This window comes from Amphiura filiformis, chromosome 8, assembly GCF_039555335.1.
Source record: "Amphiura filiformis chromosome 8, Afil_fr2py, whole genome shotgun sequence".
NCBI lineage: Eukaryota > Metazoa > Echinodermata > Ophiuroidea > Amphilepidida > Amphiuridae > Amphiura > Amphiura filiformis.
The window spans coordinates 12,711,601-12,855,779 of NC_092635.1; the positions used below are offsets into that span (position 1 = coordinate 12,711,601).

The 144,179-nt window shown below is 36.8% G+C and overlaps 5 protein-coding genes across 11 annotated transcripts; 2 read left to right on the forward strand and 3 right to left on the reverse strand.

The window, feature by feature from the left end:
• The first annotated feature begins 1,666 nt into the window (after positions 1-1,666).
• On the forward strand, positions 1,667-16,872 carry LOC140158630 (uncharacterized). Its single transcript, XM_072181793.1, has 3 exons — positions 1,667-1,879; positions 12,197-12,377; positions 14,060-16,872. Exons 1-3 carry the CDS (start codon positions 1,727-1,729, stop codon positions 14,800-14,802), a joined length of 1,077 nt encoding a protein of 358 aa, XP_072037894.1. The 5' UTR covers positions 1,667-1,726; the 3' UTR covers positions 14,803-16,872.
• Positions 16,873-26,541: 9,669 nt separating this feature from the next.
• Positions 26,542-58,589, reverse strand: LOC140158631 (IQ domain-containing protein H-like). The gene is made up of 21 exons (XM_072181794.1): positions 58,441-58,589; positions 52,185-52,310; positions 51,537-51,637; positions 50,842-50,913; positions 50,228-50,303; positions 49,623-49,745; positions 48,387-48,467; positions 47,650-47,827; positions 44,906-45,123; positions 44,251-44,459; positions 43,423-43,759; positions 42,882-43,032; positions 42,020-42,195; positions 40,758-40,899; positions 39,109-39,239; positions 38,439-38,748; positions 37,799-38,073; positions 36,761-36,946; positions 33,952-34,077; positions 33,287-33,457; positions 26,542-26,855 (listed from the first exon to the last, which is right to left on the reverse strand). Exons 1-21 carry the CDS (start codon positions 58,489-58,491, stop codon positions 26,739-26,741), a joined length of 3,357 nt encoding a protein of 1,118 aa, XP_072037895.1. The 5' UTR covers positions 58,492-58,589; the 3' UTR covers positions 26,542-26,738.
• A 5,896-nt stretch (positions 58,590-64,485) lies between these two features.
• LOC140158632 (uncharacterized) lies at positions 64,486-75,396 on the reverse strand. The gene is given in 10 exon segments (XM_072181795.1): positions 64,486-64,966; positions 65,948-66,057; positions 67,175-67,422; positions 68,688-68,796; positions 69,737-70,306; positions 72,478-72,622; positions 73,056-73,168; positions 73,638-74,017; positions 74,020-74,444; positions 75,227-75,396. Coding segments are annotated over 10 exon segments (2,301 nt in total). The 5' UTR covers positions 75,331-75,396; the 3' UTR covers positions 64,486-64,869.
• Positions 75,397-75,907: 511 nt separating this feature from the next.
• LOC140158633 (alpha- and gamma-adaptin-binding protein p34-like) lies at positions 75,908-88,338 on the forward strand. The gene is made up of 8 exons (XM_072181796.1): positions 75,908-75,977; positions 78,151-78,338; positions 80,257-80,356; positions 80,920-81,018; positions 81,589-81,660; positions 83,325-83,642; positions 86,364-86,468; positions 87,927-88,338. Exons 1-8 carry the CDS (start codon positions 75,911-75,913, stop codon positions 88,049-88,051), a joined length of 1,074 nt encoding a protein of 357 aa, XP_072037897.1. The 5' UTR covers positions 75,908-75,910; the 3' UTR covers positions 88,052-88,338.
• An 11,435-nt stretch (positions 88,339-99,773) lies between these two features.
• On the reverse strand, positions 99,774-117,875 carry LOC140158634 (uncharacterized). 7 transcript variants are annotated; one of them, XM_072181801.1, is made up of 4 exons: positions 117,276-117,861; positions 115,489-117,218; positions 105,911-106,324; positions 99,774-102,336 (listed from the first exon to the last, which is right to left on the reverse strand). In XM_072181801.1, exons 1-4 carry the CDS (start codon positions 117,652-117,654, stop codon positions 101,890-101,892), a joined length of 2,970 nt encoding a protein of 989 aa, XP_072037902.1. In that variant the 5' UTR covers positions 117,655-117,861; the 3' UTR covers positions 99,774-101,889. The 7 variants fall into 7 exon arrangements, with proteins under 7 accessions (XP_072037902.1, XP_072037901.1, XP_072037899.1 ...); XM_072181800.1 differs by having other exon boundaries at positions 115,489-117,125; positions 117,183-117,861; XM_072181798.1 differs by having other exon boundaries at positions 115,489-116,924; positions 116,955-117,861.
• Between the last annotated feature and the right edge of the window lie 26,304 nt (positions 117,876-144,179).

A 144,179-nucleotide genomic window follows, 5' to 3' on the forward strand; every position in this document is an offset into this window, starting at 1 on the left:
CCTAGAGCAATAAAATTTGACAATTTAACCCAAAATTTAATAAAGTTTGCAAATCTATAACGAAAAGAATCGACTTTACATATGTGCATTATAAGGGCGCACACCTCTAAATCACTCCGCGGACGATGTAATGTGGATGAGTTCCGGTAAAAACGAAATCTTTTGTGAGGTATTTTGGGCCTTTCTGTGGACTTGTAAGGAAAAAGAGAAGCATGTTATAGCTTAAATAAAAGATCGAGACCTATACACGAACTTGGATCCCCCAAAAGTTGCATAATCCTATTTTTGAAAAAAAGTAGGCCCTCGGATTGAGAAAATGACCAGGAACGGGTTTTCAGGGTAAAAACAGGTCGAAAATGGTCATGGTCTTGTTTAACGCCCATTTCTTGAAATCTAATCGGAAGACTACCCGTACATTGAAACATATATTAAATTTTCATCGATTTGCAATCGATTGGTGGTATATTTATGTTCAATTTGTTGCCGAAAAGGTCTAAAATCGGGCAAAGAAGAGACGTGTTTTCACGTGTATTTCAATGGGACGCGCTATTGGTGGTGTGCGCCCTTATAAGGCATAATAGGCTTAATTGGCCCGAAGTAGGCCTTTTACAGGAATCACGTCAAAAACAGGACGGATATGTGTAAGATTCCGATTTTCGATTTGAATTAAAACTTTATAAGCCACTTAATGATTTTAAAGTGTTTTATAGTGAAAATGTAATTTCAATTTCTTAATTAACATTGTTAAATTTCATTAAAGTGATGAAAAAGTAAGCAAATTCGGCGTTCTGAGAGTTTTCATTAATTTAATATCATGATTAAATTTCAGCATGTGTCCTTAAAACGACTCAAATGTTAGTTTTTTCGGGGGGCAAAATGATACTTAATATAAAAATATGAATGTGTAGAAAATGTTTAAACTTACTTTTATTACGTTTAAAGAAATAAAATGCAAATATACCATTCAAAAGACGCTGATGGGAGTAGCATTTTTGAAGGAAATGACCAAGACTCCTAGAATGGTCAAAATCACAAAAACTGTATATTTTCTGCTTTGGACACATGACTTCAAACGTAATTTTTCTAAATGTATTTATCCTAGAGCAATAAAATTTGACAATTTAACCCAAAATTTAATAAAGTTTGCAAATCTATAACGAAAAGAATCGACTTTACATATGTGCATTATAAGGGCGCACACCTCTAAATCACTCCGCGGACGATGTAATGTGGATGAGTTCCGGTAAAAACGAAATCTTTTTGAGGTATTTTGGGCCTTTCTGTGGACTTGTAAGGAAAAAGAGAAGCATGTTATAGCTTAAATAAAAGATCGAGCCCTATACACGACCTTGGATCCCCCAAAAGTCGAATAATCCTATTTTTGAAAAAAAGTAGGCCCTCGGATTGAGAAAATGACCAGGAACGGGTTTTCAGGGTAAAACGGTCGAAAATGGTCATGGTCTTGTTTAAACGCCCATTTCTTGAAATCTAATCGGAAGACTACCCGTACATTGAAACATATATTAAATTTTCATCGATTTGCAATCGATTGGTGGTATATTTATGTTCAATTTGTTGCCGAAAAGGTCTAAAATCGGGCAAAGAAGAGACGTGTTTTCACGTGTATTTCAATGGGACGCGCTATTGGTGGTGTGCGCCCGATGAAAACAAAATTGATGCTGAATATAAATTAATTACCGGTAGGCTTACATAATAATTATTAGTCATGCGGCTTGTGTTTCTTTCGAGGTCACTACAACATTTTTCCGTTTACCGTAATAAAATCACAGATTTCCGGCCAGTTCTACGTCATTTCAGCCGCTACCCACCACAACAAGAACTGACAACGGCAACGCACAATGTCAATGTCACTTCATCGGTAAGTTCATCATATGATCATTTCATGAGTTTAAAAAAACTGTTAATTAAGCTTACAAAGTACATTGAATACATGAGCTCGAGCACTCGTTATAAATTAATACGTCATGAATACATGAATAATAAAGCTGGATCGAGAAATATACCTATCAGGACAATTATTAGCACGAAACATCATGGTCCCCAGAATAATAAGATGTAAGTTCAGCTTCAGCTAGTCCGAATAATCGGACCCAGAACAAAATATTAATTTCTGACATGATCGTGTACTGGGTCTGAACTGTTTCCATATGAAATCTTGATGGCAAATTGGACAATAGAAGCACATGGTTCTACGTGACAGCTTTTTAATCCCTATAAGCCCTTTTGCAATTTCGAAAATTGCAACTCGCATCTCAGACATCGCACATAGTTCTTCAACGAGATAAACACGCATTTCAATGCGGTGAACTGTGCCGTTTGCATAAAAACATCTTGTACTGGAATTATGCCGATTATTTTTTTGTCTTTATTCATATTTGATTAAATATATTGATATCATGAAGAAATAAAGACAAAATAATTGGCAAAATTCCAGTACAAGATGTTTTTATGCAAATGGCAATGCCACAGTTCACCGCATTGGAAATGTACAGTAGCCTCATCGTGTTTATCTCCAATTTTATCGGCAAATATTACCCATGATGCACCATGATCTGAAATTGCGAAAGGGCTTATTCATGTTATAGGTATACTAGGTGAATTCAAATTTGACATCAAATTGCATCGTTTTATATATCAAATTAAAGCCCTTGAGTAAACTAAGCCAAAACTGAAAACCTTTTTTTCATATCACTTTCCGTAGCAAAGTTACATCTTGTCAAAGATTGACTTTCATCAAAAAGATTCAGCTAGCAAAATTCCCTAAAACGGCACTTCAGGGGTGTTTCTAGATCTTAGTCTCATGGCGATAGCAGCTTTTTTAATGGAACTGCTATCAAAATCCTCTAAAATTCCATGTGCGACTTGATTATCACCATAAAAATCATATATTTGGGTCAAGTGAAGTATAGAAAACATATTTATGTAGGTTTCCTTCACCCACCTATTCTCGAAAAAAATTCAAATTTCTATGTAAATATGCATTGTGTTGGGGCCCCGGTCTCGGCGAATTCGCTGACTAGTAAATGTGTTAACTAAGGTTTGCCTAGGTTACCTACATGTTACGTGAATCACGCTATTGTGGACCATCCTTCTGATACTTGAGTGTTTGGACAAGCGGAACGGTCTTTTGTCTACCTCTCTGTTTGTAAACAAACCAGGAGGTCGAAATCGTCCTCCTCGCCGAATACGAAAGTCAGCGTAATAGTACGGCACTAAGCTTCAGCAGTGTTCAGTTCAGTATTGGCGGTATTTTATACTTAAATCATGTAAATACGGATCTAGACACGGACCAACGCCAACGGATCCAATAAAATAATGTCAAATGTCTATTAAATGTACATGTATTGGCTGGACTCCAAGGATTATTAAAGCCAAGTGTGTGTGGGGGTTATTGCTGGCTGCTGCTTTTAATACCTATAGGTGACTTTTAAAGGCTTTTGTACAGATGCAGTGCCGTACCTACTAGCGCTGTTACTTTCCTATTCGGCAAGGATGACAATTTTGACATTCTTGTCTGTTTACAAACAGAGAGGTAGACAAAAGATCTGTTCCGGTTGTCCAAACACACGTATCAGGAGGATGGTTCACAGTAATTAGTGTGATTCACGCAACATGAATAACGTCAAATTGAATTGGTACTTTTGCATGATTGTATAATGCTAAATGGTGTACGCACTAAAATACCATGTAAATGATCAAGCCTGGAGTGCTTTTTTTTGGAAGGCCCATCTCTAGCATATTTTAAGAAGTATTATGAGTTTTAAGCCTAAATAGCAATATAAGTAAATTGTCATGCTCTTTTGTTCGCCGAGCCTATCCTTGCATAGTTTTAAAACAAGTTGGGATCCAGAATGCTCTCTGTGCTATGGTTCTTAGACTGTTTATTTGTGACATTTTTTCTGAAATGATCGTAAATAATGGTTGATTAAAAAAAATAATTACACATCACAAGGTTAAAAACTTGCATAGCAAAATATGCTAGATGCATCTGGAACTTACATAAACTGACTAGATTGCATAACATTGAACTGCTAATGCTATGTGATACTGACTATCGCAAACCGTGGTTGCAATGGCGAATAGGCTTAAATTGTAAAGTCATAAGTTTTCTGTGATACGGAAAACAGACAAATTTCGTGACGTCAGAGTTAGAAAACGGAAAACTGGATTTAAAATAACTAAAATTGAAATAAAAAGAAAAGTGAATAAAATACACCTGACAAAATTTTTTTTTTTAAATGTGTGTCTGTTGTTGTTTTCAATAAAATAAGTTTCAAAGTAATCGTGAAACGGTGAAAGCAGGGAAGACTTGTGGTTCGAGAAACCACCTTGTAATGTACTTGCTGAGCTATTCAGTTGTAAATTTGGCATTTTTTGTAGAACATTAGTTAAAGGCACTAATTTTACATGATGATGATGACAGTAACCAGGGTTGTCGCTACGATGGGCAGTGGTGGAGCCCTCCACTCACTTCTAGAACATTAAAGGTGTTGCTCTCAAATGGTTTGAGTCCCGGGTTTGAGTCCTACCTCACTGGATGGTCCATTCGCGTTGATGTAGCAGGAGAACTTTCCCAACCAGTAACTGCAACATTTGGACTACCACAAGGTTCAATTGTTGGGCCTATTGGCTACACAATATACACACTACCTGTTGGTGATATCGCCCGTAATAAACACAAAGTGTCCTACCATCTACGCTGATGACACGCAACTCAAGTCTCCTGTAATCCAAAGATACCTGGTGCATTAGATAATTAGCTATTGCAAAACTTCAAAACTGTGTATATGAAATCAAAACTTGGATGATCCAAAACAAATTACAACTCAACAATGATAAAACTGAATTTTTCATTGCATCATCTCCTCATTTATAACACACGCTTTATCAACAATGTTTCGCTCAAAATTGGAGATTCAACCCCGGGATTCAACCATCTTGCCATCAGAGTCAGTTTGTAATCTTGGTTCATTTTTGATACAAATATGTCTATGACAACGCACATCACTAATTTATGCAAAACAACTATACATTTCATCTTCGTAATTTAACTAGAATACGGAAATATATTGATAATGATACTTGTAATCATGCTGCTCGCGCACTTGTTTTGTCCCATTTACTGTAATGGTCAAGTTGTCTTCAATTCCACATAAACATGTCCTTCGTCTTCAACGTCATCAAAACTGGGCAGCTCGACTTGTTTTTAATGTACCTCGATTCGCAACCATTGTTGTCTGCTCTTCATTGGCTTCCTGTCCAACAGCGTACATGTATTATCTACAAACTGCTCCTCTACGTCTACAAGACTCTAAACCACTTACAAATGTAGCACCAGATTATCTGAATACTTGTCTCCATATTTATCATCCAACCCATAATCTCAGATCCGTCAATGATTTTCTTCGTTTGGATTACCCCAAGGCTCACCTTAGAGCAGGCGACAGGACATTTACTTTATGTGCTTCATGGGAATGGAATAAACTTCCCATCACAATAAGAGAATCCTCTTCCATCGCGAGTTTTAAAAGTCTTAAAAGCCCTATCTTTTTCCATGATGTGTTTTACTTTGTTGATCTTTATATTTTATGACTTGTATTATGTAAATTTAAGGTTTGTTCTCTATATTATAATATAATATTATTTGTTTAAGGCTTTTGCTTTGTGTACCTTAAGATGTTTTTATTTTGACTTTGTAAGCGCTACGCGCTTGTCATAAGGATCAGCTCTCCAAACGGTTTCTGTTATGTTATGTCATTCATTACCGTCAGTATCTAATATTTTGAACAAATCAAAATGGCATTTTATGTTTTATTTTATGCCATAAAGCGCTGTTAAATATAACCAGTTTTAATTATTGTTGTAACCTATCCTACAAAAAAACGACCAGGCGAATATAACATTCGCTCCGACAACAAGGCCTACCAATCACAGAAGCGCGACGGCATCGCATAGGCGTGTGCGTTGCCATAATGCTTAGCTTGTACACGCACATGCGTGCAGAAGTCAATTTCTTTTGATTGGATCGCACTTGCTGCGTATATTAATGAGGTTATGAATGGACGTTAGAGCCCTCCACTCACTTCTAGAACCAAGAGATGATGACAGTAACCAGGGTTGTCGCTACGGTGGGCAGTGGTGGATGGTAGAGCCCACCACTCACTTCTAGAACCTACCACCACTAAAGGCTAAAGCTGGTCAATTCTCTACCGAGTGCCTAGATGGCAGTTTTATTTCATCAGTTGATCAATTACTTTTATCTCTGGTTGTACGTTTATGTAAATGTGGTTATCTATTTTTTGATAGCGCTACAAGTTCAATATTTGTATAAAGTAAGATAGGAAAATAAGATAAACCACTTTTTTCTATTTTTCTCACAATATATATATAAAATGTATTTTTGTAATTGATAACATCAGCTTAAAGTGTTTTTTTAATGTACCTTATTCAAACTAATTAATGCCTTGGACTGGGTGCTTACACAAATGTACATATATAACTAATCTGAAGGGGCATTTAATACTCATATTTTGACTTGTCAAATGAACACTTTTTGTAATACATAAATAAATCAGATCACAGCATCGATGATGTTAAAGTCACGGTCATTGAATCCCTTGGTCGCTAATCCAAATTTAGACGCCAGCAGCGCGAGAAATTCTGGATCAACAAGCTTCATTCCCTTCAACCTGAAGGCCTTAATCTTATTGAATAGGTTTTTTGCCCCCCCCCCCACTTTTTTAAGATGCGCCTTCACGCTGCGACGTTTTTTAAGTCACGATTTTTTCATGCTTGTTTTTTGACGCGTTACACATTACTTTTCTTGTTTGTTTTTAGATTGTTTTCTTGTGTCATTTTATAATAAAGCCTGAAGAAGGTATGCTTGGTACCAAAAATTTGCTGCTAATGTACAACTGTTTCCCGTCTCCGTTCGTTTTATTGTATGTTATATATTTCACGGGAGTGCATCTTTAGAGATCCAGTTTAAGTATGTGTGTTTCATCAACTTTCTGTCTACAAATCAATAAATTTTACACATACATATGTATTGGTACTCATGAATTGGCTAAACCGAGGGTTGACAAACAGAAGGCCTTAACTCAAAAAGTGCCTTTTTGAGAAAAATGAGTAAAAATAATATTTTGCATTGAGATGTGACCAAGTATTATTGTGCTATACTATACTAGGGGGGTGATCTCTGAACCACTTTGTGAGGTATTTTTTTTAAACTTGTGGAAATAGTTGTAGTGGCATTGTGTTAGTGGGAAAATGCCTTTTGTTTCATCCGATTCGGTTATTTTACCCCCTGGACATGGGGTCTGAAGATATCTAGCTTTTTTGCATGTTTTAGCACAGGCCATATAGGGCCAATATACAATAATTATTTCCATGTTATTTTTGTAACATCACTTGTTATTAAATCTTTTACAAAATGGTATAAATGTATATCGGAAAGTATTTTCATTCTTTTGATATCAAAAAGCGGAAAGATCCAACACCCCCTTGACATCACAATGACGTCATAATATAAAATTTAGATGTCATATTTGTGGGTTGCACCAATTAAACGCAGGGAGGTGGTGCGCATTAATGGTTTTTTTTCCACCACACGGAATAAAGGGGGGTGCAATATTTATGTATACCCCAGGGTCAATTGTGTGTGTGTGTGGGGGGGGGGGTGGCAATGATTTTTTGGCAGGCCAAAAAAAAAAAAAGCATTTTGTGGCAGGTTGAATGGGGGACAAGCGATTTTTGGCAGGTTGAAGAAAGAGGGGGAGGGGCAAGCGATTTTGGCACAGATCTTTTTGGCACCGTTTCTATATTATGCTCTAAAAGGTGCAGGAAAATGTTCAAATATATGCAAAATCACTGTTCTGGCATTATATGATAAGACAATCTAAGGTTTTAAACTTGGGTTCCCCAAAATTATGTATGTGTAAGGGGGGGGGGCAAAGAATCTTTTGTTTTGGGCATGTCAAAGGGTGGTTTGGCAAAGGTTTTTTGGCACGTCGAAAGGGGGGTAAAGTTTTTTGGGCACAGCCAAAGGGGGTGGGGTGGGCAAACAATTTTTGGCAGACCATTTTGGGAATTGACCACCCCGGGTATATAAGGAATATACTCTTCATTTCGGCGTCTTGGATCAAGTTTCTACCATAAACAATATGCCCAAATTTGTGTAGGTGTAAAATGTATATAGATTAGAATTGGGTATTTTATGTTCCATATTTGAAACAAACAATCTCAATTGCAATATTTCGTGCCCAAGAACCAAAACTGGGTGCTGGGTACAAATATACAAGTTCCAAAGTTGGCAATAGGGGTCTACTTTAATTGCATATTCATGACTTGTGATGGCCTTCAAGAGATGTGGCTATTTTCAGAAAAAGAGTTGAAGAATTTAGGCAAATATGAATAAGTGGCGGATGTATGATTTGTTTATGGATGACATTTGCTGTAATCAAGGAAATTATGCAAATGACTCCATTTCAGTCTAGATTGACACCTGGCAAAATCAAATTCACTACATTTTGACGAAAATAGGAAAAAATTTAGACTTCACACATGTGGCCAAAATTTCTTCCAATCAACAAAATAGAAATGAAATGAATGACCCCAAGAGGTCAAAGTTCCATTGATTGTAGTAGTCAGTGTAGTATTATATTATGGGTGATAATTGGTTGCGAGCACATTTATAAGGGATCCAATGCTGAAGGTCGGTAGAACCTTCATATGGAACATGGGGAAAGTAAAAGATAATATTCAATAAAATGGCTGAAAATAACTGAAAAATTTCCATGTAAATCTTCAAGGTAAAATTGCCCGTCCCAGGTCACTGTTTAACAATTTTACAGATTTTCATGGCCTCTTGTCATAGATATTTCATTGGTTTCCGACCTCATATAGGGCCACCTCTCGACCGGAGTAGAGGTGGTTACCCAGGCTGATGTACAAGTTGCACCCACCCCCCTCCCGGTTGGACATTTTTTGTTTACATTTTTTGTTAATCATGACATATTTCGCCACTACCAATGATTACCTACACTGATTTAATTCAATTAGGAAATGTTTTATAATACTCTTGTGGAAAGGGTTGGATTAGGGAGTCAAAATGTTTTCCCGTCGCATTTCAACTAATCTTTATAATTAAGAGATTAAAATTCAGAATCCAACCAACCCCTACCATGAAAATATTTCTGAATATTCCATCAGAAACATCAGTGATTCTTATTATTCATTAGTCTGAGAGCACTGAAAACAATTATCATAAGTTACATCACATACTTTATAGGAGAGCTTCAAAACACATCTGCCGGTTGCTCGCCAGTTCCGCCCGGTTCTACCCGGTTAGATCCGGTTTGCATTGTTCTAAACAATATGGAATGCGGTTCAACCGCCACTATACTGCCGGTCAACCAGCGGCTGAGTTTTGAAGCCACCCATAAACTTTAATTAGCTAACATGCTGCCTATATACTGTACATTCCAATGCACTAAAATGGGCAAAAACGGGAAAACTTCAGAAGCCATGTCCAGGGGGTAAAATGTCCGAATTGAACGAAATAAAGGCCATTTTCCCACTCACACCAAGTCACTACAATGATTTTCACAAGTATTTTAAAACTTTGGTTCAAGATCACCCCCCCTAGCTATAGATGCAATAGGAAGTTGAATTGAGTTAAGGCTTATGTTTTAAGAATCTGTGGGTATTACAGATCATTTTGGTACCAAAATCTCAAAATGGCCAAAAGTGAGTTAAGGCCCTGTTTGTCAACCCTTGATTATAACCTTCTTAGATTGAGCTCTGCCACCCTAAGAATGTAGATAGGGATTAAAGGAGTATGTTGTGATTTTATCACCCTTTTTTATGAAATTTTTCAGTAGATATTCACAAAAACGCTTATTCCCAAGGTTTAGGTTTAAGGATAGGATTAAGATTAAGAGATCAGGATTAGGGTTATTATTATGGTTAGGGATGGTGACCATTATTCTAAAGGTGTAGTGTAGGGCAGCTACGTGCAGAGTTGACAAGGTTATGACAAAAATTAAAGTTCAAAAACCTCAAATTGAATGATAAACATCGTCTGAGATTTTGTAATCAAAATGTAACAACATTTGAGCTGTTTGTATTGTGTCTAACGACTACATTTGTAGATATGTATGACCTAATCTAGTCAAAATGATGTAACCATGATGTTATCAAACTTAACCTTTGAGCTGATTTGGGAGCTGTTATATAAAGGTACTTGACCAAAACAATTCAAAGTCAGGGTTACCAAACCACAGATTGGACGGATGACCCAATTGGGCAACTTTGCCATGCTTTAGATTTGACCTTGAGTCAGTTTATGCAAGTCTAAAGTGTCGAAAAATAAACCATGGTGTATCCTTCGTGTAAGAGAATACCAAACAAATCCTAACTCTAATCCTTTATCTTAACCCTAACCCTAACCTTAACCCGAAATCCTGACCCTAACCCTAACTCTAATCCTATAGGTATTTCATGCTCTCTTACACTAAGGATAAACCTAAAACATTCACACTTTTTTTTCCATCACTGTCATCTTGTGAAGTGCCAGATAGTACATGGTGTTGTTAGTTCAATATATATGTTAAAGGGGCATTTCGTGATCCACAGCCTCATCCCCCACTTTTCCCAAAAAAAGTTGAGATTTTTACACCACTGGATACCTCTGGCTACATAATGTTTATGTACCAAATATTTTTTGCAGATTAATTCGTTTAGCAAAAATATCGCTAAATTTTAATTTCGTTCTGGTGCACCAGAACGAAATTACAACACATTGTCTATGGAGCAGTGTAATACACATAATCATGCATAACTCGCAAACGCAAAATCGGAATCAACTGAAATTTTGGAAATAAGCTTTTTTCGTGGATATCTACTGAAAAATGTCATAAAAAGAGGATGCTAGGATCACGAAATACTCCTTTAAGAAAATATTTTACCTGATGACCCTTGTTGACATTGGCTAAATAAGCTGTATTTTTGCTCAAAAAGGTAATGTGATGCATGACATTTTTTTGTCTGCCATTTTGATTCCCTAACTTACCGAATAAATGTCGTTTCCACAGGCCTGGTTTTCTGAACTTTTGTGATCTTGATTTGAAATGGTTTATGGTTAGGAGACAAACTTGGGTGACTTCGGTTCTTTGACCCACGATTCAGGAAGAAAATGTTTGCTAACATTTTTTTAAGTTCAAAGTACTGTAAAGCTATTTAATTTCGCTAGTCCTTAATTTTGCTAATTGCAAATGACAACCATTTTCGTGGATTTGTTAATCCAGCAATTCATGTTTACAATTCAATGTAAAACTATCACAAACTGGGTATTTTATTTTGTGAATTAAGGCTTTTAGCAAAATTAGCAAAATTAAATTCCCATCGAAATGAAGTGGTTTTACAGTAGTTTTATGTTTATGTAAATCTTCAATTGTGTACCCAGATGATCTATATCAGATCAGAATCAGATGACTGTCTATAGTATCTATTTATTATAAATATATTGGTATCCTTGACTTTGAACTTGGTTTGAACTATAATATCATTTTGTAATTGTTCATCCAGTAAAAATATTGTAGATGAATTCCTTCAAGATCTGATTAGCACACCGCATATAATCAACATTATAAGCTTAGCACTGACCAGTACTATAGGGTTGAGTCACTGCTTGTGTCATTGCATGGAAATACATGTAGTAAATTTACTATTTCCATGGTCAGTGTTATCAGTTCTTGTGAGGATTGCATGGTGTTGTGTGTCTGTACTTGCCAAATGCCAAGGTAATTTGATCATTTAGTGTAGTTTACATTTACAGTGCCATACATTCTTGTAAACAGGTAATAATTGTGCTACATAAAATCAGAATTATGTTGAAAAGACTTGTCAGGTATTGATTGATATGAAAAATGCATGGAATGGAGTGTGATGATGTAACATGTATGCTCTGTAGCTGTACCTGTAATGAAAACTTTTACAGGTAAAGCTGTATATTTATGAACTTGGGACCGAAGCAACCTTAATGGCAAAATATTTTTCTAATTCCAACTAAGGAGTGCTTCTTGGGGAGCAATATTTGGATCATCCTTTCAATCAAAGGACATTGCTGTGTAGAAATGTTTCAATAATACATCATGATTTTGTTTACTTTTTGCAGGTGATTCAACCCAAATCTATCTTGCCATTCAGTAGAACCATTTTCTCTCACCGAATTGAGTTAGTCAGCAAGCGTCCTGTTTCAATGGCATCAAACTCACGGGATGATGAGCTGAGTATACCGGAAGCCAAGATCACCAAAATATCTGCAAATATTGAAAGACATGACTATTACCCACAAAGTAGGTAGTTACTTCTAATACCCATATCATACAAAGTAATCACAAGGAGAGTAGCTTTTTTTATAATGTGTTTGAATCATTTGATCAGAAAAGCGACTGCTGCTGTGTCCAAAGTCATTGAAAGTTTATTCTTAGTCATGGGAGTGGTCTAGTTCGTAGACACATAATCTGATTGGACAATCGAATGATTTCGGGTGCCGTCTATCAGGCCGTAGACGACCCCACGTCATTATGAGTGTTGATAACGCGTAACACGCTTGTAGAGGTGCGCGTATGTATCGCATTAAGTACATGTATGCGTAGACTAGTGAGAAATACGCGCTAGCAGTACACGGGACAGAATATGTGAAGTTGTAAACAAGTTTCGTTCATTTTATAATAAGGGGAGTTTTTGTGACGGTAACTTAGTTTTTGCTTTAAAAATAGTTTACAGTTATTAAAATAATATCTAACTGACTAAGAATGAGAATAAATGATAGGAATTTTTGTTTTTACTATCCTCTATCCACTACGATAAAAATATTGGACCTGCCTGTCGTCTATTACACGGTAGAGGATGGAAAAAACAAAACTTCCTATTGTTTGTTCTCTAAGTCCTCTGTTGGCTGCTTTATGCCAAACGTCTAGTTTTGAGCAAACGTGTGTTTAGGTAGGGGTGCATTGGTGTTTGCCAGCAAACGATACACACTTGCACGTCACATTTAAACTGTGGACCACTCTGCAATTGAGGGCCATCCTCAGTTCCAGGAGGTCTGCAAACGACTGCAATTGCTTGTCTAATGTATTTGTGAAATACTTCCTCTATCGTTCGTGAGATGTCAATGCATAATGCACTTAATATGAAAGTCCTTTTGTTTAATCAGTCGGTCCGGGTGGACACATGCACAGCATGCTTGGGACCAGGCTCAAGCAAAATGCTTAAGCTAAGGTTATTACATGTATAAGCATGCTGGCCTGTATGAAGAGAAAACTAGAAAGAAAAAATGAAGAAAAAGAACAAGGAAAAGAAAGGCCACTCCCAACAAATCAATTGTACAATTTTGATCCTTGCCCTTTGCTCGAGAAATAAGAAATTGGGAATTCTTATTCCGTGTCTGATACAAAGGCTGTGTTGGTGATCGATTTATTCCTTGTGAATATTTAATGCATTTATGAATACAGATCAAGGAATCTCATCTGTCTGCCTAACAGCATAATTGACCAAATTTACTATATCTGCAAACATTAACTGTAGAACTTCAAAGTGGTCATTTTTGTGTGTGTAATTTTTTGAGCTTTGCCGATTTTGAACTACTTGTTCTTAAATTTATGATTTTGAGTTTTTGAACATAGACTTACAATCATGTATGCATAAAGGAACATATTTGCAACTTTTTATTTTCACGGTACCAGTGTCGAGTGTGATAGGTGCGAAAATTAATGTTCCGCAAACAATTCCACTGTTAAAGTAAGGCAAAAAAAACCAAGGTTAGTCTCTGTTTCCCTGGGAAAAAATGCAATTATAAAGAAATCCCACATCCGCATAGCTTTTTTTGACTCAAAAAAAGCATTGCGCTAAGGGTGTTTGGTTTTTTTCTTGTTTTGCCTATACATTTCGAGACCGAATATTCTGTTCACTCAAATGTGGTCATTGTACATTTTACAACAATTCATATACCTAAATATTGTTCTCTATTTTACAGATGAAAAGCGCCCTACACTTTTGCTGTTATCCTGGTTGAGCGCAACACCACGTGCCTTGGACCGATTTCGTCACATCTATGCATCCCACGGTTTCAATGTTGTAACCGTCTTAAGTAAACCATTCCACTTCATTTGGCCCAAATCCTCTGAGCCACTTGCTCAGGAAATATGTGAATACCTTATCAGTCACACTCAGGGACCAATAGTCGTTCATGGCTTATCAATCGGTGGATTTATATACTCTTACTGTTTGCTTCATGCAATGGAAAACAAAGATGTATTTGATGCGTTAGAGAACCGCATCCAGGGTCATATCTTTGATAGTCTTGTCGTTGGTGAGCTGGAAAACATGGCAGAGGGTGTGTCCAAAGGGTCGGCATCCTACCCCACCACACGATACGTAGTCCAAAAAGTAATCTTATTATACTTCTGGTTAGCTCACAATCACACGATACCACACTATGACCGTGCTATTGAGGTATTTTACAACATGCCATTTCGCACACCGATGCTGGTGTACTACTCAAAGATTGATACCATGTGCTCCAATGAAGCTATGGAGAATTTGACCAAGACTTGGAGGGAGAAGTATTCGTTGGATGTGGTCCCGAAAGTGTTTGATGATACACAGCATGTGTTCCATTTGCGTGAACATCCAGAGGAATACAAGGAGGTGCTGAAGAACTTTTTGGATAAGCTTAATGTGCATTCTGATCATTTTCAGGTTCCATCACAACTTTGAGTGGTAACTACTCTAACAAGCTTTGCAGCAACTGAAAACTTAATATGTTGAATGCCTGACACCTGAGGAACAATTTTTCCACAATATGCATTTGTACAAGTAACAGGGGGAGCACAATCTGATTTTAAAATCTATTTCTACCCATTTTAAAGGGGCATTTTGTGATTCTAGCATTATTAGGGTATTGTTTAATGCCCTGCGGAAATATGCAATACCCCATACCGAAAGTGCATGTGGTATTAAAAATCCATAATTATTGTGAATATAGGTGATTGCATACTGATTGGATCTAATTTGAAACTTTGGATTGGATTTTGAAAAGCTAGAACGGGTCGGGATGAGGTTAACAGAAGTTCGGATTGGCCAGTCCGGTGTGCAAAAATATTAATGGGTCCGAATCAGGGGGGTTTGTTCCAAATTTTTTGGGATGGGTCGGATCAGGTTGGTTGTGAAATGGCACCAGGATCAGGATGATAAAATCTTGCCCCGCAGGGCATTAGTAGGATTCATTAGATATTAATGAAAAGAGATTATTTCCAAAATTTCAGGTGATTCAGTTGAGCAATGCATAACTGCATTAAGTACAATGTATTACAGTGCCCCATATTTTGTGATTTGGCAATCGACCAAAACTGCAAGAAACGTTATGCACACAAACATTGTGTAGTCCCAGGTTTCCGATGGTATAAAAAAATCATAACTTTTTTGAAGTGGGGGATGAGGCTATGGATCACAAAGTGCCCCTTTAAATACATAAAGGACATTTGGGTATTCCAGTGGAAATTCATACACCTGTATGGAAAACATGACCTTAATCTTCTACACAGGGAGTGTGAATGTCAAATGGGGTTACCTAAATGGGTGGCTGCATTAAATTTGAAATTCACACTCCCTGTGTGGAAGATTAAGGTCATGTCTTTCATGGGGGGTGTATGGATTTCAACTAGAATAGCACATTTTAGACAAAATGATGATGTTTCTCTTGGTGTTTCTTCTCTATTCTATAATACTTACCTCATAATATTCTATAATACCTCATGGCCTCAGTGGCTTACTTTGTATGGAACTTTGCAGGTAGCAATATCATGCAGCTTATGCTTTTAACAATATGTTTTTCAACACTTTCTATAATAGCACTTGTATTTTTAGAGAAATAATTTGTGTATTATTTTCAGATTGCAATAAGTATATTTCTACTGTAAATGAAAGAAATTAATCTTGAAAAGTATAGGGACCAATAATTATGAGTAGAATATATTTGTAGTGCCTGTATGTAGCTGCTTGTTAGATTATATAGCTGATACCTAATCTAGTTTGCTAGGAGGGAAGAACAGGAAGAGAAGATCAATTCATGACATTTGATTTGGGGGGGGGGGGCTGATGTGTAATATATAATTTATATTATGATACAAGGAAAATGGTTCATATTGTATTTACATACAGGTGTACACATGTGACACAAAATGGATAATTTTACATGATGCATACATGTAGTCAATTTGTCACTTAGATGAATCTCAAGAAAATAATGAAATTAAATGAATAATGAGATTTCATTAGCCTATATTTTAAAAGGGAAACAAAACAAAAGTTTGATGACGTACATTAAACGAAAGTCCTTTTTAGGAGGTACAGGGTCAAAAGTCGTTATGTTTGTAAAAAACTAGTTAATATATCAGTCAAAGTTGATCTTTCTGGTTGGAATTGTCAACATTTCACACTTACATTTCAGGGAGTGAGGTACGTCTAGAGGACATCATCAAACTTGTTTGTTTTGTTCCCTAAAAGTTATTTTGTTTTACGCAATAAAGCTATTTATTATTTATTATTACAAGTATCAATGCTGCATACAGCTATATGTACATTGATCTGTGTCTTAGCTAAATCACCGGCCCACCTGCCATTGGCTCCATCATTATGATAATTAATTATTTGTGTGTGTGTTTGTGCAATCAGTATTATTTTAAAGTTTCATTGAAGCTCAAAAGGATTGACTGAAACTATTTTGGATACATATTTATGTTTCTGAGGGAAAGGCAGCTGAATTCAAAAGAGAAAGGATATATATCAATATATTTCAGTGCTATTTGTGCTACCTTTTAATATTTGAAAGAGGGTGGTGGCAAAACCCCACATACCCCTATTATGCAATACCGAATAACACAATATAAATAATAATATATATTATTTTGTAAGTCGTAACATTGACATAATTGTTATCTTTTGTAATTTTAAATACTGAAACTAACCTTTTCAGTTTGCGGTGCTTTTGTTGGTTTGGGTGAGTATTTAATTCAGAATTCAAATGTGTGCAATTTTAAAAACATATAAAGGTAATACAGTAAAAAGTAAACAAAGTTATTCTTCCATAAAATTAATTTGTCAGTTTCTTGTACATTGTTGTTTTCAGATATTGTTCAAAAGTCAGCTGATTAAATAACAAAGCTGATTAAATAACAAAGACTTTTTTGAAATTCCCAACACAATACAAATTTTATGGCAAATTATTAAAAATTGGTATTTTTGCCACTTAAAAGTAAACTTTATAAATCTAATTGATATGTAATTAAAGTGTATGTAGCTGGGAGGAAAAGCCGTCCATCATTTGCAAATTTTGACCTTCTGTATTGAAGATATACATTTTTCTCCCAAAACACCTAAAAATTTAAGTCTTTTGGGGAAAAAATATTATTAAGTACATCAATAGGTTTGTAAAGTTTATTTTGAGGGCTGCTAAATATCAAAAACATAAAAAATATCATTTTTTAATAATTTGCCATAAAATTTGTATTGTATCATGAATGTCTAAAAATCAAAATTACTTGATAATCCTCATATTGAGAATGCAATTTGGTGTGTCTGATGTGCTCTCAGGTCCAACAAAAAAATACTGTGCAAACGTAATTGCTATCCGATTCCTTAAAGAAACAGTCTGAAATTGAGTATTTTGTGTTTTTGGATGAGATGCCCAATTAGATGTGCTACGAAAACAAATTTGGTGTTATTTTCACGCTTATTCTCAGCTTTCTCAAAATCTGTAAGTAATACAATTAAGACCTAAAACATCAGTAAATGTCAAGTGGACAATGGTGAACTGTTTGAATGTTGATAGTAAAAGAAAAGCACATTTAAAATATATGAACAACAATGAACAGAAGCATCTATAAATCTATAAAGTGGGGTGTGAACGTTTGGAAATGAAAATTATTTGATATCAGAAAGACATTCTTCGTATTCAGAATGCAATTCGACATGTCTGATGTGCTCTCATGTCCCACAAAAAATACTGTTGAAACGCTCAAAACGCTCATTCCAGATCCATTAAGACATTAAGTTTATTCCTAAATGACATAATAGTTTTAGTTGTACAATTCCGGATATGATATGGTAAATATGGTGTAATGTACGATTCATTTGGGGGCTTCCTGTATTGCTATATATTACTTATTTATTTCATTACACAGAAAACATGAGAATTAATTTTGCACTAAGTTGTCTCAGTCTTAACATTCCTATTCTTTATATGATTATTTATTATATATGAATTTGTTGTGATTTATAAATTATATATGTGGCACTTCATTAAAAGAGAAATAGATTTAAAGAGACTGGAGTCATTTATTTCATTTTATTTGGAATAGATATACATTGAATTATATTAATGTTTGCCCCAATATTGCAATACACTTTGCAGTTCAAAATTCACCTAATCAGCTGGTTTCATACTGCCTTGCCGCTGAGCGGTGTAGTGCTTGATGGTAATACAACAGCAACAGTACGACTCTAAAAGCCAATGTTGCTCTGTGCTCATTGGCCAAAAATTGTATTCTGTTCTCGTACATCAGTACAGCAACACTCACTCCCGAGTTGACTTGAATTCAACTCCTTGCAATTTGCAGCAGGCAGAATTCCTTCATGGATTTATTTTTGTTGTTGATGGTTGTAACATTTGGACAGAATGAAAGTTATTTTAAATATTTTGGGCGTTATTTCGCTTTCCACTGGGACAATTGTATCAATTACCGAGACGTTATGTGCCTGATTGCACCTTCACTTGTAGAATGGAATTGTGCAGTTATAACAAATTATTTTGAGGCCTGGTTGTGATGCACTTTGTGCTTTTAATTAGAAACACAGCTCTTGGTCATGGTCAGAACTTCAACAAGTTTCTCATTCTGCATGATATTTCAGTTAGCTAAAATTTCATCCCAAGATTTATTTATGTGTATGTAAGAGATAACTTACATTAAATGGCCTGCAAGTGTCCCTTTACATGCATTTAAGTGCTATCCGTATATTGAATGTCCCTAGTGTCCTTCAGCCTTTTAACGTAACTGACTATACTTGTATTCTAGCTTTTATAACACAGCTGAAAACTCTTGTAGAGATATTTGCTCACTTAGCTAATATTATTTTAGTACACAACTTTATCGTTGCACTGTGTGCAGCCCTCTCAATGTGGTAATGGGTCGCAAATTGTGTAACGTTTCAAAAACTATCTTCATGACTTGTCACTTACTTGAAAATATGAGAAAATGCATTAAAACAAGTACTACATTGTAATAAACCCAGTAATGGTTCAACAGTTCTCAAAATTAAATTGCATAACATCAGCACTTGTTGCTATGCACTGGCTGTGTTCAGTTAGGAATATGTTAACCTATGGATTTTTTTTCTCAGGGGAATGATATATTGCTACAGAAGATTCAAAGTTGACTCAAGCATGAGTGTAAATGTTTTTGTTAAATTTCAAGGGAGTTACTTTGTTTCGTATTGAAACCTGATGATAGGAAAAAGGCTTTGGTGTACAGCTGTACTGACTGTATCTTGCCCAGAGATTTGATATTACAATCATCATGATTATGGCAAATTTGGCTCAATTTTGGTTTGGAAAAATCTTTGGCCATACTAAGTTAATGAGAGAAGTAGATCACTGGTGAGCTACCATAAGCGTCATTAACATTCAGAGCTCAGCCACCTGTCTTGCGATGTGCACTCTTGCAAGGCAACAGGGATCAGTGTTGGAGGACTCGGACTTGGACTCGAGTCCTTTTTTCAAGGACTCGGACTTGGACTCGGAAGCTAAGGACTCGGACTCGGACCCCAAGGACTCGGGGACTCGGCTTCGAGTCCTCCTCGAGTCCAGCAAAATAGGGTCTTTTTAGGTTTTTTATTTTCGTTCATTGTAAACTTAAAATGCTTGATCAGTGATCACATTACATTATTAATTTAAAGTAATCATGGTAATTTTGGCATGCAAATAAATTCAGTTTGTAAATAAAAGTAGGTCTACAACCAAAAAACAAGATTGCTTTCAGTTATATCTTTAATTGATTAAATGGATTTTATTCATATTCGTTTTGGCATGACTGCTTAGACACATTTTAGTGGAGGTCTGTGAACTAGTAAAATTGGGCCAAATTATAGGCTTTGGAGCTAACAAATTCAAAATGTTTCCAAATTTGAGCTAAAGAGCGACAATTTTCAGAGTGTTAGTCTCAATGAACTGGAGCATGATGCAAATGTGGGTCTTGAGGAACTGCCGGAGAGCCTGAAAAAGGGACCCTTGACAGCCGCACATACCCATACCATAGCGAGATCCAACACCCCTTTTTTTGGCACCTGAAGTTTGGTAGTGACGTCATAATTATTTTGATTGTTATATCTTTTGCCTCTTTAAAACAAGCCTAATAAGTTACTTGAGTGTCTGTGATTTATACTCTGTTTCCATCCAAGGTATGCTACCTAAGGGGCTGAGCAAAATTTATGAGCATTGGGGGAAGGTAAAATTTTTTGGCCGATCGAAAGAGGAGGTGGAAGCAATTTTGGCAAGCCGAGAGGGGAGAACAAGCAATTTTTGGCACATAAGGGGCACCTTTCAAATAAAACGCTCTAAAAAGGCTTAAAAACATTACGGAAACGCTTACATAATGCAAAAACATTACGGAAACGCTTACATAATGCAAAAACATTACGGAAACGCTTACATAATGCAAATTTCCCTGGTCGCTGCGCTCGCAAAAATATATCTAAATATATGTAAATTGGGATCCCCCAAAAATGGCATACATGTGCAAAGGGGGGTGCAAAGATTTTGGCAGGCCGGGAGGTGGAAGGGGTGTGCAAGCGATTTTTGGCAGGCCGATATAGGGGATAACCATTTTGTGCAATTTCACCCTCCCCGGACTCCGCATAATTATTGCACAGCCCCAAAACAATACTAGGCATGCTAGGTGGGACTAGCAAACTATGAATTTACAATTTAAAATAACATAGAACTAAAATTCTGGTTAAGTATAGGCCTATGTTGATAAAGTATTAGTGAAAACCCCGGGGCTTGAATTTGATACATAGGGACTCGGACTCGGACTCGAACATTGAGGACTCGGACTCAGACATCAGAATTTGGCAGGGACTCGGACTCGGACTTGGACTTGGACTCGGACACCAAGGACTCGGACTCGGATGACTAGGACTCGACTACAACACTGACAGGGATGCCAATATAGTTCATGTACTTGGAAACTACCTCCATAGGTTCCTGGGCTTCCGAAAGATATGCATGATTTTTCATATCTGAAGATTTTAAACAATATTATATGCCTATATTTTTACTTTAATATTAAAGCCATAATGTACGTATTAAAGCCATGTATGATTTTAATTATTCTTGTCATTTTAAGCCGATATATAACATGGAGTGGACTTGTAATGTCAAAATGTTATTATTGAAATTATGCAACAGATTTTAAGATATAAGCTGGGACAGGAGTAAAACATGACAAATAGAATATGAAAATGATTATTTTTTTCGAACCTAAGATTGTACATTATGGTTTTTTTTTACTTATTAAATTTAATTAGCACCCCCCCACACACACACACACAAAGGCACCCCCATCTCATGAGGGCATGAATTATTTTTGATGTTTTGAAATATTCAACAAGCAACACTGGAATATATGCCTTTTGGGCAACATGAGGAAGCTAGACTCCCCGAACATAAATAGCCTTAATGCAGATTTTTATTATAACCCATCACCACTTTAGACACACACAATAGTCTGTTATGCATAATTTCTGTTTTATTGTTGGCATAATAGATTTGCTTAGTTACAATGATGTGGCATGGCTTTGGTATCATATTTTACTACACCTTAATGGTTTCAATACTCATCCAACATCACATTGCATATAATTATAGCATTCTAATTTACAATATGTACAATAAAAATATGATGAAAATTCATATTTCTTACAATTATATTCCTCTCATTTTAAATAAATCTATAACTGGATGGATTCTTAGCTGGACGGATTAGTACATTTCTTTATTTAATACCATATTGTAACGCTTACAAGCTGTAAAAATAATGGGAATTAACCATTATTTTCTTTTGGACTCATTTTTAATGTACTGTAATGGTAAGATTGCTTCTGCAATACAGAATCTTGTTTAGAAAAGTATCGCTTTCCTTTTTTTCAGCCATCCTTATTTTTGGTTACATTTATAAATAACTAACATCATTTGAATTAACATATTGAATCTCTCCATGGCACAAACAACAAGGGACACACAGAGCTTAACACATCTCAATCCAGTTACACTAGATTATCCCCATAATAACAATTATACACAATCTATAAATAATAACATAATGGATACTGCCTTTGACTTGGCTGGGAAGTATACGGTTTTCCAGCAGTCTGCACCCAAAGTAAAGTTAGTATCTACAAGTAAATAACACCATTTGTTTAGTTTTCAAACCGAGTCTGCTAAATGACCTCTGCGTTCATGTTTAAAACGACCTCTGTATTCATGTTTATTCCCTCAGTAGTCATGACATCATAACATTTATCATTTAGACCTTACTAAACAAAGCATGAAGGTTGGCAAAAGATAAACAGTATTTGTAAACAAAAATAACATAAGGGATGAAAGCAAAATCAACCAGCGGTTCAACCGCCGGTCGAGTTTTGATTTCATTGCTTAAAACTTACACAGAAAAATGTGTAGCAAATTTATAAACAATAAACATGGAAATATTACCAAATAACATGAAATAATTTAATCTGTGTTGACCAAATGCAAAAACCCTTGTATAAAAGGGAAGATACGGTATATATTTTTTTTTTATTCATTGTTTTTCACTTAAGACAATTTCCAATGGTAATTAATCAATATACCTCAATATATTTTTAGGCCAACTATGTATTTCAAACCGACTATACACCAATCCGAGAAGCGTTTACTGTATTTGGCCCTCTATTGACGGCAACACAGATGTACCAGAGCGGGAGATTTAATTCGTAATTCAATACTCATGATTGTGTATTGAATATCACTGTTGTGTACAATTCCGGGTACAATTCTGTATAGCACACAATAAATAATGGATAGAACCCCGACCTCGGGACACCGCAGTTTTACATCGGGGACACCGCAGTAATGGCGAAGTCGGATAGGTGTATAACATCATTGTCTATGCATGCATTTATGCATGGCCTGGCAAGCCTATCCACAAGTTATAATGATCAATTATACCCTATAGCAATATGAAAATTAAGTACTCTTCTAATTATTTATTTTACCACAAGATTCTCAAGCTGGTGTGAACTTTCATCTGTTATTCAGCCCAAACTATGAGCTAGATCATGGTAGATAGCCAGTAATTTATTTATTTATTTATTTATTATTCGGCAAAATTGACAATTATATTAGTTGCAAATCTATTCATGGCAAAGCAGTATGGAATTCTATCCATCACATTTTCAAAAAAATAAATCTGTGAAATGACAAATTCACTGAATATTTTGTTTAGTTGACCCAGTTTCCATGCATCAGCTTGATTATGCAGCTTCTTCATTATTTATGGAGATGCTTTGCCTCAGGGTCTGGATCTTAGTAACACTAACAACTTCCATTGCAATGTCACAGACATGAAGTAGGCCAGTACTCGGGATTGTCATCATGGGACAATCATGTCTTGTATACAAATTCATATTGTAAGTGTGCTGTAATTTTAAAGGTGTGTGGACCGGTTGACAGCCTCATCTCCCCCCCCCCCCTCCAGATTTAGTATCAGGTGAAAGATTATATTTGGTACTGAAATATGTTCATTTTGTTTAGGCAGTATTCGCCAGCGAAGTGTTACGTGTAATCTGATTATCACCATGTCAACTGGATCACGCTTTTGAGTTCTGCACCACGATCGAAATGATCGCAACACAGAGTCTATGGCATGTATTACCAATTCCAAAAGGTGTGTGATCCAGTTACCAGGGAGTTATGTAACCACTTTGCTGGCGAATAAACAAAAACCAAAAACATGGCACTTTGGTGGTTCGCACCAATGGCGGTTTTTACCACCCCTGAAGTCATGTACTGTTCTATGGGCACTCAGCTATACACATTTTTGTTTCTAGAATCAAAACCACTGAAGCAATTTAACTCAAAACTTGGAATAAGAATGTTTTAGCAATTGGCCCCATTGTTACATTGGTAGAAAATGTGCTTTACAATCAGACCATCCACCTTTAATCCTTACTTGACTCAGGCAAGAGGACAAATTGTTTCCTGTGGGTGATGTGACATATTGCTTCTTTGTTAATGTCAGGATTTATAGTATATTATATTTCAAATCACAATTTATTGTCAAGTCAGCTGCAAAGTAGGTTAGATACAACAATTAGAACTTCAAGGATTGATTTCTATAAGTGTTATTGATTTCATCTTGCTTGTGATAAAAATATCCTATGAAAAAATGTTTTGCAAATATTTTGTTTATTAAAGCATTTGTGCATGGAAATATGTGACCCATCATTATATGGCAGTTGTAGGAAACCTTAATTTAAAGGTATCATTATTAAAGAAATATGTACGAGAAAATAAAACAATTACCGGTAATAATAAATTTGTGAAATAAAATCAATATTTTACATCTGACATCAATGTCATTTTAAAGCAGAAAGGCAGTTTAACTTCAGTCCCAGAACAATGCTAATATACTTTGGCTGACCTTGGATTTTTCCTGTCCTGTTAGACTGATCACATTACAGGAGGATATTATTATGTAATACTCATGTTGCCGTGTTTTGATAGGATGAGTCACATATCACCTTTATTGTGGATTTCTCAAACAAAAAATTGAAAATTCTCCAGAAACTATTATGCACATGGAGTGGGACACAGCAGGGAGAACACTTTGGTGTAAAAAATATTATTTGCTTGCACAAATTTCCTAAAAACACAGCCTATCATCAATGTTTCCATATTCTATCAAACCTTTCTATTCTGCCCGGCCAGCTCTGCAGCCATTAGGTCTTCTTAAAACACACCACAGAAATGCCAATGAAAAGTAACCTAAGTTACACCATGGTTACACAAACTTTTAAATCTGTTTCTCTTTTTTTTCAGCTAGTTAAACTTAATATAAAAATAAATATTTTTCTTTTTAGTAAACTGTACAAAAAAATACAAAACTGCAGTAAAATGATACAAACATAAGGTGGCACATAGCCGTCTAATAAATAGGTTGCTGCCATCCAAATATCCTGCACTTTTTCCCGTTTCTAAGATTATTTGTTGTTTTTACAAAATTGAAAATTGTATTGCTCAAATTTCCAATGCGTTCTATTTGAAACACCTTTGGCAATAGGATCACATATCACAGGCTTAAAATTCAAACATTTGTAATACATCATGAATTGCCAAAAACCATCATTATGAATCTCTGAATCCTTCATTATAGTGTTTTTTACTGCATGAAGACATGGATTCAGGTTTGGGAATTTCAAATAAATTCTTTGTGAAAACAGCCCATGATCAGACAACACAAAACTTCCAATGCAACCAGTTATTAGATAGCTACCTACAGTAACTACACCGATAATCTCCAGTAAAGTACAGATCTTATTTTTTGGGATTAAAAAAGTATTATCCTGTTTTGCCAAACAAAAAACATACTTCAATCCTAATCCTTTAGTTGGAGCTAACTGGCAATAAAAGTTAAAGTTTCATATTTTGCCAATTTTTGGGAAGAAGGGCCAAACCCCATGCATTGTTAGGGTATTTTTTTGCATGCTGTGACAATCAAGTCTGAAGACTTATACCAAGTCCAAGTCTAATATCATGGTATGCACTTTCATTTTAACAGACAAGATTCCGTTCGATTTTTTGCACTTATTAATAATTAGCATACAATAGTTAAGAGTTATAAAGCATATTCCAAAGTTTTTAAATTTTGTAACTGCAACTGTAAGAAAATTGCATGTTTATGGCCCTTATTTACAAAAATTAATTAAATATTACAATTTGACTTTAATTGCCAGTTTTAACTAAAGTATTACAATTTAGCTTTGTTTCACTTGGTAAAACAGGATAATATTTTTTAATCCACAAAAATTGCTTTATTCTTCTGGAATCGGGAGTATTAGAGTTACGCTTCCTGAATCTCTCCCCTATGGCTATTGAAAGTTGATTTTGAGTTTCGCATCACATAGTTTTTGCAGATTCTTTCATTGTTCATTATTTTTCGCAAATACATTATTTAACAAATATCCGGCTTTTTAATGGCAACCAAGAAACGTCAAATGCAAGAAAATTGCAGGTCAATACTTTGACTTATCCGGTATATTGACCTGTACGCAGGAAGCATTTGTTTACAAGAGGCTATCAAAAGTAAAGAAAAGATATGCTAAGTTTCTCAAAAAAATGGCAAAACAAATGAATTATTTCTGTAAAATGACATTCTGACAAGGCATAAAAAAGGTGATGCAGGAAGGTCACAGGAAACTCATGATCAACTTTCATAGCCTTATTATAGGTAGAGATTACTTTGCATATTGAGCACACAGAATCACCTTGATATAAAAAGGTAATAAGATTGCCCATAAATATGTCACAGATACAATATCTGATTTAAATATTAGTAGGCTTATTCCACATCTTGTATCATACTATCATTCTCTTGCCCATCCTCCTCTTCCTCCTCTTTCCTGTCCATATTCTGTATAGTTGTTCCTAAGATGCCTTCAATATCTTCAATCACATGCTGGGGAGATACAAAAAGAATTCAACATCAATTAAAATATTGTACATCATGTTTGAGTGGCTTCAAACTTTTTCTGAGAATATCTAAAATATTTCAAAAACCATTGATTCTGGTAGAAAAAAAAAGAAAATATTATATAAAATACAATCTGTTCTATTTAAATCACATGTTAGTTTAGTTTAGTTTAGTTATTGAGACTCAAGTGTGATGTCACTTCTACCACTGTTACGTAACAGATCAATAACACAGAGCCAAATCAAAATCACTTGACCTGATGATGCGTCATGGATATGATGTGATACTGTAGCCAGCAAAACAGTATAATGTAAGTCGGAGTCCAGTTGAACAAATTTATAGTTTAGTACAACTATATTCAACTACCTGGATGACTGAAAATATTCATAAATACTGTGACAAAATTTGGGCCGAGTAATTAAGACAAATTAGGGTATTATTCGCACGGAATTTTGACGGTTAATTTAGATAACGAATTAAAGGAACTGCATGAGTGTGGCTGCAGTATGATTTTTAAAAAGGACTAAACTGTGTTTAGGGAGAAGTATAGAGCTCCGCCAATCATGAAACTTGGTCATTTTCTGTGTGGTCTGCCTGAAAAACCTTATGATCTCTTCCCGCAAAATATAGGGCTGCTAAAGGACATGTCTTGAACTTTCCAAATTTTCTTGTTTATTTTTCTTTTCGCATGGTGTCAAATCCATCATTTCTGCAATCATGTAAAACCCTGCATTGTTAACGATCAGCTGTTTCTTGATGTGTATTATTTTTATGTTATTATAGTGTTATGTGCCCTGAAAAGTTTTTGGTAGTATGCGCCCTTAGTGTAAATCCATAAGGTCATCAACTTTGGTCACTAATTAATATTATTTTGTTTGGCTGAAATCTGTTCTGTTTAGGTGTCACCAAAATGAGCCTTGTTTATGATTGTTTTTGGTTGAAGATCATTAAAAATATTGATCTAATTGTGTACACAACCAATTTATTTAATTAATAGCAATCAGCAGAATTTGATTATGCATTGTTTTGTTTTTGATATTTTGAAAGTTTATTAGTTTTGTTGTTTGGATATGTCATTTTGAAAGACATGATTATGGTAGGACTTAAAAATGTTCTACAAAGTGACATTTCTAAATTTAGAAACTTTTTATTAAGGTCATCACCTGAACTTAATTTATCTATTATTTTGTGTTATATCATATAAATTAAGGTATTCTTCCTCATAAATGTGCTGGAAGTGACAAATGTTTTCATTTTGGAAGTTTACTTGTATTGCAAATTATTTGTGTTTCTTTCCTCAAAAATGCATGAGTTGTTCCAAGTTCAGTCAGAGTCTGTTTACTTCTCAATTTTACCCCTGTCATGCTTTAGGACATGTGCCATCCCATAATAATTTTCTTGCCTGGAAACTGATTATGGGGGCGCAACACTAAATCACTACGCATTTTATGTAAGAACGAAATTCGCTAATATAGTCCATAGTGAGTATGAGATTGTAGCGACCATATCTACCGACATGTTCACTTTAAATCACTCAATATCAGCTCATATGAATTCGACAAGTGTCTTCAATGATAACATGCAGAAAAAACCGGACATTTTTATCTCAAAAGCGATTCTCTGTGGCGGATGAAGACAACTTCCGATTTTGAAATGTGAGTGGTGAATTTAGTATATTTTAGGCCATATTTTTTGCACCGCTGAAATAGCGAAAAAAAAAAAGTCAACGGTCATCGATATATGCCGACAAATGTTTTGGAATCTACAGAAACAGAGCTTTAATTTGATACCAAATTTATTTTTCCAAGTATTGCAGGGACCCCAGGAATGGCGCTCAAGTAGGCCAAAATCACACGTTATCCTATGGGACGCTTATTTAGTGTTGCGCCCCTTGTAACGGTCGTTTATGAACGCGTTCTTTTTACATTCTTCGCGTAAAATAAGAAATGCGCGTCATGAAATGTGTTCTATTTCAATCATGATGATAAACAAGGATTACGAAAAGTCACCCTGATGAATTATTATTGGGAAAAATGCTTTATTGGCCGAGCAGGCGCCTGCAAAGTCTACAAATTGTATCCAAAAATCTTCAAAAAGGCTCAAAAATGGGTTTTAAAGTTAATATGCATTGTTAATCTGCATGAAGCCGTTTTGCTGCATATTCAGTAGGCCAATGCAAAAAGACCATAATTGTTACTGCTGAAACAGGGGGGAGGTGTTTATACTTCACACTCATTAACAAGTGCTTTCCAAAACAAAATGGCAAGACAGATAATCTATAAATGAAATTAAACTTGGTTCAAAGACGTGCTTAAATTGTTGTCTGTCACTAGTTTAGTGAGTTTTGTGCAAACTCTAGCATATTGGAGGAAAAGTCGAAATATGATTTTCCGTGTTTCGCACTGATCTTTAAAACAACATTTCTCTTGAACGAAATGTCGCAGAGACATGAAATTTTCGGTGTTGAGCTACATATTTTCTCTAATTTAATTAATAAGTGACAAATGTGGATTTTGAAAACTTTTAAATCCTTATAACGGCCGTCGTTTATGAACGCGTTCTTTTTTACATTCTTGGCGTAAAATAAGAAATGCGCGTCATGAAATGTGTTCTATTTCAATCATGATGATAAACAAGGATTACGAAAAGTCACCCTGATGAATTATTATTGGGAAAAATGCTTTATTGGCCGAGCAGGCGCCTGCAAAGTCTACAAATTGTATCCAAAAATCTTCAAAAAGGCTCAAAAATGGGTTTTAAAGTTAATAGGCATTGTTAATCTGCATGAAGCCGTTTTGCTGCCTATTCAGTAGGCCTATGCACAAAGACCATAATTGTTACTGCTGAAACAGGGGAGGGTGTTTATACTTCACACTCATTAACAAGTGCTTTCCAAAACAAAATGGCAAGACAGATAATCTATAAATGAAATTAAACTTGGTTCAAAGACGTGCTTAAATTGTTGTCTGTCACTAGTTTAGTGAGTTTTGTGCAAACTCTCGCATATTGGAGGAAAAGTCGAAATATGCGATTTTCCGTGTTCGCACTGATCTTTAAAACAACATTTCTCTTGAACGAAATGTCGCAGAGAAATGAAAGTTTCGGTGTTGAGCTACATATTTTCTCTAATTTAATTAATAAGTGACAAATGTGGATTTTGAAAACTTTTAAATCCTTATAAGGGGCGCAACACTAAATCACTACGCATTTTATGTAAGAACGAAATTCGCTAATATAGTCCATAGTGAGTATGAGATTGTAGCGACCATATCTACCGACATGTTCACTTTAAATCACTCAATATCAGCTCATATGAATTAAACAAGTGTCTTCAATGATAACATGCAGAAAAACCGGACATTTTTATCTCAAAAGCGATTCTTCTCTGTGGCGGATGAAGACAACTTCCGATTTTGAAATGTGAGTGGTGAATTTAGTATATTTTTAGGCCATATTTTTTGCACTGCGTAATAGCGAAAAAAGTCAACGGTCATCGATATATGCCGACAAATGTTTTGGAATCTACAGAAACAGAGCTTTAATTTGATACCAAATTTATTTTTCCAAGTATTGCAGGGACCCCAGGAATGGCGCTTCAAGTAGGCCAAAATCACACGTTATCCTATGGGACGCTTATTTAGTGTTGCGCCCCTTGTAACGGCCGTCGTTTATGAACGCGTTCTTTTTACATTCTTCGGCGTAAAATAAGAAATGCAGCGTCATGAAATGTGTTCTATTTCAATCATGATGATAAACAAGGATTACGAAAAGTCACCCTGATGAATTATTATTGGGAAAAATGCTTTATTGGCCGAGCAGGCGCCTGCAAAGTCTACAAATTGTATCCAAAAATCTTCAAAAAGGCTCAAAAATGGGTTTTAAAGTTAATATGCATTGTTAATCTGCATGAAGCCGTTTTGCTGCATATTCAGTAGGCCTATGCAAAAAGACCATAATTGTTACTGCTGAAACAGGGGGGAGGTGTTTATACTTCACACTCATTAACAAGTGCTTTCCAAAACAAAATGGCAAGACAGATAATCTATAAATGAAATTAAACTTGGTTCAAAGACGTGCTTAAATTGTTGTCTGTCACTAGTTTAGTGAGTTTTGTGCAAACTCTCGCATATTGGAGGAAAAGTCGAAATATGCGATTTTCCGTGTTTCGCACTGATCTTTAAAACAACATTTCTCTTGAACGAAATGTCGCAGAGACATGAAATTTTCGGTGTTGAGCTACATATTTTCTCTAATTTAATTAATAAGTGACAAATGTGGATTTTGAAAACTTTTAAATCCTTATAAGGGGCGCAACACTAAATCACTACGCATTTTATGTAAGAACGAAATTCGCTAATATAGTCCATAGTGAGTATGAGATTGTAGCGACCATATCTACCGACATGTTCACTTTAAATCACTCAATATCAGCTCATATGAATTCGACAAGTGTCTTCAATGATAACATGCAGAAAAAACCGGACATTTTTATCTCAAAAGCGATTCTCTGTGGCGGATGAAGACAACTTCCGATTTTGAAATGTGAGTGGTGAATTTAGTATATTTTTAGGCCATATTTTTTGCACAGAAATAGCGAAAAAAGTCAACGGTCATCGATATATGCCGACAAATGTTTTGGAATCTACAGAAACAGAGCTTTAATTTGATACCAAATTTATTTTTCCAAGTATTGCAGGGACCCCAGGAATGGCGCTCGAAGTAGGCCAAAATCACACGTTATCCTATGGGACGCTTATTTAGTGTTGCCCCTTATGTAATGTGAGTTGACCTTTCCACTTTCCAGTCTCATGGTGCTCTTATTTGCATAGGTCCACCCATCTCTTTAACAAGGTCAATGCCACTCAGGGCCTATGGTTATTGTATGTTTTGGTGGTAATAAAATTTGTAGTAGAGATTATAATTAGCATAATGCTACCCTTTGTTTTTGACCTGGTATGTTTGTCAGTCTAGCTCTGGTCTCCACCATGCCAGTTCCTTGCTAGACCACCTCCACCATTTTGCATTTAAGGACTTTTCATATAAAATAAATATATTGTTGCAACAAATATCTCTGTGTCATCTGTTTTATCCTTCATTTTGAATCAAGTCATCGGTTTATATCATCATTGGTTTTTACAATGGAGACTTTATTCAAGAGACTACAGCAACTGGAAAGCAAAGTTAAAGAACTGGAAAATAAACTTGTGCATCATCAGCCTTGTAAATGCAGGAATGCAAAGATAGTGCATGTGACTCCTATTATTTCTATGCCATCTGATAATACACCAGTACCAACTGCAAGAAAGGTTGAAGGAACTGTGAAATGGTATAACGTCACCAAAGGCTATGGATTCATTACCAGGACAGATAATGGACAAGATGTGTTTGTACACAAATCGGGAATTTCTAAACCGAACCCAAAACACCAATGTGCTAGTGTCGGACCGGGAGAAATAGTCATGTTTGATATTGTCAATATTTTGGGACGGACTCCGGAAGCAGTGAATGTAACTGGTCTTGATGGCAAATATGTAAATGGTTGTAAACGACCCACTAAAACTGTTTCAACAAATGAATTATCAATGTGCACCAATACAAAACTTTCAATGTCTAATTCAACCGTTGAAATTCCTATCATATCATCCACCCCAGCTGTTGACAAGTGTACAGGTAGGCCCATGGACTCATCATCACAACCATTGAGTTTGGACATTTCAACTCCACCATCTGGGATGCCCATCTCCTCTGGTTCGTCGTGCAATATTTCCTCTAAAGCAAAAGAATATCACCATGAACCTGAACCTCAACGTGTATCATCAGAATCTAAAAACTCTATTCCTTTCTGGAGGACATTTGTTTCAAGATTTTTATCTTCGCCACCAATATATGCCAGAGACCATTTAATAACATGCTGAACTATAATATACAGAATTCATTTTTATACTGACTTTGACTGAAAACCGGACTATAAATTGCTTTTATTATTGATATGAACTTGTGATATACTATTGTTTTGTTTGTTAATCGTTAAAGTTTGTGTTCAAAATATGTTTGCAGTTTTGAAGTGATCAAAATTTACTCCAATTATACCATTGTTTGCATTTTGGGATTTATCTTTGTTTATTGGTTTATGTGCATGGAAATGTTTTGGTGTAAAACCACTCTAAAACTAGCCAATTTATGGAGTGTGAATATTTGCAATGTTTATTTTTTGCCTCAATCTAAATCTGGTTTTAAATAACCAGCCCACGCGCCGACCGCTCGGAACCCCCATTCTTTTACAATACATTAGTTATTGAGAGCTTTCCAACATTTCAGTGCAAAGATCTAATGTCACACAGTGATCTGAAGAGCATTGTGCTGAGAAGTGTCAAACTTCTGATGAAATCTGTATTAACTTGATTGCATATATTTACCTTAAAGTTTGTCATTCCTTGCATATTTGGTGCCGAGATTTCTTGATGGATGACCGAGAGATTTCTCGCAAATGATGCCAGCGCCCCCTGGAGGTCTTCCCCTACAGAGAGCATACCAATGCCTTCACGCTTGTAGTTGTCTATTAATGTGAACACTGTACCTTGTCGTTCCTGGGATGGTGACAAGAGAAGCAAATAATCATAGATTTGTAATTCAATTTGGAACTGACATACTGTCAGGTTTTCTTGAACTGTAAATATTTCATTATGACGGTTTTATTCTTTCACGGTTTCTCCTTTCTCCTTCCTTCTTTCCCATCCCTTTTCTTTCTTACATATTGTAACATCTACTTTGATTTCCTATTTTCTTTCTTACTTTGTTCCCACTCCTCCCTCCCTTTCCTCTTCACATGGCCTTGATCAACATCTCTCTCATGGCACACATACCATAAACATTCGCCTAATGGCGCACCTGGGCTCCTTTGCCTTGGGGTAAATTTCATGTGCAAATAGAGAGCTCCCTCCTCTGAAATCCTGTGCCCTTATTTGCTGGTGGGAATTTTGCGGTAGGGCACTTTTAGGTTGTACCTAAAATTACACTTATGTCAAGGGAGTCCATAGCACCATTAGGCGAACGTTTACGGTAATATTGTACAAGTACCTACCTTGATATCAAAGCCTATGCCATGTGCCCTACACATCTGGAAGAACACACTGTAATGTACCACAGCTAAGTTAGTATGCCATAGACGGGTACTCATTACTGCATAGCGAGTGGTGTTAGGTGGCTCCTATAAAAATAAGAAAGACAATTATATGTATGACATTCTGTAGCCAAATAAAGATTAACAAATTACTCTATTATTATAATATTTTCCATTTTCCTAATCCCAAGTCCTCAAAATAGACTTACATATCTATAATCAAGAAGCAACTTGTTTTGTTATGCCTCACTTTATCTTTATTATATACAACTTTTTCACCAAACAATCCATATTTTGGAACCGGCATGTGAATCATTTGTAAACTCAAAATACCATGCCATGCAAGCAGGGTCTTAGCTAGAAATTAAGGGTTGCCCGTCATTTGAATAAAATTGCCTGTCCTAATTTGACCTTTAAAACATTTACCAGACATCTATAGCCCATTGGGGTTCAAAGAGTTCAAATATGTGCTGATATGGCCTTGTCCTACAAATTGGGTCTACTAAAAAGGGCAATTAGCTTCTCAAAACATACAATTTATAATATAGCATCTATCAAAGGCATTAATTTTGCCCGTCCCAGGAGCAAACTGGCCGTCTAAAATGACGGCCAGACGGGTGGCTAGCTAAGACCCTGCATGCAAGCGACCCTGCACATAGTGGTCAGTGCATGACCCATGACGCATTTGCCATAATAATATGTTTTAAAAAATGTGAAAAACAACAAACAAAGATGGACTTTCACATTGTATCCCATTTTCATTTCTTTTTGGATCAAAACAATACAGTAAAAGTTCCAACCATAGTGTTGTGAAAGCTCATGTGAAAGTAGACAGCACTGACAAGAAAATGGATAGTGTATATTGTAGACCTAAAATTACAAGCATATTTGTATTGTTTCTTTGGTCCCAATATTGATTAATAAGACTAACATCAAACAAAAAAGGCTATCTTTGCTTCTAATACAATTCATGACTTGCATATCTACATAATATGATAATTGCATATCACAGAATTGGAGAAGGAGAACCGGGACTCCCTATACCGCTACGTACAATTGCGCCGTCAGCTATGGGGAGAAAATTGGGGGTATTCGGGTCCTTGCCGATGAAGCGCAGAGACGAACGAAAAACAATTCTGCGACTCATCATTAGCGTCTTGGTATCGCGTGCAGGTTGTATTTGTGTGCGTCTCTCAAATGCACCCATCATCCATGTCGCGCTTTCATTACCTCGAGCGCATTCCGAGGGAAACCGAATACCCCAATTTTTTTCTCCATGCCTGTATCAAGATGTCGGTCGAGTCCCGGTTCTCTGTCTCTAATTCTGTGTTGCATATAGTAAAACCTGTGGTGTGATATCTTCTTCATCTAGAGTTGAACCCCAGTCCCAGCTGCTATGCCACCCTACTTGTTCCCGTGTCACCAAACCCTTATCGATTAAGTTTTTGAGTTTCAAAATCTTTCCCTTTATAAACCCATAAAACACATAATAAGAAAAGGCAGTATGATTAAAAAGAACTCACAAATAGTACTTGTTACTTTGTTCCATGGTTTGAAACATGGGGCAAATATATATCCAACTTTAAACTATAATTCTTGTATTTACACATGCATAGCATGGACTGGTTTAATGAATCAACTTATTTGGTGAAATACAAAAGGTTCTAGTTAATGTATAAGTAACAACTTGGAATTGGTTCTTGGTCACCATTTAAGAAAAAAAAACAGTAAATAGGCTAAATTTTGGCATTTATGCATTATCTTCACATGTATCAAAGTGCTTTACATTTATTCCACATTTTATTTGTTTCTATGGTCAATATGAGTTTGTTTAAAATAAAACCATGTCATTCATGCTTGAGAATAATTTTTCTAACATATAAGGCATAATGTTGTGATTGCCGGAGTCTTCCTTTAACCATAGACCGTGAAGCGATGGACGGTCATCTGGAAATTTCACATTATGCTGAAACCATGTACGTCTCGCTCGCACCTGTTGGATTAGTGTGTTTGAAAGAAGCGGCATTCAATGGAAGTACATACTTTGTCTCTGACACAGTTACGACTGCAAAGTAAACTCTGTTGTCACAAAACAATTATAGTTACAAGAAATGCCACGGTAAAAACTGCTTATTTGATTCAGTTTGAATTTAATTAAATAAATACATATATTCACCGTTGCGATTTATCTACCAATACGGGTAACTCTGACATTGTGAATTAGTTTCACTTTGCATTATATAAGCCTTGGTCTCCACGTCATGCTTGCATGGAGGCTCATAGCACAACATTCCATTGGTTTGCGACTGATAATGCAATTGAGTGGACGAGACTTGAGTTATTGACCTTTTGTACGATAAATCGATTCGATGGCAGATTTGAAGACTATCTTCTCTTTGAGTTCAGGCGAGACGATCATAGCTTCAAAGGAGTGCTGCAGATGACCGTCCATGTCTTCACGGTCTACGCTTTAATGCTTTAGCTCAAGAGGGCAGCATATCAATTTTCAACAGTGATAATCATCAACCGTACTGCACTGCACCATTAGCTAACCCTGTATGCTTACTTATCATGCTGAACACCGCTGAAAAATTGACATGCGGCCATCTAGAGCTAAAGCACTTGAACTTTTGTTCTCCAATTCAAAACAATTCATGTGTAACATGAATTTATCAAAAAGACAAATCCGGATTTGGCAGTCTGATGAATTAATAATGATGTTATGATATCCTAGAAGCAATATAAAGAAATGCAATTTAATAAACATTACCTCTTCTTCCAATTCTTCATATCTCCTCCTAGCAACCTTTTTCTTTTCTTTAATAGGCGGTGGTACCTCAAACATACAATTCCTATTGTCTAATTTGCCTCCTGTTACAAACAGCAAAAGCTGGGTCAGCCCCACACTGTCATCGTACCACAGATTGAGATCCACAGCCCATAAATTCTGTTCCATCTGTGAAATGAAGGGGGAAAAGAATGTTGTCAACAAATTTGTAAAAAATACATATATAGCTGAAATACAATTTATATTCATTCAATTAAGTCTATGTTTATTAAAATGTAAATTTACATTTCAGAGCAGCAATTGCTTCAAGGAACAGGGTTGTAGCTAGCCAAATTTTAGTGCCGGCGAAACTTAAGAGAAAATTGAATCAGAATGCCAATTACTTGACAGTAATGGGATTGGACAGCTGTTTTGAGGACAATTTGTCATTTTAGTGCTGGTCGGCAAGACCCATAATTCCCTTGAGTGCCTGTTCGTCAGGCCGAGTACCAGTTACTGCCGACCAGCGCCGACTGGTGTGGCTACAACCTTGTTAAGGAAAAATAAAAGCTAAATGTGGGCAACGAAACAAATTAAAAGGCAACCCTTCCTTGATGATTGTTTACCAGTTAATTCTGTTGATGCAAGCCTATTTTTCTAGGACTTATTGACTACCTTTTGGAAATCCCATATCACCCAACCCCAAAAAAAATTCTGCCAACAAGATTTTGTATGTTCGTAGTGTTTTTGCTTTTCAAAATCATTCTCCCTTTCCCTACAAACTAAAATATGCGGGGCATAGTAATTCCAAGACAAGTTGTATGGGATTATGCACATTAAAAAATGACAAAGTTTACCCTATTTTGGCTCTATTCCTTATTCAAGTTTAGAAAGACATTCTGATGAATGTCTAGAATAGCCTAAATATGATAAAGTTTGCTTCATTTTGTCCCATTTTTCAAGCAACACTGAGAACAACTTCCTCTCCCAATCCAAGCCCCCCCCACACACACACCCACCTCCAGAGCAGTATATACTTACAGTGTTTGGATCAATAAATGTGACAAAGTCAATAGTAAAGTATCCCAGTACACCTCTCTGCTGACAGCTCAGTGCAATCTTCCTACACGCTGTATACAATTGGGTTGGATCTACAGATGATTGAGGCATGGACATACCCCAGCAACCAAACGGTGTCTCTGCATGAATCTGATCTCCACAGGATACCATGGTCATCTCATTATTGGGTTCTATTAGCATGTTAACTGATATTGCCGTCACACTGTCTGATGGAGGACATGCTTCTATAACACCACCTATAGATGCAAAACGAAAAACAATAATGTTAAATGTTGATCAAATGCACTTAACAAACTTGTAATAAACCTTAATTTTTAAGCTTCTATAATGCCACTTGCATATAAACAAAGCAAATAATAATAAACACAATGCTGAGCTTGGTTCAGTGCATTCAATGAACTTCTAACAAACAAAATTTTCGGTTGAAATATATGTATGAACATTAAGGCTACAATATATGACAATATCGTTGTTCTTGTCATTATGTGGCACTCACACAAAATGTCTTTGAATAAAAAACACTAATTCAGTGATCACAGAAATTTCAATATTTTTGACTGATTGATAGTTGATTTGCCTCCAAGTACATCACCATACTAACCTTGACTTAAAAATGCTTCTAGAAACACTTCCCATGATGGAAACACTTTCTTGTTAACTGGCTGAGCATGACTGGAAAGGACATCTGGAATCTCGGCATGTATTTTGATATACGCTGGCTCCTGGGCCCAGCTCTGGGTCCATTTCTCACCGTACCGCACTGATTCTTTCTTCGCCCATGTATGGCAGCGTAGGTTGGGTGTGATGTCACAGTATGCAATGCCACGCCCATCTACTTCATCATCAAGTTTGAAGAGGTAGCGTTTGACATCCAGATTGTCTGTTACAAGCTGAGCTATACTTTCATGGAGCTAAAATAAAATGTTGGAGAGAATAAGACCATTAAAAAGAATCAACAATTTCAACGGTGTGAACAATAACGTAGTAAATTGTGGTTACCAGAGAGGAAGTGTATGTACTATCCTATAGGGCATTGTTATACACGTTTCTGCTTCTCATATCAAAACCAATGAAGCAATGCAACTCAAAATTTGGAACCATATGGTTTAAAGGTAGGCATCGATCTAAGATAGAAAACAAAACATGCAAAACCTGATCATGCCCTTTTAATGAGCCTGGATAGCAACAGCTTTGTAGGAAGTACCCTAGTCTCAATTACTTAAGTTCTCTGACAAGCTTAGCAAACAATTCAATTACTATATGTTCCCTACCTGTTGTAAACTGTAGACATCATAATCTGATGGTGGTATGTCAACCTTTGCACTAGTAAAGATTCTCTTAGATCCTGACTTAGTTGAGTACAGATGAGCTACCTCAGGTTCACTACCCAGTATTGGTAACCCTGTAGAATAAATACAACAAACAATGAAATGAATGAATGAGTGTGTGTGTCTCATTTACTAACTTACCACTTACATTAATCTCTTATCCCTAACCCTAATTGAATACCTGAGTGGAAGAAGGGCCCAACTCCATCAAAACTGTTTTCGAGATATTACGAAAAATCTTAATATTTGGAAAAGTTTTATAGGCAGAATATTTTCATCTTCAGGGAACCTGTAATACATGAACATACAATATTACATACATTCGAAATTATATATGATGTTTCCATGGCAACGGTACAGGTCTTAATACGATCTGGAGTTGGGCCCTTCTTCCACTAATATACTGCAAGTGCTAGTTCCGTAAGCAGATGTGTTATAAATAGCTACAGAAATTTGGTAATTACCCATTAATTGCACAAATAGAAGCATGTAATATGTTAGCAAGAAAGTTTATTGTAGTCAAAAGCAGATTTCATGGATGAACAAAATTCCTCTTTAACCCAATATTTGTGGAAACGCTGCCTTCTTCCATGAAAACCATGATTACGTGTATGTGGAAGACTATTTAGAGAGTGGATTTTGGCTCATCTTTCACACACAAGGAAGATCAGTCTGCTGGCAATAAAATGCTGGGTCTAACTCATTTTTGTAAAAAATTGGAGTTGGGCCCTTCTTCCACTCAGGTATTCAATTATTACTAATCAATTGGAGGTGGCAGTCATTCTAAAGTAATGCCACAATATTCTCACAATTGAATGCATTTGCACAAAACTGAAACACAAATACGATTCTCCTGCAAAATCACCACAGTGGTTCATACAACTTTCATACACTCCTAAACAGTGAGAACCAATCAGAGTAAACGTTAGTAAATTACTAGCCGTGCATAAATGTTGTTGCACGGGCGCGCACTCCGCGTAGTACGCGTAGTACGCGCAGTGCTTACGGACGCGCTCATTTTTCTTGCGGGTGGATGCATTTATATTTGTTTGCATTTTCCAACATTTTTAGTGACAATTTTGTTTTAAAAATTGCAAAAATCACGGGATTATTAAGTCGTGTATGAAATAGGTTAATAAATCGTAACACTTGTTGCTCGAGAAATTGTACAAAATAATGCACTTGTACTGAGATGTTGATGCGTCTAATGCCCTCCCCCTATCGTGCATTAGATGCATCAACATCTCAGTACACGTGCATTATTTTCACTCCCAACAAGTGATACACATTTATTAACCTATAATTCTTGCACTAACACATCTAATTATTGTCAAGCAACTTGGATTAAACAATCAGTCATTCAACACACCTGGGAAGTAAACTTATGCACTTCTCATCACAATTCAAAATATTAAACATAATTCTATACTTGAATTGAGAGTGAATGGGTTTTACTATCGACAGATACAAATTTCATGCATAAGTTTACATTTCCATTTACACAAGATTAGTGCATGTGGTGAGAGTTTTGACATGGTTAAAATGTGGTTTATGTCATCATATTAATGCTGTTGTTAACTGATAATACTAACCCAGCATTTGTGCTACAGACACATCATCCTTGTGCATAACACCTGGTACAATGTATGCACTCTTCCCTGCTATAAGATTCTTGATTCTCTCTATAGCTCTTGGACTATATTTCAGTAATGTAGCTAAGCACATGCTATGAGTCTGAAATGGGAAAACAAATCATTGTTACTATTCCAAATGAAGACATACAATTTTAACTGATATTTATGGTAGGATCCAATGAATACAAGCTGTATCAAAATAATGTATTCATTGATAATGGAAGAGTCACGTCAAAATTCAACATAAGATCCAAATAATTTGCAGATTAATTGTAAAACAAGTCATAAACTATACATTCTGGACATTTCAAGAGTATCAAATGTTGCATTTGGAAGAGGCAGGCTTTTCAATAAACATCAAAATTGATGGGTACCAATCATTTTGATACAGCTTGTATAACAGTTCTGGTCTTGACATGTGATCTTTAGTAGATCAAATATTTATAAGAGATCAGCTGCTGCTGGTATTAAAGTAAGTAGCTTAACAACCTGATCCACAATATATAATACTCTGTATGCCTTCCTCGAGACAGTAAAATAAAACAAAATTTTGTGCTTCTCTCAAAAACAGCTCAGGATGCTATAGATGGATTCCTTGCATCATTTCCTTTCTGAAAATGTATAAATACTGTATAAGTGGACATTTTTGCGCATGTAATTTTTCGTGCTTTGCTGCTTTTGAACTACATTGCTTGTTTTTAATTTCGCGATTTTGAGTTTTCTTACATGTACCTTTACATTAAAAGAACTTCATACACTCCTATATCAAAGCAGCCAATCAGAAAAGCTGTTAGAAAAGTACGAAACATGCATTGATTGTGTATATTGTGCACTCCGCGTACTGCGCGCATTCGCGTCGCGTAGGATTGATTCATTTTTCGGGCGGGTTGATGCATTTAGATTTGGTTCTGTTTTCCAACATTTTTAGTGATAATTTGTTATATAAAAAAAAGTAAAAATCACATGTTTTTTTCTTCTCGTGTATGAAATAAATAAACTTGTATTACTTATTGGACTCCCCCCTTCGGGGCTCGTGCATTAGACGCATCAACATCAGCGCGCGTGCATTATTTTGTCTAATTTCTCTCCCAATAAGTAATACGCGTTCATTAACCTATAAATATTCGCTTGTTTTCATTTTTCCGGTAGCTGTGTTGTGCGCCAAAAGCGCAAAAATTAATGTACCCGAACATTTTTACTTTCATAGTATGCATACTTACAGGGAAGCTATTTATAGCTTCAGGTACAATGATCTTAAACCTTGTTGACATATCTTGTTGCTCCTCTACATTGCCACTAGTTACAGCTGATTGTAGCCCTAACAGTTTATTATAGTACTGTAATGTCTCGTCATTCATGGGTACTGGTGAGATGTAAATTATTTCAACATTGGGATCTGTGCAGAAGAGATAGAGAAATATTTAGATGTTTACGACACTATTCATCAAAGACTCATAAATTTCATATGTTGACTTTGACAATTCATGTGGTAGAGACTTGAGGGATCCATACAACTAATTCACATTGTGAAGCGGTTTCATGCTAAATCCACAAACGAACTGCGATTTTGATAGACGTAGATAATTCAGTCAAGTCAAAGCTCTGAACAAACAATTCTTAAACACTTGAGAATGTTCCTGCAATCTTATTGGTTCTTAACCGTGTGATATGACACAATATCACACGGGTCAGCGTGTGTGTACTCGCTTTTTGAACCAATGGGAGGCGCACTGCAACAACGGGGCTGGTCGATTTTAAGCCCTAGGTAATTCCTTGTAAAATGTAGAATTTAATTTGATTAAAATATCTTATACTTATGCTATTTTTATTATTTTGAATTGAAGTGTTTAAGAATGAGAATAAAGGTATTGTTTCTTGCTGCTGTCGTGCATCTATCGTCTCATATAACACGGGCGCCATCATTATTTTTAGCGTAAAACAATGATGTCGCCCGTGTTATATGAGATGATAGATGCACTCCAGCAGCTAAAAACAATACCTTTATTCTCTAAGTAGCAACTCACTTAATGAAAACAAATTAAACTTAATGCAACCAAACAATGATGGCAACAATTTATTTACCTATTAAATCACAAAGTCTTGACATCTGTTGATTCTGTTGTATGTTGAAATCATTGAAAGATGCTCTAATCTTATGTGAATAACCCAGTGATGGTAAATGGATAAGAACTCTTCTGGACTTTTTGATTCGATTCCAGGACTTTTGAAATTGCTGCAAGAAAGAATTGGTAAAATCATTTCCTAAATTAAATCTCATTCATAAAGAGAGTGGATCAACTCATATATTTAATAATGGTTACTTAATTTTGCATACAATTATCAGTTATTACGGGCAGGATCCTTTATCTCAGGGTTGTCTCATAGTAACTAAGAGATGTTAACTTATAATTGGTGTCTACATCCATGTTGTATCAGCAATTTACTAATTATATATATATATTTTGATCAGCAGCTCAAAAGCTAACATTTGAACTCTGGAGAAACACTGCTGATCAATGAGTATGCAACAGAAGATCACTTGTAACATTTGTACAAGTAAGTCCAGCATTCAGTCACTCAGTAACTGCTACAATGTTACAATCATTATAATCATGATCCATACCTGTGTTTTCTCTCTCATCCATTCAAGTTGCTGCTTCCTAGTAGTCTTCAACTGCTTCCTAATCTTTGCCATCTTGACATGCATAACCCATGAGATGGCTATCACTCCAGCAGCCCACTTCTTCTTCCTGTAGTCAAGATATGCTAACCTATCCATGTGCCTTCTCCAGGTGGATTGGATCTTTGTTGCAGCCACATCTTCTCCATCTGGACCGAGGTACCTTCTACCAGGTCTGCTTATGAGAGCTCTGATATCATCTATGTTTATGATGACTGTTAGCAGGTCTTTGTGGCTGGGTTGTTTGTCTAGTTCATATTCAATGGCAAGATCAGCTAATCTGTCAAATTAAGTATCAGTGGCAAAATTACATAATTGCATTATGTTGAAGTAAAATTATTTACAGATGAAATTTCAAGATATTGTTTGAACCATCCTATTTGGAGGCACAAGAATGAATATTCATTGAAAAAGCTGAAAGTGGTGGAGGAGAAAGTGCATGAACTTGGGCAAAAATACCACAAAACAGACTGGAAATTTATACATATAAATGGTAAATACAGTATTTTGAAAAGACCCTTTGGACAATGCCCAATTTGGCGCAAAAAGGTCTTTGCAAAATAATGCAGAAAAAACTGAACATCCTCATACCTCATGTAATGCATGATCTATAGCAAGTAATTTTCTACCTTTGAAATCGCTAACGCTTGTTCAAAACGCTGGTGCACACATGTATGTGCTTAAAGACACCGCATAGACACACACAAAAACACCTGCCTCAACGCATTAAGGTCACTGCCACATCACCATGGAAATGGTATAGCTACTTACTTGTCACCGTTGATAAATGCCACAGGAATTGCATAGCTGGCTAGGAATCTCTCCAAATACTTGAGCATAGTGACAATGTTACCCCAGGATAAACAGTAGTGTTGTTTGAAGGCTACAAAATCCTTATTAGTGTCTCTCACTTTGCCGTGTTGTATAGAGAATCTATGATGCAGGTGTCTGAACTCACTTGCTGGAGTGGTGGGTGGTGGCTACAGGATATACAAATATGCTTCATTTACATTTACGTTTATTACGATTCTCACTTGGAGATTGTTGCTGATCAATGATAGCATTGATAAATAAAGCTGCAACAGGATGCAGCTGATGAGGATTGGGAGGTTGCTTATTCAATCTAAGTGTTGGGACAAAACTGTCATTGAGATATGTAATATCAACAATTGAATTTGTCTACGCAGGTTTTTGAACTACAATTTTGCACTGCTAAAGATTAATGTTAAGACAAAGACTAAAACAATTGATGAATAAAGTTTGACAAAGTATAACTATTATCATTTAATCTGTAATCTCTCTCCCAACAAAATGGGAGAATAGAGATGAAGAAATCATGTAATGGTGAAGAATACCCTGTTAAAATCACTGCCATAAATGTCCAATTATGATCATCAATTATTTCTAGTATAAACCAAACACTCACCAGTGGTCCATCATGGGTCTTGACTGGCACAAGACTCATAGATTTCTGTGACTTTGCTGATGAAGGACCTCTAGACCTTATAGGCAGAGGTGAATCTGCCCATGTCTTTCCATCAGAGGATGCTGTAGCTGGTCGCATTTTGGCCACTTTAGTTGGAGCTGGTACAAGATCTTTTTGTTTGCTTTCCAAATCCATCTTGACTTGTGCAAGTATGCCATCTAGTTATGGAATGAAAGTGAAATATAAACAGATCTAACTTATGAACAAAGACAAAGTAAAATAGTATGGTACAAAATGGAAAGTATGGAAAGTCAACACTTGGTTTAGTGGTCATAAATCTTAATATGATTGATTAAAAACATTGTAATTGATAACATGTGTGCAGATTAACACTCCACTTGCATAAAACAAATTCCAAATCCTCCACTAAGAATTTTGCGATTTTGTGAAACTTGGTGCAATTTACAAGTTCCAACATCTATTACTGCGTAGAAAGATACAATCTGATGAAAGATACAATCTGATGATGTTGTTGTCATCGTAGTGCACGGACGTGTGGAAATTTGTCTCCATGCCTTTTAATGTTTTTAATTCTGTGGTAACCGTGAAGTGTCGTAATTTTTCTTCGCTGTAATTTGTGCTGGTGTTTATGGTGACTACTGTGAAGTGATTCTGTTGACTACCGTGAAGTACCTAGTTATATTCTTGTTGGATTGACAAGTTTGTACCGAGCTGTATTTTGTGTATTTTTACGATAAGCTTGGCTACTGAGTTCTCCCACCACGAACGACGACCCATCACCCAAGTGCATGCTGGGATCGAGCCCGCCACCATCTTTAAAAAATCTCTCCCAATTTCATGAATTTTGGAGGCCGGTATTTACAATCACATGATTAGGTCAGCTTGCTTATTTTTAACTTTTTAGTCATTTTAACTCCTTGCAATATTTTTAATAACATTTTGTTGTAACTGATTGATTGGTGTTTGATGTTTTTATCATATATCTAAACTTTGGCTACCGCATTGCCATACTTGCTGTGTGATCGTGACTCGCCTCGTACATGTCATGCATATTTTGTAGACTAGTTTGCACCCAAATACCTGCTAGCTCTCGTAACTCTTGCCTAGTAAAATTTGTGTTTATTGTAATGCATGACTCCGACAAAATCCATCTAGTTGTGAAACTGTGAACCGTTCCACTTGTAGTTTCATTTAGTGCTGTCATTTGCTTGCTAGCGAATAGAAATAGAATTGACTGGTTGTCGACCCCCCGACTCAAACCAATGGAAAAGGAGAGTCTCCAATGCTGTGAAAGCTTTCTGGAAAAGGGAACTGATGTTTGAAGCCCTGGACAAATCGTCTCTTCGATTTCTGAATATGTCCAATTTCAAAATTGGTACATCCCATCCAGTATGGAGTACCCTGACTGATGATCCACGTGATGTTGAGAGAGCAGCGGTCAAAGCTAGAATCCTCACTGGTACCTATCTATTACAAGGCAACAGGGCTAGATTTAATCAATTTGAGGTGGACCCCACGTGCCCCATTTGCAGATCCGAGCCTGAGGACAGGCTTCATTTTATCCTGCGTTGCTGCAAGTTGGCGGTGAATCGACATTATCATCTGTCAACCCTTATGAAACTGCTTGCGAGATACTACAGTGAACTTGTGGTTCAGAAGATCTTTGACTGCAAGGACACCCTTCTCCAGGTGATCTTAGATTGTACACACTCTTCACTTGTGGAGCTGGGTGTTAAACCCAACCTTAGGAGTATCTGCGAGGAGGTGGAACCAGTCACCAGGCTTATGTGTTACAGTCTGCAATGCATGTTATGAGAAGTTCGCTAGCAATAGCAACTGCAGCTGTGAACGACACATAATTTCTCTTCCTGCATTTTTCCTGATCATACACACCTCACTGTGTTTTTAAAGGCACATGTAGTCTTGGCACCTAAAAAGGTTCTTACATATATATTTTTCACCTTTATTGTGGCACTCACACCTATATTTTATATGCATGCAATGAACTCGAACTTTTTCTCATGTACATGTAGATTGTGTCTTTTGCTTAGTGAGAGAATTCGCAATTGTGATGAACTCATACTGCTGTCTTATTTTGCAAGCATTAACCCTTTGATGAGAATTTGCGATTGTGATGAACTCATACTGTTTGTTAATAGGCAAGCTTTTTGTCTCCAATGAACTATTATTATGTGGTGGTGGGTCAGGATTGACTGTTATATGTTTGATGTGAACTACTGATGAATCTCATCAGCTAAACTACACCAATTGGTGGTGCGTCTGAATGAAAAGGCGGAATAATCCTCAACTGAACTGAACTGAACAAGGCACAATTATTTCCAAATTGGAAAGATTATGGTCAGTACAGGCTATTGCCAATACAGCACCATCAAATGAACTGCATGTGTGCCATTTATTGCATCATGTATTTAGTGCATGTATAGAGCAGCAACAATTCTTTTTTTAGTGCCCATCTTTCTCCTTGAATCAAATTTGTTAAAACTTATGGTGAGAACAACTCTCCAAAGTTTGATTTTCATCTAACGATATCAAACTTTTAAGTTAAAATATCAAAAGGTTTTAGATGTTAAAACATCTATTTTACTAGCAATATGACTGTATATCCTTTTAAATTCGTCTCACGCTTACCAAGAATGGATCTTAAAAATCAAATGAAACTAACCTCGAAACGATACACTTTTTATACCCAGTCATATACTTACCACCTGTCCCCATTCCTCTATGATCCTTCCTCTCACGTGGGTCATACATGGTCACAAGCTTTTGTCTTACTGGGTTGGGATCAAGGGTCAACTCTGCAGCTGGTGGTATCAGACCTCTCTCCATCAAGCTGAGTATTCCTTTACGAGCATCCTTTTCTTGAATTGGAGGGGGTATGAGCTATATAATAGATGAGAAGTACAATGGGGTAAGATTAAATTTGGAATAGTGCATTCAATTCGAATTTTAGCATTTCGCTTTGAGCAGTTTGAGGCCCAACTCCAAATACACCATAAACACGCAAATATACACCATAAACACCTATCCAAAAATATTATTGCAATTTAGATGATGCCTTGAACATCTTAATACTAATTATAGAGAGTTTGTCCGTCTGTCCATTGCGCTTTCGGCGTGCTGCGCTGAGCTATCAGCGTGCACGCAGAAGCGAAATACGCGGAGTATCAACGGGCGAGTGCGAAGAGTACAGACCGCAGCAGTGCGGGTATCGCAAAGCATTACAGTGTGCATGTGACTAATTTACAGGTGCATCTCATCGGACCAGAACCAGGTAAGGCCTATAGCCCATTATATTGATCACTATTAAAGACGCAGGCCTATAATATCATTGTAGTTTAAAAGGTCAGGGCGGGTATAGGCCTATAATGAGAACCACCCAACCCGAGAACCGCGAAATCTAGTTTATTATAATAACCTCAATATAATATTGTGTACTTACCTGTGGATCAACTCTGTTAGCCTTTGGAAGCACTGCTAAGTGATCTACTGTTGAACCGATAACAACTTTCATCGGTGGAGGCTAATAAGAAAAGTACATGCAAAAAAAGTTTACATTAAGTTACTATAACTCCACACATATTTAACCAATCAACATAATTGAATAACATTGGTACGTAACAGAGCAGTAAGATTAGGAACAAGAGAGAGAAGAAAACAGTTTGCCACACCCAGTCAACTTTAAATGGGCTCATTTTTGTTATGCGTGTAAGGCCCATTATGCAAACGTTCATGAAATGTTTTAAGACACAATTAGCTATAATACTGTCACAAACCGCTCACAGAAGTATCCTGTGCCTTCTTCAAGTCACTTATGGTTCTGCCCGGCCTCAAACCCACAATCGTAAGATTAAAAGGAGAGCGTGCTAGAGTATAGACCAAAAAAGGACTTCCTCGTCTGGTTTATGACGATAACACACTTATACCTCCGTGATAATACTATCCTGGTGCCCATGCATGAGAATCCAAATGATCTAATATGGCTGATTTATCTACGTGTTATGGGTTCATACCACTAAATAGGTTTCCATAGTCTTAATTAGGGGCTGTTTCCGGCCATAAGTCAATTAACATTGAACTTTGAAATATAAACTTTATATCATTTATCTGCCAATTACATGTTACATCTATTTTTTGAGAAAAAAGTGTTACTGTTATATTAAAAAGATTGTCACATGTTTACACAGGACTGCTAATCCTGTTTTGATCTTGTGTGTTCATACACACATAATCGTAAAAATCACCCAAATTTTCATGTTTTCTCTTCAAATTTGTAGAGATCACATTCACAAGGTCTAGCAAACCACAATTATCAACACTAAAATGCCTAGTATTGTACTGCTTTTGCACAATCAATTTTTATGCAAAGTTGAAACTATTAAAAACTCTTCACATACTGATTTAGTGGTATGTGAACCCTTATGCACAAGGCTATTATGGAGTCTGTACTCTCCTGGTCTAGCCTCTTTGATTGGTGCACATATTGACAGAACACATTCTTATGATAGCAAAATTCTACTTTTCTTTCCTATCTACTTTATGTCACAACCCTCTATCCTGAACTTAATGTTAGACCCATGGAAAAACTGAGTAGCAATAATTGCATAGAAGCTATTGTCATTCTCACCTGCTGCTAAATGAGTAGCAATAATTGCATAGAAGCTATTGTCATTCTCACCTGCTGCTTTTTCCTTTTATCCACAATAAGTGGTAATGAGACGCCGTAATTGTCACTCAGAACTTTTCTGTTTTGATTACTAGTTGGGTCCTGGATGGCTTTCATTTTATTTTGGAATTTATTCTGTGGAGAAAAATTATAAACATGTGTTTAAAAAAAAAAAACAAGTTCAGACAAAAGACATAATCTTGTATTGAAAAGTAAGTTACAGTTACATTTGTGATTGATACAAAATAAAATATGCCAACAAAAATGTCAGAAATGTAGCCTACTAAGTAGTACTTGTCAATAGAATTTTTTTGATGTTTAGTTTATCTCTTGTTCTACAATGAAATGAAGTAACATTAATACTCAATAATACTATTGAAAGATTGGTAAGAAAAATTAAAAAGTGCAGTTTGACATAATCATATATATGTAACATGCGTCCAATACTTTTTGTATTGTACAAAACTGAACTGTACAATTTATAGCTTAAAACTATTCTGAAATATTTTTATTCATAAGTATGCAAAAAATATTTCAGTAATTTCTGTCAATATTACAAAAATCACAAACATGAAAATGTGTTACTCTAAAACTCTCCGTGCCAATTATAAACTTACAGCTTGTCCAGGTGATGGTCCAAAGGGACCTCCTCCTCCTGACGGTTCTATTGCAGTGAACCGCTGAGATAATTTCCTGAAATAAACAAAAATAATCCACATAATTATACATTTTTAAAATACAAACTTCTCTGTTCTGTTTCAAGTATTACACATCATAATCAGCTCACAGTCACATGGAGGTCTCACTAGCTACCTAAAATGACATATTTTTACTGGCACGGCAGCATTGAGGTCAACTTGTGCTGCTCTTAAGGGCTTGGCAGCATATCGACCCGTGGTGCGCTTTGAGGGATCCAAGTATCCAGAAAGCGTGATAAAATACCATTTTATTATTATTGTTATTATTATATGGGACTGGTAGTAATAATGAAAATGTGATAAGGGTGGTTGCACGAGAACGGCTGACTCAAGATTGCTTTCAGCAGTTACTCTTTCTCCCTTCCTTTTTTTCCATTCCATCCCTCTCTCTCTCTCTTGCCTTTTCTCCTTCTTCTCCATATTCTGGTGTGTCTATGGTATTGGATCCTCCACCTTGACACATCTTCTCAATATCAACATTTCAGGGTTATAAATCACATAAAATGAAATTCAAACCAAAAACACACACTTACTTCTCATGAAATGCCCTGGCATTTTTCCTAAATGGTAAATCTTCTAACACGCTGATGTCCCACACTGCTTCCCTGTAGAAAGTATCAAAGAAAAATAATGTTGTAGTTGACAGCAAAGTTGTAAAACAACAACAGCTAATCTATTACCATTTGAAATTTGCTCTTTATTTATTATCTCTCCTTCTCTCACAATCATTCAACTCACTATTAAAATCACAAAAACTGTGTTGACTTCAAAGTAGACTCCACATTGACCATGACATGCAAAATATGTACATCCAGATTATTTGTCATGGACCTAACAAACTAGGATTAAAGTGCTTGCTTGTTTGCCTTCTGTGTGAAGTGTGTGTGCTGATAATGCAGGCTAAGCAATAAGCACATACCTTTGCAATGCTCAAGCTTATCGTTTGAAGTCGGGTTTTGGTTGATAAATGCCCTGAAGTACAATATTTTGGTCTCCATGCACGGTGACATTTCAACGTGGCAGATTTACCAGAGTACTATACACAGGACTATTCAGAGTCTGCATTCTAAGTCTAATCACTTTGGCAGACTCACTTTTTGTCTGGTTGACCTATCAAATAGCTATGACTGATTGTCAGTTCTCAGAGTCACTCACATATATAGTCAACCATCCATCCACCCACCTATCCATTCACTCACTCTCAATGACTCCATCACACACAACCTACCTATTTGGTGCCTCCACAAGCTTATTAGACCTAGCAGCATCCACTGAAGGTAATGTAGTAACACGATTATTGACAACATTAAGGATCTTCTCTGACTGAGCCTGCAATGAAATTGAGAATGATAGAAAACAGCAATAATGAGCACTTTTTTGTCTAGACACATGATGATGGTCATTGAGTACAAGAACACATTTATAAAACATTCCATCTAGAACCCACTTTCCATGCATTAGTGCTGCTGTCAACATACATTATTTGGAAATGTCCACACAAAAAACAGGGTTAACTAGGAAGTGCAAAAACTCTCTGGCAGTCTGGCTGCAGTTTTGCAAAATTTTCTTTGCTACCTTGCATCCAATACCATTAAACTTCATCATACATCTGATTGATGGTGGTGTGAAAGATGCCGGGTCCCGTGCATGTGAAAGGTGGAAGCAGAGTCTCTGTTGTTATTAATTCTGATCACACCACCGCCCATCATATGCTTGATGTTGATGAATTCCAGTGGTATTGGCCGCTACATAACAAAGTGAATTGCTCAAATTTAGTTCCATTATTAGATTTACTTTAAAAAAACTTATGTTTCATATTATGAAAAATCTACAGCCAGATATTAACTATGGTTTGCCCTCAATGCTGCCTACTTACCCTGATGCCATCTTGTGTCTTTTCTATGGCACTCTCTAATGTCTTGATGTCAATTATCTCCTTTGTGGCACCTGCAATACTTCTCTGTAACAGCTGATCTAGCAAATGACGCAGATCATCTTGCACCTGAAACCAGCAGAAAAAAATATCTATTGTAAACTTGTACAGATTTACCTTAAAAAATAACAGATTTTAACTCTCTCACAGGAATTATCGGAATATACATGTAAGTACTACATCCTGTGCCACCTACAGATCGTGGGTGGCGCTAATCTGCATTTCTACGCGTACCGCCATACAGCGCATATTTTTTAAGTTGAGCGCATATACATTTTTGGCATTTTTGCATACCAGTTCAGGGGATTTCATGCACGCAGAAAAATGAAAACATGTGAAAGAAAAATAAAAGTTTGATCTCCAATATTTACGACCCGTCCAAAAACTATGTAACATAAAATGCAATAAAACATAAATGTTGAAGTGAAGTCGCCGTAGCGTTGTAACATAATTTTAAAATAAAAATAAAATACACACCACCGGCGTAATTACACAGATTGCCATATTGTCTAGAATCACTGATGAGTTAATGCAGTACTGAATGACGACACGTACGTGAGTTGGTAATTTCTAATTCTAGGGATCGGAAAGAAATGCTTTGTGGGTGGTGTGTAGAGATATGCCATCGGGATATACGACGCAATGATATCGGCCGTAGAAGAAAAAATTACAAAAATTTGCCCTTGATTTATGTTTTATATTATAGTCAAAAAACTCCAGTAATTCAATAAATAAATAAATATCACGATATTTGGCCTAAACTTGAACTCATTTGCAATGAAATGTCATTTTTTATTGAGTAAAGCATGGCTTTTTCACTAGTTCCACATGTGTGGTTGCAAAAAAATTCTGCACTTTGCCGAAGTTGAACTGCATTTTATGGAATTCGGCAAACTTTTATGGCATAAAGCAACACTTTTATAGTACCGGTAATTACACTGCTTGGGAACTTTCTTTAATAAAAAGCGAGGTAATTGATTAATACTAAGTGAGAATCGCAGCGTGAAAAGCAAGATCACTTTTTTTGCCGGGCCTTAATTATTATTACAGTAACACATCATTATTTATAAACCAAAATCACAAAATCTGAATCTGAAACCGATATATTAAAATGGTACATTCAATACTTGACAGATTAGAGAACCCTCATTTTAGGATTTGAGCGCATATTTTTAACAATTTCAGGGGGTTCAGGGCCAGGGGTTCTGAGAAGTATGTCTAAACCTGATTGGTTTAAAAAAACTTATTTTTATAATTTGCTAAGCCAATCAGTGTGCTCGATTCTTAACAACCACATAGAGGTGAATTCCCAGTAGTGATTCAGCGATCGAGTATAAATTCAGCTTGACAACTCATCTTACAGCTGCAAGGACAATACACAGAGACAATCACTGACACTACAACAGTGAATTAAATGGTTTGTTTATGACATGCATCGGGTGGATTTTATGATTGAGGTAAAGTTTTCGGCCTGTCCCGGCATGAATATTCTCATTTTTCTTCATCAATTCAACAAAGATGCTAGCGATGACCAGTTTTTTGCGGACACTATTTTGATATCTAGGCCTAAAATTATGGGCACAAAATCTTTGGTCCACACATTGGCAGGCAAAGGCTTGGGATGTTATACGCAACCTAAACCTGCTTGAGTGACTCCTGCAAAGGGGCGTTAGGCAGTAGCCTATTCATCAAGACAAGAAGACAAGAAGAGGTTAACCCCCACAAACATGACAAAATAGACTAGGACACGGTTTCAGATTTGAAGCAGGTTTGACTGCCAAAAATGGCAAAATATAAAGTTTCAAAAAATATTGTTTTAAATATGTTTTCTAGACTGAAATTTTGTGCAGAATTCATTTCTGAAGTCAGAAATGCACAATCTGTCATTGTTTTCCTGATATGAGCATTTCAGTAGTGGCATATGCTTTTGACGGAAATAAAAATATGAGATCCATAAGTGACAACATCATCACAACATATTTGAACTCTATTGGCACACTTATAAAGGCTCTGCAAGGCTCACATCATGTTGTAGTGCAAGTCTGACATCTGATTGGTGCACACACATTGAATATAGGTCACATGATTGCGCATATTACAGGTACTAATTGTTCCCGATTTTGCTCAAAAATGGGGTGGCGAGTCAATTTGATAAAAAATTAGAACTCAAAAATATGCATTTTAGCACAAGTTTGATACTATATCCCTGTAGTACTGTATCATGGGAATAACTGATTAGTTTTTCTGAAGTCAGAAATGCAAAATCTGTCATTGTTTTCCTGATATGAGCATTACAGTAGAGGCATATGCTTTTGACGGAAATGAAAATATGAGATCCATAAGTGACAACATCATCACATTTGAACTCTGTTGGCACACTTATAAAGGCTCTGCAAGGCTCACATCATGTTGTAGTGCAAGTCTGACATCTGATTGGTGCACACACATTGAATATAGGTCACATGATTGCGCAATATTACAGGTACTAATTGTTCCCGATTTTGCTCAAAAATGGGGTAGCGAGTCAATTTGATAAAAAAATTAGAACTCAAAAAATATGCATTTTAGCACAAGTTTGGTACTATATCCCTGTAGTACTGTATCATGGGAATAACTGATTAGTTTTTTAAACATGTAAGCCCTCATATTTTTTTTTTTTTTTTGTGATTTTTCAAATGCCAAATTTTACGTAATTTACAGATGTCACAAATTGATAAAAAATTAGAAAAGAAAATTGAGAAGGAATGAAAAGATATTAATGTTATACCCAAGTAGGAACTTATACTGTGCATAACTGATTAGTTTTTCAAGCCTATAGCTCTTGTAGTTTTCTTGTAATCCCAATTTTTATAAATGGCGGGAATTTTTACACACATCAAAATTTTAAGGGGTAGGGGAAACATTTTTACATTTTGCAAGTTTTTCCCTTAGTTAAAATGAACAAAGTGAGGTATCAAATGAAAGCCCATTCAATACTGCATAGACTGGTAGGTCAACCATCACTGTAGCACCTTCCTATCAAGAGTTATGATTTTTCAAATCAATTTTTTTGCCGAAAATGGCGTATTTTGGCATGTCAATTGTCACGAGGCATGTCATATTTGAATGATTCTGGCGTGCAAATGATTAAGTCAATCACAAAACAAATACCTGAATCCATCAAATAGTACCCTCAGCTGATATGTTAACATTTTAAAGGGCCATATCTATGTATATTGTAGACTCTATGAGTATACAAAGTTGGCATGTGAAAATTTTTGTCACCCAAAAAGTGTGTTTTTCGGGCAAAATCGGCCACAAATCAACATTTTGTAGCAAAACGATGTACGATGCACGCGTTTTGGCCAAAAAATCATGTTCTACAAACAATTTTACCCTAGAAAAGACACCTTAGAAATTAAACATAGCTATTTTCACTCTGGGGTGAATTTTTACACACTTTGGCAGTGAAACCTGCTTCAAATCTGAGACCATGTCCTAGCTAAATAATAGTTTCTCGATCATGAGAGCTCAATAGGCACGCAATGATAAATGCGTTGGCGTACGTACAATGGGTCAACGCCTACCACACACGCTCTGCATTCACTCGGTCGGACATCCGGGAACATTGTCCCCTTCGTCCCCTTTGCACAAGTGCGCATAGCAACCAGCTCGAGAACGGGGAACTGCACATGCGCTGCACATGCGCACACTGGTTTTACAAGGCTATTTCCCCTTTGTGACGTCAGCCCGACCAAGACTAGAATTGCCTGTGCGTGCACAATCGATCGCGCTATTGTGTTATACGCAGAAAATGGTACATACTTACAATCCACATACAAACTAGGAAAGCATACTTTCAATGTACAGCTGGTTTTTTTCACAACAAATGACTTACTCACCAATGTCTTCTGTGGCCAAACTTGATTATTTAAAGTCCTACTGCATTATAGTCCACTTAAAATATCAATTTGGTTGAAATTTGTTGCCAAAAACTGTGTTTATTCCACCACATAAATTCTTGTGATCAAAATTCCCACCATTAGAATGTGCTATCTCCAGCATGTAGCCCTTTACACATAGCATGTAACCTCATCTCTGCTTATAGAAGCTGTTACAGGCATGTGTATACAGCATGGTTACAGATAGGAGCACATTCAGGCTTGGTTAAAGTCTATCTTGTTATATGTTTGGTAAATTGGCCAATTAGGTCAAGACATGTCATCAATTTAACCTTGGCATGAGAAAGAGTTGCCACTCATGCTTAAAATCCACCACATTATCGTCGGCCGTATCACATACTGACGTATTCGACATTTTTAACATTTTTGAGAAAATTGGTATGTTAGTTTGTTATATTCTACTCTATATATTCACCAAAAATCATGCCTCAAAGTGGCTTAATTAGTAAGATATTAATTAATTTAATTATGTCGTATTTACAAAACCTTGAAGTGTCTGCATCACATAACGACGTATTTGCCGATCACCTATACTGCGCAAGCCCAGTATATCGTATCTCGCAATTTGAAGAATTTGCCGTTTCACATACTGACGTATTTAGCGTAACGTATTTGCGCGACTATGCCAATTCGCGGCAAAATTGCTGTTTTGTCCTTTTCACATACTGACGTATTTGCGCAACTGTTTCACATACTAACGTATTTGCGCGACGTATTTGTCATTTGAACGGAGAAATTGATATTAGTCCTTTTCACATAGTGACGTATTTTATTTAATATTGATTTTTTGCAGAATAAGTTATGCTTTGATTGTAATAAGTGAATTATATTTAAAATATGGTATATTTGCATTACTGTTAAACTGGTTTTGATCGACAATAATATTTTAATCAAGATTATGCAGCAAATGAAAATCACTAGATTTTCAAGTTCGATTTTCTCGAAATACGTATTTTGCAAATACGTCAGTATGTGATGCGGCCGACGTTATGGTGGATTAAAGAATAGCTTAATCTATTATGTACAGCTGTGTGTGGTCAAAAGAGTATACTTCATGACTTCTAATATTATTTGCCCCAACACATGTGTCTGGCACTTAACACTTTGGGTGGAATATTTGGAAACAGGTATTTATTTTTTTTAGTCCACAAAATGTAAACATGGAGACATGTACAATTACAGAATTTGACTTATGGGGGAAATGGGTTTTTGCTGAACAAAAGTAAGTAAACATTAGGGATCATATTTTTCAAAAATGGATTACAGGGTTTCAGTGTATTTTGAAAATGATGGGTTTGTGTGAATTTATATAACTGGTGCAGTTATCATGTTTTGAAATATACACTCTTTGACAGCTCTCTCCGTGCCTGTTTGAATGCCTGGTTATACCATGTACCCATACACTAGGTATGGGTACATGAGACCAGGTATACTATTGTGTCATTCCACTAAACTTGCGACATTATGCAGTGCACGCAGTACATTCATACTCTCAATCTCATGATCGAGAAACTATATATTATTTTAGCTATAGTGTAAACTAAACTCATGTTCTACGAGAAAAATTGAGGTGATTTTTTAAAAGGCCCCCTTCAGAGGAGGGCCCCTTTTGCATCACCCCCCCTTTACAGGTGTTTGTGAGACAATTAACTTTATATATGAATACGATGTAAATGTCAGGTCACCTCCTCTGACGTAGATGCCGGATCCCGCTTTGTCATGTTTGTTGGAGTATCGAAACCAGAACCAGAACTAGTTCGCAACGCAAACTTAAAAAACCGGGCAAAACAGACACGTCATTTATCGGTATGACATTTTCGTATTGGTGCTGCCCTATTTAAGTTTGCACTGAAGTGCCATCTCAATTTTGGTGCGCCGATTTGGATCATGTGCAAATGAATTTTTATTTAATCATGGATAAATAAAAAAGTATTAATTACAATTTCAAGCATAGTTGTTTAGGCAAGAAGTACAAGAAGCTGCGTAATTAATATTATGATAAACATGCAACTATTTTAAGCCACAGGAGTCTTGTATTTTTTAGTGCAAACTCTAATTGAAATCATGCAATGACGTTGCACTAGCTTTTCGTATACAGATCATCCCTGGGTTCCTCGTACTAAACCAGAACCACAAATGTCATGAATGTTGAGTAAGCTTATAGTCATGATAGTAGTAGTACTTTGCACAGAATTAACAGTACAGTGTTGTCCAGGAGTGTTGTACGTAAATTTTACATGAATTATGGCAAAGTATACCTTCACTAGTATTTCACCAACATCCTCAGGCCTTCTGTCAACTTCAGTCATGATTGATTTTGATGACTACTTTGGGTACGGGCTAATTTTACACCTGTATCTCATTCATTTTTCGGGCAAAAAAAATCTTTGCTCACTCGGTGTTTCTCGGCAACCCCAAACAAACTTTTTGTGCGCAGGCGCAAAGTAATTGGAGGGCGCTATTTTTTGCTATGACACTATCAGACGTGGTAAGACACAGTGGTTAAAATTTGTCACATAGGCCACATAGAGAGCCACAAAAACACCTGAAAGCGACTTCATTGTTTTATGAAATATTTTCTTTAAAAAGTATTTAAAAACATAAATTTGATATGAACTTGACAAATAAAACCAAACAGAAGGGATGAGGACGTGAGATTTGAGCTAATTTTGTAGTAAGTCCATGTATTTAAAAATGCATCACTGCTTAGGCCTATACTCGGGTTTTGTTGTTGTTGTTTTTGGATGTAGGCCTACAGCTGAGTAAGCCACCACATGGAATTCTATTTAAGGCCCGCTGAACTTGCTCATGTAAGGCTTAAAAAAGTCCATGTCAGCTGACACGGCAAATTAATTTCTTTCTTTCCTTTTTTTTAGTTTTTTTTAGTTTTTTTTTTGCCGTTGGCCTATTAGGCCTAAATCATCAAATTCTAAAAGACTGGAAGAAAAGATACACGATTCGTTACTTATACTCGCATTGAAGTAACAATTGATATTTGTACTTCAATTGTGTAACTCAGTCACAATTTTATGCTGTGTAGCCTACTTTTGAACACTCGAAAATGACATCTTAATTCAAAATTTAGTTTTAAAAACGTTTTTTTTTTTAAATAAAGAAAATGAATTAGGCAATTAGGTTTATAAGGCCTATTCTTCTCAGCATTAGGATTCAGAAAAAGTAGAGTTTGATCTAGAATGCCCCTATTTTAATAAAATTGTTCTCAAATTGTTCCACTTGCATGGCATTTCCTAAACCAAAGAATAATTTCGTTATAACAAAGCTAACAACCGAAGTCAAAGCCCTTCGTGACCCATTTTGTGATTAGGCCTACCCGGTACCCTTGTATATCACCTGATATAGGCCTATGGCACACTATTCTTTATTTGAAATGTCGTTCAGTGCGGAATAATTCAGACCACTTTTTTTTTTTCGGAACATTTTTTATTTTCCCCTCATCATCAGTCGTCCGTAGACGGAATGGATGAAGCATCAGTATGCTGGGTCCAAACTCTGTGTGAATCTCTAATGGCTGAAGGCAAATATGATGGTCTCATTTTATTGAATCCTTACCGTATTGGTAGGCCTATATCTTTTACCTATATTCGACCAATTTCGAGACTATTTGTGCCCTGCATAAGCGGTCATATACAAAGTGACATTTTTACCCCTACTTTAAGACTCAATTCCACTTTTCTACTTCTTTGATATGTTGGTGGGGCGTATTTCTAAGATAGGCCTATACTTACAATTCCACTTTTCTACTTCTTTGATATGTTGGTGGGGCGTATTTCTAAGATAGGCCTACTTACAAAAAAAACATTGATCTTCTAATTTTGTCTAGATCAAACTCACCTAAAAAGTATGCCAAAGTTTAGTTTTTCTGTCCATTTTTATTTTATGTGGTCCTTCAGCCCATTCAGGTAGATTCAGGACAGGAAAATGAAAACTTACGCCGTATTTGGATCCATTTTCCATAATCCCGAGGGGTCATTTATAGTCTAAAAAGTTATGATTAGGGTTAGGGATAAGGTTCGAGTTAGTGTTATGGTCCCGGGGTTATGGTTAGCATTATAGGATTATATAAAGCTCCATGGTTAAGATTGATAGGGTCGGAGTTAGGATAACCCCCCCCCCCTCTTTCCAGAAAAGCTGTGTGTTTTTTGTGTGTGTTTTTTTGGATTAAAAAAATATTATCCTGTTTTGCCAAATGAAACATAGCTAAATCCTAATCCTTTAGTTAGTTCTAACTGACAATAAAAGTCAAATTTTAATATTTTTGCAATTTGAGGGAAAATGGTCCAAAAACATGCAATTTTGAACATTCAAGTTCTTACAATTCTAGTCACAAAATTGTAAGACTTGGCACAAGTCTATTAAGCATTCAAACTCTTCAGTACAGGGTAAGAGTTAGGGTAAGAGTTAGCTCATAATTTTAATATTACTAGTGCACCTGCAGCTGTGAGAGCCCTCAGTGAGAGCACTGGCGGCACCAGCTGCATGATAGAGCACACGATAGAGATACTTTTTGACCCCAGATGACCTTTGAGGGTTCATGCCACTAAATCCGCGTGTGAAGCGGTTTCCGGTAAAAGTTTATCACGACTATAGTCCCAACTTTGCATAAAAAATGTGCAAATTCGGTACAATATTAACAATTTTAGTGTTGCAAATCGTGTTTTGCTAGAACTTGTGAATGTGATCTCTACTAATTTGAACAGAAAACGCGAAAATTTGAGTGATGTTTACGATGATGAGCGCATGAACACACGAGGTCAAAACGCGGTTAGCAGTCAGACGTAAACACGGGAAAATCGGGTCTTTTTATATAGCGCTATTTTTCTCAAAAAGTAGACCTAAAATATGGTGTCATTTTCAGATATGTTATGCAGAATTTTGTTTTGATTAAAATGATATCAAATATATATTTCAAAGTAAGACGTAACTCGACTTATAGCCTAAAACGTGACCCCTGTTTTGCACGTAAAGTCTATGGAAAGCTATTTGGTGGCATGTACCCTTGAACTCGGATGACCTCGATGTAACTTTTTCATGCTCCCTCATATCAAGTTTAAGCACAATAGGGCAAAGTTTAAATGTAGCCCCTAGATGACCTTTGACCTCGGTTGACCTGAATTTTGTTTTTTGCGCATATATTCCCCTCATAGGCCTATCAAGGATTCCACCCACCAAGTTTGAGCGCGATAGGACAAAGTTTGAAATCCATGACCTTTGACCTTTAACCTCGGATGACCTCCATATAATGTTTTTCATGCTCCCCTCATACGAAGGTTTCGACCCACCAAGTTTGAGCCCGATCGGACAAAGAGCTGTGAGAGCCCTGATGCTGTGAGAGCACTGGCGGCACCAGCTGCATGATAGAGATACTTTTGACCCCGATGACCTTTGAACTCGGATGACCTCGATGTAACTTTTTCATGCTCCCTCATATCAAGTTTAAGCACAATAGGGCAAAGTTTAAATGTAGCCCCTAGATGACCTTTGACCTCGGTTGACCTGAATTTTGTTTTGCGCATATATTCCCCTCATATCAAGGATTCCACCCACCAAGTTTGAGCCCGATAGCACAAAGTTTGACATCCATGACCTTTGACCTTTAACCTCGGATGACCTCCATATAATGTTTTTCATGCTCCCCTCATACGAATGTTTCGACCCACCAAGTTTGAGCCCGATCGGACAAAGTTTGAAATTTGACCCCTCCGTAATGACCTTTGACCTCGATTTTATTTCGCGCATTATATTCCCCTCCTATCAAGGATCCCACCCACCAAGTTTGGGCCCGATCGGACAAAGTTTGAAATTTTGACCTTTGACCTTGACCTCCGATGACCTTCAAAACTACCCGGTAAAGAGCGCACGCCCGGTACCCATCTATGTCTGAAATATCGGAACAATGCGTCGAAGCGCGGCGGAACGCATAGCCGGACACACAGACACACATCTAACGGCTATTATTTTAGTATACTAGATGTTATTTTTGCTAATTGGTTATGAAAAAGATTGGAAAATGTGTTTTCCAAAAATTAGAATGCATAAATTGAAATTAGTCTTTGTTCAAGTCTTTGGGCTTGATATTTGTCACAGAATACGAAAAGGTCGAAAAACACCCTAAAATGCATGTTTTGGGCCCTTATTTTCATTCATTGCCAGTTAGGACTAACTAAAGGATTAGGATTTAGCTACGTTTCATTTGGCAAAACAGGATAATATTTTTTTTAATCCAAAAAATTAATGCTGTATTTTTAGGGCTTTTGGGGTTAGGATTAGGGCTTATGGTTATAGGTTAGACTTAGGGTGAATTTCAGGGTTAGGGTTAGGATTTAAGGTTTACAAGTTACTGGGGTTTTCAGACTATTGACCCTTCAGGCTATTGAACTGTAACCCAACAGCCAGGTGTTTCCCCCTGCAGAACTGCCAAACTAGATGCACATCTGTACAGGTACAAATGTTGGGAATTTTAACACCACACTCCCCAGCCCAAAACACACTCTCAACAACTGCAAATATTTAACACAAATTTATTCTGACAAATTTTACAAAATTCAATTGATTCATAGCAAATTCATAATATTGTTGATAAATATGAAATATCTACTTCCTAATACGATAGCAAAACAAAGTTTATCAAAAGACTTCACCATTAAACAATAAAACATTTTGTAACTAACAATACTAGGATTTTTTTTTAATCTTTGGGATTATATTTATACAATAAAACTTATTTCCTTTTTATTGTTGCAAATAATTTTTGAGCTTAACTTATTTATTTTTTAAGTTGAAAATAATCGGAAGACTCATACAAGAACAATCAAGGTACAAACAGTACACACTTCAAAATAGGCCTACAGCAATATTTTTCAGTAGACAAGGTTCTTAGTATCTGATCCAGAAACTGCACTTGTGTATGTTTCAGCAACACCTGTTGATTTATTAACACTTGATGGGTAGTGACTTCTTGAAGAAAAAACAACTAGCAACTCTAAGATCAGCGCTGGAACTACTTCTAGCAGTCACTACCCAACAAGTGTTGACATAGGCAACAGGTGTTGCTGAAACGCACACAAGTGCAATTTCTGGATCAGATACTAAGAACCTTGTCTATTGAGTTTACTATGCCGATCCTATTGAATAATGAGCAACATTTTTATTTTGTTTTAAAATAAAACAAGTAAATAATATATTTGAAATGTCATGGTGCCGAAATCCTTCAGAGTTACCTATCCGAGCATGAAATGTTTAGATCTGAAAAGTCAGACACACTACTTGTTTTGAATAATATGTGCAGCACCATTCCGTTGAGACGGTCATGCCTTTTTGACATTACATTCTATTGCTGTTTGCTATTGTTGTATAAAGCAAACAAAGTTGATTTAAGTCTAATCTTATCTTTAGAAGTCGTATTGCCATGCATTCTACATCTTTAATTAGAATTAAGACTAATGATTGTCAATTCATTTATACAGTACTGTATTACAATGTATATCGATAAAATAACTAAACTTGCTAATTTTGCAAATTAACTAATTACAAATTAGGCAAGGTTCATTCATTTGCTGGAAGGGCAAGATAATAAATGGGATTTATTTGCTTTTTTTAGTTACTAATATTTGACAACTTATACTGGGGAGTTGCACCATACAGTGAATATAAGAGTCATTCAATAAAAAACAAAATTATGTTCTCTTCAACATAAATCTTGATCTGCAATTATGTTGGTAATTGCTAGTCAAGAATTTGGAAGCATTACTTTTTGAGTGACTCTCATCATAGTTTACCATGCCGATACTTCAGCACCTGCCTGCATACAAGTGGTGGGAAATATTGCCGATGTGTTGGTTAAATTATTCAAAGTACCTACCCGTCTAGAGACTAAAAATGTTAGATCTTTGCGAGTAACCCACTTCAAGATAGTTCTGATGGTAATCGCTGTACGTTGGACTGGTAACTTGTCATAATTACTAGCTAATAGAAACACAATACACAAAGAGTGTGGTTCTCATTTTAGATACTTATAATTGAATACTTGGATACAGCAATTGAATACTTGCATACTGCAATACAAGGGTATCTTGTCAATAGCTTATTTCATGCTTTTGAGCTAGGTTTCATAAGCAAATTAATTGTACACATTGGTATAGTTACAGACTGATCAGATGAATGAAGCTTGAAAACAAGCCTCAATGTGGAACCAAATTTATTAGACAAACAAGAAAATGGGCTTGTGTTTTGCTTCCACTGTTTTTTTATTACGACTATGTTTTTGTTTGATTGTAACTCTTGTCTTGTTTTTGTTATTCCTGATTATTTTAGCTTTTAACATGTATACTCAATCATGGAGCAAGCTTTCAAACAAAATCAGAATATGCTCCAAACAACAATATTTAACACCAAGCTCAAATCTTACCTTATCCTCGGTAATATTTAATTTTAGGTTTCATACACTTGTATTTCACATGATAAGTTTTTACTGGCCATTGTATTTCTGTGGTGGTTGTTTTTTCTTCACTCTTCTTAATCATGAGTTGTAACTTATTTGGAAAAGGTGCTTTATAAATGTTATAGCATAGAAGAATAGTATATACTCTAAAATTAGGCTTTTCAGTTAGTTTTCTTGCTGTTTATTTTTAAATATTTATTTCAGAACTTAATAACATTGACCCCTCATTCTATTTCTTAGGTTTTCCTTTCTTCTGGCTCTCATCTTTTTGGGCTTTTCTGGAAACAGTCTTGCTTGAGCTGTCTGAGTACTTCTGTTTATCATTTCTGTCGGAGCAAAAAGAAGGAGAAATATGTGTTAAACACAGAAATACTGTGAGTGATAAAGTAACTATGAAAGATAAGTAAAAGTCATAGGAATTTTGCAAATGCTATCACTTTTTTCTTAATGACAAGGCATATCTAGGGCTAAGCATTAACAGCATGTAACTATCATCTTGTAGGGACTGCTGACACAAGTTTGCACCCAGATAGCTAATAAAACCCCTGAAGCTGACCTAGGGTCTGATAGCAGTGATAAGTGCAGGGAGAGCAATCCGTATTCAGGCTGTGGATGGTACAAAAGGTTTTGATGGCTGTCTTTGCGCCAGTGTTCGAAATATGCCTCAAAAAGTTACAGGCCAGCCGGGCTTGACCTTAAAAAGTTACCGGCCAGCCGGGCCGGCAACTGGATGCGAGTCAGAAAAGTTACCGGCCAGGCCAAAAAGTTACAGGCCAATGGCCGGCTGACCGGCCCTATTTCGAATGCAGCTTTGCGCTGTGAATGATCCACACATAGATTATAGAGGTACTGATAGTGCACTCACAGGCAAAGTCACTGTGCTTTGTATGTACTGAGAATCTCACATATTCATGAAGGCTGATCGTTGGATCAATCAAATCCAGCAAATCATGCACATGTTGTGTGTCGTCACATTTATGTGATAGAGCATTGCAAAAAATACACTGTATTGGCGTAAGTTTTGTATGTTGCACTTCATGGAAAGATTGGCCCTCATTAACAGATGATACTCCTTAGCTCAAAAAATGTGATACAAAAGGTTAACAAAGATTGATTCGCAAATCTCAAATTCAACTCATCAGGAGGGTGAGTTTGCCATGCAAAGGCCATATAGCATCACATATTTCAACTCACAGAAGCCCTACTTGGCTGCTTGAGCTTACTTAATGTTTGGAAGGTCTAATTTGGACAGACAAGCCCTTCTCTCCTATATGTAAGAAACTGTAGACACTGTTTGCTTGTCTTACCTGCTCATCTTGGTCTTGTCTCTGCATCCTTTGCCCCCTTCCCAGTGCTCTGTCTTGCCTTTGGTAGTCATGTTACTACAACTGATGCATGGTTTATCAGTAGTAAAAGGCTGCAATAACAAGCAATGCAAAATAAAGGTAACAATATGGCATTAAAACTTCCAAGCAACACTCCCAATTCAATTTAATTTTTCAGATACTTCTTAGCTAGGAATTGACTTAAGTTTGTTTGGTTTATATAAGGCAGAAATTATTTGGGTTTTGTTACTGCGTGCGTCAATAAAGTCCCAACTCATGCTTGCATAAATTCATATAAGCGTGCGCTAGTCACACATTACGCAACACACACCTAGCGTAAGCATTTCAGCCAACAGTGTGCACGCCATTCTATATCAATACACAGTGTATGAGTCTTATTTTTTACGCCTTATATAAGCCGAACAAACTTTAGTGCACTGACATGCAAAAAGGAAAAACTGGACCAGAAATATTGTTACTATTTATAATATCAATTTTCCCATCCCCACCTATATATATTTTTGTAAATCTACACCTAAACACATGTAAATACAGAGAAAAGCAGACAGAAATACACACTTTTAGTTTTCTTGGCCTTACCATAGTCTATTTCTTGGCCTTACCAGTGCCTCAGTGTGGAACAAACTGTCTTCTGATGTTCGCATTAATCTTACATCAATAAATGTGAATATGTTCAAATCAAAGATAAGCATATAATTCACACCTTTCCACCTCTGTTAGTACTAAATTTCACTTCCCGTTTGTTAAAATTCATGTTTTATAAAATACATTTTATCATCTTGATTTGTAAATATTACCTACATGTACATATATGTACTCATTGTTCAATTTTGCTTTTCTTTTGTATTATGTAATTTATCTCTTGATATGTAAATTGTTAACATCTTATATTATGTAATTATTATCAGGGTCTCATGGGAGACCAGTTTTTGTAAACTGAATGAAATACCCTGAATAAAGATTGTTATCTATCTATCTATCTATACCCCAACTGCGAACCTTGTATATAATTTATACTGTTGTGGATTTATGGACACCATCCAGCAATGGTGGACCATCACGGCTCAACTGTGTCCACTGGTAATTTACATGGCAATTACTCAATTATGTGATTGACAGTGTTTACAAATGCATACAACACACCTCTACACAAGAAATTTCACCCCTCCACACTGCAACAACACTCACCTGTTCTTGGCAGCAGAACCCACATATCATTCTGATAGCATACTTCATCTCATGGTCTGGTTCATTTTCATCATGACAATGATCGCATGGGTACGTCTTGCCGCAGCATGGGAAGCGCATCCAACGGAAACTCTTCTTGTAATGCTTGCAAATACCATTATCTGGTAGAGGGTAGCCTTCCTGAATGGCTGGGTCTTTGGTTGGTTTCCTGTTTGGTTTCAGGTCTATAACATGAGCATTGCTGCTGTCTGTTATGTGAATGCACACAAAAAAATGGAAATATTTTATTTTACAGTACATGAATATTTCTATACTTAATATTTTTTACAGCAAAATTTCAAAACCCAGTAAATCTAACATATTAAAGGAGAATTGTGAGAGTTCATCAAAATTGATGGATGCAACATTTGTCCATGTATTAATTATAGGTTAATGAGCAGCGTATTACTTGTTAGGAGAGAAATTAGACAAAATAATGCACACGCGCTTATGTTGATGCGTCTAATGCACAAGCCCGAAGGGGAGTGCATTAGATGCATCAACATCAGCGCAAGTGCATTATTTTGTATAATTTCTTGAACAACAAGTAATACACCTTTATTAACCTATTTCATACACGAGAAGAAAAACAAACACATGATTTTTCTATTTTTATAACAAATTATCACTAAAAATGTTGGAAAATAGAAACAAATGTAATGTAAATGCATCAACCCGCCCGAAAATGAATCAATCCTACACGACGCGAATGCGCGCGAAACACTGCGCGTAGTACGCGGAGTGCACAATATACATTATACACAATCAATGCATGTTTTGGATTTTTCTAACGCTTGCTCTGATTGGTGCTTGCTATCAAAGAGTGTATGAACCAGCATCAACTTTATTCCAGATCCAGAACTTTATTCCACACAGTTTAATAGCAGATAAGCTGAACACAGTGCTCACAACATGTCTCTTATTTTCAATATTACAGATTTGTGTCCCTAAATTACTGCTTGGTAGACTCTTTGAGTGTTCATAAATAGGCAATGTTTTCTCATTTAATTTTTTGACAAAATATTTTGGAGTGTTTTTAAACAAAAACTACATACTGATCAGGGCTCGAAAAAATGTTAATTTCCCGGGAAGCAAGCTAACTTTCCCACAATTTATAGCATGTTTTTATATACAATAAAGACACAATTTCCTCCAAATACCAGAATTTCCTCCAAACACCAACATTTCCTGGGAATGAGCTTCCCAAATTCCCCACTTTTTCGAGCCATGATACTGATAAATGCTGTTTTGTTTGTTTGCTCCCTTCAAATCAAAGCTAGATATATACAGATATGTGGGGATTAATAGTGTGGATATCTGAACTAATTGTGGGATCAATTATTCTTGTGCTAAATTTTCCTAATGCAGTAGCAAGATGGCACCTTTTACATGGGTATTTACTATTTAGTTCAAAAGAATAGTTTTAAAAGGCAATGAATTGAACATGTGACCTGTGTGATTGATCGAAACTTACCAACTTCAGATGGAACATGTTTTTGGAATTTGGTGGACTCAACTGTAATCTCTATCTTCTGATGACAATTTTCACACCATGTAGTCTTCATCTGACCATAATGGAGTTCCTGTAAGTAGGCAAAATACAATGGAATGATTTAAAATTAACATACTAATTGTGTAAGAGATGGTCACTTTCTGAAAGACAGAACATAATCCAGAGCCGTCGAAGCGGGCCTTGACAAATATTCTCTTGGTGGGAGTTGTTATATCTATTGCATTACCCATATCACATCTCTGTCAAAGGGGACACCCTCTGTAAATCCCTGGTTTGAACTGCATCTTTCAATTCCAAATCATTTTCTCCACATAAAAAAATCATAAATTGACTTTCCTAAATGTAATTATTTGATTCCAATGATAAAATCTCAGACTGTTGGAATTGTTTCACAAACAATTAGTTATGTTATGGCATTGTGATTTCCACCCTGGAGTGCAATAGTATAGCATCCCCTGTATGTCAGAGGGCATGATCAGATGGACCAGCCATAAACAGCCAATGCAAGAAAGTGAGTGACATCATACCGATCACATGAATGTTGGGTTCTCATAAATATACTCGTCTAATCAATGTAAATGCTGCCCTGGTGCCCTCTCTTGTATACCCACCGTTCCTGAAAAAACTGAGTCAGACTGTTACACTAGGCTAAACTGATCAAAAAAGAATTTAACAGAGAGCTCTAACATGAAAGTGCCTTGGCAACAAAGATACTATGCAGCTTTCATACAGCTAAAATATCCACATTAAATCAATCAATTTGTTCAGACTGGCATTTGATGGGCAGCTTTCTAAATAACTGAAGGCGCCAAAGTAATTAATATCGGACATTGTCTTACAATTTTGTCTAGACCAGACTATATACCCTTAGCCTTAGTGTCTGTTTTATACCTTTCTGAACCATGCAATTTTGTCTTGATTTGGCTTTCCTTAAATTACATTCTTGATTTATAGATTGCTGCTGGAACAAATTCAATTCAATTTAACAGCAATAATATCAGTTCACTCACCTTCACATTGAGTTCTTTCGGGCAATTGATGCACCCTACCGCAAATACACAATCCATTAATACCAGATCAAATGGAGTACAGTCTTCTATATCTAAGAACCCCATAGTTGATGAAAACTTGTGTGCAAGGCTTGGTCTGAATGCTATCTGCTGCTGATGCTGACACTTTGTACATTTGACAACATTTGCTCTTCGAGGAGGCATAGTAATCTCGCACCGATTTTTGCACCTGGAACACTGGATACTGATGGAGAGCTGCTGACACACAAAAGTTCCAACACCTTCGTTGAGCTGCAGACCACGGAATAGTATTTCTGTGCCTCTACGATTTTTATCAGATGAATCAAACTTGGAAGATTTAGACAAGGTGGCAGAGGATTTTGATGGTGAAGTAGGACTTTCATCACCCTGGTCGTCAGATTGGATGTCCCCCAGGGTATCGTCTGTGGCTTCATCATCATCTTGGATAGGTTCAGGTACTTCAAATTTCTTTTCCTCTTGTGGTTTATCAGTCTTTTTAAATGCTACAAACTCAAAACCTGCTGCTCTGGCATCCACTCGCTTTTTAAACTGCACAAAGGAAAAAGTAAATCCATAATAAGTTATCATCAGTGGTATTTTACTTTACATGTACAGAGTGTATCAAAATGATTGGTACCGAGGACTTCTCATTTTTACTGATTTTTTTACTATTTGCTGTACCAGTTTGGGGTAAATTGTTTAAATATTTGTAATTATAGTAGTTTTATCTTCTCTAAGAATTTTAGATCATAAAGATAGCACACTCGGTTCAAAAGTTACATGATTCTAAAGGAAAGTAGGTGGTTTTACACTTTTCAACGTAACGCTGGATCAGTAGCGCACCATTTACAAAGCTGTATTTTACTACACATACCTTGTATGTTGAAAATCATGGAAATGTTTATTTTCTTCCTTGCCTATTTCTTCATTCATAATGTTCTAATCAATATTGATTAGTTGAGAGTAATATTATTGACTTGAATAATTTTGATGGGGTGAAAGAAGTTTGTGCATCAACACCTTCCAGGGCGGTAATTTAAATTGCAGTATAAGATGCATTGAGATTACTAAGTAGATGGTGTGGCAGAATGGCTATAGACTGTAGCCAGTGTAGGTTAGACCTGGTAAAAATTATTTGAATGGCTCCGCAGAATTCCACACTTTAGCCAACATTCATAGTAAAGAATTACTGGTTGACACGAAGCTATGGAGAAGGGCAGAGAGGATTTAGAAGACAGTTTCCAAGAGCAAGGAGTATCCCATGCAAACATGGCATAACTTGCAATGTTTCAATAATAATTTGATATGGGCAGTTACAACATGGATTCATCCCAGGTGTTAAGTTCATTCAAGATAGGGCTTCACCTCACACTGCCAGAGTCGCTTGTCAGGGACGTCAGGAACTATCTTTCTAAAAGCATGTGTAAAGCAATTTTATGTTATGTAAACTGAGGTGAGATATTGAAGAGCATGTATATGCAATAAATAGTTCAAGCAGCCTATCCATCTTGTGTTGTGTAAGTAAAACCATGATTACGTCGATCTTCGTTTAAATGACAATAACTCCCAGATGCATCAACCTATTATCTTCAGATTATTAGATCAATAAGTTAACATATGCCCCTTTCTATTTATAATACCAAAACTATATTAATTAGCCATTTTATATTTTTGATATATTTTTGAAAATGTCACATAGCCCGGTACCAATCATTTTGATACACCTTGTATGCACAGCTTCGTACAATAGGTGCAAAAATCCTTTGTTTTGGTCTACATTGTACAGTGCATTCTACATTTATGGATAAATGGGCAACTAATAAATATTCAACTAAGACGTATTCAACTAGGAAGCATCTCGCACAACAAAAATAGGTCAACATGCAGTGGTAACACCAGCCTTTCTTCCAGGAGGGGTGGGCAGGGTATGAACCATGGACTAAAGAGATACAGACAAACTCCAAACAGAAAAAGTCTCAGCATCACCCAATAATGAGGGCCGATTGTTTCATGAAGTGCAACAGTCTAAATTGCTGTGCACATATGATACCACATATTTTTAGACACGCAACGCAAAGGCACGCAACGCTGGTGTGATTGTTAGACATGCACAATTAAACGATCGGTCCTCATGAATATGGGCTAATTCACAGCATACAAAACACAGGGACTTTTTACTGTTGAAAAATAGTCTGCATTAATCTATGGTATGAACATTCAACATAAAAGTAACCTGAAGAGGGGGGAGTATTTCAATATGAAATCAATATGTAAGAATATAATGGGACTTCGAAAGTCAATGGCATTCAATGAGATAGGTAATATGAGGTGTATGAGATACAGACTTTTGGCCCTAGTTAAGACGGTCATTAGGTGAAAGTAACATTTGTATCAAAATTGTGGTCTTGATACCCAACAGCCACTTAGAATATTGTAAACTTTGCTACTTTTCTACATGACTTCAAATGGCTTTTCACTGTACAAATCAAGAAAGCATTTTAAATGGAAGTTAATATGTAATGGAGCCATTAGTGAAATATGGGGTCTTTTAGTGACATAGTACAAGGTTTTTTTCTTAGTATTATTATGGGTGGGGTGACTGGGGTCATCGAGTGACACACTGACAGCAATGCTAAAAAGGAGAAAGGAGGTCTGAACATAATATTATGTATCACCTGTGAAATAAGAGGCCCTCCTTTCCTTTGTAAAAGAATACTTGCCTTTCTGGCTGCTTCGGTAAACAATGTCTCAAGTCTCCTATCCAGCCATCTCAAAAAAGGTCTGAAGATAAGCTCCACTTTATTAGCCACCTCATTTGTTGCATGTTTAGCTGACACCCATTCTTGTATTTTAGGTGTCATGTAGCTGCAAATAACATGGACAAGAATTGTTAAAAACCTTAAAACTTGACCTGCTACATGTATATACATTTTGTATGGACGTCATAATGGAGGACAACTAAAATAATATGCTATGGATCATTAGGTGAGTTTGCGAGATTGTTTGTTTTCCCAGCATGGTTCATAATTTCTGTAAGAGACACATGCTTGGATCAATGGAAATTCATCATGCTGATCCAGACCTACAGGCTATATACATTGTATGAATGCAAAATGCACAAAGCAGGCTATCTTAGCTTATCTTATAGTCCTTATTTAGTTGACTTGCATATAATACACTTTTTCATGAAAACAAATCTGTACATGTACCTCTTTATCCTCACTTGGACAAGTGACAACATTTAATTTTTATAAATTGAAGTTTTCAATTTAAAAGCAGAGTGCACAAAAGTACTTACTCCAGTACTGTTTCAGGCAAGACTTGATCCTCTGGCATATCTACTAAGAAAGGTACCAGTGGATAGTTTTCTGGAAAGGATATCAGCAACTCAAAATCTTGAAGATCATAGGGCTGAAAATAAATCAATGACAATATTATTAAGCCAAAGTTACAGGTTGGCACAAGGAGTAAACACATGTCTAATCTATTAAAAATCCACTTTTATTTCTGAAATATTCTTAGATTGTCGACATTTAATCCTTGTTTTTTGTACCTGAACTTGACCAAGGAGAACAATTCTGGTGTCCATGGTACTTATAGACACAAATTAAGATGCAAAATCTACAGTGAGTTTTGTGTGAACTTGGGTGCAAATTTATGCAAAACTGTCTAAAACCACTCACTCCACTTAAAAGATACCTTCTTACATGTACTGCACTGTAACACAATTATTCCAAGTTTGTTGATACATGTATTTCCTTGAGAAACAAAACAAAGTGCATTGAATTTGAAGAAGCATTACCATAACATTTGATGTGTTAAACATGCTACAAAAAATGTAACTACATGTAGAACCACTACTTATATTAGACTGACTTACCCAGTCAGGGTCTGTAGGATTAAAAATTATCCTGTATGTTTCAACAGTTTCCTGTTCCATTAGATCTGCCTCAGGAAATCTTGTCAATAATTGCTGAATCTCTGTCTCCCTCATCTGTTTGATGCCAACATCCGTTACCTCAGCCATTTTCATGCTTGTCCTGACATCGATGCTGGGCCTCTCATACGGAGTTCTATCGCTAGATGATGAGTCCTCTGCATCTGGAGTTGTTGCTTCTGCTGTTTTCTCTTCTGATGGAACTGCTGCATCATCAACTGGTTCCCTGGAAGATTCAGCTTTAGTTTCAGGTTTAGTTGCGCTGCCATCATCTGTGTCATTCTTCAAGTAACCTGGGTGTCTAAATTGGCAATCACCACCTTTTTGCAGTGACCAGCTTTGAAAAAGTGACACACCCTTGCCTGCTTCTTGCTTCCTGCTGGCTGTTCATTTTTCTTAAATAGAGATACTTTCTGCTGTGCAGACCTTGCTTGTTCAAAAGGTTTACCCGCACCTTGCTTAGATGGGAAGTCTTTCTTAGGTGACTTCTCTGGTCTTTCATGAAGAAAAGTACATTTACTTCCTCCCCGACAGTAACCTTTTGCATAGAATCTGCAAATTGTTTTCTTTTGTCCAGAATCTGTGGACGACTGTGAAGCATTGTCTGTTTCAGGTTTAGTCTCCTGCAATGGACTTGCAATGTCCTTTTCGGACTCTGTGCTTAAACTAGGATTGACTACTGCCGCCTCATTTTCATCATTCTTTGATGTAGACGAGATGTCATGAGAAAATTTACAACTGTCACCAGCTCTGAAAAAGAAAACCACATCATGAATTTAAATGATGAGAATAATAACTACACTCAGTCTACACTATTAGTCTCTCTACTAAGTAATAATAGGCAAGATCATCATGCTGTGGATTTGACAAGTACGGTACCATAAACTTCCATTACTTTTGAATCAAAATAATTTCAGATTTGATATCCAAGAAATGTTGGTAAGTCTGGCAAGTGGTACAGGTACCATACATAAAAGTTAAAGAAGAAATTCAATCTTCTTTTTTTTTTAAATTACAATTTAGATTTAATAAGTGATTTATATAACATTTTTTTTAAAGATTTCTAGGAACACATAATACACTGTAGAAAGTCCAGTCCCAGAACAAAATATTCACTTACTTCAGTAAATAAAAGAAACACTTTTGGCAGGTTTTGTGGTCAAACTGATCATTATTTAGAGGATGCTTTAACTACCAAAACAAAAATAAACAAGACCTCCCCCTTTTTCAGTCGATATTGTACATTACATGTACATACAGGTCTGTAATCCGGTATGCAAAACACTGGATTAAATGTGGGTATTTACAAGTTACTAAATCAAAAAATAAAAAGACTTTAAATCAAAAAATAAAAAGCCCGGATAAAAGACCCTCCAGTTTCGGAAGTAAACCTGGACAAGAACCCTGTTTTTATTTTTACTTCACCTCAAACAAATGGAAGAAATTCAAAAAGGTTTTATTGTGAATAGTTAAACAAATACATAGAATTTAAAATGATGCTTGAATGATGATGAATGAAGTGGGTTTTTTACCTGCATTTTCGGTCTCTATAGAATCTGCAAGGCTGAGGGTTTACAACTGGTGCATCTGACATTTGGGTTGATTCTGATGAGCAACTAAGTGCACTGCAAAGCATAAGCTGCACGGATTTGCTAGAAACCTTGATGTCTTGATGGAACAATGTGACACTGATGACAAGAGTGCTGCATAGTATGTATAATCGACTGAATATTCGGTCTACTGCACGCCAAGCCTGTGTTGTGACGGTAGGGCGTAGTAGAAGCTTCTTCTGCGTCTGATCTGTAGCGAATCTCAAGAGCTTGAGATGAAAGGCTTGATGATGCAAATGTGCACTGATATTTATACCTTTAAGCGATGCTAAATCGCTGATATTTATCGTGAATTTGTTTACAGAATTCTGTTTCTTTTGGTGGTGCAATACTGGCCAGTACAAAGTCCACAACACTAAAATGTATACAACTGCCTTGCAACACCTGCATATTCTTCCGAGAGGGGAAAGGTCATCAAAATAGTACCATTTGTGAATTTAGATTTTGCATATTTTAAGAGTCAGTTTGCTTTAAATTATTACAAAATCAATGCTTTATAAGCCTACTTTTACTATACATCGCTATAATTTACTTTTAATGGCAAAATACATTGTGAATTTATCAGGCGAATGAATTTTAAAGATATCAATTAGTGATATGTCAAAGATGGCTGCGCCCTGTGCTCTTGTCGTCAGCTGTTGTTCTGCTGTCAAATCTGAAGATTTGATGAAAGGTACTAATTTTTATGAAAAGTTACTCTGGGTTGCGCAATTCCATGTTCTCTGTGATCGTTTTCGTTCCATTTTTTCGTTTGAATGATTCAGTGTATGGACACTTTAAGAGAAAATGTTTAAGCTTTACTAAGTCAAGACTAGCATGCTAGTGAGTCTACTAGTACTAGTAGTAATACTGGTAAGCCAAGCCAGGCCAGTAAGGGGCTGGCATTTTCTTCGGAAGGGGGGGGGTCCCAAAAATACTGGGGGGGGTCATAGAATTTTCAGACCAAAAATAGGGGGTTATAAATTTTTAACACCCAAAATAGGGGGTTATATAGAATTATTAAGGGCTGGTGACTTAAAATTTTCGCGCGCTGCGCGAGCATTCTTTAACTTCGCTGTCGAAATGTGTGTACAATCTATGCAAAATTTTTACACGCTTCGCGCGCCTTCTTTACACTTACAATAAAAATTTTACCGCGCTCCACACACTTTCTTCACTTTTAAAGTTTTGACGCGCTCCGCCTATAGTTCCGCAATGAATAATTTTTCTTGAGTCTGTGTAGTTGGAAGGGGGGGTCATAAAATTTTTCGACCCGCGATAGGGGGGTCGTAAAAAAATTTTAAGGCTAAAATCATGAAGGTATTCATAGAGGTATGAAAGGTGAATTCCAATTTGCCATCAAACTGCATCATTTTATATATCAAATTAAAGCCCTTGAGTAAGGGGTGGTGCAATAATAGTGTACCCCGGGTGGTGAATTCTCAAAATGGTCTGCCAAAAATCGCTTGGCCCCCCCCCTCTGGCCGTCTGGCTGTGCCAAAAAATCTTTGCCCCCCTCCCTTTTGGCGTGCCAAAAATCTTTGCCCCCCCTTTTGATGTGCCATAAAATCTTTGCCCCCCCTTACACAGCAAGGTTTTTGGGAACCTGAATTTAAACCCTTAAATTGTCTGATCATATAATGCGAGCGCAGGTATTAGTATCAGGTCCCGGTATTAGGCCAATTTGGCTGACTAGCAAATGTGTTAAAGTAGGGTTGCCTTTCATACCTATAGTACATGGTATGTGTTGATGACTTGATCATGCATGATATCAGCCCGTAGACAGCTCGTTATAAAAGTAATTAAAGTATGGAAGCCGCCATTACCCTGTCATCGCGTAGGCCTGGAACACTACCGCGATTTCTACCGGCTATATCGCGTCCATGCTCTGCGTTCAAGTCATGAAAAATCGCGGCTTGCTGCATCCATGGTTAGACTTTTTTCAAGCCTGCTACAGTGCATTTTGTTCAAATGTTGAACAGGTTTTTGAATACTTTTAATTATATTTTTAGCGCATCCATGAACTTAATTTATCAAATGCATTAAATCAACCAACAATCCCGCTATCCGGGCCAAGATTTATATAAGAAAAATACTGTTTCAATCACGAAAATTAACCTAAAGTTTTCGCTTGTACACGTAAGACTTAGCGATAGTCTATTCAGATATCGTTGTCAAGCTCGAGGTGATTGACCTCCAATGATTGACACGACAGTTGGGAACGCGAACTGTATGCTTGATGCTGAACAGCGTAGTCAAGGTAGCCGGGTGCTAAAACCTCAAATGGGGCGACCTCCATGCGTGTACTGGGGGTGCTAAAGTGGAACCAAAACAACAGCGGGAATCGTGTGTTAAATCGACATAGAAAAGAACAGGAGGGATCAGCGAAATTTACTGTCAGCCCTCTGATGATATGTGTTATTTCCGTATAAAGGCCAAGTAAAATAAAAAACGTTTCATGTCCGGGTTTTCAAAAAATAAGGAGGAAGATGGGGCTTTTTATTTTTTATCGCAAAATGAGTATAAAAACTAGGGGTGTCATTTTCGGGTAATTTTGTGCCCGGTACCAGGCGCATTTTTCGAATTGCAAAAAAAAAAACCATGCCAGTCTTAATAAAAACCCATATTTTAATTGAGCAGTTTTAGCGCAAACATAAAATACAATAAATGCCTGGAAAAAGGAGCAGATATGATCGACTCAGCATGCCCCTTAATGTTGGCATCTTTTATCAAGTTTTTTATCTATGCCTTGTTCTCCACAAAATGAACATTCAATGAAAGCAAAATTGATATAAAAAAAAGGTGCAAAGTTGTGTAAGAGTATGATCCTGTACATCCTAAATTGTTTTCTCTTCTTTTCCCTTCAGAAATGATTGGCAAAGATGAGTTGCCACCAGGTGAACTGATTACTGATGGCATTGTGGGTTATCCCTGGCTTGTTGACAACAAATATTACACAGCCAACATTCAATTGTGTACTACACCAGAGAAAACCATTGGCAATCAACAATTTGCTGAAAGCTTAGAAGCTGTCATTATTGCTTGCAGTGATGAGGTATGATGTGATGGTGTGTTTGTTTGTTTGTTTGTTTGTGAGATGTTTGTGGGATGTGAGAGTTCCTCTTTTCAGCTGATTTCTTCTTTTTTGTTGCCCAAATTTACGTCCTTTCTTTTATCTTCAGGATATGGTGGCCTGATAAGTTGTATAGTTTTGTGTAATGTTATTTGCATATTTATGAATATTAATGAGCTGATTTGCATACTTTGTCTACATTTTCATAAATCCACTCTGCAGCTTAAATACAATAACTTATCACCTTAACATGGTCTAGTGAATGTATATGGTGGCCTGATGTGATGGATAGTTTTGTGTCATGTTATTTGCATATTTATGAATATTAATGAGCTTATTCACATATTGCATATTATTTGTATATTCAAACATTTGTTGTTTACACACCTTTGTGTGGGGGCCACCTTAAATACGAACCGCGTAATTCTAGTTTGGTCTGTGGCCTCTCACATCCCTGTTGTTTGTTTTCATGGTCATTCCATTTGGAAATACAATACAATACAATACAATAAACGGAATTTATATAGCGCCTTAGCATAAGTATGAACAAAGCGCTTTACAATGATCTTAAAAGTACAACTTACACTACATCTTAGGCTACAGTAAAATGTACAACTTAATTAAAATAAAAACTTAGTTTGGAAACAAATAGGTTTTCAGATTAGATTTAAAAGTGGCCAGACTATGTGAAGTACGAAGTTTTACAGGTAATTTGTTCCAGAGATCTGGCACAGAATTGCAGAAGGCATTATTCCCATATGATGTGTGAGTTCTTTTACATTCAAGCAGACTGCCATCAGCATGTGATCGTAGGAACATACCATCAGAAAATGTGTGAGATTTTAGGAGATTTTGTATGTACAGTGGTGTTGTTTCATGTCTACTTTTATAAGCGAATGTGAGTAGTTTGTAGGTAAAACGATCTTTTACTGGAAGCCAGTGAAGCTCTTTCAGCAGAGGAGTGGTGTGTTCCATACGGTTTGCCTTGAAAACAAGTCTGGCAGCTCTGTTTTGTATCTTTTGTAGTTTTTGTGTGTTTTTTACAGTTGAACCATATAATAAAGAGTTACAATAATCAATTCGAGAAATAACAAGAGAGCGGACAGCATGGTTGCAAGTATCTTTATCAATATAACAGCGAATGCGTCCTATATTACGAAGATGATAATTTAAAGAGCGAGAGACAGCAGATATTTGAGATGACATAGACATCATTAGTAGTTCCTGATACCATTTTAGTAGTTCCTGACCAGACCAGGCTTATCATCAGAGGGTGTGCTCAAGATTCTGTTAACAAGCATAAATACACAAGATTGAGAGAATAGAAGAAGAAAAGCATAAAGACTACAAGAGATAGGCAAAATTAAGAACATTGATAATGAAAAAAAAGCTTGCAAAGAATTTTTAATCCACCCCGACTCAAACTTAATCAAAAGAAGCTTGAGAAAAGTTAAGATGCTCAGAACTTTCAAAACTGACATTCCCAAACACATAATGAAATATTTCCAGCAGTGAAAAAATAGTAGTATTTATGCAATGCTTCCAACAAATGCTTTTTATACAGGGGAGGAAGTATAGTAAATCAATATATAGGGGAGGAAGGAAGTAAATATTTTACCAATATTTTTATAAAAAGAAAAAATGGAAAAAATTCACAGAGAAAATGTGCATAGCAGCTTTGAGACAAGACTTTTTTTATGCATGATTAACTTCATATCTGTTATACTCTCAGTGTGTTTTATGTGTGGATAATTAGAACATAAAGGGTGAATCATAATGGTTATTATACTCATTATACACATATGTTTCCATGGTATTTGAAGATTCACTTCACCATCATTGTGCCTTGCACTTTTAAAGATCTCAACTTGAAGTTTGTATTTTCTTTCTTACTTTGCAGAAAAGCAGTTTTGAATCGGTTAAACAATGGCTTCCATTCATCAATGAACTTAGTCCAGAAATTCAAATATTAGCATGTGAGCAGTTCTCAAAATCTAAAGGTAAGACCTATTTGAAGACATTTTGTGCTGGCAGGTCTAGCATGATGTTGATATCACAAGAAAGGAAATAGTTTGCAATTATCTATGGTCCAATCTCTAGTAAATCTACTAGAGATTTACTATGGTAGGACTATATTAAAGTTATGATTGGGTAAGTGAAAACCCAGAGAAGGGAATAATTTTGTACTGATTGTCCAAACAAATTATTTGAGGTGGCAAAAAAGTATAGAAGTCTATATATAAATAGGTCTATTTCAAACTTCAGGTATCTAATTTGAATTAATTGTCAAAAAACATTCCAGATGTGAAATTTATTTATTTAGTGATACTACTACTATTCAAATTTCAGATATCTAATTTGAATTAATTGTCAAAAAACATTCCAGATGTGAAATTTATTTATTTAGTGATACTACTACTATGTTGTTGATGTTGATGTTGTTGTTGTTGTTGTTGTTGTTGTTGTTGTTGTTGTTGTATGTATGTATCTTTTCCTTATAGCCTATTCATGTTGTTATCCTTACTTATCTGCTATTTCCATGGTTATATTTCTCTTACAACAGAAATCACACGAGATGAGGTAGCAGTATGGTGTTTAGACAATTCATTTGAATTAGTTGAATTGCAGCTGTCTGAGGAAGATGAAGAAGATCAAGATGAATGTAAGATTCTAATTATGGATTAGAAACAGAAATAAATGGGTAGGGAATGGAGGGAGGAGTAACAGTAATTACAAGGTCCAACGTGGTTGCCCATAGAAGATCATTTCACTCATACTCTGCAGGCATTTGGATTGTAGCTTCTAATCAGGATGTGCAGATCTTCAAGCGGGAGGTTGATAGCTATCTTGGCACCAATCTGTCAGCTGTATCTTATTAGATTTCTGCTGTTAATGCCTTGATTAGCCTTGACATAAAAGAGAGAGTTTGATATGAAACACCATTGAGTTTAAAATTGTAACTTAAAGAAACTATTAGGGATTTGCCAAATCAGAAAATCATCAAATATTAGATTTGTGCATTTTTAAATTCAGATTTATTTTTGTAGGAGGATATATGTGTACTGTCATACTCTGAAAGTGATAAAACCAAAAGCTACCTAATATTAAGGATAAACATTTGACATTTTCATCAGTTAGCGGTCGAGGGAATGACAAGAGTGAAGAATGGCTAGCTAAGGAACTGCTATGAATTAATATTTCCTATTTTTGTCCACTGTTTTGTTGCCATCAGTTGATGTGATAGGGACCAAGCGGATTGTTTCTGCATTACATGCTCACATGTGGCCAAACCTGGAAATGAAAGGTAGGCAGGACTTCATCTGTATAAAAAAAAGTATGTCTTACATGTGCTGCTTATGACATCATGTTAAAGAGTGGATGTACCAGGGGACTATGCATGTGGGCATCTTGACTTCACACTTTTGCCCAGTCAAAATGAGAGATGAGGAAAATATTTCAGGAAAATTGTTTACTTTGGGGGTAAAACCTAGTACTGCCAGGCCTATGCACAAGCTATAACACCTGTATCTTAATGACTAGTATCAGTTTGCAGTGATTACAGACAAGAGACTCATAATATCAAATCACAACGCCATATAAGTCAACCAACCTGAATGACCTAATGTAACTGTAATGTAATAATATAATATATTGTATGTATATACCAATCCTGGTCACTTTGTAGACCCAATGTTTTATTTGGTTCTTTCAATAAGAAAAATATATATTCTGTGGCTGGCATTAGTGTTCAAAGTCACATGGCACTCCATAGGCACTGCAAGTTGAGAAATATTAAAGAAGAATTTGAGAAGAAATGGTAAAAAATTATGGCTCATTGGGCCAATTCTGGGAAAAATTAACAAAACAACCCACCAAAATTCCTGAGAGGGAACACTTGCTGACAATCTTGTCAAAGTGGTTCACAATCAATGACAGCAAAGCCCCGTTTCACAAAGCCTTTACCACACATAATCTACTATTAAATCAATTGTAAGATCCATTGTAAGTCTTTGCTAAATAGACCACAGAAAAGCTAAGACCCTGGTCAGACGTGCATGTTTTTACCCCAAGTTAAGATGGTTGGACCACGGTACGGGGAGCGTGTGACCGCAAGCGCAAGCGACCATGGTCAGACTATAGCCTGGCCATCTTTCCCCAACAATGCTAATTAGCATCGTTAGCACCCAAGTTACTATGGTCAGACTATAGTTAGTACAAACAACTAACCGTGTGACCCGCATAATGCGTCATCCGATCATGCAATTCTGGCTCTTACTACCATTATCCGACAATCGTACACTACTGTGTGACGTACGTTGTTTAGTCAACTCTAGTCGGACCGTGGTAAAGAAAACGATGGTCAGATGATGCAATTATGTACGTCTGACCAGGGTCTAAGACTTGTTTAGATACTTACACAATGAAGCATGTGTGAAGTCACTGGGCGGGAAAAACCTCATATGTACTTTTTGCCCCTGAACATGGATGAAGCAAACCATTAAATATAAAGTCCACACCTACAGGGCTTTATCCATGTTCGAGGGCCAAAAGTAAATATAAGGTGTTTTCTGCATGTACTTTTGGCCCTTGAACATGGATGAAGCAAACCATTCAATATAAAGTCTACACCTACAAGGCTTTATCCATGTTCGAGGGCCAAAAGTAAATATGAGGTGTTTTCTGCATGTACTTTTGGCCCTTGAACATGGATGAAGCAAACCATTCAATATATAGTCTACACCTACAAGGCTTTATCCATGTTCGAGGGCCAAAAGTAAATATGAGGTGTTTTCTGCATGTACCTTTGGCCCTTGAACATGGATGAAGCAACCTCTTCAATATAAAGTCTACACTTACAAGGCTTTATCCATGTTCAAAGGCCATAAGTACATATGAGGTTTTTCCCGCCCAGTGACAATGTGTGAAGTCACTTTCTGTTTTACTATTTATTTATCATGTTTCTCGCAGAAGAAATATTTCCCCACAGAATTCCAGAGAGCATTCCAAACGGAGAAGAAACTAGTGACACAAATACAACAGAAAATACAAATCAAACTGAAACTGTATCAGATCAAATAAGGACTAATTTAGATACACAAGTAACAGCATCAGCATCTCAGGGTAGTAATAATGAAAGTAATGATGAGAAAGTTGAGAGCTCATCATCTACATCAGATGGAGATGCAAGTGTTGCTAAGGAAACAGGGTCAAGTGGAGCAGAAGGTGCAGCTGGAGTTGGAGAAGCAGGAGACAAGAGTGAAAAGAAGACAGCAGAAAATAGAATAGGTGAGTAAGTCAATGATCATAATTAGTCAAAACCCCCAGAGAATAAGCACAACAATACCAGGATTGAGACTTAACAGTCGCTCTATATTATAAATATACTCCACCAATAATACGCGGCAAGAAAGTGAGTGAACTTAGTGTGCTTCAAAGAGGTTTGAATTTCAGTGTTGTACCGAGTACGGTCCCGACTGCCGAATTCATCACCGGCATTGAAACAGCATGTCACACATTGGGTACCAATTCTGACACCTCCACCCAGCTCAGATCGGACTGTGTGCGCATCATCAAAGATTGTAAACTCCCTAAAAGTAATATTTCTAGGGAAGAGAGAGCTGCCCTTCGTGATCTTAAGTCTGACAATTCAATTCTCGTGCTTCCTGCTGACAAAGGGAGAGCTACGGTGATTCTTAACAAAAAGACTTATTTAGAGAAATCACAAGAACTTTTGGGTGATTCTAAGACCTACACTCCGCTGAAACGAGACCCTACTTCCTCGTACAGCAAACAACTTGTTAGTGTGTTGCAATCCTTGAGAGACAGTGGTGCTATTAATGTACCCACGTACCATAGACTGTATCCAACTTCATCTGATGTACCGAAATTTTACGGATTGCCGAAGATCCACAAGGCTTCGTGCCCCCTTCGCCCAATTGTTGCCAGCTGTGGCTCTATCACGTACAACTCTGCTAAATATGTGGCGGACCTCCTCGCTCCTTTAGTAGGAAAAACTGACAGGCACTTGATCTTGTGTACAAACATTCAAACATTATTGTCGGTGATGATGAGTGTCTGCTATCGTGCGCGTTACCGCTCTTTTTTTACTAGTGTGCCCGTTGACGAAAGCCTTCGTATTATTCATGATCTGTTAACGAATGATACCTCATTGCCTGAACGCACTAGTTAACAGATTTCGGACTTGTTGGGTGTGTGCCTCAAGACCACATATTTCATCCATAATGGCGCTTTCTACTCGCAATGTGAGGGCGCTGCGATGGGGTCTCCTGTTAGCCCCATCATCGCCAACCTTTTATGGAACATTTTGAAGAACTGGCGCTGTCATCATTCCCCACGCCTCCAGTGTTCTATGGTCGCTATGTCGATGATACCATGGTGATACTCAAGAGATCGGTTGTTGACAGCTTTACAGATCACCTGAACTCGATTCACCCAGCGATCAAATTCACAGTTGAACATGAACAAGACTCTCGCATTGCTATGTTGGACACATTGATTCACAAGAACGAGAATGGGAGCTTAAGCTGTAGCGTGTATCGCAAAAGTACTCATACAGACCAGTACCTCCATTTTGACAGCAACCAATTCACCTCTTCAACACAAGTTGGGAGTCATTCGTACTCTGAAACATCACGCTCACACCATCTCTTCTGACAATGAAACTCTGAATAAGGAACTAGATCACATCCAACACTCACTCTCGAGTAATAAGATCACTCCCAAACCCAGAAGGCGGATTACACCGCCCGGTAGGCAGTATCACCATCCCCTACATACAGGGTGTCACCGAAGGACTTAGTCGTACCATACGCAAAGCTGGCGTTCAAGTTCATGTCAAGCCCACCAACACCATTAGAAGTATGCTGGTGGCTCCTAAGGATAAACCCAAGAAGTGCGACCGGTCGTGTGTTATATATGGTATCACTTGTAACAACTGTGAGTCCCAATATGTAGGCGAAACTGAAAGACCGCTTCGCAAGCGCCTCACTGAACACAAAAGACCTTCTTCCCCTGTAGGGGCTCACCTCACTTCTGACTCAAGATGGCTTCAGAGGGGCATCAAGGAAACGTACTACATAGCTGCCATGGACCCCGACCTCAATCAAGACAAAGGGAGACATGTGCTATCTGGCATCTACACACCGATCATCAAGTCATGTGACTGCGGGTTACCCCGTGGGTCACATGACTAGGTGTTTACCGCTCCACCTCACTTTCTGATGAAATCCCATGGATGTGGGATGAAATATCAAGTAAGTCAAACATTTTGTTGAGAGAACTTGTTTAAAATCTCTGTTTATCAAAGTGAGTGGTTCATTGACAAAACTCAATCTTCAATGGTGAATCCTATTGCAGCTATAAGAAAGCTATACTAGGATGGTGCAGAAGTGCTCAATATAAGCATGAAAAATGAAAATTGGTGTAGTTATTTCTTTAGTATAGGTGACTGTTGTTTGCATTATTTTGTAACTTGATGTGGCCGCGTCGTCTGCATGGTTTACTTCTAAAGCTGCCCGAGCGAAGTAAACCACGCAGACGCGCCGGACGCGAGTTGTTAAACGGTGATGAACAACGGTGAAACATGATCAAATCCCTTTCAACAACGAAAACAAGCTAAAGATCTTATAATTGGCATGTTTAATTCATGAGGAATGTCAGTTAATCATTGCCACTCAGCAGCTGCTCAGCCTTACAAAAACTTCGGTGATTTCTTTGTTGAAATCAGCAATAAAACTACAAAATAAAATGGCAATGTTTAGGCCTAGCCGCTACCTGCAAAATACTGAATTCAACTTGTAAGCTTGTATACGCACACATGTTCCTGACAAATTTTACGCGCTCTCGTATAACGCGTAGTCGTGCTTGCATTCACGGAAAACTCAATAGTAAAAGCAGTGTGGAGTCATCACGGATTAACAACGGTTAGCTCCTGTACAAAGGTATAGGAAGAGTTGTTGAATACAATTTGTTTCTATTCTATTACAGATACCCTAATAGATGAAGATATGAGATTATTTGAAGCGTTAGGAAATGAGGATCCGGGTGGTGAATCATTTGAACAACTCTTTTCTAGGATGGCAACCATGAAAGGTAAAGTAATTATCCTGAAGCAAACATCAAAAGCACTGCTAACTCTAAATTGTGGTCCCATGCATGAACCTGATATCCCACATAGACACTAAACTGAGAAAAATCAATTTGAAAATTTAACTCTGTGCATCAACCTATGTGAGAAAAACAATACTGCCCTCTATAGATAAAAAGTTTGATTATCTAGGCTGATGAGTTTTTTAGCAATGCTACACATGTAGATATTAAAGTGTTTTACTCTGTGCATGAACCTATGTGAGAAAAACAATACTGCCCTCTATAGATAAAAAGTTCGATTATCTAGGCTGTTGGTTTTCTTAGCAAAGACAGATATAAAAAAAAATGCACAGGCACAACACCTAGATGTTGATCCACAAGCCTCAGCACACTTTACAGGTTGTCGCTGACCACTACGGCCCCACATCATTCCATAACAACAAATCAGGGACTTTGCTGCTTCAAGAGCGCACAGCCTAGACATTCCACAAATAACCTTCGCAACCAGGATCAGCTCCCCGAGTTTCGTACGGGTTACAACGAGACAATTAGCAATAAGTTCCTTGTCCAGGGGAATTTCAAGGTAACTCAATTTTCCACGAGAGCATAATAGGCACCCCCGGGTTCAAACCCGCAACCTCTCGCATCATAGTCGAACGCCTTAACGATTGAGCTAACTTGACTGCTTAATATAGTGTTACTTGACAAGTTTGTGTATGATGTCCTGTCAACCAGACCGGAAAATGCCATACTGTGCAGGTCAGCAACTAATCACAACACACCTTTGCCCTGATGTCAGACACAAACTAGTCTTTTTAATTTGGTCATAGATTATATGTGACCCATCACATCAAAACGTACCTCTTGGAGGCTTTTTTCGAAAGTGAGATTTGAACCTTATCAGAAAGTGTTAAAATCAAGAAATTCATTACTGAATGTTTGCCTTCCACATCAAAGACAAGGTTCAAATTTTCTTTTATTTCCTTTATACTTTCACAGACATTTTACTTCATATCTTGAAACTATAACAGCCATGAAGAGATATACTTTGATGTGACAGCTCACATAATAAATTTGAAGTAATGTTTTGGAAAATTATAGTGTTTTCAACCATGTGAGCACTAATTGCTCTCTAGTACATCTGATTGGTTAATTAGATGATATAATTCATCTGAAAACCAATCAAAATAGAGCGATTAAATCTCTTAGCAATTTCAAGCTTAATCCCTTTAGCTCTACTAACTATTCTACCATATCTCTAATTTGCTCTATACATTATATAGCCCTCTTTGTAATCAACCAAAATAGTTCATAGAGACCGATAATTCAACTGGTAGTGCCAATGGGGTTAATACTATAAACTAAATTGTGTGGTAAAGTAATAACAACTTAATTGTTTGATCGGATGACTTTGGTGTACTGATATTGACAGGAAATGTTTCCACCATTTTGTTGTCACAGCACATGCAGCTACATTAGCAGAAGAGGACAGGAAGAAATATGCAGAGAAAGTGGCCATTGCATTCTGGCGTGCTATGGGTGGAGATGAAGCAGAAATAGATGGGTTGGACGATGACTCTGATTAACTAGTAGCATATACAACTGAACATAATTATACTTACATGTACACACCAGCAACCAAGGAGGTCATCCCATCTTTTAGTTTTTACTATTTAACACACATTTTAGTTTTTTGCCTTACCATGGATGTTGGTTAAGTTACATACTCCAAGTGCAGACTGACCTTATTTGTGTCCAACACTTTGCAGTGCCAAGGCATGGTGAATTGGCTCGTCAAGTCACGGTGAATGACTCTCAAGTAGTACATTTATAAGAGCTCTAAAAAAGCGCATGATATTGGATATTTGGGCAGGTTTTAGGGTGGTGCAATAATTATGTGTACTTCTGGGGGTGAATTCTCAAAATGGTCTGCCAAAAATGCTTGCCCCCCTTGACCATGCCAAAAATCTTTGCCCCCCCTTTCGACGTGCCAAAAACCTTTGCCCCCCTTTTGACGTGCCAAAAATCTTTGCCCCCCTTACACATGCAAGATTTTGGGGACCCGAATTTAAAACCTGAAATTGTCTTATCATATAATGCGAGCGTAGCGAGTAGGAAATTTTGCATATTTGAATGTGTTCCTAACGTTTTCCTACGCCTTTTTAGGGCGTAATATAGAAACGGTACCCAAAATATCTGTGCCAAAAATTGCTTGCCCCCCTTCGACCTGCCAAAATCACTTGACCCCCCTTTTGACCTGCCAAAAATGCTTGCCCCCCTTCTGGCCTGCCAAAAATCTTTGCCCCCCTATAATTCACCCCCGGGTACACATAATTATTGCACCACCCCTTACCCGAATATGGAACGTAAATCATGGGCAGAAAAACACTTGACTTATACACTTCTTGTACTTAGTGGGAAGTTATAGAGCAATCAATTAATGGTCACAAACCCATTCTTATTGTAATTCAGAGCTTCAGAGACTCGATAGCCTGTTATAATTTGGCTATAAATTGAAAGGAAAATACGTAAAATTACTGCCTTGGCCTGATACTTGCAAAGTATCCCAATTAGACGGCTCAGTTGTGCCATGCTTACACCGTCAATTGTGATCAATGGCTATAAGGCAAAAGGAAAGTATATCTCAAAGCTGCCATGCCCATTTATTTTGCTGTGCACAGTTGTCTTGGAGAAATTGAGATAAAAGCAAAAATATGGAGTAAAAAAGCAATCAGTAAAATTAACTTTTTTATCACCCAAATATTTTTTACAAAACTTGGTAAAATATGTTTTAAAAGTATTTGTTAGAAGAGTGAAAATATTTCATTATGTTTTAAGAATGCAAGTTTTGACATTTCCAAGCATCTCAGCTTTTCTCAAGCTTATTTTCATTAAGTTTGAGTCAGGGGAAAAAAGAATGGGGGAAAAAGCATTCTGCATTGGATTGTACTGGATTTTCTTTACCAAATACATTCATTTGCTGTTTTAGATCTAAAAACACCGACCTGGAACCACTGATGTCCAAATAAGTTCCTGCTGTGTGTTCACAGGTACCCAGATTCTGTGTGTGTGTATCCTCATTTGTCACTGTTTACAAATGCATACATTTTATGAGTGTCAATGTGTTTGAAATTCCACAATGGACAGTGAAAATAGACACCCACAAGTAATATATCAAAAAGTAATATATTAAGGTGTATTTTCTTTGTTTTAAATCAATATTGTATATATGTGACGTGTCATGTCAAAAGGAGACACTTTTGGGCAGGTTATCAATTTTGAGGTTTTTACATATCTTAAATATAGAGATATTTTGCTCCAGAACCCCGTTTTCCCCAATGAAATCAGACATTCCTAAGCGAAGATATTTAGTTCGTAAGTTATGATATTAAAAAATTATAAATTGAGATATCGGCCTTTTAAAAATATTATTGACAATGTTGAGAACAGGAATTACCTTGAAAAATGTCTCAAAAAATACAAGATGCCAGTTATATTCCGGTCTGAAACTATCAGACAATATTTTTAACTCAAGTTAATAACATCACAAATTCGCAAGAAACCCAAATTGTGAAAAAATCACCCCCGGTCAGATGTTTGGCTATTTCTCCATTTACGATCCTGCCCAAAAGTGTCTCCTTTTGACATGACACGTCACATATTATGAATGTAAATATATGAAAATGTGCAGCACTAGAGACAATGAAATTATTGTTTGCCAAACATGGAGGTATAAACTGCCATTGCATTGTTTTGATATCTTAAAATTGATGCGATATACTGTAAAAGTGGACATTTCCGGGCTACATTTTTGGCCCCCATACTTATGTGGGGTTATGTTACCATCTAAATGGTTGGCTGTTTGGTTATCTGTTTGGCTGGCTGCTTGGTTGTCTAGGCGGAAGCAACAGATCAACTTCAAACTTGGTATGTGATAGTATATGGTTGCATGATGTGCTGTATAGTTTTGTGTCATGTTATTTGCATATTTATGAATATTAATGAGCTTATTTGCATATTTTGCCTACATTTTCATTAATCCACTCTGCAGATTAAATGCAATAACTGATCAACTTGGTACATATGGTGATAGTACAGGTACAGATTGTATTAAAGTGATTGGTACCCATCAGTTTTCAGTGATTATGGACCAGACCGTCGCATCAAAAGGCAACATAAGATTCACTTAATTTGTAGATAAATGTTGTGAAAGGATATAAACTCTAAATTGTTGCATTTTGAGGCAGCAGGCTTGCCAATAAACATGAAAACTGATGGGTACCAATAATTTTGATACAGCCTGTATATGGTGGCCTGATATGTTGTATAGTTTTGTGTCATGTTAATTTCATATTTATACTATTTGTATTTGCAAACCTTTGTTATTTACGCACCTTTGTGGGGGCCACCTTAGTTACTGAACCGCATAATTCTAGTTCACATTTTTATGCGTTCCAAGCTGCTAAAGTGAAAATGACAGCTTGTAAATATATTCCATTTTTCAGTTTTTGTATAGCCTATCAATGTAAAGAAGCATAGACTTGCAAATTTGTGTGAGCCCACAGGATCTAGGAATCAGGTCACCAAGTGACCATGATGACCTTATCTTTATCAGTACATGTGAACCAAAGCTTTTTAGTCATGGGCAATCCTTCAACCGTCATATTAAAACCAATACTAATAAATAAACACAAACAGTAATTACCCGCCTTTAGGCGAGGAGAAAAAAATCCCTGATCTACGGGCAGACAGACCTTTCAAGTAGGGTCAGGTGTTTTTATGTGTGTTTTTTGGGGGCTAAAATTACCCTAAAAATTCACCAAAATCTGAAGATTTTTAGCCGACATATTTTCTAAAATTGTTCAGCCAAAATTAATGAATTTTGGCCCCAAAACAGCTGATTTTACATGATTTTAGCAAAATGTTAAAAAAAATCCTCTAAAACAAAAATTCTGTGTGTCGGTCCGGCCCGTAGAACAGAGGTTTATTTTCCATCGCCTTATTGTACAGTAAGAACTCGCAGTCAATGCATTGAATTGTAAAACTAGTAGTAAAAAAAAGCCTGGTTATGTTCTGTAAGTTTTGATACCTCATTTGTCTTGATCAAGTTTATAGCCCAAAATTTGTTGTTGACTCTCATCAGGGGTGTAGCCAGGAGGGACCTGGGGACCCCCCCCGAAATTTTTAAGGGGACAGCAAAGAGTAAAGTCCTAAAAATGGGACAAAAAATTGACAAATGGTAAATTTGGCTTTGCCCCCTCACACTAAAATCCTGACTATGCTACTGGTGATTCATATGTCTCAACTGCACTCATGGAAGAAGTGATCTTACTTTGGCTGCCGCTTTCAGAGTCACGATGAAGTGAAAGGTCATCTTTCTTGTGCTTCATTGTGGCATCCGTCATGGTGTTGTGCCTGGTCACCTGCTGCTTGACTCCCTCAAATCATCTTCCCCTGGGTCTTCCCTTGAGTCTGAACTCTAGACCCAGATAGTTGACTGTGATAGGTCCATTGAAGCTCATAGAGCTGGTTGGGGTATGTGCCTCTGATGTGATTCTGATATCCAATCTGCTGGGGTGCTCGAGATGTCCACACGTAAAGGCAAAAAAGAGTATGTCTCACAGCACTTTGGCTAATTTCAATGTTTCCCATTTTTTTAAACAAAAACATAGGTATATTTATGTTTTGAAAGCATTTGTTGGGAGAATTGTGTGATTAACACTTTAAATATTGCAAATATTTCATGTGTACAAGAATCCAACAAGCCAAGCTTATTTTGCCAGAGTTTGAGCTTGAAAAAAAGGGGTTCATTCGCATTGAATTTTTAAATCTTTGCAAGCTTTGGGACATAATTTGAGGGACCTAATAAAGTGCTAAATAAAACAAATTAATGAATGACATTCATGATGTTATGTGTCCCACTTATTAATAGTTGAGCAGTATTTTAAGTGTACCAGCCAGTGTTTCATCTCCCAGGTACTCAAGTAGTTGAACATGTCTTGCAGAATTGACCATCATTGCAGCATGCCCTCCAGAGTTAACTTGAGTTCAACTTCAAATTGCAAACAGCTGATGATGAATACATCAGATTGGCAAGTTGAACACTGGGGTATGACATAGCAACTGGATTTAAGGCAAAAGCAGCAGCAGCATCATAAATCTCTTGAGTGATTAGCGACTGGTTGTGCACGACACAACCATTAGGGGGCTATCATTTTCTTCAAAAGGGGGGTCCCATATATACCAGGGGGGTCATAAATATTTCGAAAGAAAAGTAGGGGGGTCATAAATATTTGATGACCATAAACTAGGGAGTCACAAGATGACTCACAGATAGTGTGTTTATTTCATTCAAAAAGGCTGATTTCAATACAATTTTAGCAGTGGCGTAGATTTCTTTTCGACATGGGGGGGATGGGGTTGGGAAAAATTTCTTGAAGTAAAGTAAGTAGGCCTAAAGTTTATAGCACAAATCCGCACGAAAAATTTTGCCATTTTGAAGTTGAAATGTGGTGCAAAATGGAATAAATTCGCGCGAAGCGTGAAAAAAATTGCACTTTGGGGGCTAAAGTGGCCAAATATGAGGTTAATTTCGTCAGAAACCCACATACAGGCGTCAACATTGGGGATGATTGTATGGACCATTCCCCTGGCAAAATAGTGGAGGTATTTATCCCCTGGAACTACGCCTATGAATTTTAGGCTGTTTAGGGGGTAAACTGTACTGGTACGTGGTTCAAAATTTTGTTGATGCCGACTTGTAAATTTGCGACACCCCCTTCCAAAGAAAATGATAGCCCCCTTACATGTAAACAATAAGATTTAATATTATTTATTAAGGATGCACCATTTGACTTCTAGGGGGGCTGGAAGCAAAAAAGAAAACTTTTCCCACTGTCATTGAAAACAAATCCCCACCAATACTTAAAAAAAACACTTTTCCCCACCTAACTTTGAATACAATAATGTATGACAAAAAAAATTCCTTCAGCCCGAAGTTTGCCCCAACCTCAACGTCAAGCACCCAGTCAAATGTATTTCATTTTACACTGCTGCTGTGGATTTTGAACAAAGTCCAAAGAGCTTTATACCAAAAACTGTCGTACACAGTGAACCTTCCCAGTAAACACTAAAATGTGTGTATAACATATTTTTGTTTTAAAAAATGTTTTGATAACATGATAGGTACTGATAGAATAAAACTGTAATTGTGTGATTTTATTGTATTGCAATATTGTTGTTATATGTACCAAGCATACTTTGTTTTCAATTAAAGACTTTAAAGATGTTTTGCAAAAGTTCATTCTACAAATCGTATACTCTGCAAACTTGCTTAATTTATTGTTGTTAATTAGTTATGTACGTTTTACAAAAGTGTTTTAGTTTCAGCCCTCTTCACAACGTAACTCAAGAACCGCAGCACCTATAAAAGTATATCTGTGATATTTTAATTCTTCTACACGCTCGCTATGAATTGAGCAATGCAATTTTGCCAAAGCTCACTATCATTCGTAAGATGCTGTGAACTACCAAATCACAACAGTTTAAAATAATTAATAACCTTAAACATTACTTGCCTCATATTTTTGACCTGCCAAACATTTTTGATACCTAATCCCCCCTCCTTACACATTATCATTCCAGGAAGTATGATTATTGCAAAGGTTCTAACCATGCTAACCACAAACATACATGTTTGATGACTTTTACAGATACTCACTAGGATCCACAACATGCTCATCTATCAGGGCACAGTTCATCAACTCCAATACATTTTGTACATTCATTGAATGACCTTTGAAAATTTGGGTACAAAAACTCATACTCATGCAACTTGAGGTCAAATTTTGCACTATGATTGTTTAATTGAGGTTATTAAACTATGTCATTGGGATGAGGCTATTGTGGTCCATAGTGACTACGCACAAAAACTCAGTCTGGCCAGCCCAGTACATCATGTCTGATAATCCGGTTGATTGTGACTCACTGTGTTCCTCTTGTCATGCATCATTTTATTGTATCTAAATACTTACAGACCAAGTAAACTGAGCTCAAAAAGAAACTTATAATTTTTCACAAGGTCATATCTTAAAATCCTGTCCATCGAATTGAACCAGAATTACGCACAGGTTTACTTCAATACTCTACTCTAAACACATGTCAGTAACCAAACAGTTATCCAACTGACACAACAGCAAAATGCACTGACATGTAATAGCTTCCTAGTGAAAAATTTTCTTTTTGAGCTTAGTTTAGATTTTTGATCCTAGTGAAAATTTTTTGATCCTAGTGAAAAATTTTCTTTTTGAGCTTAGTTTAGTTAACATTATTTGTTTGTTTGAACGGTCGATCCGTGTGTGGGAGACACTTGGATCCTGATGGGACCAGGCTCAAACAAAATACTCAGACCAGGCTAAAAAGCCTATATAAGCATGCTGGTATCAGTATAGAAAGCCAATTGAGAAATCAAGAACTCCCGGTCCACTCCCCAACTATCAAGTGAAAAAATTTACTGTCAGCCTTTGGGTCAAGAGACAGGAAAATGAGGAAATGCTTCCGAGTCTGAGATTACAGTGATTGACCGTGAAAGGTGGGGTGGCCTATGATTTACATTTTCAGTATATACAGGCTGTATCAAAATGATTGGAACCCCTCACTTAAAAATGTTTATTGAAAACCCTGATTCGTCCAAATGCAACATTGGATCCTCTTGAATTGACCAGAATGATAGTTTTATGACATTTGGTAAATTCAGTCTGCAAATTAGTTGATCTTAACCATCTATGGAAACAATCATGTTGCTACCGTCATATGTTGCTATAAATTAAAGTATGTGATGTGATATGTTTGGTTCTGATAGTTTTGCAGACAGATTTCAGCAGACTAACTTTAGTTAAAGTTGTATGTCTTGTATGTTTTAACGTATCAAGAAGTATTAAAATACTTCTTCGTTTAGGATTACAATTGAGAAGGTCAGGTGCAATGTTCGAGTTCATTTTTCTACCTTGGTGTGCAACCTATAATGAAAGTTGTGGTGCAATTTCACCTGATAGGCCTACAGCGCAATTTGAAGTGTAGTTTCAGAACAATCAAAATAAATTTACAATTTTGTAGGACACTTACGTTCAACATGAGCCAAAATATTGTGCAGAGACACAGATTACCTGTCAGCTACTCCTGTATGAGTACAAGCAAATCCTCTCCTAGAGTCTGAGCAGGGATCATAATTACTTATTGCACAGTCCTTTAGTAGAATAAATGTAGGCCTTCGAGACATCCAAATGCTTAGCCTTACCAGACTTGCACCGGCATTGCAGAAAGTTGTCGAACGTCTCGGGGAAAATCTTCAAAAGTCGCCCATTTGGGCTACCAAACCATGGGTTTGGCAACCCTGGTTAAGTTGTCCTTCAACACAAAAGCATCAAACACTTGGACTAATTCAATAAACAAACACTCTATTGTTGACAAGTTTCTCCATAAAAAAAAACAGTCACCCTTTGAACACTAAATTCATGCTAATGTTGACAAATTAGCTAATGTTAATTACTGTGAGTTTCTCTTGTGTGATGTAATAGTTGATGCAGTGACCGGAGTATGAGACAAAAAAGTAGTATGCGAGTGAAAAGATATGACAACCTTATTGTAGTCCGAAAGGCCCTTTCAGTGTGTTTTAAACTAATTAACTTAATTTGACCCCCTTAACGTAAACAAAAACAAAATTCAACGTTTTATTGAAGTGCGTACGACCTTTCCAAAAGAATGTAAACCGTAAAAGTTTTTAGCCTTGCCAATTCGCCTCTGCCAATTCGCCAAATTCAGCAATTTATTATAGATGTATTTGAATGGGGCTTCAACTGTCAATATTGCAGTTTTCTTTGTTTGTTTACAACATTTTTCATAGCAAAAATACCTAATTGCAATTTTAATGACGAATCTTTCACGCTTAGGCAATTAATAAACAATTTTAATATTTTTTTTACACCTTCGCTGGGATCACTGAATAACTTTTTGTTATTTGCTATTTAATCATTTGAGGATTTGCGGGATAAAAAGTTTTTTGAAAATTTTCTTGCCATTTGTTAGTATTCTTTCTTGATGTTCTAGTACCATTTATAGAAGTGTCTACCCTTGTAGAGATGCAAACAATATTTAAGATAAATAGCGCCATCATTGTTCAACTTGACTTAAAAATGACACAGTTTTACATTACATCAAACAACGGTGAAAAAGTGTGCAAATTTAACTCTAAATCGCTCAATTTTCGAAACTGGACATTGTTCAAATTCGCGTCAAAACTGCATCTCTGATATAAAACATTGGGACCTATTCTCATATTTCTTCATGCAGACACTTGTCGGAAGCAAATGAGTTAATTTTGATTATACGTTTTGAAAATAAAGCCGCAACAAGATTAAATAAGCGGTGGACTATTTTAACCGAATTTCACTGGTACATAAATCGTCTGATCGTGGAGTGATTTGGTGGTGCGCCCTCTAGATGGCGATCCCTTCTTTGTTGGATGTTTCTCTACGACGGCGGAGGGAGTATCCTGGTATCACCGTCAGAAGGGCACACACCACTAAATAATCGTCCCATTGAAATACACGGGAAAATACAAGAAAGTAAGTTTGTTTTTCTACCCCATGTAACAACATTTTTAATATTTTGATCAAACCAATGTCTTCAATAAAGCTTAAACTTTTATTTAAATTTAATTTTTCGGGACAAGTTAAGACAAACTTGAGAGATACGAACTCCTGAACAGCGCCATCCCGAATTTCAGCCGACACGCTCGCCTCCTTACCAGTTCCGGCCATGATATTGTTCCGAGGGCCTATTTCCCATGTACATTCGATTCGGAACATTTTCTGAACAGATTTGTAATGTTGAGCTCCTATTCTATCGTTTTTATCAAAACAACCAAGAGTCTCTCAAATTTGGGTTCCCTCGGGACGCCGATATATTTCGCATAGGCGCTATTTTTTACCGGAACTATGAAAGGTTACACCAAATGCGGAAGGATTTAGTGTAGTGCACCCAGAACTACAGAAGCACCTTAAGGGCGTAAACCACCAAATAACTTCTCCATTGAAAAGCACGTAAAAATCAACTTTTTTAAACGGCGTTTTCTACCAGGCGTGACAATATTTTTCACTTTTTTACGTCATCCCTGTATTAATTAAGGACTGAAATTTTATTTAAGCTTCAATTTTGGGGAACTTTATAGAATCAGTTTTTTTTTTTTTTTTTTTGAAAAGCGACGCCGCTATTTCAACGCCAAAACTAGCATTAAAACTTGTTCCGTTAGCAGTAATTCGGACAGGGCCTACGTTTCTTGTGAAATCGATTTGTATAATTTCATATCTATTTTAGTCATTAATAGGCTAGCATCTTTCATTTAAATCAGAACATGTCAAACTCACGAAGAATATGGTCCCTAAGGACACCACATTGTCTCCAGTAGCCATATACTTTTAACCGGAACTCATCACCATTGCACCTTTCGCGCAGTGATTTAGTGCAATACGCCCTTAAGAATGTTTTTCACGATGACAATAATGGATGGCTTTTATATATTGGACAGCTCATGAGAATAAATCTGATGGATGGCTTTTCCTCCCAGCTACTTACACTTTTTAAAAGCACATAAAATTAGTAATAACACTTAAAAGTACATATAATTAGATTTATAAATACTTCGGGGACTGTTAAATAATAACACTTAAAAGTACATAATTAGATTCATAAAGTTTATTTCGAGGACTGTTAAATGTTAAATTATCATTTTTAATCATTTGTCATAAAATTTGTATTATATCACGAATTTAAACAATCTTAAATTATTTGATATCATAAGGACATTCCTCGTATTCATAATACAATTGGGTGTGTCTGATGTGCTCTCAGGTCCCACGAAAATACTTAGCAAACGTCGCTATCCGGGCCCATAATCGTACAAATACTGATTAACCTGTTATGAAAGCTTTTGACTTATAGTGAAACCTTATCTCGGTTTCCAAAAAGAAATACCATTCAAAACCAAAATCTTACTTTTTGGTTTATAGCAGTGTTATTTCGATGCATTGGAATCAATTGAATATAAATTGATTTTGCTCATTTTTGCATTTCGATGCATTGAAATAGAATTGAATTTAAATTATTGTATACAAACCTCTGTCCATGATATAGAAACTTGAAGGTGAAATGTTGTTTTTATTATGTAGTACTTTTTAGATGCACCCGGGCAGCCCTTCAGTCTCCACTACATTAGATTTCACATTAATAGACGGGGGAACGGGAGTGGGACACGCCCTCCCTAAATTTGCTAAAGGGGACCGTCCTCCTAAAATCAAGTTAAAACAAAAAATACTGCAATTATTGTCCTGTGCATCTTCCTTTTTTGTCCAAACATACAGTGTTTTGGGCAAAAATAGGGTGCGTTTTGTATTTTTTTTTTGTTCTTTTGCTTTGTTTTGTTTTGTTTGAAATTTTGGGCTAAAACGGTCTGAAATTGCCATTTTTTCACGCGCTTCACGCACAATTGTGCCCATGAGTCCAGACCAAATTCGTCCCCTCCCTAAATTTAAACACTTCTGTCGTCATTGCCAATTAAAATAAGCACTGAATTGAAATGCTGGGTGAATCGAATCAAAACAGATTAAAATTTTATTTTGATGCCTTGAATTTGAATGGAATCGAAATGATTTGAAAAAATATTGAATTTGGATCGAACCAATAAAAAAAATAGGGAGAGAGAATCGGATTGGAATTGAATCAAAAACAAATACGAAGTGGAGAATCGAATTGGAATTGAATCTAAATAAGTTAGGTGGCAAGTGAATTGAATATGAATCGAATTGAAATCAAAAACCTGAATCGAAGTAACACAGTTTATACTGTATGATATTCAAAATTATCATGAACAGTAAGCAAAATGACTATACCAATCATGGCTTTTTTATTTAAATTGGCCACTCGTGGAGCTCGCTAAAATGACCAATCAGAAGCGCTCACTGTTTCTCCATCCAAAACCAGGATTCATCGGTGGATTGGCTGTTATTTATTTATTTGTTTGCTTATTTATTTATTTATTTATTTATTTATTTATTTATTTATTTATTTATTTATTTATTTATTTATTTATTTATTTATTTATTTATTTATTTATTTATTTATTTATTTATTTATTTATTTATTTATTTAATTAATTAATTAATTATTTATTTATTTATTTATTTATTTATGCACATTTTTGTGTAGAAAACTTGACCAGACTCTGATAGAACGGGGAAATGAACACTGACATAATTTTGTTTTTCAATTCTTTTTCGATTTATTATACATGTAACTTCAACATTTACAAAAACTCATACACATAAAGTGGAAAACATTGATTACACTAAAACTTTTGGCCTGAGGTCCTAAAATAGCATTTGGTTTAACATTACCATCAACCAGTGATGATATATTAACATGATTGAGTTCAAATAACGTTAAGATTAAAAATTGGACTTACGTTGTATTATGCAATTTCAAACGTTAGTCTAAGGTGAACAATATTAATATTACAAATATAATATATTTTAATACAAATTAAAATTTGTATCACGTTACCCTTAATTCTAAACACATTTTCGCCATCACTATGTAAACACGTATTTAGAGTTTTGTTGCATAATTACAGCTGGACATTTGGATTTGAAACACCTTTACTTTGTGAACATGTTTATAAAGCGATAGCAAAAGAGTGTTGAATTGCTGAACACATCGTTTGGGATGTAAGTCTTTTGACATCTCCAAAGAACCTTAACCACGTTCTTGAACTAAGATTTTTGTTTAGCAATTAATAGTGCATTGGACAACTTCCAGTAAAATTAGCCTAAATCTTTTTGGTTCTACATTGGGGCAGTTTGAAAATGGTTCATTGAAGATTTCAGCCTTTTCATTTTAACCAAAGTTTATTCCATTAGAAATATAAAACAAACACATTTGGACAAATATAATATTTCAACAATTTTTATATTTACATAATTGTCAGGTAGATATTGCACATTCAAACATTGTATTTTTTTGTCTCTTTTATATTATTCATGTTATATACAATATTAATCTTATATTCATCTATCTATCTATAAAGAGAACAAAACTGGATTCCAGTTCATTCTGAGCTTGGCAACCGTTCAACATATCAAATGGCTAGCGAGAAAACGTTCCATTTTATTTTAAATATAGACTGTCACATAGCGTCAGCAGAAATATTACAGATATTGCCTCGAGATTTTACACATTTTTATTCTATACTTTATTAAGTTTATTTAAGTGAGTCACGTGTCTCCAAGGATTATGTACACGTCTGGTCAGGAAGTCAGACTGGCTATAAGGGATATAAGCTGAGGATGTTCAAGTCCATGCAACAGCCTCAACATCATGATTGGACATCGCCTGGGTTTAACCACTGACAAACCCACAAACGTTTTGCAAATATACTGCAAAATTGAAATTCGCCGTAGTAGTATAAATGTAACAGGTTTGATAGCGATAGGTGGAAACAATTATGAATATATTGCCCTGCACTATTATAATAGACGTACGCTGTAACTCTGCGTGCTACCATGCATGTTACCAGTGATTATCAAATAGTAATTCTACATCAATGAATGTTTCACTCACACCTACACCTGTAAGATTAGTGTCTTCGAAAAGAGCGACATTGTATTCAATCTATGATTGCACACATGCACAAACCATAATGGCAGATGATGCGTGCAGCCTATACTACTAGTAGTGAAGGGTAATACATATGTAAATCGCTATGGTAATTAATCCTGTTACATCACTACTTCTACGGCGAATAGCTATTAAACACGTTTTTAAACACATCCACTTTGCAAACATAATTTTGTAGCCACATGACAGCAAGAATGAGATTAATTGTTAAACAGTTTCGTTCAGTGATTATAAAAAATTAATCAATTATTTAATGTTTTCATAATCTTTAAAAGGAAAAGCAAACAATTAAAACACTTTTAAGTGCACGTATTTTATGTATCTATTCCAGCTCCAACGACATCTCACTAGACCTTTGTGTGTATTAGCGATTATTCTAAAAATCAATAACAGAGCTGTAGAACATAGGCCTGATCTGATCCTATCTAGGACAATAAGCATGAGATACCCCTGGAGTTGGAACCGATAACAGTATACTTTCATCCCGACTTTCATTTACCAAAATAGTTTTTAGTCTTGTGTAGTGCCTTTTTGCATGTTCGGTGAGTAACACCTGCTCTCCCACCATCTACCACAGACTAGAAGTTTCCTACATAGCCATGATAGCCCAACCAAAAAAGTGGGAGACTACTGAAGAGTCTTCATAATGTGAGAACTTGAATTTTATTTATCAACTCTGTAATCAGTCCTTCCATGTTTACCACAATGATAGAATAAAACCCAACAATGATGCAAACATGATGGCTACTGGATAAACAACGATGCGTGAACCGCTGTTAGCCCCCTGCCCTCCCCAACCAGTTTGACATCCTGGAGGGCGATTACCCGCATTTCTTGGTCGGTATGGTTGCGGGCAGTTCCTGCGGTTTCTGATGCAAGACGCGATTTGTGTAGCTGCTCTTTCTCCGGCGCTAACAGACCCACTGACGGTACCTATAGCCTTATCAGTTGCATCTTGAGCGAAGTAGATACTGTTAAAGGGGGCGGCTAATCGTTGCATAGCGTCGGCAGGACGATCTGCGCCTACTGGAAACGTCGAAAAAGAGCCATAATGAAGTGGATGTGTTGCCCAGCGCTCGAAGTAGAATTCTACGATGTTTGGTACGTTTGCAGCGCCAAACATGGACTTGACCACGTGCCATACCTAAGGAGGAAAAGACGAGAAGAAAAATTTATACAGACTATTACCGGTCGTTTTCCTCCAAGGATACTGTTAACTGGTTAACCCCGGAGTAAACCATGCATGCAGCCGAGCTCATCGCAGGAGCGAATTCTCGCGTTTCACAATACGATACGCCGCCAGCGGTTACTCTTGGCAGTCGAATTTTTGACTCCAGAGTCGACATCGCCGTTCTAGCTGCTATTAAATTTTCACACGAGTGTGATAATAAATAAGTTGAAAACAGGTCCACGAAGGATTCCCTGTGATCAATAGATAGAAAATAGATCTACTATGATTGTAAATTGTTGTTTTAGTGTGCATTCGCATGTAACATCATTATAATGATATTTAAACCCACAATGATGCATGTTCCTGTATTGTATTCGTATTACGCGGGCTATGGATGTCGACCTTTTCCCATGATGCACTGCGTATTTTGGCCTCGACCCAGCGACCGCTGGAGGCGCATCGTATTGTGAAACGCGAGAATTTAGCATGCAATTAGCAACTCTACGGAAAAGCATACCGTAAAACCTCGTCTACAAGCATATACAGTGTTATTGATGAAAGCTAAACTAATTCGAAACAAGCGTAAATATGCCAATACAAAAGATTGGTCTTAAAATAATACTCGTTTGTATATGCTTGGATCTGTAATTTATTTGCTCAAACTCCATAATGGCGCCTGGATTTATGTAGCTTTCATCAGAAGCACCCTATATGCTTGTAGACGAGGTTTTACGGTACATTGTTATTCTCGTACAGCAATATGCTTCAGTGTTCAGTCTTCAGTAAAGACTGAAGCATAATGCTGCACAAGAATAGGCCTATGCAATGACGAACAGAAAATGTCATCAATTTCTATGGCGATTCATGTAGAGAGCGAAAGAGACTAGAAAAAGATCCAAGATCCAACAGGCGGCAAGCTTAGATTGCTGCAAAGCAAGTATTTCGGCATGGCATCCATTGGTTACAATGAAGCGTACAACCTCAATACCGTATCCAAACAATGAAGGACGACTTTGGCACGTATACGGTACTCGCAATTTCAAGCGAAGCTTTTATCTCCCATGCGCTAAGATAATGGCACGTCTATAGCATAACAACGACATAATAGGGTCCATGACCGACTTAACCGGTATCGATAACCGTTGTAATCGTTGCACGATAAATGAAGCGGTTAACCGGTAGGACATGTACGTCTGTTCTGTTTGCAATGTCATCTGGCATAGAAGTTGTCAATGGCGATATCGCAATGCCATTATCCTACCTCATGACGAGATAGGTTAATTCGCGTATGTTATCGGTCGACAAAATGCAATTTGTGTTGCACAGCAGTTACATCGTTCAAAATACACGTACCATTTTCTTATGCGCATGGCCTGTATGCCGCCGGGCACTGTCTTCTAGTGAGACATCCAACTATTTTTTGAGCAGCTTTTTGACCAGCGCTGACTGAACCGCTGACTGTTCCAATAGCTTGATCAGCAGCATCTTGGGCAAAGTAGATTCGGTCAACATGCGCGTCCATGCGTTGCCTTGCATCAGGCGGTGAATCAGCACCAACGGGGAACGTCGAGAATGAGCCAAAATGCAATGGATTAGTGGCCCATCGCTCAAAGTAAAATTCCTCCATATTCGGCACATTGGCAGCGCCGAACATAGATTGAATAACACTCAATACCTGTATAAAGAAAGTTAATTTCGTTAGGACATTTGTAGCATTCTGATAGGAATACTATCTTCAGCATGTGAATCGGAAAGAATGCATATAACATATAGTACGCAAGGCTCAGTGCGTTATACGTGCGGTTTCACGTTGCCACAAGCGAAGCGGCGATATGTGCATGGATCCTGGTTTTCTCTATACCAAAAGCCAATTTGACCCATAAAGGCGCAGGATTGGTCATTGCACAAATAGCCTACAATTGCAAGAAAGTGTGCAATTTGTACAAATGGCACAAATAGCCAGTTGCTTAAGCAATTTTCACAAATTGCATAAATAGCCACAGATAGTTGCAGTTGATGCAATCTATGTCGGACAAATTGCTTCCAGTAAGCGCTATTTGTGCTATTTGTGCAATTGGTGGAAAGAAAATTTAAGGAAGAATGGTACGTATAAGGATGTTTATAATGAGTCCGAAAACCTCCCTAACTACGGTTACACTCAACTTTTCGGGGCTCGCGCTGCGCCATTTCTTTCGAGAACCGCTTTCATATAAACCGAGAAAATTTAAGAAAGAGGATGTTTATAATATGTATAACAAAAAACCAAGTCCCAAAACCGCGTAGCTCTGCTCAAAACCGCCTTAACTACGAAAACACTCAATACCGTACTCTCAAAATAGCGCTGCCCATTGATTTCGAGAACCGCCTTGTTACAAACCGAGAAAATATGATGATATGTACGAAGATGTTTAGAAAGAAAAAACAAGTCCGAAAACCGCCCTAACTACGAAAACACTCAGGTCCCAAAAATGTCCTCATTGCAATAACGCATTCATTTAGTCCTTATTCCCGCCAATACGTAATTATACTCCCAAAATAGCGATGCCCCATTGCTTTCGAGAATCGCCTTGTTACAAACCGAGAAAATTTAAGGAAGAATGATAAGTACGAGGATGTTTAGAAAGAAAAACAAGTCCGAAAACCACCCTAACTACGAAAACACTTAGGTCCCAAAATGTCCTCATTGCAATAACGCATTCATTTAGTCCTTATTCCCTCCAATAGCGTAATTATACTCCCAAAATAGCGCTGCCCCATTGCTTTCGAGAATCGCCTTATTGCAAACCGAGAAAAAATAAGGATGAATGATACGTACGAGGATGTTTAGAACAAAAATACGCTTTTCTACCTCGAACATTCATATGGTTTGAGTCATTTTATCCAAAAGGTTTTCATTTAACACTGTTTAAAGGGGTTGTTAGTCCAAAAATATCGGCCCTTAAGTGCACAGGTTGCTTCATAAGATAATTTATCCAAAGGTTACTGAACATTTTCCTCAGGTCTGTTGTTGATTTCATATTTCTAGTCCAAAAAAACAGTACTCACTGTGGACTTCTTCCTCAACACTGATGTTGTTGTGACGATCTTCTTGTGACGATCTTCTGTTTACCGCTGAACAGAAGATCGTCACAAGCAGATCGTCACAACAACATCAGTGTTGAGGAAGAAGTCCACAGTGAGTACTGTTTTATTGGACTAGAAATATGAAATCTCTTCATTTATTTATTCAAAGGTTAATTTGTTATTCTGAAAGGTATTTCTTCCAAAATGCCCAAAGGGGTAATAGTATGTTGTCACGGAAGTAAACATACTCTTTTTCCGAAATAGCGTTTCTCCAAAAAATACAGACCCTTCGGATTGGAGAAGTTACCGTTCAGCATTTACAGAGAAAATCGGCGCAAATGTTAGTCGGAACATTTTGAAGAAATTACCTTTGGATCAAAGTACACTCAGTCATAGCAAAAAGCCAAGCCCCTTCAAAACAAATACCATTTAGAACAATAATCGTGTATGTAAAAATACTCTATGTACTATAATAATTCCTTACCTCGGCCCGGACTGCTCTGTCTTCCATCGCTTCCAAACGCATCGCCTCTTCGCCAGTAACAAAACCAACTAAAGTATTTGTACCACGCGGGAACAAACCACGTGCTTCTAGATTCAAGAATGCTGGGAAATAATGACTCTTGCCACGTCGTTCACTGGCATGTAGAATCCACTCTGTATCCGGCCAGAATTTCCTTGTGAATCGCATGAAGATTGGATCCAAGGTGCCCATCTGGTAACGGAAAATTTGTTCTGTTTTCCATCCCGGTAGTGGTGGAGAGAAATTGACTTTGCCCGATTGGAGTACGCCGATACTAAACGTTACAATAGCGTATTCGCCTGTAAATCGGGTGCCCCGTTCTGTTTGAACTGTTACTTTGTTTTGACGGCCAGATTGTTGGATGGAAGTCACCACCTAGAAGAGAATAACACAATAAAGGAAATCAGATTATTATGGGATCTGTTACACGCTCAAATAGATGAAAGTAGGATAAGCTACAAGTGCCTTCATACTCATTGTCCCAAGTGAATAATGTATCGGGTCACCTCATGCAGTAAAAAAACTCAATGGGTGGCATACTCATGTTGTAAAGTGAAAATGAACATATTTGTCTAAGGCAGGGGTAAGGTAATGATATCATGTGGAGATTTAAATTCAGCATGATATATAAGGTTGGTAAGGATCTCTGCATATTAGTCACAACATCTCATATAATTTGTTTTTCAATATAATAATGAAACACAAGAAATCTATGCTATACTGGTTTTTTTTTTGGTTGTTGTTGTTTTGGGGGTTGTTTTTTTTTCGAAGTATCTGGATTAGTTATCCAACAAATCCAGCTTGAGTTATCCAACAAATTTGAAGCACTGCAGAATGCTAGCACTTCAACGATTTGCGCGCGGGTTCTACATAGCGTCTGATTCTACCTGAGGACCTAGCCAGAGTCCGGGGCTCCAAGAATGGAACGACACCATGGACACGACTGTAAAAGATTTTTTTATGTAACTCATTGTCCCAAATGAATAAGATATCCTACCTCTGGATCGGGTCACCTCATGCAGTAAAAAAACTCAATGGGTAGCATACAGTACTCAGGTTGTGAATTGAAAATGAACATATTTGTCTAAGGCAGGGGTAAGGTAATGATATCATGTGGAGATTTAAATTCAGACGATATATAAGGTTGGTAAGGATCTATTATTAGTCACAACATCTCATATGGTGTGTTTTCAATATTTCTATACAAATACTCAGTAAAGTTGCCGGAGCAATATCACGATGAGAAATAACATGGCACTGGATGAAACGAAATATGATATGAAACACAAGAAATCTATGCTATATTGTTTGTTTGGTTGTTTGTTTGTTTGTTTTTTGTTTTGTTTTTTCGAAGTACCTGGATTAGTTATCCAACTAATCCAGCTTGAGTTATCCAACACATTTGAAGCACTGTAGAATATGCAGAATGCTAGCACGTCAACGATTTCGAACGGTATGACAGCTTTGAAACCATCGTTACAGAAGTGGCTGAAAATATGTTTGGTAAGCGCAGATCTTGCGGAATGTCAAGTTAGGTGTCCGATGTGACTATGACACTTAACGATGACAGAGATGATGCCAAAAGGAGGACTTCATATCAAAATCGTACCCCGTAAAGAGAGATGGAGAAAGCTCAACAACTTACAAAAGAGATGAAACTACACATCACTAAGGACGCAAATGGATCAATTGAAGATAGCTGATATCATCAGCATGATGATATATGGGAGACTTATACACTACAACATGGAAATATAATCCATGATCTCTCCGGAAAGGACGAGAGATGAAACGTTTAAGTCAAGCAGAGAGATGGAACAACTACTGGCCTTCAGTGCCTTGCTTAACAACGATAATGCCTTCCTTCCGTAGGAACTACTCCACCTGTTGCAAAGCTACTTGCCCATCTCCACTAATCCACCTTCAAGGGAGGAGACAAGAAAGGGCAGCCGGTCTTAATTATCGATGTAATCATATATCATCCATAGGTATAGACGTATTTAAAGGGGCATTTCGTGATCCACAGCCTCATCCCCCACTTTTCTCAAAAAAAAGTTGAGATTTTTATATCACTGGAAACCTCTGGCTACATAATGTTTATGTACAAAATATTTCTTGCAGATTAATTCGTTTAGCAAAGATATCGTGAAATTTGAATTTCGTTCTGGTGCACCAGAACGAAATTACAACGCATTGTCTATGGAGCAGTACTAATACACATAATCATGCATAACTCGCGAACGCAAAATCGGAATCAACTGAAATTTTGGGAATAGGTTTTTTCGTGGATATCTAATGAAAAATGACATAAACAGAGGATGCTAGGATCACGAAATACTCCTTTAATACAACATTCTCACCACTACATCAGTGGACCACAAATGTCATCGTTCCTTTGCCCAAGATTAAGAAAAGGGATCCCTCTCAATTGTGATTATCTACCGGAGAATTACTCTCATGTCAAAAGCTGCCAAAGTTTTCAACACAATTCTACTCAACAGAATTCGGTCAGATCGGCTTCCGCACAGGACGCAGCTGTACACATCAGATATACATCCTTCGAAGGTTTATGGATGGATTCAAAGCCCGGATTCAAAGATCACCAACGTCCTCGACCGCTTACTGTCGCTTTCATACACACACCCAGCTAAGTTGCTAGAGTCTGTACCAAGGGCTCAGTTATCAGCAGAAGATCTCATAATCAGCGTACCTATAAGACAGAGTACTTGACAACATTGTGATCCCCGCCCATACCAGTCTACGGCAGCCCAAATCAACCATGTGTCGGACTTCAAATATGTGGGATCCATGGTGGCATCTAGCACAAGCGATCTACACCAGGCACAAAAAGAAACTCGTCAGTTATAGTCATCCTTGCTGTTTAACAACCTGATAATTTTGGATTATTCTGAAATATATATTTTAATTGGACTTTGCTTTCTCATTTGACACCTATTTGTGAAAATCAAACAAGAATTGACAAGATATTATGCGCCTCCAAACCCTCAAACCCCAAAATCAAAAGTTGCAATTTCAACGATATTCAATGGGAACGCATCGTTGTATTGCACACAGGCACCACCCAATCAATAAAGAACCCATAATTGAATCGTTAAAATATCATCTTTTTATTTTGGGTTTGGAGGCGCATATCGCACATTTCAGAATAATCAAAAATTATCAGATTGTTGAACAGCAAGGATGACTATAACTGACGAGTTTCTTTTTGTGCCTGGTGTTAGTGTATAAAAAGACTCATGACTTTGTGTCTTGAGTCTTTCGTGGTTGGCTTTCGGGACGTTGGAATAGTTGCAACCGGGAATGCCATGGCTGCCCCACGTTTGTTATGTTTTTCTTTATATCTTTATTTAGATTTTTGCGTATATTTGGATTTTGGTCGCCCCACATCTGTGATTGCCGCCCCATATATTTCAACCTTGCTACGGCCATGAGTTGTGGAGGAGCCCCTCTAGGCCGTTGAGATTGTTCGACACGACCTGTCACTATAATTATCCTCTAATCTCTATGGATGCGAGTCATGGGTTATCTCCGAGGGTTATCTCCGCCGATATCCAAAGCAAAATAATTGCTTTGCCTTTATTATTGCATCAAGCACATTGACTGTGCACTGACCATATCGCCAATGCCTCTGTCTAATAATGCTATGACCACTCGCGAGTTTGGTCAAAATATAGTTACATTTTTACCAAGTCAGTAAATGATAAAAAAATTGTAATACTCTGTACTAGGCTTATAAATGATTTACAAAAGTCAGTAAATGATAAAAAAAAAATTGTAATACTCTGAACTAGTCTAGGCCTACATTCTTATAACAGCGTGATCAAATGGACCCCGTAAGTAGTTAACTATGCATCCATAAATCGTGGTCAAATTTAGACCTATTGTGGTTAAAATTTGACCACAATTTTAGGTAAGGTGCATAGTTAATTGCTTACGGAGTCAATTTGAAGCACGATTTTTTAAGAGTGTATTAAACTGCCCACGGGACTGCCCAGTGCCACATTTCTAGATTATATTTTATAATTTAAAACAATTTTTTATCTAAAATCCAACGCTATAACACCACTCACTCTCCCAACAGAGTAATAAATTCTCTACATGTAGTAGCCCTGCTTTTTCTGCTTACAAGAACCATGACGTCACTTGATTGATTAATTAATAATTAATTAATTATCTACCAAAGTCAAAAGTCATCCAGGGTCAAATGAGCACCATGAGAGTACATACTAGTATTTGATTCCTGATTCTTCAAGTCTGTTTCCATGCCCACAACGCACCCAATCTCATCTCTGGACCAGACGCATCCCTTTTTAAAGGGATTTTTATTATATTTTCCTGTGATACAAGAATATAAAATATTGTACTATCGACTCGTGCAATATTTGTGTATCTCGTGCAATAGACGAATCCAATTTCACGCATTCCTACACCTCAATGGTAGCCATAGCCGCGACGTGGACCCAGCTATCTCACCTAAAATGTGAAATGGTACGGCCTTGAAGGGTATTTTAAACTGCATTCTATCACCCGTGTTACACGTAGACAAAAGAATGATGACAGTTTACAACACAAAAGAATCTAACATCGAATTTTAAGCGGGTTTAATCCACCCAAATTAATTGGGCACTCACAACACCTGTTTGGTACTTGCGGGGAACCATGACTTGGCTAGTTGGATTCGTTAGGCCCTATCACACTCAAAGCCATTATATAATTACCTCAAGCCAATTCCGGACGTTATTGGCGAGTAAATCTGTCAAGAGTAGAATAAGGACTGAATTATAGCGTTATAAAAATACTAATAGTAACCCTGGATAGTAATTAGAAGTGGGATTATACAAGTTTAAACAGGATTTTAACTGACAGTTTTCCTAATTCGCTCTTTCCGTGCTACAGTCTGTGATCTTAAAGGTCATTTCAGGCCATCTCAATGTCAATTTTATAAATAGACAAAGTACTCAGACCCTCAAATTTATGCCACGCAACATATTGTCGTATTCGAAGTTCTTTTGACATGTACCAGTGGAGTGCCTTCGGTGTACTTTGGAGTACCACATGGTTTTCACTCCATGAAGACTAGATACAAAGTAAACACAGCCCAATTAAAAAGTCGCCACTAGTTCCATCCCCATTTAATCAGAGTCTGATGAGTTTATGGCAAAATAATTTATATAATCTAGTAATTTTCTATACACTTTCCTTGGAAGATTTATACCAAATTTGATATCAAAAGTTTAATCGTCGTGAGCATAGGAACCGTTGTTTGGAATATACCTTAAAATGAACAACAGGAAAGAAAACGAGCAAGGTACACCAACTTAATGTGCGGGGGTGGGGCAAAAACAGCAAATGTAGGCATTAGAAGTAGGTAAAGTTCGATAGCCAAAAATTACCAGTTCCAAGGCTCACAAAAGTGCTAAACCTGCAAAAACAACAAGGATCAATGGGAATATAATGGGACACTAGAATAAGTGATGAAAATCACTGTGCACATAAACATACTCGGTAAACCAAACAACCAATGTAGGCACAAAAACAAGCAAAGTTCGATGAAGAGCAGGTTTAGTTGGATGAAGAGTAAGCTATTCAGCGTCGCATTTCCGGTTCGCCGGTCAATATATACATAGTACATAGCGTCTGACTCTACCTGAGGACCTAGCCAGAGTCCGGGCCTCCAAGAATGGCTCTCCACACACAAATGAACAATACAATGAAGGGTCGCCATTGTTCTCCATACACAAATGAACAAATACAATGGAAGAGTCAGACTGCCATGCAAATTAGGCTTTGCCCTATCAACACGATCAAGAATATCAAATCTCTGGTCAGTTTTAGGTAACCTTGCATCATAAAGATATATATAAACCTTGAAGGAAGCACGGTAAGGAGTCCTAGACCATTACGGAACTACGTGTAAATAGCCTAATGATTAGCATTAGGAAACTTTCCGAAAAAGATCAAAGAATTTGGTTGTATCCAGAGCATTTTAATCATTATGATGGCATGTTCATCATCATCAAGTTAAAAATAGTTGCATCACTTGAAAATTGCCATTGACAGATTACAGGTCGTTACCTAAACACGTCAAGGTTAATCGTAAGTGAATAATTTGTGCAGTCATGGTGTCATTAGTCATAGAGAATAAAAGGGTGATGCCATTAGTCATATGAAATGAATGAGTGATTCGAACATTTCCAGGCAGAGAGGAATACCCACTGAAATCCATCTTATCAAATTTATCTATCCTGGTCAAATAGATCTCACGCGATTTCAGGTTCAATTTGATTTCTGGTCTAATAGAGATCGGAATCGAGTCAAAATGATTTGACTGCACCACTTAAGCAGTAGTCATCGTCCAAAGTAAGATTGGTACTATTTTACTATCTATTCAAAATGTGTATCGCGGGGGAAAATCCTAAAATAAACGCTGAAATCAAAACTGTGAATTATAACATAACCAAGAAATTGGAAATATGACAAGACAAATCTGTACTGAGATGATTAGTTTTGAGAACTTGAGTGAATGTGATTCGGGCCTCGCCTTTTATCTTCCTTACATATCATTTTGAACGTCTTTGCTCGATAAGCATTTAAATTAAGAGTTTTTAATTTTATTACAGATTAAGAGTTGGCCGTCAGACAAATATAAAACTGCCAAGCTTTCGTTAGGATTTCCTCTGACTTGTGTCAAAAGCTGACATAAGTGATCAATTTGAGTATGGTTCTCTTGAGAGCCTATACAGACAAAAAGATAGGTTACCATCCTTAATTTAATAATAATATGAATGTTAGGTTTTGATGCAAATGACTTGGTACAAAATGATCGGACACCACTTATCAAATAAATTATAAAAATATAAAGCAGTGAATAATTCGTGTAGTCATGATGTCATTAGTCATAGAGAATAAAAGGGTGATGTCATTAGTCATATGAAATGAATGAGTGATGCGAACATTTCCAGGCAGAGAGGAATACCCACTGAAAGCCATCTTATCAAATTTATCTATCCTGGTAAAATAGATCTCACGCGATTTCAGGTTCAATTTGATTTCTGGTCCAATTGTGATCGGAATCAAGTCAAAAATGATTTGACTACACCACTTAAGCAGTAGTCATCGTCCAAAGTGAGATTGGTACTATTTTACTATTTATTCAAAATGTGTATCGCGGGGGAAAATCCCCCGGGGAAAATCCTAAAATAAACGCTGAAATCAAAACTGTGAATTATAACATAACCAAGAAATTGGAAATATGACAAGACAAATCTGTACTGAGATGATTAGTTTTGAGAACTTGAGTGAATGTGATTCGGGCCTCGCCTTTTATCTTCCTTACATATCATTTTGAACGTCTTTGCTCGATAAGCATTTAAATTAAGAGTTTTTAATTTTATTACAGATTAAGAGTTGGCCGTCAGACAAATATAAAACTGCCAAGCTTTCGTTAGGATTTCCTCTGACTTGTGTCAAAAGCTGACATATTGTGATCAATTTGAGTATGGTTCTCTTGAGAGCCTATACAGACAAAAAGATAGGTTACCATCCTTAATTTAATAATAATATGAATGTTAGGTTTTGATGCAAATGACTTGGTACAAAATGATCGGACACCACTTATCAAAGAAATTATAAAGATATAAAGCAGTGAATAATTCGTTTACTCATGGTGCCATTAGTCATAGAGAATAAAAGGGTGATGTCATTAGTCATATAGAATGTATGAGTGATTCGAACATTTGCAGGCAGAGAGGAATACCCACTGAAATCCATCTTATCAAATTTATCTATCCTGGTAAAATAGATCTCACGCGATTCCGTGTTCAATTTGATTTCTGGTCCAATAGAGATCGGAATCGAGTCAAAATGATTTGACTACACCACTTAAGCAGTAGTCATCGTCCAAAATGAGATTGGTACTATTTATTCAAAATGTGTATCGCGGGGGAAATTCCTAAAATAAATGCTGAAATCAAAACTGTGAATTATAACATAACCAACAAATTGGAAATATGACAAGACAAATTGCTTCTGTACTGAGATGATTAGTTTTGAGAACTTGAGTGAATGTGATTCGGGCCTCGCCTTTTATCTTCCTTAGATATCCTTTTGAACGTCTTTGCTCGATAAGCATTTGCGATGCATACATTTTGTTACAGATTAAGAGTTTTTACGGGTTGGCCGTCAGACAAATATAAAACTGCCAAGCTTTCGTTAGGATTTCCTCTGACTTCTTCAGGACAACATTATCGAGAGTAGTGCTGCGTGTAGGCAGCTTAATAAGCATTACGGTGGATGCCCTTTCCCCAGTGAAATGTAAGCAGATTGCTCTTGATTTAGGACTACTCAAGAATTGGTGGCTAGTCGTTTAATAAAGACAAAACGATTTGGTAAAAAGAACCCTTCAAACAACTGAAAGATTGATGGCTGTGAAAAGATTGGTTCAAAATTGGTTGCCGCTGGCTTTCTGAAGATTCGGTGGCTCTAAAAAGAGCCGTTTTAGCGTTTTTTGCTACTCTCATTTTCTTAACTCCAAAAGTACCGACATACCCTGAGCCAAAAGTCTCGACATACCCTAAGCCTAATAATAATCGACACCGCGTTTTTTGAGGGGGTGTTCTTTTCAGCAGGAAATTCTTGTTTCGTGGAATTGCTGTAATTTTTCAGCAGGAACACCATCTTGTGATCATTAGATCAGCAACAGCAGTTTGACACAGAGCCGCCGTGTCAAAAGCTGACATAAGTGATCAATTTGAGTATGGTTCTCTTGAGAGCCTATACAGACAAAAAGATAGGTTACCATCCTTAATTTAATATGAATGTTAGGTTTTGGTGCAAATGACTTGGTACAAAATGGTCGGAAACCACTTGTCAAAGAAATTATAAAGTTATAAAGCAGGCACTGCGTGACACATCAGGCGTGGCATATTTGTTATATTCTGGTTTTAACGTATTGGGTTTTTTTTAAATAACACTGAATAACAAATGAAGTCGGTCGTTATTAATAAGTGTTTCAGACTTTCAGTGTATCGAATCAAGATCATTTTCAGGATTTGAAACTGAGAAACAAACTGCGAATAGACAGTTGTTTTTCAGTTTATTTTTAAAGATGTTCACATTCTCTTGATATTTTACATCAGAATTAGTGACCAAAAGAGCTAAAAATAAAGTATTCATTGAACTTTAGAACAAGTGTGCTGTAATTTTCGGAAATTTTCGCCAAACATAATATATTGTCTGAACTTTTTCGTTAAAATGTTTCAATAAGAATATAAAAGCATATAAATCGTTTTTACAGAAAGTTTTCACGGGACAGTTCAAGCAACTTTACCGCCAGAAATGTTTGTAAAAATTTACACAGTGAATCGTATGTTCTATGTTTTATGTAAAAAAGCTTCTGCAATAGACTCTCAGAGAAGGATGTCCCAAACTGCATTTCTACCATTTTTACACCGTTTTGATCTACTTGGAAATAAAGACTATAATAGTTTAGTGAGTTTATTATTAAATGTTTGGCTTACCTCGTTCGAACGTAAATGATCGGCATCCAATCGTTGAATTACATCACTAAACAATCCCTGGCGTCGGTCGGTAATAAAGTACTGTTCATGAGCTTCAAATGCCTTCTTAAATCTTCCAAAAAAGGACACGTCTTTGCTCTGTACTCCTTCTTCAAAGTCAAAGTCAAACCATTCAAGAGCATGATCCATCGGCGATGAATCGACCCACCCGTACATAGCCAGAGCAGTCTTGATGGATATATCTGAGCGTCTTCCCATTGAGATCTCTCTTCCAAGAACCCTCGAAGCTCTAGTTGCATTCTGTAGGTCCCTTCGTCTCTGCCTAAGTTGATTATTTCTGGTAAGATCAATTCCTCGATCACTACGCACGGTTACATCTTCCCACATATTTCGATGGTATCGAACACCGTATCGATCAAGAAGCGGTTTCGTGGGAGGGTAGATCCACATTGCACCCGTTTCATATTGTCGCCTCGGCTGTCCGAATTCGATCTTTTTCAACTTTCCTCCAACTACGGGTGAGCCTTCGATCATAATGAAATCATTGATACCATTGTCGGTAAGGTACTTCACTGCTTGAAGACCGGCCGGTCCAGCACCTAAAACGAGCACCTTAGCATCATTATCTCTAAAATTGGTGCGAGAATTGGGATTATACCCATTCCAACCGGTGCCGGGTCTGTTGTTGCCGGTGCCTGTACCAGGCCAATTGTTACCGGTGCCGGTGCCGGTGCCGGTGCCGGTGCCAGGCCAATTGTTACCGGTGCCGGGTCTGTTGCCGGGATTGTTGCCTGCGCCTGTACCAGGCCAATTGTTACCAGTGCCGGTGCCGGGTCTGTTGCCAGGATTGTTGCCTGCGCCTGTACCAGGCCAATTGTTACCAGTGCCGGTGCCGGGTCGGTTGCCAGGATTGTTGCCTGCGCCTGTACCAGGCCAATTGTTACCAGTGCCGGTGCCGGGTCTGTTGCCGGGAGTGTTGCCTGCGCCTGTACCAGGCCAATTGTTACCAGTGCCGGTGCCGGGTCGGTTGCCAGGATTGTTGCCTGCGCCTGTACCGGGCCAATTGTTGCCGGTGCCGGTGCCGGTGCCAGTGCCAGGCCAATTGTTACCGGTGCCAGTGCCGGGTCTGGTGCCGGGATTGTTTCCTGCGCCTGTACCAGGCCAATTGTTACCGGTGCCGGTGCCGGGTCTGGTGCCGGGATTGTTGCCTGCGCCGGTGCCGGGTCTGGTGCCAGTGCCGGTGCCGGTGCCAGGCCAATTATTACCGGTACCTGTGCCGGGTCTGGTGCCGGGATTGTTGCCTGCGCCTGTACCAGGCCAATTGTTACCGGTGCCGGTGCCGGGTCTGGTGCCGGTGCCGGTGCCGGTGCCAGGCCAATTGTTACCGGTGCCGGTGCCGGGTCTGGTGCCGGGATTGTTGCCTGCGCCGGTGCCGGGTCTGGTGCCGGTGCCGGTGCCGGTGCCAGGCCAATTGTTACCGGTGCCGGTGCCGGGTCTGGTGCCGGGATTGTTGCCTGCGCCGGTGCCGGGTCTGGTGCCGGTGCCGGTGCCGGTGCCGGTGCCAGGCCAATTGTTACCGGTGCCGGTGCCGGGTCTGGTGCCGGGATTGTTGCCTGCGCCGGTGCCGGGTCTGGTGCCTGTGCCGGTGCCGGTACCAGGCCAATTGTTACCGGTACCTGTGCCGGGTCTGGTGCCGGGATTGTTGCCTGCGCCGGTGCCGGGTCTGGTGCCTGTGCCGGTGCCGGTACCAGGCCAATTGTTACCGGTACCTGTGCCGGGTCTGGTGCCGGGATTGTTGCCTGCGCCGGTGCCGGGTCTGGTGCCGGTGCCGGTGCCGGGTCTGGTGCCGGTGCCAGTGCCAGTTCCGGTGCCAGGCCAATTGTTACCGGTGCCGGTGCCGGGTCTGGTTCCGGGATTGGTGCCGGTGCCGGTGCCGGTGCCTGGTCTGATGCCGGGATTGTTGCCTGTGCCTGTACCAGGCCAATTGGTGCCGGTGCCGGTGCCGGTGCCTGGTTGCCTGTTGCCTGGGCCTGTTCCAGGCCAATTGGTGCCGGTGCCGGTGCCTGGTTGTCTGTTACCTGTACCTGTACCAGGCCAGGTTGGGTTCTGCTGTGCCGAAGCACATAATAATAGGATGGAAATTGTCCAAGTTGCAAGTCCAATCATGGTGACGAGCGGTTGTGGCGCCTGTAAACGGACTGCTGCCAAGTTTAAGACTGACAATGACCTAGATGCGAGCAGTGCCTAAATACTAAAGCTATATAGGTCTGATACAGAAGGCGGATGGGTTCCTTAGGATGTGTTTACTGCGTGGCTGATGATGACAGTTGTCATAACAAATAGATTACTACGCGGGCCGACCCAAGTCCCTTAGGATATCAGTTCAAATCTGTCATAACTTCAAAGCTAGAGCTGCAGCGTTTCTGACATACTCTGTATCTTCAGGAGCTGAAGTCCCTTGTTTTTAAGATTTGTGAATCATTTCCTATCGACGCCCTCCCTCTTGCAGCCATGATACCTTATTTGGCGTAAAAATGTTTCCATTCTATTAATAGGTCAATTTTGATGCTAACTTGATTATTTATTAGCTATAGAGTTCCTTAGTGTGGAGGTGGCTTGTAGTATTGGTATTACAGAGATTTCCTATATGATAGGTTTAATAGGGCCAGAATTTTAAATAATCCGAACTTAGATATCTGATCATGTTGCTTGATTACTTAATGTTAGCAACTATTTTAAACTGTTGCGATTTGGTAGTTTACAGCATCTTGCGAATGAGCTTTGGCAAAAATTGCACTGATCATATCGTAGCGAGCGTGTAGAAGAATTCAAGCATCACAGATATACTTTTGTAGGCCATGTGGTTCTTGACTTATGTTGTAAAGAGGGCTGAAACAAAATATATGATTTGTAGAATGAACTTTTGCAAAACATCAAAGTGTTATTTTTTAATAATATATTGATTTAGATAATGAAAATCGATTTAACTTTTTTGGCTGCTTCGACCAACAATACCGAGTCTTCCCTTAAAAGGGCATATCTATTGCAAAAACAAGTCAATTCAAAGAGAATAATTATTACATTACAAGTTGACACTCGTTGTAATTGTTTTATTCGTATTTCTCCTGAAAAAAGAGATATTGTGTTGGTAAAATGCTGCCTCGTACACAAATGTACGGTCCTTCCCCGTTCGAAGCAAAATTGATTTCCATGGCAGGAGACTGGTGACGTCACAGTAAATGAAGAGTCATGTTACATACACATGAGCCCTGGATATGAGTTCTTTTGCCATTCATTCATGTGTATAATATGCGACCTTGTACACGAGAAATCGGGAAGGTTCAATTATTTTGCGTATTGCTTGAATACTGTAGCGTAGCCAGGACTTTTTCGGGGGAAAGGGGGCAAGGGCCAGGCAACTTCCAAGAGAGCAAAACCTGACGAAAAACTGTTAAAAAAAGACTAAAAAGTACAAAAAAGGACTTAAAGGGCAGTTCTATTAAAAAAAACAAGTTTATCTCGATTCGAAGAGAATAATTATTACATTACAAGTTGACACTCATTGCAATTTTGTATGCGTATTTCTCCTGAAAAAAGAAATTGTGTGGGTAAAGTTCGAGCTCGTACGTGTTCTTCCCCCGTTTGAAGCGAAATTAATTTTTAAGGCAGCGGGCTGATGACGTAAGTAAATGAAGCGGACACTATATCATTCTCTCATTTACTTGTGTGATTAAATCACAATCACTTTGACATTAGCAACAATGAGTTGTACTATATTATTTACCATAACAATGCTGCATCCCAAGGTAATCTTGTCCCTCCAACTAACAGAAGTGCCTCTGCCAAAAGAAAATTCTCCTCCAGAGGTGCACTGTCCTTTAATCTTCTTCCTACCAGAGCAAAAAATCCGTTGCCAGCTACAGTCGGTTATTTTAAATATGCTTGCAAGTAAATTTCACCTTATGATGTCCTATAGTGCAATATCACTGTTTTTATATATCATTGTTGTTTGTATGCAAATTTTATGCCTAGCTGGTCTAGTTCTTAATGTATTCATAATTTTGTTAAAATGTGCAATCTGTTATATACTTTTATAATGTATTTTAATATGTATTGGGTTTTGTTTTTTTGATGTTTTAAGTTTGACCCCTGGGCCAAACTGAAAAAAAGTGTTTACACTGAGTTTTGTTACCCAGGCAAAAGAAGTTTTAATAAATAAATAAATAAATAAATAACAATATGCAGACTATCGTTCTCATTTGGGAAACGAAGCCTCGCACGTTATTCTTACTAGCGTTTGCTTTGTAATATTTCATCCAACTGAAACTATAATAACTATAGCATTGTAATATCGCACAGGGAAATCAGATACATGAGTTTGTGGACTTAACACGGTTTATATGCTAGTCTCAGATTGATCACGCTGAAATTCTAAGCTCAAATTATTTTTTTTATTTTTTAGTCCAAATATTTCTCATGATATTGATATACATATGAATTGTAATATCAAAATTTACTAATATATAAAAAAAGAAGCGGCTGATTTTATACAACAACAGTATACGTTCTGTGCATTGAGAATGTTTATAGTCCCTTCTCATTTAAGGGAATAGCTTAAAATAGAAACACTTAATTGGAAAAAGCTGACGAGAGAATTTAGATATTAATCTTATTTACCATCCCTGAAAGTTTGGTAACCATAGCACCCTTCCCTGTTGGCTAAAAAAATCCGAGAATTTATGTAATTTAGTGTTTCTAGAAAAAAAAATCAAAAAAACATAAAAAAAGTACCAACATTCCTTTTAAATATAATACTTAAGTAACACTAAGTTAGAAACTAAACCTGGTTTGTATTATTCTGTGATATATTGGCAGCAAAATGAAACTTAAAACTTTTATATACAACTGCTATAAAGGAGAGACAAATCATTTTTAATAAAATCTTTGTTTTCAAAAATGTGGCTATTTTGAGAAATTGGCAAAGTGCCAAAAGCCCTTCCCTGTAGTAATTCAATGGGATTTTGAGATGACAAAAAGTTGCATAAATCAAAAACGCTTTTTTTTTTTTTTTTTTAAAACTTGGCAAATAAGGGTTTCTCATCAATACACACATCCTATATCATTTTCAAGGAGTTCTGAGCATGACACAGTAGCCGATAAAGCCACATAACAACAAGAATACTTTGATGCAAAGCATCAGTGGAGGGCGGTAACTATATGGTCGAATCCAACCAAAAGTGTCCACGGGCCAAAAATAAAAGTCCGAAATAAAAATGTCTCCACAATTTTTTCCTTTTGCCCATTGATTGATGACATATTGGCCTTATAGGAACCAAAAGTGCCATTACTAATCTTGAAAAATAAATCCAGGACGTGTTATAGTAAATGTGATATCAAAACCCAATGTTACCTACGAATACCACCAGGATGCTTTCACTATCGCAATACTAATCAACCTAAAACAAATGGAATATTCCCATTAATGCTTTTTTCGTGTAATGTAGACCACAGGGTGTCAGGAAAATGCTAGCTCAACCAGAAAATATTTGTTTTATTTTTATAACGCGATCAATATGATCTTAGTCAATTTATGCTAGTTTATTTTGAAAATGAAGTTTAGGTCAGTTTCTGTATTTTATTTATCAAATGAGTATGAATCAATTTACACATTGTATAAGAACGAGTAGGATATATGTTTTCAAGAATATTAGGAATTATACGCATACACCTAACGCTTTATACAATGAAAAGGTGAAGAAACCCGGGTATTCGTAGGTAACATGAGCGATTTAACAATATCTATATTGAGTTTAGAGGTTTAAATTTTGCTATTATGTTAATGAATTAATAAAATGGTAGTTGTTAGATCTCTTTCAGATGGTACGTCCAAATGAATAAATGCTATTACCTTAGATCAAAAAAATTTTGATGCTTTTAGCAAGATTTTGACCACTTCATTTTGATATACAAGTAGTTAATCAGCAATTTTACATAATAAATAATTGTTGAATGAATCCGTATATGGGTAATAATAGTGTCCTGGGGTACCGCTTAAAGTTTTTGACAATTAATTTCCATTGGTAGGGACACTTCATTACACATGTCATGTATTATGCTGTATTCGTAAGTAACATTTCAGTATTTGTAGGTAAGAATTAGACTTTTGGTGGATATCGCAATCAAAACTTCATTTTATAAAGCACTTTGAATGTATTATTTTCTTTATGTGCGTTTATTGATACTTTAGACCCTATCATGTATTAATAATGTCGGTTCACAGCGGTTGAAAGAGGATTGAAGTAAGAAACAAAGGCACTAAAGTGACTTTAATTTGCTTAATTGCACACAAATCGCTTAAAACCGTTATTGCAGACTTGTGAAGTCCATCTTGGAGTCAGTTACGTCTTGTGGCCTTTCGTTTGAGGGCAACTACAATTAGCTTTATACCAGGGTCCATCACTGTGTTGTCTAGATCATGAGACAATGAGAACAGTCGTTTTTTCCATGGTATTCGTAGGTAACCTTAGCGAAAACGTCAAAAGTTACCTTCGAATAAATCAATTTGGACACAAATTACTCAGAAACCAGAAGGTCGGTAAACATTTAAAATGAAGCACACATGACAGTTGACAAATCCAAGTATTTATCCCCTTCTAATCTTCTTTGAATCTGATTTTTCTTTCAAATGAGCAAACCGTCGTCTATTTCAGTACATATTTTTCAACAATTAAGCCGTATTCACTTTTGCATGGTGGACATGTATGTGAATTCGCAACTTTCATTGACATTTGATTTGCTAGCAAACATACAGGCCTTCGTTATGTACCAATATGGGCATTGGCATGAATGGCGGTGTTTCACAATACTGTCATGATGTCAAATTGTATTCGTAGGTAACATTCGGTTACCGAAATTTACCTACGAATACTTGCTTTTATTGTTGACATCTCAGAAATATTTAAACGTTGGCTATTGAAACTTGGTAGAAATAAAGAGTGTATTACCCTGCACCTATTGCTTAACTATTGTTTACTATTCTCTCACTTTGTGGAAATGACACAGCTTTTAACATGTATTCGGAGGTAATGCATATTTTTTACCAAACCTACCTTTGTGCCATTTAGAATTTCTGGCAGCTAAACACAAAAATAAAGATGTCCGAATGCAATGCATTTCAGTATTGGACATATCAAAGCTTGTATCAATTGCGCATTTATTAGTGATTTCCATTTTTTAAAGATATATCTAGTGCTATGAGAAATTGTATTCGTAGGTAATGTAAAAAAATACCTCTCAAAATAATTATCACAAAAAATTCATAATTATGTACAAATATGTGAAAAATTGAACAAGCAATCTTTGAATACACACCTTTCAGGAAATCAATTTAGATTCAATCCAATGACTTCTTTTCATAACTGATTTAGATGTTTTTAAAAATAGTTTAAGAAATATTTTGAAAAAATGGGTAAAAATAGCATGTTTTGGGGTCTCTGTGGCTAAGTTTTTCACAGAAGGGGGTCTTATTATATATGGCGCGAAGCGTATGATCAAGGCGAATAAACACAATACAAAAACGAATGCCAATTGATTAATACTTTTAAGTTATGGCCCTGAACATGCCGTGTACACTTTTCGTTGGATTCGACCATATGTTAACATGGTATCAGCCTATGAGTGCATGTTACTTTTACTTACTTACTTACTTGCTTGCTTGCTTGCTTGCTTGCTTGCTTGCTTGCTTGCTTGCTTGCTTGCTTGCTTGCTTGCTTGCTTGCTTACTTACTTTACTTACTTACTTACTTACTTACTTACTTACTTACTTACTTACTTACTTACTTACTTACTTACTTACTTACTTACTTACTTTACTTACTTACTTACTTACTTACTTACTTACCGGTACTTACTTACTTACTTACTTACTTACTTTTCTTTTCTTAATCTAATTTTTAAGGATATATTACAAGGTTACATGATTATCATCATCAAGTTCCAATTCAATGTAACGGAATGTTAACACACCTCCACTATAATATGACTTAATCATGACTTCTCATGTTGAACTTCATAACACAAAGTACAATGTATGTTTCATATAAAGACATTTCAAGCATTATACATCAGGCAGAATTCGCATCAAATCATGTTTCCTAGGGATCAGGGAGTGCTCAGAAAGTCATCCAAGATTTCCTGTAGGCCTACATAGGCCTATATTACACAGCTTTGTCAATTTACTCATCAAGACTATAGCCGACTTTATATGCTGTAGAGCTCTGTATGCCTACCTGGTTCTATTAGAATCTGCCAGGTTATAAGATTGATATTTATACAAGACCTTTTTATAGAAGAAATTAGATTTTTTTAAATATATACAAGGTGTCCCATAAAAGGTTACATGTAGAAAATAAACCGCATTTTGTGATGGTACGTCAAAACAATGTCATTTTTTCAGATATTATTCATTCATCCTTCTTGTAATTGTCTGCTATAAAGTTTCAACCCCGTATCTTAAAAGCAACTAAACTTGTGAGCGCAAGATGACAGGGGTGTCAGGAGTAGCTAACCATCAAAATATCGCTCAACGAAAGTTGAACACAAGCACAGCTTTGTTTTCAGAATTTTCATTATTACTTTTTATGTTTCTCTTATTTTTAATTGTTGAACTTATTGCACAAAAGATAAATATTGAAAAATTAAATAATGTACACTGAAAATAAATCAGTTTCTTGACTCTTGGTAGTAACAAATAAAGGAAGATGGTCATTAGAGAAGAACACGTTTTTGGTGATAGTGTTGTGGCGATATGTTTTATATATCGTGCCCTTCTATTTTCATTTATTTATTTAATCAAAATTATGGTGTCATTCACCCCGAGTGAGAAATCACTCTCCCATATCATTTCGAGCAGACCATCGGAAAACGTCACAATGGTCTTTTGTTAACAGAGGTCTTGTGCAAGACGCAAGCTGAGATTTAGTTGTAGCTTGTAGCAGTCACTCAGAGAGATAACACCTCTCTATAAAATCTCCGTGTGCGTCAAGATTTGGACACAACCTCTTCTAGAGCGAGAATAATTCTCACTAGTTATTACTTTGATAATGTTTGTTATACTCCCAGTTCACTTGTTAGTTTTAATATAAAGTTACGAACGGAATGAAGAAGATGTAGTAAGGTAATAAATAACTTAAATATCAGTAATTGTGGTGTAGATTGTCTTGTTGTCTGAGCGATAATTGATCCATGCTTGGCCGAGTCTGAAAGCCTAAATAAGACCCTGGTCGAACCTCTAGTTCTCTGGAGAGCTTTTATTAGCGCCCCTACCATACCAATGCCAAATCTACGATGAAGAGCCGATGGACCGAATTACCAATCTGAGGGACTAGACAAGACGAGCGGGCCAAGACACTTCTACCAAGCCGTGTGATTTATCCTGGTACCAACCTCGCTGTCTAAAATATTTAGCGAGTCCTATTCCCCCAAGGCTCTTTATTAGACTAGTAGAGGGTACATAGGTTATGTCATGAAAATTATATTTATATTTGTTAACATTAACACAAATTATGTTCACAAATCTACATGTACATGTAACCTATTTTGGGACACCCGGTATACAATCAATACCCACAATTTGCTATTCCGGCTTATGAAGAATAACTTCTGGTAACTCAATAATTTTCTCCCACTTCAGTTTGTGCGGTTTTTATGGACTTTTGAGGAGGAAAAATTCGCATGGCCCTAGAAAGCTGGAGCAAATATTACGGCGGGAGAATATACGAGTACAGAATACGCGAACACGTAACATTGCGGACTATCAGTAATTAATGGATATCGACATCATGCAGTTATTGTCACACAACACAGGGGCACTCACAATAGGCACTTGAACCCTACTGGTAGCGCTGTGTTGTAGCTATAGGGGATGAACTAGTTAGCGTCATATATCAAAAGGTATAAAAGCTATGATTTTAGTACTTGCTCTATGTTTCTATTACTTATTCTTTTCCAAATATCTTAATTTTCAACCCGGTAAAGCTTTAATAACGGGGGAACATACATTTTTTATGAAAAAGAAATCCTACCATCTATCCAAACTCGCCGTGTTATTCCAATGCACATTTTACTTCACCGGGCAGCTATGGTTTGGTCGTATTTGGAAGATTGGTGTCATAAAACCGTAATATGTACAAATTTAGTACTTTCTGTCAATCAAGTATGGCTTATTCTCTACATGTCAATCTTTAAATAATTAGCATAGTCCTTATAATAACGGTGGTCCGCCTTGATGAGTAAATGACAGCAAACAGCTGCAAACCAGTGAAACATATACCCCAAAACTCGGTCAGTGGAGCTCCGCTCGTACATGTCAATAGCGTCATTATCGATTGGATTAGTCGTCCGTAGCGGACAATTCGGTCGCTCATTGGATTAATATTATCATGTGGTAATAAATTTGCATTGGACAATAGATTACTATATAACTGCAGTAGTACTGCATATATCGGTTTAATCTTCAATAAGCGGGTTTATGGCTGGAAAGGTCACGGTGAATTTGCCGTGGACAAAACTGCACTATGACGTGCTTTTATCATGTTTATTCCACCACCATGTACACTGCTGCCACTTTATGCAGCCAAAACTAACGGCTAGAAGTAGTTTTCCAAATAAAATTTCGGATACGTGTCGTTGGACATTAACCGTATAAAATAACGGCACTGGCATGACACCTATAACAGCTTCCCATTTTACAGTGTTATACACCTGCGTGGGATGGGACAAGCGACTAAGCGAGACGGAGTGACTGCATAATAACACAACACGTCTTGTTTCAGCAAATTTGGATAAAAATATAATTTTGATCAATTTTGTTTCAATTGTCGGTAGGTAAATAAAGTTTAGTGCCCCGTGATAAACTCCTGTGGGCGGGGGGGCACTCGAATTTGGAAGTGACCATATGGTGACGGGGATCTGCGGACAGCAGTTCGAAACTATAGGGGTCTTTCGGTGAGAACCTGCATGACACCAAAAAATGGGAGTCTTTCATGCAGTGTGAAGGTCCAAAAAAGGTGTGTTTCCATGAGACTGATGGGGAAAATCTAACCAAAAAAGGGAGTCCTTTAGTGAGACTGGGAAAAATTTGGGTCAAGATATAAAAGTTGATACAAAAATTTAGAAAAAATAATGAAAAAATGAGGTCATTCGATGAGAGATTATCAGAAATTTCCCCAAAAATGGGAGTCATTGAGCGGGAGGGAGTTCCGAAAAACAAGAACGGGAAGCCCGGTGGCCCAATGAGTGGGGCGCGAGCTTCACAATGGAAAGCTTGCTGGTTCGGGTCCCACCACAGCCATTATATTGCGTCCTTGAGCATGTTGAGCAAGATAGCTTAATTCCCAATTGCTTCATTCCACCCAGGTGTAAAATGGGAACCTGCTGTGGTAATCACAATCTAAGTCGCTGTGAGCATGGAGGTAATCTCTACTACCTCCATGCTGAGAGTACCTGCGCATCAGTTGCAGACTTGGTGAAGCGGAAATGATTCTGATATTATCCTATCAGCGGAATAATTGTTGAAGTGTGCTGATAATTAGTTCTTGCCTATAGCTGAAGCGCACGTTAAATCACCAACATTATTTTTTTATACAAAAAAGGTGGTCATTGGGTGCATGAGAGGGAGTTGAAAAATGGGGGTGTCAATGTGATCGCACATCCCCGTCATCCACTTTTAGTGAGTGCCCCCCCCCCTTCCCGGATAAACTAGGTTGGGAAAAGCCCATTAGTGTTTAGAGCTTATCATGTAAGGATTATGATTATGGTTAAGGTTAGGATATGGGTTAGCATTAGACTTAGAATTAGGGTTAGGGGTAGTGTTAAGGATATGGTATCGGTTAGGCTAGGGTTATCATTAGTCAGGGTTATGCTTAGGAATAGGGATAGAGTTTGGTTTATGGATAATATGTTTGGTTAGAGTGAGGTTTAAGGTTAGGGTTAAGGTAAGGATTGGCGTATAATACGTACGTTTGGAAATCACAACCTTTCCTTTTTGCCGCCCCTGCTTTTATCCCGAGGGCTCGCGCCCCAAAGCCCCCCCCCCCCACCCTTATAGTTATACGCGCATGAATTAATAATAGAGACCTTGCGAAATGAAGTTACTTTAACTTTAACTTTAACGTCTAGAGGATTATAGAGGATTATGTATTCAAAATCACCTTGCAAGGTCTCTAATCACTGCGAACTGACCATGCTGACAGTGCAATCATAAACTGCAAAACACAGCTACAGGCCGTATCTATCCGTGACTTAATCTATTAATCATCCTATATGGAAGTGTTTTATTAATTCGAATTATTAAACAAACGCAAGCATGTCAAAGTAGTTAATATTCGTCCGGAAAAAATTGCTGCTTAGTCATGAAATAGGCGTACGCTGAAAGTATACACAATGGCCCATTATTTAAGCGATGATGGTGGAGAGCGTGTAGGCCTACATGGCGTAGTGTCGGGGTACTCGCCTCTGGTGCATCCTCTGTCGGACGGAACTCACTTTCTGGAGTAACTCCGACATCTAAAATATCATAACCCTAACCATACCCATGTTTTTTTGCTATCGGAAGTTTAAAAAAAACGAAAAAGGAGAGAAGATGAACAAATACATCATATGGCACCCCCGGGATTCGAACCTCCGACGACCCCTCGCATGCCACGCATAAGATCACAGGCTTGCACGGCGGTTTCGCTGGCCCAGCCAGCGCTACCCTGAGTATATATGACTTAAACTGAGTGCGTCATCGCATCACGTGATATCCATGCATGCACAGTGCTTAAATTCATTTTGGTATTCTTGTCTCGGCTTTTCATAGTGAGCTTTAGTCATTTGAAAGGTTTGACTACAAAAACGATTCTCTTATAAATGCATCTACACACAGTTTCCACCTCGATACACCCGAGCACACACACAACGGGGGGCAGAGGGGGCAACATGCCCCGGGCGCCACCCTTAGGGGGGCGCCAAATTGACCAATTCAGCATCGATTCTGCGCCCCTCCAAGCGATGAAAGTCAAGCACAAAATCAATTGAAAGAACATTTTAAGACCGATATTCAACTTCTAGTAACCAAAATTAATTAGTGTATAGGCCTTATTTGTCCAAAATTTCGGGGGTAGGGCGCCAATTTTGTTTCTTGCCCCGGGAGCTACCAACCCTAGTTACGCCACTGCACACACACCTTTCCAGCACACCGAGTCTAGCCTTATACGCAGTCTGTGTTATACTTCACGGTTGAGTGCATAGCACCATAAGAGCTGTGTGAGATCTAGTGGAGAATAGGATTCTGTGATTGGTTTATGTCAAAACTTCAAGTGTTCCCTTCACCCAATCAGAATGTTTTTATATCAAACGAAAGCTAACACTTCCCCCTAAAACACTTATCCCCATTAGGTCAACAGATAACGTAATTCAATGTTCTAGTAACTTAGTAGGCCTACATAGTAAGGCGAATGTGGTAAATCTGTTGAAAACTACCTATCCAGGCACATGTTTTGACCAAAATGTAGGTTTTAAAGGTCAAAATCTCAAGTGTTCCTTACAATATTTTTCAAATTTTATGTCATTAAATGAAAGAGCACATTTATATTGTCCATATACCGTACTAGCCTCATTTTAATTGCCAATTTCCTTTAAATGTCAAATCTTGTGCAAAAAGTTACTATTTTCGTCTGTTTTGTCATACTGTTGTAAATTCAATGAACTATGACTTAAAGAGCACCTAAAGAGCACCTACAAATTGATATGTTAGGGTTAAGGAGGCCTAAATCTAGGAAAAACATGTTAAAGCCTTAATGTACGATCTTTTTAAATTTTTAGATTGTTCATTTTTTCTTCTAAAATTATAATATGCAATCATTATGAAAGTTCCCAATACATTTGGACGCGAAAACATTGGGAATTTGCAAAGAAACAACATCGTAAATTTCACCTCTATCACTCGAAACATCTCGCACGATTTGGATTAGGACAGCGAGTGCGGCCTCAGAGTTAGTCTCCTACGCGGCCAGTTTGGTTACGCTCCCTCCACATGTGGAGGGAGCGTAACCAAGCTAGTTTTGTAGGAGACTACGGTTTGCGATCGTGGCCGACATAAAGTCATAATCTAAAAAAATTATGACTTTATGTCGGACCAACAGAAAATCGTCCCGTTTTACTACAAATAGGACGAATTTGACAGTTTGCTCATAGATTTAGATTAGAACATGTGTAAGTATTACAAATATGCCAAAAAATCGGTTTTGAAAAAAATAAAGGTAAATTCTGAAAAAAGATCGTACATTATGACTTTAAGGATGCGGATTTTGGGGGATGACGGTTGAATTCTAATTCATGATGAATTAACCATCTTTCATGAAAGTGATAATTCGTGGATCACATGTCCTAGTGTTTCTAGATGAAAATTGCCTAATTTTGCCAATTTTGGCATTTTCACCAAAATCATGTAGGTCTATTTCTTATTGAAAATCTATAACTCCAAACTGATTCTACTCATCACTTGCACTTCATCACCATTTTAAGGGTAAATTGTGCATAAGATCAATTATATCTTAATTGCAATTCAGTTTATAGCTTGAGGAAACTTTTCTTCTTCTTTTTTAAAAAAATTTTTTCGTGAAATTAAGCTAAAATTATGTACCAATTCCAAATCGTGATTAATGTCGGTCCAAGCAATTTAAAGCCTATAATATGAAATTGGTTAATTTTTTTCAAACCTGATTTTTTTGCATATTTGTAATGTTTACACATGTCCCAACTTGCACCTAAATGGAATCGGCCAAATGTGTTGTCTTTGTAGGTCAACAGAGCAAATTTCGACATATTATCATAATTTAAAAATTATGATAATCCTCCCATAGAACTGAATGTTAAATGGCCAAAATAACTAGTTGGGTTTCTTTCACGTTACCTTGTTATTTCAACTTAAATTGGACAGCAACCCTTCCCGGCAGTTATTACTAATATTATTTCAATATTTTGAATAAAGAATAACAAAATTTTAATTTGACGGAAATCGTACATTAAGGCTTTAATGAAAAATTACACACATCAATATCATCCCTAGATAGAGTTCTTTAAGATATAAAAATTCACCGTTAGTGTATAGTTATGCCTAAATTTACGCATGTTTGTACCACTTGATAACAGGTAGACCTACGATATGGGGAAATGACACAGTGCGTATATCCAATACGATTAGAAATGTTGGCCAGTAGTAGGATTTCAATAGTATTAAAATGAGCCTATAACATAATTTTTCTAAAATTACCTTTAATGACCTTTTATTGCCTGTTGACTCATATGTGTATGTTCCTTTAAATTGTCATGGGTCATCCGTTTTAAGGGATTTTTGTTTCCTTTCCTTTCTAATAATGGTACAAAGAATTACGGTATGTTGGGTATTAAAGTACAAAATAAAATAAAGATTCCAATCAAATGCGTTTAAAGCTAGACCATGAAGAAAGTAAAAGGATGCCCAGCGTGGAATTGCCCACATGTAGGCTTACTTCTAGACGCAAATCCCAAGACATGGGGATAGGTTTTTTTCACAGAAAATCCTTAGATATGGTCCATAATTTAATAAAAATTCCCTTTAAAAGGGAAAGCCAGCCTCAATGTAGAAGAGGTCTTGTAATTAGTTTTGGTCAATGTGAAAGGCATTTTTAGGATCACGCTTACATCTACATGACAGTCCACCAAACCATCAACGATGAGAACATGCACACTGAAACAGCAGAAAACATTAATTCCTAATCTCATGTCAACTCTTTTAATTCATTACATGTACTCCAAATTGTTCTGGTCTGTTTGTTTTGTTGTTGTTGTTGTTGTTGTTGTTGTTGTTGTCGTTGGGTTTTTTGTCTTTTCAGCTTTTTACCCACGATATCTCAATTTCCAATTTTGTAATACCAGAACTTACGAACTCAATATCTTCGCTTAGGAATGTCCGATTTCACTGCTTTCGATATATACACTGCCGGTTTGAGTTAACTTACATGTACATTTTATTTTAAAATAACTTAATTAATTCGCAATGTATAGTTTAAGCCTACTATATTATAATAGATAGTGGCCAGCACATTTATAAAGGACTGGTTACTCACTACAATCTTCACTCTTAAACTGTGTTTTTCTGAATGTGCTGATCATGTTGATTGCTAGTCGGAAACTCCTGCGAAGCTATAGACATGGCATCTTACATACTCCATTCTATAACAGTCTGCCTAGTGCCTTGTGTGTTTTCTCTTCAATCATTTTGTTGAATGTAATTTTATGAATCAAATAGTTATGTGTCATTTTATTTATAATAAAGAAGTTATTAAATTAATAAAGTAAGACAATTTATTTATCTATAAGTGCATGTCAAATGGGGTACATTGTTCAATACTATATGCATAAATTATGCCCATATTATAGCTAGGCCCTAAAAACTTTATTTTGCATCGGATTTTTCCCGTTGAAAAGACAAAACTGATGTTTATGATAGCAACCATTTCATCAATAACATTTTGAGTCATTTTTATCCATAAAACGACACAGGATATGATAGATAACTACTTTCACGTCAATATGGTCCATATGATCACAGATTGTTGAGAATCTGTGATATGATCCGGGGATATGATGAAGATTTTGATTCTATAGATCTGTTATCAACATGATATCACGCTGTTCAGTGGTCAAGGAGTAAGGACCCCGGTCAAGGACACTGATATGACATCATAGGTGATGTCAGATTTTCTTCTGCTGACCATATGATGCTATATATATTAACTATTATTGTTACATTTAGGCCTTTAAACTTTTAAAGTCATAATTAATTAGTTCAAACATAACTTTGGTAATACTCACTCGTTTTCGTTCGTTGAAACGGCAAAACATACTTACTTTTCCTAACAAATCGAATTAAAATATTTTTAAAAAATTTAACCACAAAAAGTAAAAAAAAAAAATCATTCCAATACCACTAAAATATAATCTCTTGAGTAAACTGACCCCAAACCTGAAACAGGTACCAGCCCCGAATGGGCTGGCGAAAAGTCGCCTAACAATACTGTGGTAGGTTTTTTTAGAGAAAACCCTTACACGTGGGTCCATGTTTCAAAAACATCGCCATATAAAAGAGCAAAAATATGTTGCTGTTTTGTTTTTAATTAAAAATAGCCAATAATATGCTGGGAGAAGGTTTTGAAGCTTGTGTTGCACTTCCCGTCAAAAATAATTCAATTTACTCCCTGGATTTCACGTTTGTGTTGTTCTTGCCGTCTACTACGAATAATGAATTAAAGTAATTTGTGACTATGTTTTATATTTTCCATGTGTTGTGTATATATTAGAGAGAATAATTGGGTGTACGAAACACAGTAGTAAAAAGACAAAAGGCTAAACAAATTAAAATGATAAACAACTGCAGTTGTAAAGATATAACCCATGTTTAAAGACGGTGATCCCAGCGCAAGTGTGAAAAAATTAAAATGTGACAAATTTGGCAAAAAACGAAGAAAACAGCAGTACTGATGAAGTTGAAGCCCCATTCAAATACATGTAGCTATTTAGATACTGTCAGTATCTAAATTACAGATTAGTGTAAAATGTCTTATTTTGTCTTAAATACACGGCTTTCGGCTGAACCACTCGCAGGCTATGTTAGCACATCTATGACAATGACAATGGTACCAAAATCTGAATTTTGATGGTTTTTACGATTGTCCGGATGAGCAAATCACTGAATGGGCCTTTAATGGGCTATTCCAGAAATTAATGGCACCCCCCCTAAAGAAGACATGTGAATTTGTACCATAAATTTTTGGGAATTCCCAGAACAAAATTTTATCCCAAAAATTGGGAATTCCCATTTTGATAAAAAATGCTTAAAAATATTGGGAATTCCCAGTGACCCTAAAGAAGACATGGAAATTTTTGCCAAATTTTTTGGGAATTCCCATACCAAAATTTTAGCAAAAAAAATTGGGAATTCCCATTTTGATAAAAAAATGCTTAAAAATATTGGGAATTCCCAGTGACCCTAAAGAAGACATGCAAATTTTTGCCAAAATTTTTGGGAATTCCCATACCAAAATTTTAGCAAAAAAAATTGGGAATTCCCATTTTGATGAAAAAAATGCTCAAAAAACTTGGGAATTCCCAGTGACCCTAAAGAAGACATACAAATTTTTGTCAAAATTTTGGGAATTCCCAAGCCTAAAAAGGGCACTTTTCTTGGGAATTCCCATGTCTTCTTTAGGGTTTCATCAATATGCTGCCCCTTTTTTTTTGGGAATTCCCACTGTCAGAAAAAAAAACGCTTTAAAAAATTTGTGGAATTCCCGGTGTCCCTAAAGAAGACAAGCAAATTTTAGCCAAAATTTTTGGGAATTCCCAAGCCTAAAAATTTAGACAAAAAATTTGTTCTGCCCTGAATATTTCCCAATTTCACTCTTTTTTTTTTTAATTGTTGAAGCCATTTTTGTGATTTTACTTATATTTTACCCATTTTGAAATATTTACTGTGTTTTCGCAATTTTTGGGACATTGTAAAAATATATCCTGGAATTCTACAAATGTTAGGATGTTTTCAGATTATTTCCTGTGATTTACAATTGTTTGCATTTTTTTAAATATTTCCTGCGATTTTAATAACAACTTTTTTTTCTTTTTTGTAAATTTATATTGACAATTGTATAATTATTTGGGAAGTTTTCAAATAGGCCTATTCCTTGGTGTTTTACCATTTTTATAAATATTTTATGCGATTTAACCATATCTTTGGGATTAAAAAAATTCTTACAATTGTTTTTTTTTTTTGGGGGCAGTTTTAATCATTTCCTGCACTGTAGGCCCTAACTCTATATCGCCTACCCCATGGAAGAAACACAAAACAAAACAAAATGTGTTAGGTCCTTTTTTCATCAACTTATTTTTTTCCCCAAAAATATAAATATTATTATGTATTATGTTAGTTGTTTAAAGTTCTGGAAACTTCATCTCTTTATTGTGTGGTATTGAAATATCAAGTATGACTTTGTGTCCATTGCCCAACATTTAAAAAAGACTTCAAGGGCAAGGAAATTATATTTGTCTGCATTGTGGAACTTTTTGTTTCAAAAACAGACTTTTGCAAAAATATAAATGCTACATAAATTTAAGACAGTATAAACATGATAAACACAGATATCACAGAACACAAACCCTTGTGTTTGTAGCAACTACCAATATTACATAATTATGACCTTGACCCTTGCTAAGACTCAATGCATAGTCTGCATTGGTCTGTGGGTCAGTCCATATGAAATCAAGGAGGCCCCCCACCTGACCCCCTCAGATTTGTTTTATATTTTAGTCATATGTTGTACCTGTTAAAATATTAAAAACCTGAAAATCTGAGGTATGTAGCTCTTACGGATTTTCTGTGGCAGCCATTTAAAGTTGGAGTAGGGTGGTCTAAAATTGGACTCAAAAGTTGCCCTTTAAATAAATTTCATCTTTGGGAGTCTGTGACTTCTTTACAAAAAGAGAGAGAGGTCTGAAACCTTGCATACACACTAACTGCATGCCTAATTTGTCAAAAAGTAAAAAAACTAAAAATTTCTGTAATTGCGCGTTGTGTCACGGGGTCATTAAATGTGACTCCTCGCCACAACTGAGCCCGGATGTCGCCAATCATCATTTTTGAGATATTCAACCAAAATATTTTGCTAGAAATTATCTTTAAAATGATGTATATCATGTCTATAGTACTTGACATTTTAGTAGTGAAAAATCAATAAAACAGTCAATAAATCCTTTCTTTCCTATTGTTTATTGTTAAGTTCGATGGAGCATATCTCAATAGTGGCACTGGCGACATCCGGGCTCAGTTGTGGCGAGGAGTCACAAATATGCAAGAAAAAATGTAATGTTTTGTAAACTGGCAAGTTTAGCCCCCCTAAATTCCCATTTTTTGTCAAATTAATTATTTTTTGTTGTCACTGATGCTAAATATAGGATAAATACAATACATATCCAAAAAATTGAGCTCACAATTCATTTACATTTCTAACAGCGCCCTCACAAAGATGAAATTTATTGCAAATTCAACATTTTCAGGGGGCCTAAAGTCGATGTGGTCCACCTTCAAAATTTATAAAACATCACTTTTATATGACTACTAGTCTTAAATTACAACTTACGTAAGTCCCAGTAATTGTCTAGGTTGACTTCATATAAAACGACAACCCCAAAGTTGACCATTTTCTTATGATTGTATGTACTGCAAATGTGCCGAATTCGGAAGGTTTAAAAGTCAAATTGGCCCCAATATTGAAAATAAAATGGAAATTAAAGTATTTAGGGCCAATTTTTCATATTGTGAGGGCGACTTTTAAACCTTCCGATTCGGCACATTTGCAGTACATTTTTCATATATGGTCATTTATTTATCCTATATTTAGCATCAGTGACAATAAAAAATATCTAATCTGACAAAAAATGTGAATTTAGGGAGACTAAACTTGTCAGTTTATAAAACAGTTTATAAAACATTTTTTCTTGCATATTTAATGACCCCGTGACGCAAAGCGCAATAATTTTTTGTATTTTTTTTTTACTTTTTGACAAATTGGGCATGCAGTTAGTGTGTATACAAGATTTCAGACCTCTCTCTCTTTTTATTAGGAAGGTACAGGCTCCCAAAGATGAAATTTATTCAAAGGGCAACTTTTGTTAGATTCCCTACTTCAACTTTAATTGGCTGCCACAGAAAATCTGTATATTAAAAATAAAATGGAAATAATAGTAAATAGGGCCAATAACTACGCATCTAATCATTTTTTTTTCAATATTGTGGCCAATTTGACTGTTAAGCCTTCCAAATTCGGCACATTTGCAGTACATGCAATCATAAGAAAATGGTCAACTTTGGGCTTGTCGTTTTATATGAAGTCAACCTAGGCAATTACTGGGACTTACCTAAGTTGTAATTTAAGACTAGTAGTCATATAAAAGTGATGTTTTATAAATTTTGAAGGTGGACCACATCGACTTTGGGCCCCCTGAAAATGTTGAATTTGCAATAAATTTCATCTTCGTGAGGGCGCTGTTCGAAATGTAAATGAATTGTGAGCTCAATTTTTTGGATATGTATTGTATTTATCATTATATTTAGCATCAGTGACAACAAAAAGTAATTAATTTGACAAAAATGTGAATTTAAGGGGCTAAACTTGCCAGTTTACAAAACATTACATTTTTTCTTGCATATTTAATGACCCCGTGACACAACGCGCAATTATAGAATTTTTTTATTTTTTACTTTTTGACAAATTGGGCATGCAGTTAGTGTGTATACAAGGTTTCAGACCTCTCTTTGTAAAGAAGTCACAGACTCCCAAAGATGAAATTTATTTGAATGGCAACTTTTGACTCCAAATTTAGACCCCCCTACTCCAACTTTAAATGGCTGCCACAGAAAATTCTTAAGAGCTACAGACCTCAAATTTTCAGGTTTTTAATATTTTGACAGGTACAATATATGACTAAAATATCAAGCAAATCTGAGGGGGTCAGGTGGGGAGCCTCCTTGATTTCATATGGACTGACCCCTGTGCAGTATGTATGTTCCAATATCTGTGGGTCTTATCATATGCCTGCAGCATTCAGAGCATGAGCAGCATTACCATGATTACTATAGTTTCAAAGTTTGATTCAGTGCAGATGCTAATACATGTTTGAATTTTTATAATGGTTTACTGGTTTTATGCTGTACCGTACATTTCTCTTTTATGTGAATTTATATCTAGTCTGCTATATTAAAGCATGGGAATAGTAGATCTACTACTATTTCCATGATTAAAGTTAACTTTGTTCAAGTCATTATAAAACTTGTAGCCTAAACCTTTGTCAACCAATTTAACGGCATTTTTAAGGAGATGGTTTGGCTATAGAGGTGAAATGTCAAGCATGTCGGAGAACACTTGATGGACAATTTGAAGATCCCGGCTGAATAATTATTATAAAAAATACTTTTGAATTGAGTTCTACCTCAGCAAAAGCCTCAAATTCAAATGTAAAACAATTGTTGAAATATATGAAAAAAATGAACACTTAAAATTCCACACCATATCATGGTGAAATAATTTGCAGGTTTTTTCTCAAAATGACTTGTACGATGTTAAAGAAACAAAATTAAATGTTATCATTTATTTCCAGTCAAGAAAATTAGATATAGGCTGTGGAATTGTGCAATTTCTCTAGTAGGTATAATAAAAAAATATCACTTTTTTTTCTGTCGGACACGTTAAATTTAATGATGTTGGACGGAATTATATTAAACAATGCCCTGAAAAAATTACCATACTAGTGGTTATTAATTGTTCCACCTTTTAATGATATCAGAAAGTTTAGTGTAAAAACACATTAGGCCTACATGTTCATAAAATGGTAACTAAAATGACCAAATAAGTCTTACTAGGGCCCGGCCTATATGTTGGGACTTTGGGGGGGCACATGTCATTGTCCCATTGAGCGATATTATTAAGGTGTTTAAAAATATTTTACATTATTTCATGCGATTTTACATTTCATGTGATTTTATATATTTTTCAGTGACTCAGAAATTTTGGCTAATTTTTACAATAATTTACAAACATTTTTGCTGTTATTTCACATTCATAATTTCCTGCGATTACATATCTTTCCTTGAGATTATATATTTTTTCATGTAATTTTAAATTTTTTCTTGTGATATTTTTGGTCAATAGGCCTATGCATTTTTTCCCCAAAAGACCTAAATTTTCAGGTGCTTTTGGAAAACAAATATTATTTTAATACGAAAGGACAAAATTTTCAAATGATGGACGGCTTTTTATCCCAGCTACATACACTTAACATATCATTAAATTAATACTTCCAGGACTGTTAAATTTCAAAAATATTTTATGTGATTTTGAGTGATTTCACTTAATTTTATCATTTGTACGAGTTTTTACCAATACTTTACAAAAACATTTTTGTTAAAATGTGTCAATATTTTAAAATTGTTTGTCATTTTAATGCGATTTTCCATTTTCACTCATGTGACATGTCAAATTTGTATTTGTTTACAGCCTATATGGGTATAATCAGAAATAATGGCACCAAAGTGTGACAAAGGGGTCAAAATTACAAACAGTGTTCAGAGATGTAATTGTTGTCTTATTTAAGCAAAACATATCTAATTCAAGAAAAAATTTAAAAATTACTTCAGTAATGTTACTAAATATATTTTTTCAACTGGTTTATTGGCAAAAGTAGTCCAAAATCTTCAGAAACATAACACAAAAGATCCATGTCATTCCTTGTTATTTTGACAAAATTATGCAAATATGTTTTATTTAATTACTTAGACACTAAACTAAAATTGTCATGTAGAATTTTTCACATGGAAACAAAGTGTTGGAAAAAAAATAAAATTTTCATTAAAACACCTAAAAATTTATGGAAATCAGGAACAAAAGTTTTTATTTGTCAAAAGAAACATCTTAAATTATTTTCTGTTTAAGTTTGTATAATGCAATATGATGTGCAAAAACTGTGTTGAAGTTTTTAGCATCACATTGTTCTTCAAATTGATGTGAGGATCCATCAAAGTAGTGCTAATGTGTAACACTCCTGACACTGTATAGTATCTGTATGGCCTGAAATATTTTATAAACTACATTTTCTAAAACAGTCTTTGTAATTTTTTGTTGACAACACATCTATGGCCCTCTCAAAAAAGGCACAGAATTTAGGTGATTTACATTCAATTTTATTTTTTAAACCCAGCTTGCATGTTTTTGTAACACTCCTGACACTTTGCTACAGTAACTGTATAGCCTCAAATATATTAATTTGCAAATCACATTTTCTAAAGTAGTTTTTGTAATTTTTTGGTGACACTATCTATGGCTATCTCAAAAAGGGGCAAAAAATTAAATTACATTAGTTCAATTTTATTGTTGAGCCTATATTATTTACAATTGATTGTCAGGAGTGTAACATTTTGGTTGAGCTATGAAAACCATGTTTTTATGTATATATTTCTTGCATATGAAGGTTTTTACATCATGATTGCAGCAGTTTGGCTTCAGGAATATATTTTCAGGGCTAAAAGAATACCAACAGACTGATAATTTCGTCAGAAATTTGAATTATTGCCAATTAATTAATTCTGTGTAACACTCCTGATATTCAATATTTAGATAGCTGTAGCAAACATGTTCAAGCAATGGCAAATATTTTTCTTGCTTTTGAGTTCCTATCGCAATGCACTAATAAAATATGAATATTGCCACCTTGGTGTATGAAAAAAATCAAGTTGAATTCTGATGTAACACTCCTGACGAGACAGGATTTCTCATTTCAACCCGCTCTAAAAAAAACAACTTTGATATCATGCAAGTTTAATTTTTTCCAAGTTTGGCCCAAATGTTGTTTTTACTAAAAACAGACTGAAATGGATTATTACTGTCATCATTACCTTACAATCCTACACAATCTGGCGACAAGTGATTTTTGGAACATATTTTATTTTTCGCACCATGTAGTCTTCACATGTTCATAAGCAGACTATTAAGGGAAGGGGTATGAACGTTTAGGATACGTCTGAGGTGCTCTCATGTCCCACAAAAAATACTGTCGAAACGCCATAAACGCTCATTCTAGATCCCTTAATCGACTAATACGAAATAATTTGGTACTTAATAATAGAAGATACTTCACAAAATGCCATGAAAACCAATGCAAAACTTTAAAATACAAGTACCTATTTTCTTGTCACGCTAACATGTAACACTGCTGACCATATGGGGAAAAAATTGGGCATATTATTTTTTACATGACAGCTATATGACACTACAAATTGCTGTGGTTAAAGGGCCAATCATAACACACTTTTTGAAAGATGAATTTCTTTGCTGGTCTTTTTCATTTGCATAGCAGACATCAAAAACCAAACGGTGCCATTATTTTCTACTTTACCCATATGTAATACACATAAATCATGCATAACTCACAAACGAAAAATTGGAATCAACTAAAATTTGGGGAATACGGGCTTTTTGTGGATATCTACTGAAACATACCCAAAGTTATAAATAATGAAGAAGGAGGCGGCCTCGAGTTTGCTCGAGCCCCAATCACGTCAAAGTTATAAATAGCTGAAATGCAAATCTGCTGCACATCGCGGTACCACCTTTCGACTAGGGGTCTTCCGGTGAGAAGGTCCAAAAAGGGGTCATTCCATGAGACTGTGGAAAATCTTATCAAAAGGGGTCTTTCCGTGAGACTAGGACAAATTTGGGGTCAAAGTATTAAAATAGGTATAAAAAACAGGGTCATTCGGTGAGAAATTTTCAGAAATTTTGAAACAATGGAGTCTGTTGGTGACAGGCAAACAAAAACAGGGTCATTGGGTGAGAAGGAGTTCAGTTAAACAATACGGGGTCATTTGGGTGAGAGGGAGTTGAAAAATGGGGGTCAATGGGTTTTTTTTTTTGGCATTACTCTGGGCCATAATTTAATTTGTTTCTTGAGGTGCATGTGGTGTTTCCAATTTTCTTAAAATCTAAAAAATTCTTTATTGCTTTTTGTTTGGCAAGTTTTGTGCAAATTTGTCCATGCAGGGTTTACTTGAATGCACAAAACACGCGTATTTACGCGTTCAGGCACTTTGTGGACCCATTCAAATCCAAAGTCCCAAAGTCCAACGCGTACAGAATGTTGAAAACGTACGCATTCAAATAATATTGCAAGATTTGAAAAAGAGAAACACCCGATATTGTGTATTTATTCTCGGCTTTTGGCATTTAGGACCTACTCCCAATGTGAAGGGCCCGTCACATTTTGTCACATGTTTTAGTAATTGTGAGTCTCAAGACTTTTTAGGCCTAGTTTCAGTGGACCGGTGTAACATTTTAATTTTTGCCAATTGAGTTCGGGTCCTTATTTCTGTTTAAAGCAATGATTTAAATAGTGTAAAAACGATGCACCAAATGGCTTCAATTGGCCTATCATTTTGAAAAATTTTCCATATCAGGGGAAACATCCCCCTTAAACACCCCTCCTGTGTAGTGGATAAACAAGTGGCCATTTTCGCTTCTGCTTTCGACATTTGCAATTTAGGCCCAAAGTTTAACACAATTTATAGGCCAACAATAATCGGTAAAACGTTTTCGACTTTTTTAACTGCTCAAAATTATACACAGTAATAGTGACAAAATGGTCCACCAAATTCCAAGTTCTGAGGAACATTCCCCTGCGCAGTGGATAAACATATGGCCACTTTCACTTCTGCTTTTGACATTTGCCAAATTATGTTTAACACAATTTATAGGCCTAACATAATAGGGAAAACTTGCCATCCACGAAAGGTTTCATGGACTGCTCATTTCACAAATTTTCAGCTTTTTTAAACTAAAATTTTACACATGAATAGGGCCAAAATGGTCCACCAAACCACTTCAATTAGGTCTTCATCTTGCAAAAGTTTCTTACTTCTCAGGGGGCATTTTTTACATTTTATTATTTTCTTCTAAAATTGGCCCCCTTCTGACTGCTCTAGATCCGCCACTGCTCCAAAAACACACACATTGTTAAAAATGTCTTCAAAAATAGTATTATAAAAATAAATCTAAGGCAATGTTTTTGGCTCATTCAAAAAAAAAATCACAATTGAAAGGGCCAAAAAATTTGAAAATTACCCTTCAGCAAAATGTTTAAAGAAAACCCTGCATACTACTACTATCAATAGTTGGGTAAATTTACCATAATTTTAAACAGAAATAATCAAAAAATGTTGGTCTCCTACCCAAATCAAAATCAAGAACTTCCCACCCTTTTGTAAATACTAACTCAGGCGACTACTAGTATTTTAATTTAATTTACTGATTTTTCTTTATTCTTGTGAAGTTTACAGAGTTTCCTTATAACAAGTCAAGTCTTGGGATATCTTTTATAGAACATATACATTATACAGGGTGTATCAAAATTAAGTACACAGTTTGAAAAATGCCGCTAGATTAAAAAGTATGAGGTCTTTGGTCAAAATTCTCTAGTTGATAACTTAACCAACATCATGTCATCCTACAGCTGAAAAATCACTGGCGTGTGACCATTAATAAGGATTTTGTGGCTACTTTTGTGAGCCGAGTACAAAAAGCAGTTGCGCGAAGTCAATTAGGTATAAATCCCGGTGCTTGTTATTGTTGTGGAGCCAAGAGAATCATGCAGGTGTACAGATCATTTGTCCTCATTGTTAGGGTTCCAATCCTGTGCATGTGTGAGTTACATAACATGTGACTTTGGGTAAATCTGGGCAACTATCTCCTTACATATTCTAGGTTTTACTTGACAAGGAGAATAGCAACATTAAAATGGATACTCCACAGTACACGCCAGAGCAAAGGGCCTTCCTTGTTGCAGTGTACCATCGCACCCAGAGTCCAGCAGAAGTGCTTCGTAGATTCCGTCAGCAGTACCCAAATACACGCGCGCCCCTTCACGTGGTGCTATTTACAAAAATGCTGCGAAGAATCAGATAACTGGAACGAGTCGTAATCTGAACAGAGAACATTGTTGTCGCCCCCGAGCTGGAAGATCTGCTGCTAATATCCTAGCAGTCCGTAACACTCTGCAGGCGGGGCGAGCAGGAGGTCAAACTAGCTGCCGTCGAAATGGACTTGGAATACCATCTGCAACCCTTAACAGAATAACTCGTTTATGAAGCTTTATGACTTGCGATTTCATCCCTATCAGACGACAAGGAGACGTCAACTTCAGCAAGCAGATCACCAGCGTCGCACTGTGTTCTGTCAGTGGCTTCTTGCCCGTCCCCTCAGGGGCGTAGCCAGCTTTTTTGGTCAGGGGGGGCAAAATAAAATTTTTGGTGCACAGACGAAAAAAATTACAGTTGCATCATACAATACATAGAGACGAAAGGCTTTATTTGGACGATGTGCGCGCGTAGCGCGCAAAAAAATTGGTATTTTACACTATTTTCGCCTATTATCAGGATGGAAAGGGCTCAATCTTTGCAATATGCGCGCGTAGCGCGGAAAAAATTTGTATTTTCGGGCTGAATTTCGGTAGAAAAGGGCTCCTTGCCCCTTTTCTTTTCCTTTGCCCTCCTGATTTGCCCTTTTATTTTTTGTCAGAGGGGCACTTTTTTCTTTCATCTTTTGTCAGGGGGGGCACTCTGCCCCACCTGCCCCCCCGCTGGCTACGCTACTGCGTCCCCTACGTTTCCTGGAAGATTTCATAATTGGCGATGAAGCAGAGTTTGCATTAAATGTTTTCACAAGTCCTCCTGCAGACCTTGATGAACTTCAGAGACGCATAATTGCACAAGTTGACATTCCCAGGCAGGGCAGACCTCTCATTAGACATGGTGTGAACGCCATGTTGAGAAGAGCCGAAATCTGCATACAGAAGAATTGTGGGCATGTGGAAGACCAAGACAAAAACTGTCAATAACTGTAAACAGTAAAGAAAGTGGTGAGACTTTTTTTTGTGATTTGTATGTTGTTTTGATTTTTATTGACTTCGCGCAACTGCTTTTTGTACTCGGCTCACAAAAGTAGCCACCAAATCCTTATTATTGGTCACACGCCAGTGATTTCTCAGTTATAGGAGGAGAAGATATTGATTAAGTT

Bases quoted from the DNA above. Each gene is read 5' to 3' on its own strand.
- LOC140158634 (XM_072181797.1), bottom strand. From the start codon at position 117,654: ATGATTGGACTTGCAACTTGGACAATTTCCATCCTATTATTATGTGCT. The intron at 106,325-115,488 runs GTAAGCCAAACA...ATTCTCTTCTAG, and splicing joins ATCATTTACGTTCGAACGAG to GTGGTGACTTCCATCCAACA. The intron at 102,337-105,910 runs GTAAGGAATTAT...TTTCCTCCTTAG, and splicing joins ACAGAGCAGTCCGGGCCGAG to GTATGGCACGTGGTCAAGTC.
- LOC140158633 (XM_072181796.1), top strand. From the start codon at position 75,911: ATGGCTGCGCCCTGTGCTCTTGTCGTCAGCTGTTGTTCTGCTGTCAAA. The intron at 78,339-80,256 runs GTATGATGTGAT...CTTACTTTGCAG, and splicing joins TTATTGCTTGCAGTGATGAG to AAAAGCAGTTTTGAATCGGT. The intron at 80,357-80,919 runs GTAAGACCTATT...CTCTTACAACAG, and splicing joins GCAGTTCTCAAAATCTAAAG to AAATCACACGAGATGAGGTA.
- LOC140158631 (XM_072181794.1), bottom strand. From the start codon at position 58,491: ATGACTGAAGTTGACAGAAGGCCTGAGGATGTTGGTGAAATACTAGTG. The intron at 47,828-48,386 runs GTAAGTACACAA...TCTATTATATAG, and splicing joins CTAACAGAGTTGATCCACAG to CTCATACCCCCTCCAATTCA. The intron at 40,900-42,019 runs GTAAGTATGCAT...TTCCCATTTCAG, and splicing joins AAGCTATAAATAGCTTCCCT to ACTCATAGCATGTGCTTAGC.
- LOC140158630 (XM_072181793.1), top strand. From the start codon at position 1,727: ATGCGGCTTGTGTTTCTTTCGAGGTCACTACAACATTTTTCCGTTTAC. The intron at 1,880-12,196 runs GTAAGTTCATCA...TACTTTTTGCAG, and splicing joins ATGTCAATGTCACTTCATCG to GTGATTCAACCCAAATCTAT. The intron at 12,378-14,059 runs GTAGGTAGTTAC...TCTATTTTACAG, and splicing joins ACATGACTATTACCCACAAA to ATGAAAAGCGCCCTACACTT.